General features: G+C 35.7%; 10 protein-coding genes across 14 annotated transcripts in view; 6 read left to right on the forward strand and 4 right to left on the reverse strand.

Moving 5' to 3' along the window:
• Positions 1-635: 635 nt before the first annotated feature.
• On the reverse strand, positions 636-2,601 carry LOC127813254 (uncharacterized). The gene is made up of 3 exons (XM_052354181.1): positions 2,372-2,601; positions 773-1,964; positions 636-683 (listed from the first exon to the last, which is right to left on the reverse strand). The coding sequence occupies exons 1-3, from the start codon at positions 2,599-2,601 to the stop codon at positions 636-638; spliced, it is 1,470 nt and encodes a 489-aa protein (XP_052210141.1).
• A 2,856-nt stretch (positions 2,602-5,457) lies between these two features.
• Positions 5,458-29,500, forward strand: LOC127803973 (tRNA dimethylallyltransferase 2). 4 transcript variants are annotated; one of them, XM_052340682.1, is made up of 11 exons: positions 5,458-5,724; positions 5,809-5,893; positions 6,007-6,084; positions 23,327-23,395; positions 25,006-25,078; positions 25,162-25,286; positions 25,486-25,560; positions 26,346-26,759; positions 28,650-28,722; positions 28,811-28,980; positions 29,117-29,500. In XM_052340682.1, the coding sequence occupies exons 2-11, from the start codon at positions 5,855-5,857 to the stop codon at positions 29,228-29,230; spliced, it is 1,230 nt and encodes a 409-aa protein (XP_052196642.1). In that variant the 5' UTR covers positions 5,458-5,724; positions 5,809-5,854; the 3' UTR covers positions 29,231-29,500. The 4 variants fall into 4 exon arrangements, with proteins under 4 accessions (XP_052196642.1, XP_052196634.1, XP_052196618.1 ...); XM_052340674.1 differs by having other exon boundaries at positions 5,459-5,724; positions 5,839-5,893; positions 6,007-6,032; XM_052340658.1 differs by having other exon boundaries at positions 5,460-5,724; positions 5,839-5,893; positions 6,007-6,086.
• Positions 29,501-33,625: 4,125 nt separating this feature from the next.
• LOC127788840 (dehydration-responsive element-binding protein 1B-like) lies at positions 33,626-34,500 on the forward strand. The gene has a single exon (XM_052317482.1). The coding sequence runs from the start codon at positions 33,656-33,658 to the stop codon at positions 34,292-34,294; it is 639 nt and encodes a 212-aa protein (XP_052173442.1). The 5' UTR covers positions 33,626-33,655; the 3' UTR covers positions 34,295-34,500.
• Positions 34,501-38,434: 3,934 nt separating this feature from the next.
• On the forward strand, positions 38,435-44,017 carry LOC127813333 (uncharacterized). Its single transcript, XM_052354301.1, has 3 exons — positions 38,435-38,797; positions 39,170-43,775; positions 43,920-44,017. Exons 1-3 carry the CDS (start codon positions 38,435-38,437, stop codon positions 44,015-44,017), a joined length of 5,067 nt encoding a protein of 1,688 aa, XP_052210261.1.
• A 435-nt stretch (positions 44,018-44,452) lies between these two features.
• Positions 44,453-46,295, reverse strand: LOC127813415 (uncharacterized). Its single transcript, XM_052354406.1, has 3 exons — positions 45,425-46,295; positions 44,980-45,347; positions 44,453-44,908 (listed from the first exon to the last, which is right to left on the reverse strand). The coding sequence occupies exons 1-3, from the start codon at positions 46,293-46,295 to the stop codon at positions 44,453-44,455; spliced, it is 1,695 nt and encodes a 564-aa protein (XP_052210366.1).
• Positions 46,296-55,013: 8,718 nt separating this feature from the next.
• LOC127813486 (uncharacterized) lies at positions 55,014-55,874 on the reverse strand. Its single transcript, XM_052354513.1, has one exon. It carries the CDS (start codon positions 55,872-55,874, stop codon positions 55,014-55,016), a length of 861 nt encoding a protein of 286 aa, XP_052210473.1.
• Positions 55,875-65,990: 10,116 nt separating this feature from the next.
• Positions 65,991-68,221, forward strand: LOC127787617 (arogenate dehydratase 3-like). Its single transcript, XM_052315682.1, has one exon. It carries the CDS (start codon positions 66,309-66,311, stop codon positions 67,584-67,586), a length of 1,278 nt encoding a protein of 425 aa, XP_052171642.1. The 5' UTR covers positions 65,991-66,308; the 3' UTR covers positions 67,587-68,221.
• A 10,655-nt stretch (positions 68,222-78,876) lies between these two features.
• On the forward strand, positions 78,877-79,681 carry LOC127787625 (putative phytosulfokines 6). 2 transcript variants are annotated; one of them, XM_052315691.1, is made up of 3 exons: positions 78,877-79,098; positions 79,172-79,257; positions 79,350-79,681. In XM_052315691.1, the coding sequence occupies exons 1-3, from the start codon at positions 78,999-79,001 to the stop codon at positions 79,455-79,457; spliced, it is 294 nt and encodes a 97-aa protein (XP_052171651.1). In that variant the 5' UTR covers positions 78,877-78,998; the 3' UTR covers positions 79,458-79,681. The 2 variants fall into 2 exon arrangements, with proteins under 2 accessions (XP_052171651.1, XP_052171647.1); XM_052315687.1 differs by having other exon boundaries at positions 78,888-79,098; positions 79,347-79,681.
• A 44,290-nt stretch (positions 79,682-123,971) lies between these two features.
• On the forward strand, positions 123,972-135,167 carry LOC127807679 (protein TIC 100). Its single transcript, XM_052345719.1, has 11 exons — positions 123,972-124,726; positions 126,180-126,251; positions 126,410-126,499; positions 126,598-126,771; positions 128,477-128,567; positions 128,969-129,031; positions 129,143-129,209; positions 129,902-130,005; positions 130,119-130,245; positions 130,597-131,366; positions 134,611-135,167. The coding sequence occupies exons 1-11, from the start codon at positions 124,083-124,085 to the stop codon at positions 134,956-134,958; spliced, it is 2,550 nt and encodes an 849-aa protein (XP_052201679.1). The 5' UTR covers positions 123,972-124,082; the 3' UTR covers positions 134,959-135,167.
• Positions 135,168-138,311: 3,144 nt separating this feature from the next.
• The window catches only part of LOC127813699 (uncharacterized), a 14,935-nt gene continuing 9,067 nt past the window's right edge, over positions 138,312-144,179 (reverse strand). Inside the window, exon 3 of the mRNA XM_052354851.1 lies at positions 138,312-138,440. Within this exon, the coding sequence (XP_052210811.1) occupies positions 138,312-138,440 (129 nt within the window). The remainder of the gene's footprint in view (positions 138,441-144,179) is intronic.

Here is a 144,179-nt window from a genome sequence, read left to right on the forward strand (position 1 = left end):
ATCCTTAACTTCAAAATTTTCAAATACTTTTGAATTTATGAGTTCGGTGATTGAGAATTTTCCCGAACCCTCAAGTTCGGAATTTACAAATCCTTCCGAATCTCTAGATTCGGTGATTGAGAATGACCCCGAACTTAGAGGTTCAAGAATGCTACGGGTTCCCGAATCACAGGATTCAGATATATCGACTCCCCCCGAATATTAAAGTTCGGGAGAGTTTTAATTTAATTTTCTGTTAAAATTAAAGCAATGGAAAAGAAATTAAAACAAAATGAATATAAATTTTGATGTAATTTCAAAAAAATTAAATAAACTAAATTAAAGCAACTGAAACATATCAATGGTACTTGCATACAAATCACATTTTATAAAAACATCACATATTTAATAAACAATAACAACTATAACTAATACAATTATAATTTTATAAAAATAAAACTTGATAAACAAATTACCACATAATTTTCTTATCAATCACTTAAATCAATAACATTACATTCATATTTTTGTCAACCATCACTTAAATCAATAATATCTTTAGTTGCCACATTTTTGTCAATCATAGACAAAAATGCTTCAATTCTAGCTATATATGGTGTTTCCCATTCTCGTGCACTATCAGCTCGATATCTATGTCACTTGAGTGCAACATGAGGTATTGGCGAGTTTGGTTTAAGAAACACCTGAAAAATAATAATAACATGTATTATTAATAACAATCTAATAACTATATAATAATCCAAATACACAACATAATAACAAATAAGAATACCTGAACAAAATGACAATCATTCACAAAACCAATACTAATAATTCTGTGTTGTAGTGATGGAGGAGGTACTGATCTCAGCGGAAGATAGGTAAGACATTGAAGTCTGGACAAATGGATCAAGACCACATTATACTTTGAAGCGATCAAATGTCCCATGTCAGGTAATGTCATCCAGTGCTGGGGAGGTGCAACAGACTCAAAGCAAGAGAGTGCATGCATTAACTCATCTACACGCATATTAGATCCATATAATTGTGAATACTCAGCACGAAAAACATGTAACTCTTCAATCAGGTTAAGACGAATATCTCCCCAATTTTGCTCACTCATGCCAAGTAATGCCGCAATGGCACGAAACCCACAATGTCCATCAGAATCTACATTCATAATATTGTGTATGAAATATTGTACGTTTGGTGGAAACGAATCATCATAACCTCGCAATCTATATTTCACATTCACACGAGATTTTGAATGCTTACATTCCTTCCCTATCTTACTTGAACTGTGTATTACTGGGGTTGTATTATCATGAGAAGATTGTACTATTTCAAAATAAGATGGATCACGCTTGGTAGAACTATCAAAGTGATATTTTTTCTTTGAGGATGGCTTACCTTTTGTTTTAACTTTAACACTTGGCGCCATCAATGAAGTTGTAGCAGGATCAACTAATTCTCTCAACTTTTGTTTCAATACCAATTTACCTGCCTCTGATTCTAATTGAAACTTCTTATATATGGTATCTATCTCTGGCTCAATCATCAGTAGAGATGAGATATCTTCATCACAACTAGTCTGCATCAAATGTAACTTTCTCCAATGAGAATGCACAACTGATAAGGGAATTGGTCGTCCTTGAATGATGAACTCTGCAATTTCATGTGCACAAGGCAAACCATGTGTACTTCTTATCACACATCCACATGAAATCTTATCCACCCCAATTTTCTGAGCTATCTGTGTTTCCTTTAACACCATATTCATTGCATTTCTAGAGATAATACCTCGTAATTCTCTGAAAATTTCTGGTTTGAAATTATGTTGCACCAATGTTAAGCTCTTCTCAAACGATCCTTTGATCTCAGTATGCTGTAACTCAATAAGAGAGTTGATGATTGTCCATGATGACTCAAAATCACCTTGAGATGATCCAAGATGTCTTTTCAGCTTCGCATGTGCACTCTCAGCCCTTGAACAAAATCATATTGATATATTAGATATCATAATTTTTGAGTATATTATAATATAAATAATAAGTAAAAATATATAAGATCTGAGTTTTATAAATAGTATCTGTTAGTAGTAACATTCCCAAAATGCATTATCTTATTTGTCAACGCTGCAACAAACTTTTCCTTATAATTATTCAACCATGCATTTCTCACATAATCAAGTGCATTGTCATATATATGATACTCAACTGTTAAGTCATGAAGCTGACGTTCATATTCATTCTAAGTTGAGGCAAACATAACAAGCTGCCAACCTAATATAAACTTCTCCCATGTCTCTTTTCTATCGAAGAACTTCTTACAATTAGCGAGTACATTTTTTGATATATGCCACCTACACAATAAAGTGGTAGCATTTGGAAACACTTTGTGTATTGCATTTATCAATGCTAATTCTCTGTCCGTAACAACTACTCTTGGAAATATATTAGATCCCATCAAACTCTGTAATCTTTCCATTGCCCATGTATAGTTATCCTCGTATTCATGATCCATGAATGCAAATGCAACAGGAAAAGTCAATTCAGTGGATGTTACACCAACAATCTGAAGCAGTGGATATCTGTACCTATTAGTTTTGTATGTACAATCCATTATTAAAACATGGGGGAATACCTTTAATAACTCTATAGCCATCGGATGAGCCCAAAATAAATCTGTAATACAATCTGTTGATCTCTCACATCTATGCCATTCCACATAATTACATTCTCCTAATTTCTTCATCAACTGTTGCATTTGTGATCGACCACCTTTCTCTATAAGTCTATATCTTTGACGTGCATTATATATAGTTTTGATAGTAGTTGCGTTTCTATGGTCCTGTGCCTTTATAGCCATCAAAATATTTCTAGGCTTTACAAGATTATTAGACATTGTATTCAATATTTTTTTCTCTTCTTCTGTAAGCCGCCCTGCATATGAATGACCCTCAAGTTGAGTTGATGGTGCATGATTGTGAAATCCACATGTAATCTTCAACTTCCATTTTTCGTCTAAAACTTTGAGGCCAACTAATTGAAATGGACAATCACATTTCTTTGAACCCGTACACTTACGTTTTAATTCTTCCCCTGATTCTTCTCTCTTTTTTGATGGTCTATATTTTCCACCTCTTTCACAAGCAAAACGAACTCTAAATGGCCTTCCGTGACCTCCAGATTCAGAACCCTTTATCACGATAACAATTCCATTTTCTTTTCCAACTTGTCTAACCCATCCAATAAGTTCTTCTTTACTGCTAAACAACTGATAAAAAAATAAAATTCAAATATTGTTCAAATAATAATGAAATAAAAATTTAATAAAAATGTATGATACCTCATTGGTAGTAAATGGTTCAATAGCATCAAATGACTGTTGAAATGAAAAAAAATTATGTAAATAGAAAACATAAATAATTTAAAAACATTGTTCACATAATAACTAAATGAAAGTTTAATAATGTATGATACCTGATTGTTGGTAAACGGTTCAACAGCTGACTGATGAAATATGAACAAAAAATAAAAATTATGTAAATAAAAAACATAAATAATTTAAAGTAATGAAATATCCGAATCATTAGATTCGGGGTTACTTGACTCCCCCGAACCGAAGGATTCGGGGCATCATCGAGTTCCCGAATCCTTCGGTTCGGATACTCAAGGAGTCCCCGAATCGAATGATTCGGGGCACACTGATTCCCCCGAGGATTTGGGGTATCCTTCAGAGTTTCCCAACTCTTGCTTATAAATAAATTTAGAAATAAAACAAATTTTCAAATACCTCATGTATTTCATCATCTTCTTTCTCGCCAGAACATGAATAGTTATTATCTTCTTTGTAAAACTCCGTAAACATTTGTTTATGATAATCTTCCATGCTTAACTTGCCTATCACGAGCTGAACTGTGCTTAGCAATCTTTCGTGTTGAGTGAGTAATAGTTGTTCTGTAATGCTTGTTGTATGTTGAATAACAATGGTTGCGCGGTGTGGGTGAGTAAAAGTGTTCAGATATGGTGATATAGTGAATAAAGTGGATATAGCGACGGTGGGTGAGAAATTATGTACACGCGCGCTTGAAAGAGTAAATGCTGAGTGGTTGAACATACAACATTTATTAAGGGTAAATATGAGATTTTATGTGAGGATTTTTTAGGAATATTAAAAATAGGTTACGAAAAGCAAAATTGATGGTTGTAAATAGAATTTTCTTTTTTATTATTATTATTTTTACCATCATGTCCCTGACTATTGGCGAAAAGTTACCCATGGTTGAGTGTTGACGAATGGTCATCCCATTGTGCAATTGTGCATGTGTCTCTATGCATATACACACATTTGGCTTACTAATCCCGATCATTTTTCTTAATTTTTTTTATATTAATCATAATTGACTGATTATCAATTTTTTTAATATTATTTTAATAAATAATACTATTTATCTAAATTAAAAATCTTCAGTTTAGTTAGTATATTTTTATTATATAATAAAAAAACAAAAAAAAATTACTTTATTTTGATTTTCTCTCTCTATACATAACAATTGAACCCAACTTAAATCATCAGTGGAGGAATCAGATTTGGATTCAATTTTTTTTTGAATTTATTTTTTTATTTTTGAATAAAAGGAAATAGAGTAAAGAGCAAGTATTTTGAGAATTTTAAAAAATTAATTAATGTTATTTGATGATACAAGGGCACGTGTTATTTATGAAAGTATAATAGTGATTGATCCAATTTAACTAAAATTTAATGATAATTTATAAAATTTATTCCATTTTATTTGTATGGTGCAAATTAGAGTTAGAAATTGGATGGGTCGGGTTGGGCCGGACCGCCTCTACTTGGCCTACTTATTTCGTGGGCTAGGTTGAATTTGACTTACAAGGGAAATGGGTTGAGCCGAACAATGAGAAATTAGGGCCTGAGACGACCCTATAACTCTTAATAAATGGGTTAAGGCGGGTCGAGTCAGACTATTTTGATGAATTATCTCATTTTAATTGCTACCCCTATTTTTAGTGGGTTGGGCCACGGGCCACAAAACACTAACCCTACACGGCCCTACATTCTTGGGGTAGGCCAATCTGGGCCGTTTGCTATAATATCCAGTTAAGTCAGGTTTGGCCCGCTCGACCCGTTTGTCAACTTTAGCGCAAATACAATTACAAGAATTGAATGGAGAGAGATTTTTTTAATTTAAGAATTTTATGGGCTTTGATAACTTTATCGGTATCTTTTCATTATGTTGGTTTTTAGATAAAATTAAATATTAGTTGTGATAATGTTATTGTTCTCTTTAAAATTTTGAAAATACATATTAAAAATATTTAACATAATTTATTGTCTGAGTAAAAAATATATAAAAATTTATTTATATTAACAAAACAGATGGAGATGGTTAAGTGATTACTACAATTAGGGTTTGATTTGTCTGAGTAAAAGTACAACCGAAGCTTGCAAATTTGCAACGCCACGTCAACGCTGTATATTTGAGTTCGGACTGCAGGCAGAGAGCCAGAGAGAGAGAGAGAGAGAGAGAGAGAGATGGAAGAAGAGGAAGGAAGTGAAACGCAGAGAATGGTGAAGGAGAAGGCCGCTGGTGGTAGCAACGAAAGGGGAAAGCCAAAAGTGGTGGTGATAATGGGGCCAACGGGTTCGGGCAAATCGCGGCTCGCCATTGACCTTGCCTCCCACTTCCCCCTCGAAATCATCAACGCCGATTCGATGCAGGTACTTCACGTCTCTCACTTCTTCCACTCTTTCACAAAGCAGTCGTACTCGTTTTCCTTATGGATGAAGCATCCTCCATTTCAGTTATCATGACTTTGATTCGCCGGATGTTAGGTTTACCGGGGACTGGATGTTCTCACCAATAAAGTTCCTCTTCAAGACCAGAAAGGTTCTCAATCTCTCTCTCTGTCTCTCTCTCTGTATATTGGTGTGTGTATGTGTTAGATTTTCTTTGAATTGCTTTTCGATGTCATTGATTTTTGCGTTTGTTTATGGCATCAGGAGTGCCGCATCATCTTCTGGGCACGGTTAGCCCTAACCTCGAATTCACAGCGAAGGATTTCCGGGATTCTGCTATTCGTGTCTGTCTCTCTCTGTCTCTATCCCTATCTCTTACTAACAAACACACAATCTGGAAGCTAGTTTTATTGCGCTGATTTTCTTACCCCCTCCCTTTTGCTGCTCCTTTTCTTTTTGGGTAAATAAAATGATGATGAAAAATTGGTGTTGCAAATAGGTTTTGGATACTTTGCAAAGGACTCCAGGGTTTAGGTTGTTAAAATATTGGACATTTGCGGTATTTGTGTATTGCTCTGCATAAGCTTCTATTTTTATTCCTACAAAATGCATTCTGTTGAGACCCTTGAGTAGATTTTCTATAAATTTTTATGTTTTTTTTTTTGGGTTTTTTCCCCTCTTCTTTTCGTGTCTGTGGTACTATTTTGGTGGCTTTTGAGCTATGATACTCCTCATTTACTGATATAGGCTATATGGGTAGTTACATGAATTTAGGTTGCCAATCACCTCTCTCCATTACCTTCTTGGGCCCCCCGCCGTGTGGGTTGGGTTTGGGAGGACTACAAGCACTGTGCATTTGTATCCAAATTTGGTCTTTGTTTAAGTTGTGCCAAACATTCACAGTGCTTAAGGTTATATAATGCTAATTATGGTATGATTGGATGGCAAGTGCCCTGTGACATTTTGTTTGATGCAGCCCAAATATTTTAAAAACACAAAAAGGCCCAAGTCCAAATTAGTATCAAGCAAAGAAGTCCAAATGAAGCCCAACTTGTGGAAGTTTTTTTTTTTTTACTTTTGCATTATTAAGTTAGGTGTGTCTTATGTGTGTGTTCTATTAGCTAAGTATTGAGTGGGTTTAGTGCTAATTGTGTGGTTGTACTTAATTTAGGTATTGAGTGGGTTTAGTGTTAATTGTGTGGTTGTACTTAATTTCCTAGTTTTTTATAGCTTATAAAATGTATTAGAGATCACACATTTAAAAAACTAGTAAATGTGTGAAGATTCGAGCGAAGACGAAGAAGATCCAATTTCGCTAGTAAATAACCAAAGGCCTAGAGAAAATGACTATCGTATGAAGATTGAAATTCCACAATTTGATGGTCTATTCTTGATCGAAGAATTTCTCGATTGGCTGGTCGAAGTAGAAAGTTCTTTGATTACTTGGGAACAAAAGAACACCTGAAGGTCAAATTGGTGGCCTATAGACTCAAAGGAGGCGCGTTAGCTTGGTGGGACTAGTTACAATCAGCTAGGATTTGGTAAGGCAGAAACAAAGTTCAAACTTGGTGTCAAATGAGACAATTGATGGTCGAGCACTTTCTTCCCCCCGATTACGAGCAAGTACTTTTTAGTCGCTATCAACATTCTCGGCAAGCCTATTGAACAATACATGAGTATGTTACTAAATTTCACAAACTTGTTACACGTGTTGACATCCGTGAATTTGAAAATCAGAAGATTTCGAGATTCATTGATGGACATCGTGCCAATATTCAAGACAAGATGCTTAAGCAGTCGCATAGTACTTTGTCTAGCATCATTCAACTTGCTTTGAAAATTGAAGCACAACTCAACAAAAGGGGAACCCGTAACCCAATGCTATCGCAATCTTCTACACCACCACAAAAACCAGATTTGGGCAAAGGAAAGATTGTGACAAGGCCACATGATGAAACAGCAAGGACAAACCCCTCTTAAGAGCCAACCGGTTGCACGACCGCAAAGGGAAACAATGAACAAGTCTAATTCCAATGACCCTTATGCTATTCCAAGGGGAAACAAATGTTACTGTTGCAGGCAGACAAGTCATTACTCTAACCAATGTCGTCAGAAAACCAATCAATTTGGCTACTCGTGATGATGACATTAAAGAAGTCTATCCGAAAGATGATGACTTTGAGGAAGAAGCGAAACTTGAAAAGCTCACTTACGAAGATAAAGGTGTATCATTAGTGATCAGGTGACTAATGTGACAGAATGGGATTTTGATAAGAGAGAGCTCGCTCGCAATTTAGTGAGAATTGCGTGGGAACTGGTAGATTAGAAGGAAAGAAAGAAAGAATGGAGGGAGAAAAATATAGAGAAAGAGAGAGAGAGATCGAGAAGATGAGAGGGAAATTGAATCAATTGAATTCCCAAAAGACACTTCTCTTGGTCGCAAGGGTTGGTTATATACTTACCAAGCCTTGGCGCCAATATTTGGATTACATTTGAATTTTATCCATGTGTTGTAACTGCCTCTCTACTCCATATTGCAATAGTACCCCTTACCCTTTTATTGTAGTAATCTCCTTATTTACATTATAGTCTCGTGACAAATTCCCCCCCTCTAGAAACATTACTTGTTCTCAAGTAAGTCACAAAAGTCTGGCTGCCCTCGGAAACGGCTTCAGGAGGTCGGGAAGGTACTCCAAAGTGTTGTTTTCAGGGTGGAGATTGGACTAACGGACTAACACCTCAGTTATAGGTGCCTAATGCTTGTAGATTATTCTCATGTCCACTATAGCTATGGGCTCCGACTCTTGTTGTGCAGGTTGTATTGCTGAGGGTAGGACAAAACTAACTGGATTGGTGCCCGGGGAAGGTTTGAGGAGTGACACATGGAACATTGGGTGTATGTGAGACCCCTTTGGAAGTTGAAGTCTGTAAGCTACTTGTCTCACCTTGGCTATCACTTCATAAGGCCCGTAGTATTTGGGACTCAACTTAGTAACTGATTTAGGGGAGAAAGTCTTCAGTTGGGCTTGCCCCAAAGAAAATGCGATTTTGCACGAACAAATCAAAGATGATCTTAACAAAGGCATGGTTCGAGAAAGCATGAGTTCAGTAGTCGTACCTGCACTTCTAACTCCAAAGAAAGATGGATGTTGCAGATGTGCGTAGATAGCTGGGCCAACAAGATTATGGTACGATATCAATTTCCTATTCTTCGATTGGATGACATGCTTGATAGATTGGGAGGATCAAAATTATTTTCCAAAATTTATTTACGAAGTGGGTGCCATCTAATTCGTATCCGTCCTGGTGATGAATGGAAGACAATGTTCAAAACTCATGAAGGGTTGTATGAGTGGCTAGTCATACCTTTTGGTCTGTCCAACACTTAAGTACTTTTATGAGGTTAATGAATCAAGTATTTCAACCTTTCATTGGGAAGTTTGTTGTTGTATACTTTGATGATATCCTGATCTATAGCCATGGCGAGGAAGAACACCTTCTACATTTGAAGGAAGTCTTTGAAGCATTACGGGTAAATAAGTTGTATGCCAACCTAAAGAAATGCAGCTTTATGATAGACAACCTAATTTTCTTGGGCTTTGTTGTGAGTTTTGAAGGAATCAAAGTTGATCAAGAAAAGGTGAAAGCTATTCGAGAATGGCCCACACTGAAGACAATTACTGACATTCGGAGTTTTCATGGCCTTGCAACTTTCTACAGATGGTTTGTGAAAAACTTTAATACCATAGCTGCACCACTTACTGACTGCTTGAAGCAAAAGCAATTCGTTTGGATGAAGGCAACATAACAAAGTTTTGCAATTTTGAAGGAGAGACTTACTAATGCACCTGTCCTGGCACTTCTTGACTTTGACAAACTTTTTGAGGTTGATTGTGAAACTTCTGGGGTAGGAGTTGGAGTAGTTCTGTCTCAAGAAATGAAGTCGATGGCCTTTTTTAGCGAAAAACTCAGCGACGCAAGGAAGAAGTGGTCAACATATGAGCAAGAATTGTATGTGGTTGTTCGCATTTTGCAATAGTGGGAACCATACCTTGTACAAAAGGAATTTATCCTCAACACAGATTGTTAGGCTCTCAAGTATCTCAACAATTCTTCCAAGGTCAATCGGATGCATGCTTGGTGGATTGCCTGTATCTTGAGATTTACTTTCTCACTTCAACACAAGTCAGGCCAGTTGAACAAAGTCGTAGAGTTTTGTTATTGACAACAGTTTAAAATGAAATAATTGGTTTTGATTATTCGAAGGATTTATATGCAGATGATGAAGATTTCAAAGAAAAATGGCAGCAACGCATTAACGGGGTTGCAGATAAACATCAAATACATGATGGTTTTCTATTCCTTGAAAATCGTTTATGTTTTCCTCAAGGATCTCTCAGAGAACACATTATTCAGGAGTTACACGCTAGGGGACTAGGAGGGCATATGGGGTGAGACAAGACCATTTCATTGGTTAAAGCTTGATATTTTTTGCCGCATCTCAAGCATGACGTCCAGAAGTTTGTCAAGCGTTGTTATACATGCCAGATTGCAAAGGGACAAACTCAAAATGCTGGGTTGTACATGCCACTTCCTATTCTTGATGCCTTTGGGAAGATTTTTCCATGGACTTCATTCTGGGATTACCGTGAACACAAAGAGGTTTAGACTCTATCTTTGTTGTGGCAGATCGTTTTTCTAAATGGCTCATTTTATTCCTTGAAAGAAAACTTCAGATGCCACCCACATTGTTCAACTATACTTTCGAAAGATTGTTCGTTTATATGGATTGCCAAAAATAGTAGTTTTTGATCGCGACATCAAATTTCTCTGTCATTTTTGGTGTACTTTGTGGAAAAGATTTGATACAATTTTACAGTTTTGCAACACCTGTCATCCACAAATAGATGGGCAAACTGAGGTTACCAATCGCATGCTAGGCAATATTTTGCAATGTTTGATCAAAGAAAACCCTAGACAGTGGGACAATGTCCTACCACAAGCTAAATTTGCCTACAACCACATGCCAAATCGTTCCAGTGGCAAATCTTCATTTGAAGTTGTTTATATTCGTCCTCCATTGCATACTCTAGATTTGGTTCCTTTACCAAAGCTACCTGGAATGAGTATCATTGTTAATCATTTGATTGATAAGGTGACCAATGTTTATGGAGAAGTCAAGAAATTAGAACAGTTCGTTATAAAGTACAAGACCATTGTTGACAAGCACAAAAAGTTCAAATCTTTTGGTGTAGCCGATTATGTCATGGTTCATTTGTGTAGAGAACGACTTCCTACTTGGGAATACAATAAGCTTAAGAAGAAGAAGATTGGTTCTTTTCGCATCCTCCAAAAGATTAATGATAATGCTTATATCATTGATCTACCATAAAGTTATGCAATTTCTAAGACTTTCAATGTTTAAGACTTGTACGAGTACCATGGTCCATAACCGATACCTTGACCAACTCAAGGTCGAGTTGTTTTCAAGAGGGGGAGATTGATGCAACCCAAGACCAAATATTTTAAACACAAAAAGGCCCAAGTTCAAATTAGTATCAACCAAAGAAGACTAAATGAAGCCCAACTTGTGGAAGCTTCTTTTTCTTTTTTTTTTTTTTTTTCACTTTTGCATTATTAACTTAGGTGTGTCTTATGTGTGTGTTCCATTAGCTTAGTATTGATTGGGTTTAGTGCTGATGCGGTCACCAATCAAGACTCGGCCCAAGGCCGACCCAACCAAACCGGAACAATATTACCAGAATAGTATTTTAATACTTCATATGTTTTAGAATTTTATTTGATTTAGGATTTTACTTTATGTTTTTATTTGATTTAGGATTCTACTTTATGTTTCTACTTGATTTAGGATTCTACTTCATGTTTGATTAGCGTTTTATTTTTATTAAAATTCTAGTTGACTTTTACTTAGGATTTATTTCTATTAGGATTCTAGTTGGATTTTGTTTACAAATATTAGAGAGATTTGGATTAACCAAATACTATAAATATGTCTAGGATCTAGAATTTGTAATCAAGTTTTTTTCAATCAAATTTCAGTAACCTATTTGGGTTTTTTTAGCAAAACAGTCTTGTTTTTGAATCTTCTTGAAAGCTAAGCTTTGGCCATTGAAGTTTGCTCTTTCAAGGATTTATTTTGGTGTGTTTTTTCATACATGCTGCGTCAGGTGGCATCAGAGCGGTAAATCAACCAATCAGATGACCAATTTTGAAGGTAACAGTAGCAACCAATCTCGTGACGGTGATTGGGGGCTGTCCGCGGTTTGGAGAGCAATCGAAGAACAAAGGGAAATAACTCGTACAATTGAGCAACAATTGGAGTGAATTCGCAACCAATTGGGCATTTTACAACGAGTTAAGGATAATCGGAACCGGATTAATGGGGTGAATTAAGTCGGCTACGTTAAATCGGGGAGACCAGCCATTAATCATGTCCTTATTAATCCTAGAAGAGCAATGATGGATGATAGTGACGATGAGGATGATCTTGGTCATATGATAGCCAACCCTAGTGGTAAGGGGGTTAGGAGGAATGCGCAGCAACACAACCATTGGGGAAACGATAAGTATAAACTAAAGAATGACTTTTCGATGAGTTTGGAGCTTGATTTTGATGAGGTTGTTGTCCCAACAACCACAACATTTGCAAACTCAAGTCTGATTTATGCTGCTAACATGACAGAAACTCCAATGTATTGACTCATTCATACTGGGGTATTTTCCAATCTTGAGGGCTCAAGCATTGCTTCGCAACCCAAGGATGGTGGTGTGTCACGGTGTGACAATGTCGTTTGCCTTAGACCAGTGAGGATTCAGAATAGAACGGAGTTAAAGAAGAATGTTGAGAAAGAGGAAGAGAGAAGAGGGAGATTATAGAGAGAGAGAGAAGAGAGAACGCTAGGGGAGAATAATTGGAAACTCTTCTATTGTTTTTGCATGGCTCTCCCACAAAGCTGGGAGAGTTGATATACTCGCTTGGGTGGGTGCGAATGCAGCAGAATGCTCCCCATCGAGCGGTTACAACTATAACTTTTGTCCTTTTCCTAGGGCCTATCACGTGGCCCTTTGATTCTAACAAACTTACAGCTGGAAATTGAAATACAATACTAATAGCAATGCAACAATAGTCCTAACAGCAAGCAGTAAAGAAATAAACAAAAATTTAAAATAGCATAGTCGTGACAATTTCCCCCCTTCAGACTTTTCTTGTCCTCAAGAAATGCTCAGGAGACTTGCAGCCATTGGAAAACGCTACAACAAGGTAGGTAGGTACTCCCAAGTGTCGCCATTAGTGCCTTCAGGTCCCCATTTTACTAGAACTTGGATGAGGGGAACTCCTTGATTGTAAACCACCCTTCTATCCACTGTAGCTTCTGGTTCTTTCCGCTCGTCTTCCTCTTTCGGCAGTGTGGGTAACTCTGGGTTGGTCTGCTCAACCCCAGTGGCCTTCTTCAGCAGGGACACATGAAATACCAGGTGTATTTTAGTTCCCTCAAGTAGCTGAAGCTTATATGTCACCTTTCCTTTCCTATCTTGTCCGTTATAGTGAACGGACCAAAGTACTTGGGGGTCAATTTATTCACTAGTTTTTGGCTGATGGACTTCAAATGCGGATATTGGAGCCTCAAATACACCTGCTCTCCCACTTCCAACTCTTTGTCGCTTCTCTTCCGATCAACAAATTGTTTCATTCTATTCTTGGTTGAAGCCAATTCCTGTTTTAGCTGTTGCAAGACCACTCTCCTCTACTGCAAGTATTCCTCCACCGATAATTCCGCAAATGGTCCTCCTACAGCTGGTAATAGCGGGGGCTTATACCCATAAAGTGCCTCGAAGGGAGACATTTTTAGAGAAGTGTGGTATGTGGAATTATACCACCATTGAGCCAAGGCCAGCCACCGATGCCAATGCTTGGGTTGTCTAATACACATGCACCTTAAGTAAGTTTCCAGCACTCGGTTAACCCTCTCTGTCTGCCCATCCGTTTGTGGATGGTAAGCTGTTGACATATTGAGTTTAATTCCCATAGATCCCATTAGTTCCCGCCAGAAATGGCTTGTAAACACTTTGTCCCGGTTTGAAATAATGTTGCTCGGTACTCCATACTGAGTAACCACTCTGTCCACAAACACCCTGGCTACTTCCTTGGCTGTGTAAGGGTGTGCTAACCCAATAAACTAAACAAATTTTGTAAACTGGTCCACCACTTCCATCACGCTATCTTTACCTTCTGACTTGGGCATTCCTTCGACAAAATCCATTGCCATACTAGTCCAAGCTCTTTTCGGTATTGGCAGGGGGGGCTGCAACAGACCTGGGTAGGACACATTCTCCAGCTTACACCTCTTACATATGTCACATGCCAGCACAAACTGCTTGACGTCCCTTCTAAGGTTGGGCCAATAGAATATCTGTTTAACTCTGAGGTAGGTGTTTTGGATACCCGAATACCCCCCCACTGGTGATCCATGTAGAGTTTGCAATATTTTCTGCTTGAGGTTTCCTCCACCCCCGATTACAATCTTGCCTTTAAACCTCAGCATTCCATCAGTTATGGTCTATCCGTCGACCCCGTTAGGTTCCACTACCACTTCTTCTAGTATTTTCCTTATCTTTTCATCATTGGCATAGTTGTCAATAACTTCTTGGCACCATAGTAGTGATCGTTGCCGAACTTCCTTCCTCTTGGCACCTAAACAATGCATTAGCAGCCACATTTTCTTTGCCCCGCCTGTACTGTATCAAGTAATCAAGCCCCATCAGCTTGGCCATACCCCTTTTTTGTAGTTGAGTGTGTAATTTTTGTTGTAACAAAAACTTAAGGCTTTCATGGTCAGTTTTAATAATGAATCTACCTCCTTCCAAATAGTGCCGCCACTTCTCCACAGCTAATAAAACTGCTAGGAACTCCTCATAAATACTCAATCCCAAATGCCTTGGGCCTAAGGCTTGGCTAAAAAATGCCAACGGTCTGCCTTTCTGAACTAACACAGCCCCAATGCCAACCCCACAAGCGTTCGTTTTCAGTATGAATGGTTCATTGAAATTTGGCAATCCTAAGGTTGGGACTGCACTAATTGCTTCCTTAAGTTTTTGAAAGGCTACGTCGGCTTCCTCTCCCCACTTGAAGTTCCCTTTCTTAAAAAGTTCAGTCAACGGTCTACTCATCACTCCATATCCCTTCACAAACCTCCTATAATTGCTGGTTAACCCAAGGAACCCCCTCAATGCTTTTCGGGTTGTGGGCTTAGGCCAGTTGATCATGGCGTCTATCTTCTTGGGGTCTGTTTTGACCCCCTCTCCAGATATCAAGTGATCCAAATATTCAACCTGTTCCTGGCCAAAGGAGCATTTAGACATTTTGATGAAAAGCTGGTTGGATCGGAGGACCTCTAGGGTGGTTCTCAAGTGTTTCAAATGCTGGTCCAAGGTGGGGCTATAAACAAGAATCTCATCAAAGAACACAAGTATGAATTTTTGCAAGTAAGGTTCAAATATTCGGTTCATGAGCGATTGGAAAGTGGCTGGGGCATTAGTGAGCTCGAAGGGCATCACAAGGAACTCGAAGTGTCCATGGTGGGTCCTAAAGGCGGTTTTGTGGACATCTTCCGACTTCATTTTAATCTGGTGGTAACCTGACCGAAGGTCTAGTTTGGAAAAAATGTTGGTGTTCAATTCATCCATTAGATCTTCTACTAGGGGTATGAGAAATTTATCTTTTATGGTTATGGCGTTTAGCTGGCGGTAGTCCATGCAAAACCGCTAAGAACCATCATTCTTCTTAACTAAGAGCACTGGTGAGGCGAATGGAGAATGGCTAGGCCTTATGAAGGACTGGTTCAACATTTCCCTCACCATTTTTTCAATTTTCGACTTCTGGGTGGGAGAGTACCTATAAGCTCTGATGTTCACAGGTTCAGAATTAGGCTTAAGGTTGATGGAATGGTCAAGGTTACGGGTAGGCGGTAAGGTTTTAGGCTCAACAAAGAGATCCTCAAATTCCAACAACAGTTTATCAATAAGGTGCTGAGAGTATACCTGGCCTTGCCTGTCCCTCCATGAGGACTGCTGGTTGACAGGTTGAGCTCCCCCATCACCGCCTCCTCTAGTCTTTCTTCTACAGCTACAATCGAGAACATCTGAGTCAGCTTATTCCAGTTGTTCCTGAGGGTTTTGTGCAACCTCTTCCCGGTTATCATTTTACAAGTGCTGGTTTCTCTTCCCCCTTTTAGTGTCATCCTTCTCCCACCTTTATCAAATGAGACCTCCATTCGATTGAAGTCAAAACTTATGGGGCTCACCCCTTTCATCCAATGAACCCCTAGGACCACATCACAACCACCCAATTGCAATAGCCTAAGATCCGCCTCAAACCCTTGTCCTTCCATATCCCACTTAAACTTGTAGCAAGCTGAGTTGCTTAGCACTTTGCCCTCGTTAGCCACTGTCATACTCAAGGGTAGAGTGTTAAAGAGTGGGCACTTCGAGTTTCTGGCCATATCCTCATCAAGGAAGCTGTGGGTGCTTCCGCTATCTATCAGAATTAACAAGCTCTTTTCCTTCACTCTACCTTCTACTTTGATTATCTTATTGTTGGTCACCCCTTTCAGTGCGTGGACCGATATCTCACCAATGTTTTCACCCCCGGTCCTCATCTTCTTCTATTTCATCCCCTTCTTCTGCTCCTACCTCCCCTGTACTTCCCCCTAGAAGCAGTATTTGTCTCCTACATTGGTGTTCCGGAAAATACTTATCCCCACATCTGAAGCACAATCCAGATTATCTCCTCCGGTCCATGTTCCGGCCTGATGATTGAGGCATCCCCTGTGGCCTGATCATAGCATTACCCCCTGTCCAGTCACGATTCACTCCCTTGCCACCTGAGTGGGATGCCCCCCCCCCCGGTTTTAGCTTGCTGCCTCTGTTTTCTCATCAGGGCTTCCACAATCATTTCTTGTAGCCTAGCACTTTCCACTGCCTGTTCTACCGTTCTAGGCCTGATTATTTTGACCATTGGTCTTAGATCATCACTTAGGCCACTCAGGAAGCTGGACACAAAATAGGCCTCCGATAGGTGTGGGTCTTGACTGCTCATAAGAGACCTGAGCTCCTCAAACCTCTTCAAGTAGATTTTCAACTCTCCTACCTGCCTTAGTTTGTTGAATTCTTCAACAATGTCCGACATATTTCTCTCCCCAAACCTTTGACACAGTTTTTCAGTGAACTCACCCCACGTAGGTTGACCCCTTATGCTGGTCCAACCTTGGTACCAAGCATCAACTACATCATCAAAACAAGCAGCTGCTAGTGACACCTGCCTTCCTTCTAGTATGTCATACCATTCAAATATCATTTCGCACTTCCTTACCCAGCAACGAGGGTTGCTCCCCTCAAAAACTGGTATCTCCATTCGAGGCATGGGAAATCCCATTTGTTGGCGCGGTCCCTGCTCTCGACGACCCCTATCCTGCATTATCCCCACTTCCTCATCCTGGCCACTCCCCTCATCAGGAGTTACCGGACTGATATGACCCCTGTTGTGTCGTAATAGAGGTTCGGTTCTATCACGAGGAGGGAATTCGGGGACCATACTAATTGGGTTTTTACGTGTGAACATCAACATGAATTATTGAAGTTGATTACCTAGCTCCTCCCTCATATGCGCCATCTCTTCTTGCATTTGAGCCAGTGTACCATTCTGCTTTTGATCGATCGCCATGATCGCTTCATGGTTACGACCATTTCCCAGCTCGAGCTGGTCGACTCATCTCTGAACTTCAGACATGAATGAGCTGACTTGCTGCAACTGGGTCTCCATGTTCTTCATACGCGTACCTTCCGCCATGGGCTAACCACAATCCCAGCTAAGGTCGAGCTCTGATACCAAATTGTCATGGTCTGACAATGTCGTTTGCCTTAGACCAGTGAGGATTCAGAATAGAACGGAGTTAAAGAAGAATGTTGAGGAGGAAGAGAGAAAAGGGAGATTATAGAGAGAGAGAGAAGAGAGAATGTTGGGGGAGAATAATTGGAAACTGTTATATCGTTTTTGCATGGCTCTCCCACAAAGTTGGGAGAGCTGATATACTCACTTGGGTTGGTGCGAATGCAGCAGAATGCTCCCCATCGAGCGGTTACAACTATAACTTTTGTCCTTTTCCTAGGGCCTATCACGTGGCCCTTTGATTCTAACAAACTTATAGCTGGAAATTGAAATACAATACTAATAGCAATGCAACAATAGTCCTAACAGCAAGCAGTAAAGAAATAAACAAAAATTTAAAATAGCATAGTCGTGATATGATGTTTCTTCTGATCGGCTTGGGACTGTAAAGGAGATGGAGGTCATGATAGCAAATCCTTCTACAGTTTATTCAAGCTCTGGCATGGTTGAATCGAAGGCAATAGGAACATATTTATCTTCGCAATTGCAAAAACAAGATGGTCACATGGGTCCCTTTGTGGATAGGGGTGTTGGATATCCCAGGCTAGTTAACTCGGGTAGTGCAACTGCTTTTGATATTAATCTGAAATTAGATTTCGAAACTAAGAATGTTGTAACAGCTGCTGCTATAGCTAATCAAGTGCTTAGACCAGAGGAGGATTCAAGTATCAATATTTTAAGTGATGGAGAGACTACTGGTAGTCATGGAATAAGCTTTTATTCGAAACAATTGCAAAATAATGCTTCTCCAGGCAAGAAAAATCTACAGATGAATTCGAAAGCTGTTGAGGAGTCAAAATAAAGAAAGCTAATGAAAGGAGGACCTGTGATAAGATTTACCAGATTAGAGAAGCGCTCAAGATGGAATGTTCAACGTTCTCAATCTAACAGTAATAATACAATGGAAGCAGAGGGCAACAAACATGGCGATGGTTGGACCCATGCCAATGAAGATAAGGCTAAGAAGGGGAGGAATGTCTTTGCTCATGTTCTCTTAGTAGAAAAGTTCAAGCGGTTCAGGAAGATGCAAAAACAAAAGTTGCACAAATAAGAAGTACAAGGCGACAGCTGACAAGCATAGGAAGCACAAGTTATTTGAGATTGGAGATGAAGTTATGATGTTCTTGAAGAATGAACGGATTCTAGCAGGACAACAGAACAAGCTCAAGTCAAAGAAGTATGATCCTTACAAGATTACAAAGAAGATCAATGATAATGCTTATGTTGTGGATTTGCCTAATCATATGGGTATTTCCAAACATTCAATGTGGCTAATCTCTCTTTGTACTTACTGAACGTGGATTTGTCCTACCCAGATCAAAATTCGAGATCGAATTTTTTCTCAAGTAGAGGTGAATGATGCAGTCACCAATCAAGACTCGGCCCAAGGCCGACCCAACCAAACCAGAACAGTATCACTAGAATAGTATTTTAATACTTCATATGTTTTAGGATTCTACTTGATTTAGAATTTTACTTTATGTTTTTACTTGATTTAGGATTCTACTTTATGTTTGATTAGAGTTTTATTTTTATTAAAATTCTAGTTGACTTTTACTTAGGATTTATTTTTATTAGGATTCTAGTTGGATTTTGTTTATAAATATTAGATGGATTTGGATTAGCCAAATACTATAAATATTCCTAGGACGTAGAGTTTGTAATCAAGTTTTTCTTAATTAAATTTCAGCAATCTATTTGGGTTTTCCTAGCAAAACAGTCTTGCTTTTGCGTCTTCTTGAAAGCCAAGCTTTGGCTATTGAAATTTGCTCTTTTAAGGGTTTATTTTGGTGTATTTTTTCACACACGCGCTACACGCTGCGTTAAGTGCTAATTGTGTGGTTGTACTTAATTTAAGTATTGAGTGGGTTTAGTGCTAATTGTGTGGTTGTACTTAATTTCCTAGTTTTTTAAATGTGTGATCTCTAATACATTTTGTAAGCTATAAATAACTTATTTGGTTGCACTTGTAAATCATCTAATCTTGAATCAAAATACATTTGTTTTCTTAGTACTTCTCTTTGAGAATTGTTTTTCTCTTTGTGAGAACGCAAGTTAGAGCGAAATCTAGCAAGCCGCTGTGTCAATAGTCTGAAATTTTGATGAGGATTAGCTTCGTCATGTCTTTGTTGTCGGAAGTTATTGTTTGGTCCACCAAGGAAGTGTTGGAATTGTTCGAGTCAAGGTTGTAAGCATTGCTTCCATATTCTGTAATCTTCCTTCAAATGCATCTACTAATTCCTTTGTCGCTGACCTCTGGTTGGTTTCTTCGCGTGACATTATTTTTCTCTTTTCTTTTTCTCTCCTTTTTTGGGGGGGCCTTTTTTCCTTCTTTTTTTCTCGTCTTTTTTTTTTTTTTTTTCCCTATGTAAGAAACAAACTCTCCAAACAATAAGAAAAAAGGGCCAAGAAGACTCCAAAGTATATTTAGGATTTTGTTTGGGGTTGAGATATGATATGGTAAGGTAGTTGTTGGGCTTTGATTTTGGTAGATATTGGGCTTGGATAGTAGAGGCCAGGGTTGAAGTGTTTGTAAAGGTTAGTGACAGTAAGTTTGGTCTCAAGATGGGAATAGTAGAAGAAAATGTTTTTTTTTTCTTTTCTTTTTGGAGATAGTGGTGATTTGTAAAGATGTTGAAAATGGAAGTAAGGTGACGGGGGTGGTGATGGAAATATCTTGGTGATGTTGAAGTAGTAACTAAGAAAGCTCCGGCTAATATAGAGGAAGGCTCTGATACCTATTGACGCAGCGGCTTGTTGAATTTCGCTCTAACTTGTGTTCTCACAAAGAGAAAAAAGAAGAACAATTCTCTAAGAGAAGTACTAAAAATACAAATGTATTTTGATTCAAGATTGAATGCTTTACAAGTGCAACCAAATGAGTTATTTATAGCTTACAAAATGTATTTGAGACCACTCATTCAAAAAACTAGAAAATTAAGTACAATCATACAATTAACACTAAACCCATTCAATACTTACATTAAGTATAACCACACAATTAACACTTAATCCATTCAATACTTAGCTAATAGAACACACATAAGACACATCTAACTTAATAATGCAAAAGTTAAAAGAAAAAAGAAGCTTCCACAAGTTGGGCTTCATTTGGTCTTCTTCGGTTGATACTAATTTGGACTTGGGTGTTTTTGTATTTTTAAAATATTTGGACTGCATTGAACAAAATGTCACTGGGCACTTGCCATCCAATCGTACCATAATTAGCATTATATAACCTTAAGCACTGTGAATGTCTAGCATAACTTAAACTAACACCAAATTTGGATACAAATGCACAGTGCTTGTAATCTTCTCAACCCCCCAAACCCCCGGCAGGCCCAAGAAAGTAATGGAAAGAGGTGATTGACGACCTAAATTCATGTAACTACCCACATAGCCTATATGGGTAAATGAGGAGTATCATAGCTCAGAAGCCACCAAAATAGTACCACAAACACAAAAAGAAGAGGTGAAACCCCCCCCCCCCCCCCCCCCCCCCCCCCAAAAAAAAAAAAAAAAAAAAAAAGTTGTCTTATTAAGTTAGGTGTGTCTTGCGTGTGTGTTCCATTAGTTAAGTATTGAGTGGATTTAGTATTAATTGTGTGGTTGTACTTAATTTAAGTATTGAGTGGGTTTAGTGTTAAATGTGTGGTCTCTAATACATTTTGTAAGTTATAAATAGTTCATTTGGTTGCACTTGTAAGGCATCCAATCTTGAATCAAAATACATTTGTATTCTTTGTACTTCTCTTTGAGAATTGTTCTTCTCTTTTCTCTTTGTGAGAATGCAAGTTAGAGCGAAATCTAGCAAGTCGTTGTATCATTGTTGGGGACCTGGGGTGATATGATAACACTTTTGAATAATCTGAGGATGTAGCTAAGAGTCATTTAATCATTGTTGGGGACCTGGGGTGATATGATAACACTTTTGAATAATCTGAGGATGTAGCTAAGAGTCATTTAAGACATTTATTATCTTGTGAGATTTGTTGGCAACGTAATACAATGATTAGCAATCTAAAACCTTAAGCAGTACTAGGTAGACCTGGTTGGATTATTATCATCATTGTTTCTTTGAGAAGGGATGGAGGATCGATGCCTTGCTTTAGTCTGTTGCCTGTTGAGCCTATAGTCATCAAAGTAAAAGAGCAGTGGGAGTTACTCAATTTAAATAGTCATACAAATACAATGGAAGCTATATACCTACTGAGACGCCTAATGGAAAGGTATCGGAATCATCAGAAGGACCTGCATATGGTGTTTATAGATCTAGAAAAGGCCTATGATAGGGTCCCTAGAGAAGTGTTATGAAGGGTTTTAGAGAAGAAAGGAGTCCGAATAGTCTATATACAAGCCCTTAAGGACATGTATCACGATGCAGAGACAAGGGTCAGAACATGCGGAGGAGATACTGAACCGTTTAAAATTACAATGGGACTGCATCAAGGTTCTGCATTAAGTCCATATTTATTTGCTTTAGTAATGGATGAACTCACTAAAGACATTCAGATAGAGATGCCATGGTGTATGTTATTTGCAGATGACATAGTGTTGGTGGATGAAACAAAAGAAGGAGTGAATACTAAACTGGAGTTGTGGAGAAACAATTTAGAATTTAAGGGATTTAAATTAAGTTGAAAGAAAACAGAATATATGGAATGTAAATTTAGTAAGAATGCAAGAGTGGAGAATATTATAATAAAATTGGAAGACCAAATCTTACAAAGAAAAGACCATTTTCGATATTTGGGATCAGTGATTCAAAAAGATGGAGAAATTCACGAGGATGTCACACATAGAATTAAGGCAGGTTCGCTAAAATGGAGAAATGCATCGGGGGAGTTATGTGATGGTAAAATTCCATTAAAATTGAAAGAAAAATTTTATAAAATAACTATAAGACCAATCTTGTTGTATGGCTTAGAATGTTGGGCAGTCAAAAATACCAGTATGAGCAAAAGATGAGCGTAATGGAGATGAGAATGTTAAGATGGATGCGCGGCTATACAAGAAAAGATAAAATTAGAAATGAGGTTATTAGAAGTAGTGCCAAACGAGGAGAAGATGAGAGAGACTATACTAAGATAGTTTGGTCATGTGAGAAGGAGACCAAGAGACGCTCCTGTGAAGAGAGTTGATGAAATGGAACAATTATTCAAAAAAAGAGATAAAGGCAGACCAAAAAAGATTTTGGGAGAGACATTAAAGTTTGATTTGAAGTGTATGGACCTAAATGAAGATATGACAAAAGATAGAAATACATAAAAGTTTAGAATTCATGTAGCCGACCCCACATAGTGGGATAAAGTCTGGATATGTTGTTGTATACAAATATAATCTCCTAGATGCCTTAGATGGTGCAGTAAACTTATGGTAGGAGATTCCAATATTTTACTGATACATCAACAATAAGGCGAAAAATAAACAAGTGAACTCCAAAATGAATGGAGTTAAATCAGGGATATTTCCTCTCATTCCATATTCCATGCTTTAATATCTGTGTTGAAGGAAATCTTAATGCAAGAAAAAGAATATATATATATTATTTGTGTTGATGGAATCTCTACTTTTCTTTTTGGTTTTTCAGGAAAAATAAAAATATATTTGTTTTTGCAGCTTATTGAAGATATACTGTCTCGCAATTGTGTACCCATCATTGTTGGAGGAACTAATTACTATATCCAGGTAAGATGGTTGTTTTGTTCTGTGATTCTATGAGAACAAAGGTCAAAGTCATAGGCTCACAACTGTAAAGAGTCAACTGTAAAGAGTTATATATAGAGGTGCAATTTGCAAGCACAATCAGATACATACCAGGATTCTCACGATAATGAAAACCAATGTGTTTGACTTTCTAGTGATGGTCTCATTAAAAGGATTGTATGAATAAGTTGACACTTGTTCTTTTCATGAGGAGATTATATTTAGTGCTTCTTTGGCATTACTGTGAAATTTTTATTGTCATGAGAATCAGTTTTATGAAAAGTGCCTTTGCAAGAATCACTTTCACGAAGAAGTAATTCAGTGTTTGGCCAGATCAACTGAGAAATGCTTTTAAGGTTGTTAATTGTTATATGTATTTGGCTAGTGATTTAGAAAAATTATTTCAATAATCAAATTATTAGAAAGGGCATTGACTGAAGTGCTTTTCTAGTACTATTCAGATATAAAAGTTTGTTTAACAATTTTTTTAAAATTTTTATGATTAATTATTATTTTATTATAAAAATCTATTGCTTTTTTGTGCTCTATAGTTATATTTAAATTATTAGAATAAATAAAAATATAATTACTATTTTGAATTCAACGTAGTAATGACTAATGAGCATTATTAATTAAAACAAAATTATATGAAAATTATTTGTAATGATGGTATAATATTGAAATTCAACCATATCCAAATTAGAAATGGCCATAAAATGAAAATTGTAAATGGTTTTAAATCTATACAAATATCCTAATCAAAATTATAACGAAATGTTCCAGGCAAAAATTACGAAAAACCACCATGAGCGTTGGTGAGAGGAGCATGATATATGATCGTACTATGAATGGTTTGTGAAGACATGGATTTTGTGTTGACTGATTTGTGAAGATATGAAACAAGAATCAAATTTGATTGATGAGGGTAATGTTTGGAGTTTTAAATATTGATTGGGGGTAATTTTGACTAAAAAGAATATTATTTTTTCCTCTTTTGCTTCACAGCAAGTGTTCAAAATTTTTGATTCTGCTCCATAGCAGGAAAATAGTTTTCACTGTTATGTAAAAGTGCATTAAATTTTGGCCAAATAGAAAAAAAAAAAAATACTAAAGCACTTTGTTAAAAAAAGAAACACTTTTCTGATGTCTACCACATAGCCTTCTAGAGGCTTAAACCACCTTCTATTTTAGCTTTGATGCAAAGAAAGATGCTATTTGTGCCCTGCCCTCTTGCATGCACGTTCACCATATTTTGATGAATCTGATGCTACATCACTCCATCTTCTTGGAAGCTTGGTATTATTATTTGTGATGTACTGTATTCTGTAATTTCTTGTTATTTTCACATGAAACAAATTATCTTTGTTGAGTAGTTTCTTGTTGTTCTACATAAGTTCTGCCCGTTATGTTTTCTTTTGTATTGATACAGAAATCTGTGGTTGGCTTAGAATTGCCAAAATGAAATCATGTGTCTTTGGTTGGTTATGTTACGTTATTGTTCTTTCTTTTCACTGTGCAGGCAAGACTTAAAATTTTTTAGTTTATTTATATAGATGTAAGTTTCCTTCTTAGACTGACATTGCTCTGGTTAGGCTCTGATGACTCCATTCCTTCTGGATGATTCTCTTGAAGATATGGATGAATATTGCCCAAGTGACTGCACTGGTAAAAAGCAAGTCTGATGGTTCAAAATTTTATACATATCAATTATAATACGGTGATGTTATATATCTGCTTGCTATATGTAGGAGATAAGCAACAAAATTCTGAATTGGAATCAGGTCTTCTAGCAAGTCTGAGTTATGATTATGATTGTCTTAAGGATCTTGATCCAGCTGCGGCTAATAGAATCCATCCCAATGATCAGAGAAAGGTTGGGGTCTCTCCTAGTTATTTATTGGCTCTATATCATTCTTATATACATGGGATACAGTGAGTTCTAAATATAGTATGCTTCTCTTTTGATAGAGTTGTCATTCATTGAGCTTATATTTGATAAGCTGCATTTTTTAATGGCATATCCTATATGAAATAATTTGGATTTTTGCATTATTTGGTTGGAACCTGTGCAGATCAATCAATACCTAAGCTTGTATGGCCGTTATGGTGTTCTTCCTAGCAAACTTCTTCAGGGAAAAGCTATGGAGGTTTGTGTTGCTAATTGACTTGTATATGATTATCTTTGGTCATTGCTTTACCTGGCTTCTTAGCTTCTTTGGATTACAATATTTATTACTTTGAATTATTATCCGGCATAGGAGCTAGCTTTATTCTCTGTTTTCCCCCTCCCCTCTTTGAAATTTGAGAAGAAATAGTCTTAAGTGTACCCATGCCATTTTGTAGGTTGATGTGCGCTATGCATTATGACTTCCTATATAACTGGTTGCTTGCTTCTGCTACTGTGTAACATGCTAATGAGATCTTTGCAATCTAAAACAAGGGTGGCCCACTAAATATTATTTTGTTTCTTCTTTTTGTTAATTCCAACTATGTTTTTATCATTTATTCTCATATTTTTTGGATAATAAAGAAGGATCCACATGCTGACAGAGTATTAAATGCGGAAATTATTGTATGAGTTCATTGTAGGTAAAAACTTGTAGGATTCAGTTGAGTTACCTCTAATGCATGAGGCTGCCCACTTTGTGAGGATTGGGAGAGGATAATTTTTTGTACACAGTTTTTCCTTGCTCTGTAAATAGGCTGTTTCCACAACTTAAACCCTAGACGTTTCAATCAAAAAAGAGCAACCTTACTGTAGGCTTCAATTGACTGAAAGGGGAAAGATGGTTACTTGCCACTTCATTTACTGCTTTTGATTATTGTCTTCTATTATGGAATGGGAATTCTTCTACAGAATAGTTAATAATTGAGTTCACAAGATTAGTTGAGTTCATAATATGCTCTGATTATCTTGCTTGTGCCAGGGCAGAACTGGGGTCGAGCACAAAATTTCAGATACAACTGCTGCTTTATATGTGTGGATGCTTCTCTCCCTGTGCTGGACAAATATGTTGAACAAAGGGTTGATCGCATGGTAGAAGCTGGTTTACTTGATGAGGTTTTTGATATATACAACTTGAATATGGATTATACTCGAGGTTTGCGGCAGGCTATTGGTGTTAGGGAATTTGAGGATTTTCTTAAAGCTTACCTCTTTGGAGGTCAAAATGGCAATGAAAATGGACTGAATCACCTTCAAATGTGGCCAAACAAAGATGATCAGATGTTGAAAGAAAACATGACGATAATCCTGAATTCCTTGGTTGAGAATCAACTAAATGTTTGCTTGAAAGATGCCATTGACAAAGTAAAAATAAATACCCGAAGACTTGTTCGTCGTCAAGTAAGCATATTAACCCCGTCTAAGCTTTTGTGTTTTCATTATGCCTATAATGTTCTTTTCTTTATTTCTTCTTTCTTTTCTGGATACTGAGTGGGTGTAGAAGTTGGAATTCTGGTCCCTTTGAATGACCTTGAGTTGTTGGGTGCGTCTTGTCTATACCACTCCAAGTAGCAAAGTACCAGTGTAGGTGAAACCAATATGTGTAGACATTTCAAATTATGTATGAGACCAGGAATTATCATGTCAAAGCACCCCAACAATGATTGCAATAATGGTATCTATATGGTAAATTTCTTCATTAAGAATAAATGTGGTCAAATTCTTACTTGTTAGAATTGAAAAAAATGAGCAAATATGGTAAAAATTCTTTAGCTTTCGATGGTTCCATTCAGTATGATAGGTTTTTATGTAAAAGCATTATATAAACTGTTTTGACTTCATAGTCAAGGAACTTTAATAGGGGTGGCAATGGTATCTGCCAAATGGGGAGGGTTTGGGTATAAAAAATACCCATGGGGAGGGCATAGGTGAGGTTTTTAAAATATATGTGGAGTACAGGTAGGGTGGCAAGGATAGAGTCCCTTTCCCATGACATACCCTATTATAGTGTTAATCTAATTATGTAGATTCTGAAAAAAAAAGCCTATCAGTTGTATTTTCACAAACTTGAAACCTAACCTAGTTATGGCCTCTCTTGCTTCTCACCCTCTCCACTAACAAACCAAGGTGCTATTTTTATTACTTAATGTATTGAACAATTTAAAATATGCAATAGTTGTTTTTTAACCTTTTTGCTTGCATTAATGTTTGATTCCTTTGCTATCAGATTGTTGTGAAGTTATTTACATTATAAATCTAAATTTGTTAGAATGAAATATATCAAATATATGAGTACCTATTACCCTACAAGTACGGGGACGTGTGATTAAACAAAATACACTCCCTCCCAATTATTATCCCTAAAGCTGAAAGAGATCTCTATTTTGCTTTAATCATATATGTGACACGAGCACCATTAATTGCCAATCTTCTCAAAACTACCTTGGTTCTTTTTTCCACAAATGTTTGACGCCACATACAAACCTTTTCTTATGTTGAAATGGCTGCAATCAACTTGGTTGTGCTATAAATTCCTGAAGTTTCTAAAATAGTTGAGAATCTTATTGAGTTTTTCATTTAAAATACTTTTTTTTTAATTGATATCATTTGCCAAGCACTAATGCCTGTTTGGTATCCAGATTAAATACTGATTGGATAAAGTTATGCACGGTATAAAATAGCAATGAGACTAAATAATTATATCATATGTTTGGTATCCTAATTTTAAGGAGGTACACTTAAATTAATCCTATCCCATGTTTGGTATAATTGATCTTGAATGAGGTATAGTTTGACATTAATTTTTTTTTTTTTTGGGGGGGGTGGGGGAGGGGAGGACGGAGAGAGGGGCAAAACTGTCTGTCCTGCATAGAAAATTAATCCCATCGAAGTGGGATTATATAATAACTGCAGGGAAGGTGGGATAAAATAATGTTAGACTTAAGTTATCCCTTTTCTTTTGAGATGTCAAACATAGTTATGCCTTGTCATGTGGTAATACCACCCCTTATCTGCATACCAAACAGCCCGTAAGAAACTTGATTCTTGAGTTACGTAATAAGTTTGTTCCTCTACCAATGGCCATGGCGACAATTTGACAACTGTTGGCTAAATATCTACGCACAAGTTTAGCATTATCAGCTTCTGTTCTGCACAAATGGCATTCAATCAAATCCAAGCGTGCAGTAGTTTAAGAGATTGTAGCTGTGTGTCTATGATCAAATTTATCCCTAATTCTGGCTCTTAATACTTTGAAGGATATTACTAGTTGTATTTTTTGTATATCTACAGAAGAGGAGGCTTAACCGACTGCAGATGCTGTTTGGCTGGAATATAAATTACGTTGATGCTACTGAATCCTTATGTATGTGCCTCGAGTTTTAAACTTTTCCAGTAAGCTTGTATTAAATGTCTCTTCCAGGTGTTAATAGTAGGTTAAACGTTCCATATAGTAGGTGCAACGAACGATTCATGGGCAGCAAACGTGGTTGAACCTTCTTCAGGAATAATCAGATCTTTTTTAAGCGAGGCCGAGGACTTAGTGGACAACTTGGGGGCCAGGACTAGTACTGAAGGACAGGAATTGATCCAAAGGGACTTGTGGACTCAATATGTGTGTAAGGTTAGCTATAAATTGTGATACATCTGGCATTCATTTCTTTTTCCCTTTATCTCCATTTGTTTTTATATGCTATGATGGTGACTGGGTAGGGAGCATGCCTAATCCTGTAGTTGGCTTGTTATTTTCGCCCTGATAGGCTTGTGGAAATCGGGTGCTCAGAGGCGGCCATGAGTGGGAACAACATAAACAGGGCCGGGCCCATCGAAAACGCATATCTCGGCTTAAGAAGTCCGGATGCTTTATTGAGTAGTTGCAGTATGAACTTGGCTCCAACGACTTTCAAGAATATGGTACTGATACGGCACAGGCTTGGATAGGTTAATGTTAAAAGGTTGGATATTGATTAGTGCATTACTGCGATTGTTTTTCCCATTCAATTTTAATTTCCCCCCTGTTCCTTCTTCCTTTAGGTTTTTTTCCCATGGTTTTTCATCTGTACTGTACAGCAGGGTAGAACCCAAAACTGGCCCTTATTTGGGCAGCCTTAAATTTTGTTAGATATGATATGATGTTCTAAATATCTCTCAGGTTGCTATCGCCAATAGCAATTGGTGCTCTTCTTTATTTTTAAAGCCACGTTTTTCATCCTAGTGATGTATTTTGGTCAGTTGCAATTAATATGTTTCTGACCGTTCAGTCTTGCTCTTGCGGATTCGGGCTCAAGTGAATGCATTTAAGGATCTGGTACGAACTTGGACTTAAAAAAGATCACTAGTGATCTTAAATCTGTTGTCATATAAAAATAATAATAATAATAACAGTGACACTTAAAAACAATGGGTTAGTAGGGATACGAAACGTCTTTGGTATTATGATTTTTTTTTTTTTTCAATGGATTTGGGACTATGATTCCAACCTTGCAGGTAAAATTGTTGCATTAAATTTTTATTTAAGAAAAAATAATATAGTAAATCAATAATAAATTGAGAATGGAAATACTTAGTAATTAATTTTATTATTACGATATTATTATTTGAAGGGTAATAATAACCATTATTATTATATGGGTAATGTGCATTGTTTTTAGTTTTAAAATAATTTTATTTTAGAACATGATTCATTTATTATTAATTAATAAAATTATTTTAAAATTAAAAACGATACACTTTTATCTAAAATTAAAAATGTTTATTAAAATTTAATCATTACTTTAAGACAATAAATAACATTATCTTAATCTTAATAATATCTAATTTATAAAAATATGAATCCCACGTTTTAAGTGCAGGCTAGATCAAACCTATCAGTATTATATTGGCGGAGCTGGACTTTCACGAGCCTCACGATAATGTAAAATATTTCACACTTCTATCTTTATTTTCTGGTGTTTATTTATATTATAATTTAAAAAAAAAAATTAATTACGTGTATATATGTATGAATCATGAATATATATATATATATATGAATGCATGTGTATATGTGTGTCCGTATGTATGTATATTTGTGTGTATATATTGGCAAAATATATTTTTTAATCATGTAGTAGTATTTTTTTTCATTTAAACATTCGAACATTTTGTTGTTTCAAAGACGTCAATGAACTTATAATTTTGAGACAATTGTACTTCTAATATTTTTTATTATTTTAATTATATCATTAAATTTATAATTTCAAATCAATTGTATTCTTGAATTTTTTTATTATTTTAATTATACATCTAAATTATATAATTTTGAGTTAATTGCATATCTCGACAAATTTATTGAGAACAATAAATTTAGAAGTATAATTGAAACAACAGAAAAGTTTAGAGGTATAATTGATTTAAAATTACATACTTTAAGAGTATTTTTGAAACAACAAAAAATTTGAGTGTTTAAATGAAAAAAAAAAATACAAATACAAGAGCTAAAATATGTATTTGGCCATATATATTTATATTAATGTGTATTTTGTGTGCATGCATGTGTACGTATGTGCATTTGTATTTTTGCATGTATATCTCTGCGTATGCATGTAAAAACATGTATGTAAATGTATATGTCTTTATTTATGAGTATATTGGAAAGGACACTCCCAAAGGTTTGGTAAAATTTTTGGCATTTGAGAAATAGTAGTAACTATCCCTACTATTAAATAAAAAAGATAAAATGACTAATTTACACTTCATTGTGTCACTTTTCTCTTCTAATCACAAATAAAATAACCCACATAGACATTGAACCCACCAAGTTTATCTCTAGTTAAGGATGGACTATGTGGGTTTTATGCCTGCATATGGTGAACCTACCTGGGTTTATTATAACAAATTATGATGAACTTAGGTGATGAACTCAGCCGAGGTTCATCTTGAATTCAAATTTGAGTTTAAAGAAAAAAAAAAAGAGAGACAATTAGAAAAAAACAAACCTTTGCCGCCTATCTAGATTTGAACCCAAATGATTTGAATTTGAGGAAACCTAGGTGTGTCTTGGTTCGATGGATCTTGAACGGACAAAGAAAGAAAAGTAGAAGAAGAAAAAGTTGGAATCTATATTTGTTTGGGTCGGCAAGGTCACTAAGACTTATGCCTAAGACTTCTAAAATATTTTTAAAAGTCAGTTCTGTCTGCTATAAAAAATAAAAAATATTTTTTTATTATATTTTAAAGGGTCCCTGAATTAATAATAATCTAGACCCCTAACCGCTTGAGCTGACCTTTATATGAATTCTATAAAACTAAGAGGGAGAGGGGGGATGAGGGAGAGGGGGGGAGAGAAAAAATCTAAGTTTAGTTGGTACCTATATGGTTTGAAAGAACTTATGTGCCTTTTGGTTTAATGTGACCCAAATTCATTTAAGTTTTGTCAAACTTAAAACATACTTAGAGAAAGAGAAATAAAGATAGAGAAAAGAAAGAAGATTCATTTGGATTTCATCAAATCTAGAATACAAAGAAAAAGTGAGAGATTAGGAGAAAAAACTTACTACAACATGATGTTAGGGAGATTGGTGATGAAGTTTGTAGCCATGAGATCGAGATGAGAGAGAAAAGGAAATGAAGGAAAAGAAAAAAAAAAGTTTTGCAATTATTCTAAAAGAGAAAGAGAAAGGTAAATAATGAGATTAATTAATGATAAGGGAAAACTTGTAAAATAATATTGAACTTTTAAGGGTATTTATTGTATTTTTTTAAATATTAAAGATAATTTTTGTAATTATTCCAAACTTTAGGAATGTGTAATTATCTATTCGTTTTGGTGTAAATAGAAAAATGACTTAGAAAAATTAAATTATTTTACATCCTTTCTTGGATATAATAAAATATTGTCATTATAAACATATTATCTTTATCTCCTTTTGTCAACCAAACATCAAAAAGTAAAGTAGAAAAAATATTGTTTCTGAAAAACATTTGATACCCAAACAACCAAAGTAGTGTTAATTAATGTATTAAGCGTAATTGAAAAGTAATTAACCTAAACATTTTATATTAATTAAGATGACAGCACTCCATTTCAATTTACTAAAAGTATTTTAACATTATTATTATTATTATTATTATTCATGTGCTCTTACTTTACATACATAGGATTCTTAAACTTTTAACGGATTAAATTTGGAATAGAGTAGGACATTTCAACCACCCCAACAACAGTGGGTATCTACTAAAACTTGTTTTCTTTGTTAAAATTGAAGTATCAACTACGAATTATGGAATATTTCACTTCACATGCTAAAATTAAATCTCATAGTTGACATGCTAAAATTAAATCTTATTATTGAGATGATCGTTCTTATACGGTCTCCAGTATTCGTGTTCTCGATTATGTCAGAGGAGATAAATCAAAAGTTGAACTTTTGGTTCTTATGTAGGATAAGAATCAAACTCGTAACCTAATAAATTGATACTGACATATTACTTATCTAATCGTTCGAGTTATATCTTAATTAGGGGCAATTAAATTCCATTATTGTTTTGTGGCTGCAAATGAAAAAAAGAACATGTGAGACTCGTGAGGAAGCTTCTATTTGGTTGGTGTGAACCCTCTGAAAGATGAACATCACTCAGAACTCATCTCAACAACACACACACAAACGAAGAGAGAGAGATTCCACACAAAATCAAAATGTATCTTTAAACCATTTACATTATTATTCAATACGATACTAATATCATCCTTCCCATCCTCATAATAATAATAATAATAATAAGAATCATTCGTCACATTTTATATAATTAATAATTTTTGAATTTAAAATATGATATTTTTTATTGTTATAATTACAAGCACCAAGTGAAAGATAGATTTGTTGGCCAGCAATCCAGCCAAAAACCAATCAGTTCATGTGACGAGGCTTGTAATTTCCAACGTGGGGGTGGGGGGGGGGGGTGGGGGGGGTGATCATGCAGGTGCTAAAGAGCAATTCAAATATAGATTTAGAAATTTCAATTTAATTAACTTTTAATAAATACATTAATAAAAAATATTATTTTATTATTGCTTAAAATAATAAATGTATCTTGTTGTATAATGTTTTATTAATTAATAAAATTATTTTAAAATTAAAAATAATTTATATGTTATTTATAATTAACCCTTATCTCTGTATGGTTTTAGTAATATTAATGTTTCTTTAAAAAAAATAAACAATCTTTTCCCCTCCTATTTATACACCAATACTACATCTTGGGTTGGGTGTCCCAGCCCAGCCCACGTAGTGAGGTACGGTACCTTCTTCTTCGTTTCAATGCTAGTATCTTCTTCTTCTTCTTCTTCTTCTTCGTGTGAGAATGTAACAGATTCAATGTCGGACAAGCTGAGCAACGATGAGTTCAGAGAGACGCGCCACCCAGTTTACAAAGGCGTCCGCCCGAGAAACGGCGACGGATGGGCGTGCGAGATGCGGGAACCTAACAAGAAGTCAAGGATGCCTGGCACCTTTTCCATCCAGGAAATGGACTCTGCCGGCCAAGACAAGGCGGCTCTTTCCCTCCTCGGCCAAAGGGCTAAGCCCAACTTCCCGGACTCTGCCGTCGTCCTCCCTCAATCCAAGTCGGCTTCCGCCACGACCAGGAGCCGTGGTCCTCCTTCAATTCGAGCCGCTGAAGCATTTTCAGGAGAAACAAGCTCGAGGAAGGACTCATGCCAAGAAAATGGTATTGCTAATGGGGTTGGTTCATCATTGCTGGAGTCCAGTGCTAGCTGCTCCGGCAATGCAGTATGGGTTGAGCAGCAGGGCGTGGCGGCGGAGTTTTTGGACGAGGAGGCGGTGTTCAATATGCCGGGATTGCTCAACAACATGGCGGAGGGTTTGCTCCTCCCGCCGCTGGCAATGGAAAGAGGGTTCGATTGGGGCCACATTGACCTCACTTTGTGGAGAGACTGACCCTCGTTCCATTGGAACACTTTGTTTGGTTGGATTAGCATTCTACAGAATTTTTAGGGCTCAGATATCTATGGTTTTTGTTATTTTTTTATTAATTTCTTGTGATTTAAATTTATTATTTGAGTCCTTGTAATCTGTGTTTTTTTTTCTTCTTAAAAATAGTCTTTTATATTAGGTTAAATTACTAGCAAAATAAAACAAAAGTTCCGCAGTAGTTTGGATTTAGTCTCGTAGTAGATGCCTTCCTTTAACTTGACCCTTGTGATTTAAATTTGACATGTGAAAAAAATAAATTTTGATAAGTAAATTTGTTAATGGTGTTAAACTAAACCAATAAAATGATTTGTTTAATAAAAGGAGGTGTTATTTGCTAGGGTTGCAATCGAATCGAGTCGAGTTAAGTTTTGCTAAGATCAAACTTGACTCGACGAGCTAATTTTTAGGCTCAAGCTCAGCTCGGGTTGAACTCATTAAAAGGTTGACAAGTTGAGCTTAGCCATCACCTTCTTCGATTTGTCAAGATCCAACAATGGAACAAAAACCTAAGGCTTCTACAAGTGAGAGGACAACTTCATTGGATGGATTTGACCTTTCAAGAACAACTCATTTGCCAAACTCATCGATCCATTCCGAGTTGAACTGTTGGGGGAGAACCTAGAAGAAAATTCGAACTCGAAGGATCCAAACACGTTGAACGACTTAGTTGAAAATAGATTCGTGGCCTCGGAAGACGAAGGTAAAGGTTTGGACAGTACATAGTGCATTAGATTGAGCAGTGCACTGAAGAAGTAGCCAATCGGCCACAGTCAGGGCTTGAAGGCGCATTGATATAGGGAATGGAACACATGCTATTGATGTCTTGGTTGAGGTGGTGGTTGTCGTCGTCATCGAATAAGTAGAGGTGGTTGGATTCTGTGGCCTTCAGTTCACCCATTGTTAGGGTTTGAGACGAGCATTATTGGATAGAGATGGAAGGCATAAAGAGGGTTTGGTGTTGGGATTGAAAGAGTCTAACTAACTTGCTAGAGAAGTAATAATTAGACAAAGAACTCTCTGAGTAACACGGATGCCAGAATTCATATGGCTCGGGCGATTGTATTTAAAGTTTGATAATTTTATGTTAAATAATATATTTATAAATGAGTGTATTTCACAAGTTATTCGTGAACTTTAAATACATTAAAATAAACACTATTTGAAATAGGTATACTCACAAAAATAGGACATTTATATTATTTTTATAGTATTTTGTACAAAAATAATGTGAGATTATAGTTTTTCTAAACTACAAAGGAAAAGTTGAGGTAGAAAAAAGATAAAATAACCATTAACTATTTGCTTTTTAGTATTTATTTTTAAATTGTTTACTCTAAATCCTTCCAACCAAAAGAGATGTAATTAATACAAAGAAATAACCTTATTTTTTGATAGTGACAGTAATGTTATTTATCTAAAGTTTACATCTAAAAATAGTTGATGATTGTTAAGGTCAAGAGTAAGTAAATATGATTTTGATGATAATAAAAATATTTTTATAATATCAATGTATTTTATTACCCTCTCGTGTAGTAAAAATCTTATTTTTTGTGTCGATATATCTTAGGTTGACTGAGATTCTAACCTAAGTCGATTGAAGTGAAATAGAATGTTTGAATATTCTCATATGCCATTTAGGTCGACTGAAATTTAGTTTCAGTCGATCGAAGTTGGCCAGAGAGTTTGGCTTCATGTCTTAGGTCAACATAGCCTTCAACTGAAAGGTTTTGGCTATTGGACAACTTCGGTCGGCCAAAGTTGTGCCTTAGATAGACCGAAGTAGGCTAGAATGTTAGTTTCTTGACTTAGGTCGATCGGTCATTCAATCGAAAATGGGCATTAGCCTACTGGACGACTCAAGATGAAACTTCGGTCTATCGAAGTCCAACGGTCATTTCTGATTGTACATTGGTTTCTATATCTTTCTTTATTACACACCTATGGGTATATTTTTCAAGATATTTTTTACCTTGTACCGTAATATCATATCATGATTTCCTCATGCAAAAAGTTAAATCTCTTTTTAAAGAAAATGTGTTTTTGACTTAACTTTTCGAATTCTTATTTCTTGTTTCTAATAACCATGAGCTTTTGTCTCAAAAAAGTTTTTGGCCAAGTTTATCTCAGGTTGTCCCCTAAGCTTTCTTTATTGGTATTTTTGTGCAAAATATATATATATATATATTTTTGTAGAGATTGTACTCTAAGATCCCAACAAATGCTGAAATGTTTCGGTTGCAATCTGAAAATGTTGAAGAGATTTTTAAATTTAAAAAATGCTCTTCACCCCTCTTTGTAACAGTTAGTTGATTGAAGATATTTGTATAAATATGAGATGAGTATAAAAGTCAAAAAAGAAAGAAAGAACAAACTATTGAAAAGAACATTCAAACAAGAGTGAAAAAGTTCAAGTGTTGGAAGTGTTGTTGGCTGGTAAAACTCTCAAGTGATTACTTGTTTGATTTTGTTCATTAGTTGTAAGTTTGTTATTTTTACTTACTTATTGTGTGAGGAGTTTTTGTTACTTGTTTGCTAGTGGTTGTTCTTGTATAGACAAAGGATTGTATATTTGATTGTAGCTCCAACTAAAAGCTAGTGTTATTTTTTTCCTAGTAATACCCTCAAGTTTAGTCTTGAAAGAGAAAAGTAGGCTCGTAAGAATTCGAATTTCTATAAAAAGTTCCTTGTGTTCTTGTGGTTGCTTGATCTTATTATTTATATCATTGTTACAATCACCATTTAATTAAGATCACAATTTAAGAATTTTCAACAAATGTTAAAAATATTAATTTTTAAAAAACTTAATTCATTGTCCCTTGAGTATTTATCTCGACAACAATGATAGGTGTAAGGACTCAAAATATTATATATTCATGTGACATTTTATTTTTAGTTGATGTGACATGTAACATTCTATTACAAAATTCAATCGAAAATAAATCACGAACAAACTATCAACCACATACACGGACAAAAAATTTAGCATAGAAAACTCAAGTCGATAAAAATCACATATAGAAAGAACAAGATATTACTATCGAATATTGCTACAATAATTCTAGTGACATGAACACCTATTTATAGAGATAAAATCATCTATAGATATATACAAAAAATTCTATCTTAATCAGAAAATAATTTATGAAAATATTCTTCTAGATGAGATAAGTCAACAAGATTTCTTTAGATGAAATAAATCTCAGTCAAAATCGAATTTGACAATATCAGTTAAATTTGAAATCCTAATTTCGATCAAATTAAAAATCAAAATAAATTAAAATTTCAAATCATAGTTATCGCACATTCTATTTTTGTTTTATATATATGTTCTTAATACCTTTATCATATATATACTCAAATCTCAAAAATAGTGTTGTCAATTATGACTAACTCAATATATATATATATATATATACACACCACGTGGAATTCATTTCATTTGAAATATTGTATGTATTTTATGCTAGCCAACCTTATTGGTGGACTAGTCTCTGAGGCACAACTATATAGACTGATGTGGCATCAACTGAAATTACTAGAATACCCTTACGCTCTGATAGTCTCACCTGTCACGCGGACCACCTGAGAGACCGACACGTGGCAAGTCAACACTCCGGAGCGGAGCCCGGGAAATTCGGGCCGAACCGCAAGACCCGTTCCAGCTTGACCGGGATTCTCGGGGGTCGTGCCCGCTCATCTCGGGTACCCCAAAACGGTTTCGCCTATAAAAGACAAGGACTCTCGCCAGGTATAGACAAGCTCTACAGCTCTCTCACTTACTACTACTTGCTTCACTCTACTGATTTGAGCGTCGGAGTCCACCCCGGGGGATCCAAGCCCCGGCCCTCCATTGTCTTGCAGGTCCTACACCCGAGGTACGACATCCCCAAGTCCGAGGTTCCATTCCCGAGGTCCAGTCGCAGAGGTGGCACGTGGTGGTCGGTCCCAAAAACCATCATCATTTGGCGCCCACCGTGGGGCCGACGTCCATTCTCGCTAACCTCTTCTTTCCCTACCTCGCGCTTCGGACTTCAACTCCTCACCTCGGACCTTGGTCTTTTCGCGAGTGTCAAACGACTTTCACTCCTCGCCACAACTAACCACATGGCTCCCCGAAAAGACGTGACTCGCAGCCAGGTCGGAGCCAATCTAGAAGCCCCGCAACAAGGAGAGAATCCACCACCTCCAGCCAATCCCATGCCGGAGGACCGACTCACTAGGTTGGAAAACCAGGTCCAACAGCTAACTGAGTTGTTGACTGGTTATCTACACCAGACCGAACAACATCGTTCGCATGTGCCCTCTCAGCGGGCGGAGCATCAGTCACCTCCTCCTGCTCGGGAGCCTCGTCAATCCCGCCAGACGGGTCAGGAAATCCACTCCTCGGAGGCGGCAGGATCCACTTCTGCCCCCTCGCGAGAAAGAGGGACTTCGCAGGAGAGACGATTGCGTTTCTTAGAGAAGCAAGTCCACGAACTCAAGAAGGGAAAGGAAGAGTTGCTCCACCCCGGCTCTAACCAACCCTTGAGTAAGGGCATCATGGCAGAGGTTCCACCGGAAAGGTTTCGTATCCCCTCCATCAAGCTCTATGATGGAAGCACAGATCCCTATGATCACGTCGAGCTTTTCTCCTCCCACATGCTGGTGCAATCGGGGTCGGACGCGATGTGGTGCCGGGCATTTTCGGCCACTTTGGGAGGACATGCCCGGACCTGGTACTCCTGCCTTCCCCATCGTTCCATCAACCGCTGGGAAGAGTTGAAGACCTGTTTCTTAGCCCACTACGCTCCCTTGAAGCGCCACCGGAAGTCTTCCATGGCTCTGGTGAACATCAAGCAGAACCAGGGTGAATCCCTAAGAGATTTCGTGGCTAGGTTCAACGAAGAGGCATTAAGTATCGATGAGTTTGACCAGCGAATTGCAATGGTGGCTCTTCAGAATGGCTTGAGAGCTGGGCTATTTGCTCAGTCCTTAGCCAAGACTCCACCTCGTACTTTCACAGAGGCCTTAGCCCGGGCTAATAAGTACATCAACGCCGAAGAGGTGATGAAGGTGAAGCGGGCGGAACAACCTGACAGGAAAGAAAGAGAAAAAGAGAAGAAAAAACCGGCCCCAGAGCAGAAGACGGACTATCGTCCCTCCCGAGCTCCCGATCGCCCGAGTTTTGGGGGTGCACGTGGAAGCCCGGTGAATTACACTCCCCTGAATACAAGTCGAGCAGAGATTCTCCTGGCATTGGAGGATAAGAATTATTTACGGCGTCCTCCCCCGCTGAAATCTCCACCCAACACTCGAAGTAAAAAGAAGTATTGTCGTTTTCACCGCGACCACGGCCATGATACTGAGGATTGCATCCAACTGAAAGAAGAAATACAAGAGCTTATCAACCGAGGATACCTTCGGGATTTCGTGGGTCGAGGAGGTACGAGCTCGGGCAAGGTAGAACCCAAGTCGGAGCATCGAGGGAGGTCTCCTACTCGAGATTGCTTTCGAGAGCGAAGTCGAACACCCCCCCGGAGAGAAGGAAAGCAGCCCGCCGAGGAGGGAGGACAGAAGTTTATCTTGTACACGCTGGCGGCAGGGACAGTTCCAGGGTCCCACTCAACTGCTCCCAAGAGCACGGTAAAGGAAGGGGTGGTCATCACATTCTCTGAGGAGGATCTTCCGAGTTATCCCAGCTATTCGGATCCTCTGGTAATCACTGCTCAAGTGGGAGAGTGGGAGATGAGGCGAATCCTCGTGGACCCAGGTAGCTCTTCAGAGATTCTCTACAAGAGGGCATTCCTAGGGATGGGGTTCACGCTCGATCAGCTAAGGCCAGTCCGTGTCCCATTGGTGGGTTTTGATGGAATGGTGATCCATTCTGAAGGTTTGATCCGGTTGCCCCTGACGGTCGGTAGTGGTCCTCATAAATCCCGAGTGACGTTGGATTTTTTAGTGGCAGATGTGCCCTCGGCGTACAATATGATCCTTGGTAGGTCTGGGCTTAGTGCTCTGAGGGCAGTACCGAGTACGTATCACATGGTGTTGAAATTCCCTACTTCGGGAGGGATTGGCAAGGTAAGAGGAGACCAGCGGCAGGCTAGGGAATGCTACGTGGCCTCCTTGAGTGCCACTATGGCCAAGGGGTCAGAGTTAGACTCAAGACCGAATCGGGAGGCGGTCCCTCAAGCTGGTCAGGGTCAGATGGAGACGGAACAGGTCAGAAACCCGAGTATTGGAGCAGGTCAGAGGTCAGTAAGGGAGGAGGGACAGAATTCCGCTGCCCCTCCCACTGTGGTTACTAGTTTCATCTTGGAAGGTCCGGAAGAGCCTAAGACTTCAGAGCCAGTGGATGAGCTCGAGGAAGTCCCACTGGGGGAAGAGCTCGGTCGGACGGTACGAATCAGTGCCAAGTTACAAGAGCCCTTGAGGTCCGAGATCCTTTCACTCCTATGCCGATATCAAGATGTGTTCGCATGGTCTACCCTAGATATGCCGGGGATAGATCCAGCGATCATGACACACCGCTTGGGGCTCTATTCGGATTGTGTGCCGGTAAGACAAAGGAAGAGGAAGTTTGCCTCGGAGCGGGCTAAAGCTATAGAGGCGGAGGTGGAAAAGCTTATGGAGGCTAATCATATTCGGGAAGTCAATTACCCAGAGTGGTTAGCCAACGTGGTTCTTGTCTCCAAGGGATCGGGAAAATGGAGGCTTTGTATTGATTTTAAAGATCTTAACAAGGCTTGCCCGAAAGACAGTTACCCCCTGCCCAGGATTGATGCGTTGATTGACGGAACAGCGGGGTGTCAGCTAATGAGCTTCCTGGATGCATTCCAGGGGTACCACCAAATCCCACTACACCTTGAAGATCAGGAAAAGACGGCCTTCATCACGGATAAGGCTACCTATTGTTACCGAGTTATGCCCTTTGGGCTGAAGAACGCTGGAGCTACATATCAGAGGTTAGTCAACAAATTGTTCAAAGCTCAACTCGGTCGAAACATGGAGGCTTACGTGGATGACATGTTAGTCAAGAGTCTATTGGCTGAACAACATCCGGACGAATTGGAGGAGTGCCTCAGAACCTTACGCCAGTATCAGATGAAGCTCAACCCGGCCAAGTGTGCCTTCGGGGTTACAGCTGGTAAATTCTTGGGGTTCATGGTGCATTACCGGGGAATTGAGGCTAACCCTTCGAAGATAAAAGCCATACTCGAGATGCCTCCCCCTCGAAGTATCAAAGAAGTGCAGAGGCTAACCGGGAGGATAGCAGCTTTAGGGAGGTTCTTGTCAAGATCTGCGGAAAGACAGTTGCCATTCTTTAAGGCCTTGACTCGAGTCCAGAATTTTGCATGGACAGAGGAATGCCAGGAGGCATTTGAGCAGCTAAAACGATGTCTAGTCTCCCCCCCAGTCCTGGCAAAACCACAGCCAGGAGAGTCACTATATATTTACCTAGCTGCCTCGGATGAAGCTGTCAGTTCGGTTTTGGTACGGGAGGAAGACAAAATCCAAAAGCCGGTCTATTATGTGAGCAAAAGGTTGGCTGGCGCTGAGATTCGTTACACTCCAACAGAAAAGTTGGCCTATGCCCTAGTCATCTCCGCTCGAAAGTTGAGACCCTACTTTGAGGCACACCACATTATCGTCCTATCAAGTCAGCCGCTGAGGCATGTGCTGGGAAAGCCGGACTTGTCGGGGAGGATGCTCAAATGGGCAGTAGAGCTGAGTGCTTTCGACATCGACTATCGACCTCGGCCGGCCATCAAGGCACAGGCTCTTGCCGACTTTATCGTGGAAGGCACCCTACCAGATGAAGCAAACGAGGGGATTTCCCAGACTTGGACTCTCTCTGTAGATGGCAGCTCAAGTGTCGGAGGCAGTGGCGCTGGATTACTACTGCAGGGCCCCGATGGCCAGGCTTGGCCGTATGCCCTCCACTTCGAGTTCAATGCCTCTAACAATGAGGCCGAGTATGAGGCGCTCATTGCCGGGCTCAGACTAGTGGAACAGATGGGAGTCAGGGATCTGGAGGTATATTCTGACTCAAATTTGATTGTGCAGCAGGTCACAGGAGAGTTCGAGGCTCGAGAGGACGTCATGGCCCAATACTTGGCGATAGCCAAGGATCTTATGGCACGATTTCGGATAGTGAAAATCAATCATGTCCCACGAGCGCAGAATGCAGTGGCGGATGCTCTCTCGAGGATAGCTGCTTCTTCCTTCCCTAGGAATTCCCGAGCTGTTTACATGGAGTCGTTGCCCCAGAAGAGCATAGAGACTGAGGCAGAGCAGCTTTGCGTAGAAGGGGTTGAAAGTTGGATGGATCCCATCGTAGCACATCTGACCAAGGGATGGCTACCTGAGGAGGAACTGGAAAGTCAAAAACTCAAGCGCCAGGCTGCCAAGTTTCTACTGGTGGGATCAGACCTTTATAAGAAATCCTTCACTCAGCCGCTACTGAAGTGTGTGGGGCCGGTCGAAGCCGACTACATCCTAAGGGAAATCCACGAGGGGATTTGTGGCAGTCACATCGGAGCTCGGTCTCTCTCCCAGAAGGCACTTCGGCAGGGGTATTACTGGCCGACAATGATGAGCGACGCTGGGCATTTGGTCCAGACTTGTGAGAGATGCCAAAAAACCTCCAACCTGGTTCACACCCCGGCAGCCGAACTCACCCACCTGGCTTCACCTTGTCCGTTTGCCAGGTGGGGAGTCGATATCCTCGGGCCTTTTCCACTAGCGGCTGGACAGAACAAATACTTGATAGCAGCCATCGACTACTTCACTAAGTGGGTGGAGGCCGAGCCTGTGGCGACTATTACAGGTCGGAGGGTAAAACAGTTCCTTTGGAAATCCATCGTCTGCCGGTTTGGTATTCCAAGGGTACTAATAACTGACAACGGCACCCAATTCGAAGACCGATCCGTGCAAGAATGGTGCCGAGAGTTGGGGATTAAGCAACATTTTACCTCGGTCGCCCATCCTCAAGCTAATGGGCAAGTAGAGCTTACGAACAGGACCATTCTACAAGGACTCCGAGCTCGGGTTGAAAAGGCAGACGGCCAATGGGTAGATGAGCTCCCCAGTATACTATGGTCTTATCGAACCACACCGCGAACGGCTACAGGAGAATGCCCTTTTACATTGTGTTATGGCTCGGAGGCTCTCATCCCTGTCGAGATTGGGGTGAGGAGCTATCGAGTGGAGCATTTCGATCCCGAGATTAACGAGCAAGGGCTAAGGTGCAACTTGGATTTGATGGATGAGCTCCGAGATCTGGCACGAATTCGACAAGCCGCATATAACCGGCGCATTGCTAGGTACTACAATCGACGAGTCCACGCTAGGAGCTTCATGCCAGGAGACCTTGTCCTACGACGGTTCGACGTGAGCCATCCTCGGGACATGAATAAACTAACTCCGAATTGGGAAGGGCCGTACCGGGTGGTGGAATCCCTAAGTCCGGGGGCATATCGACTAGAAGACATGGAAGGCAAGCCCCTGAAGCATACTTGGAATGTGCAGAACTTAAGGAAGTTTTATCAATGAGTAGGGGAATTCCCTGAATCTCTTTGTACTCTTTTTCTTTACGACTAATGGCAAGGCTTCTCTTCATCTAATAGCAATTGTCCAAAGGATCATACTTCGTCGAAGAAAAATCCAAGGGTCACGAGCCCTAGGCCGTTCTCAAAAGAGGACTGAGGGCCATGGAAAAACCCTAGCTAACACCCTCCTTCGCGTGGGAGTGGCTAAAAACCAAGGGTCACGAGCCCTAGGCCGTTCTCAAAAGAAGACTAAGGGCCAGGGAAAAACTCTGGCTAACACCCTCCTTCGCGTGGGAGTCTCTAGAATCCAAGGGTCACGAGCCCTAGGCTGTCCCCAACGGTGGACTAATGGCCAAGGAAAAATTACAACACAGCACCCCCATGATAGTCGACCAAGGGAGAACCAAGAGTCAAATTCACCCTCGTCAACTATGGAAGGGATCGAGGCTCAACTAGTCTCAGTCCATATGTTCGCAAGCAAAAGATGAACAGTCAAAGTGAAGTACTATATAAAAACCAGAGGATCCAATACATGATAACAGGGGAAGTACAAAAAGGCCCTAGCTAAAAAAAAAAGAAGAAGAAGAAGAGCTCAAGCATCAGGAGGCGCATCACCATCGTTAGCCATCTCCGAGTCCTCCATCCCGGCCACAATCTCCGCAACAGACCGAACAGTGGACATGTCCAAGTCTGGATGAGCTCGTAATACCTCTGTCTCATGAGCTTGGAATCCCTTTGTCCAAGCGTCCTGCAGGTTCTTCTGGAGGAACTCCTCTACCTCAGGAAGTTTGATGGGCTCGGCATACTTGCGCTCGTATTGGCGAATGACTGAGTTCGCCCGAGATAGCTTGGAGCTCATCCGAGACAGCTCTGCCTCTAGCCCCTGAATACGTAGGTCTGAAGCCTGCCGCTGGGAGGACAACTCATCCAAGTTTTTCCTGTGGCTCTCCAGTAACTCGTCTCTTTCCTGCAGCTGGGTGTCTAGTTCCAAGGTCTTCTTGGAAGCTTGAGAGAAACGTCCGGAAAAGTCCGAAACGAGTGTGACCACCTACAATAGGCAAGGCAAGTAAGGACAACATAGATGAGACTGGAGGATGTTGATAAAGTATAGATGATTACCTGGGCCAGATACTTGCACAATGTGGCTTCTACGGCCTCCGAGGACTGCTCGGCCAACACCTGACGATCGGCGGGAGTGGCAAAGTGATGAATCATACGTCTGGCCACCTGAGTGTTCCGGCTGAGATCACTTGCCTTCACTCCCCAATCAGGAACATGGTCTGGACTATGGGGAGGAGACTCCGGGGCTGGCATGAGCTCTCTCGGAGGATGGGAAGTCCTCTTCCTTTTAGCACGACTAGGCTCTCCTTCCTCAGCAGGAGGAGCATTCAAGGCAGCCTTTCCCCCCGTAAGAGCTGGGGCGCCCTCGTCCTCCACGGGTCTCCGTTTGTTCTTCCCCCAGATAAAAGCTGTGCTCACCATTTCAGCTGCAAATGTGCAAACAAGATATTAAGGGCAAGAAAAGCGAGGTAGAAAAGTATGAAGATAGTGGGAAAATGACTACCCAAAGTGACATCAGGCTCGAAGCAAGTGTGAGTGGATAAACCCCCCAGGTACAAGGTGCGATCACATATCAGGACCCGAGCGCTGATAGGGTTCAGCTCTCTCAAAATCTGAATATTGTGAAGCTCGTCCTGCGTGATCTTGCGACTACGGACCTTTGAGGGCTGGAAAGCCCACTCAACTGGCACCCCGAAGCTGACCCCCCGGTCTTTCAAGCCAGCAAAGAAAAATCTACTCTTCCATCGTTTTACCGATGTGGGGTTATCGACTACGAACTGACGCTGGTTGAGGGGGGAAAAAGCAAATCGAGGTTCAGTTTTGCTAATGGAAATTACTTTGAACATCCTAAAGAAAAGTTGAGCAGTGGGCTCAATGTCCCGAGCTCGACAACAGAGAATGAAGGTAGATAGGCACCTCCAGCCATTGGGAGTCAACTGAGAGGGGCATAACCCAACGATAGCAAACACCTCAACTACAGGAGTCGCGAGAGGAAATCTAAGGCCGGCAGCCAAGGCCTGCTCGTAGACGGTGATACAGCCATAGGGGGCCTGGTGAACTTTCAGACCTCGGGGTTCACTATACCAATACTCATCATGAATGAGACGGTATTTTCGGAGGAGGGGAAACAACTCCCTCTCGGTTATGGTAGAATGGTCCGTGGTTAGATCCTCGGGTAAGCTTTCTAAGTTGGGATCACTACTCACATGAGACTCCGAAGTGGGATGAGGTGAAACTCTCTCAGGCCTCCTAAGTTTCCCAGGCCTACGAAGGGGGCCGTGAGGGGGGCTGGATAACTCGGTGTGTGATTCCTCACTACTTGAGCTGGTACTAGAGCTCTCGGAATCGGAGGAAGAAGAAGAAGAAGAAGACATGCTAAAAAACGAGCAGAAGTAGTTAAGAGAAGGTCACTGACCAGGAGAATAAAGGCCGAGGTCAAGAAAAAACAACCACGACTGGGCTAGAGCCTCGGAGAGCTCAGTAGACGCGATTTAGCTTGGGAAAACCTCGAGTCACACCTGCAAAAAAAGAAGAGCCAAGGAAACAGGTTAGTAAAGTTGTCTTGTTTTAAAGATCGTTTTTGTTATTATTAACAAAGGAAAAGCCCGAGGACTTTGTCAAAGCCCAAGGGTCGGCCATGGCCGACCCAGGGACACCCCTAACATATATATATTATATATGTATATGTATATATATATATATTAAATTAAAAAAAAAAAAAAAAAAAGAGGGGAAAAGTCTCAAGGGTCGGCCATGGCCGACCCAAGGACACCCCTAACATATATATATTATATATGTATATGTATATATATATATTAAAAAAAAAAAAAAAGCAAAAAAAACAAATAAATAACAAATAAGAAAAAATAAAAGCAAAGGAGGATGGGAAAGACTAACCTCAAGGAGATGAATGCTTGTCTTGAAATAATAAGTGTGGGGTGGGGCCTTAGGGCTTATATAGAGGGGACCCAAAGGAAGAAAAATTCAAAATGACAATGTTTCCCTCCAAACGAATTCTTCCCTCCAACCAAAACTCATCCCTATAATTTCAGGGTAGTAAATGAGGTTTTAAAGCACTAATCTCAATTTTAAAAATACTCTCGTGCGCCTTGGTAAAAATCAACAGTCAGGCAACCTACTCCTCGACCCAGCATGGTTTTCAGCTCGGCCCAAGGAGTGGGGGGCAAGTGATGTGGCATCAACTGAAATTACTAGAATACCCTTACGCTCTGATAGTCTCACCTGCCACGCGGACCACCTGAGAGACCGACACGTGGCAAGTCAACACTCCGGAGCGGAGCCCGGGAAATCCGGGCCGAATCGCAAGACCCGTTCCAGCTTGACCGGGATTCTCGGGGGTCGTGCCCGCTCATCTCGGGTACCCCAAAACGGTTTCGCCTATAAAAGACAAGGACTCTCGCCAGGTATAGACAAGCTCTACAGCTCTCTCACTTACTACTACTTGCTTCACTCTACTGATTTGAGCGTCGGAGTCCACTCCGGGGGATCCAAGCCCCGGCCCTCCATTGTCTTGCAGGTCCTACACCCGAGGTCCGACATCCCCAAGTCCGAGGTTCCATTCCCGAGGTCCAGTCGCAGAGGTGGCACGTGGTGGTCGGTCCCAAAAACCATCATCATAGACTTAGCACCAATCAACTATATAGACTTCATCATAGGGTGAGTAAATGAACAAGTTCGCTACTATTCTTTATGGTAGTTGCAATCTATGGCATATTCACACTATTATTTATTTATAGGGATTAATTGGATTTTTAGCCGGTCTTGATTAATTTATTTTACAGTAAAATATTTTATTTAAGTATAATATTTATTTAAAAATTATTAAAATAAATCTATAGATGAGATTAATTGGACCTGCACCCCTGATTATAGAGAGCCAATGCAATTCGTGTCATAATTAAATTTACTCAATATAAAATTAAATATTATTTGTGCTTAACAAGTTTGAATCATTATTGAGTCAAGCCCATAGAAGTTTATTAGGTTATAACAAGTCAATCTAAAAAAACTTAAAACCAACCTGATAACAAGGTAATTTTATTTTCAATTTTAATATTTTGATTAACATATTTAAATTAAGTTAGGTACGTAAACAAGTTAATGGATTAATTTGATATGCACATATTAACCTTAATAGGTTTAACTTGTTTATCTATTTAGTTAACACGTATAAATTCATATTGAGAGTTCTTGATCTAATAAACTAACAAATTAGATTTAGATTGAGTCTTAACAGATCCTGACCTATTAGTGATCTGACTAAAATTTGACTTGTTTATCTGTTTTAACACCTTTAAAAATCATACCATAGTATAGAATTGAAGGTGGGAGAAGCTTACGATCTAGTCGTTGGGTCAGCCTCGAATTTATATGTATTTTTATGAAATAAAATAATTTTATTAATTAAAATTACATATAAAAAATTTTAAGAAATAAATTTATCACATAGACTTAATAGATTTAAAAGTATATTAAGTGACATTAATTATCCTACAATTAAACGAATTTTACAATAATCTTAACACAAATTTGTACAATAAAATTCATGATTAAATAATTAAATTACAAATAAAAATTATTCATATATTATCAAAATTATAGATAATATTCAAATAATAAACACCAACTCCTTTCATGTATCTCAAATTATTACTATTATATTATAAAAGAAAAATAAAATTTGAAAAAAAAAATCATAACTTGTTTGACTAGTTTGGTTAGACCAATTCATCGGTCCAACATGGTCCGCTTACAAAACCAATCGAGTTTTTGACAATCAATATTTGGTCATGAATTTTGTGATTGATTTCCAATTCAACCACCCGGGTTTGATTTTTGAGAAATCGATAATTGTAGAAATGTTATTATTACACTTTTTTGGATTTTTTTATGTGAAAATTTTGCAAAAGAGTGATGCAAGTGTCAAGAAGCCAATTTGATAGGTTGGTGCGTGAACAAGAATAGCTCCAAGTTCTTGTATAGATAATTTGGAATGTCCGTTCTTACGCGACTTAAAATATTCGTATTTTTAATTACTTAAAGAACTTCATTTAGACATTTTGGGGGGTGGGTTGAAGCCAAACAAATCAAACCATCAAAACTGGTAGGTAACACCGACCTATGTGAAGTATCACCCCACCAAACCAAATTAGCCTTGATCATTAAGATAGTCACCTCAAATACTTAAAAAAGTTATAAAAAGTTAGAAGATAAGCAATGCCTAAATCATGATTAATAAGACAAATATAATCTTAATCCACACGATATCGGCCTGAGCATTTCAGTCGCTCTCAATATATACAAATTATAAGAGCAGTCACTACTATAAGCACAACAATTTTGAGGTATAGAAAAAGATTTAAACCTTCATTTTCTTTAATTTATTTACATATATATATATAAAATATCCTAGCTAGCTCTTTTATTTTTTATTTGTTGATAAATATATCTCTATTACTTAACCATGGAAAATCCTCTATCTATTTCCAGTGAGTTTTCCAAACCATCAATTTTGTTCTTTAATACTGAGTTATCAATGATTCTTGGAAAAAGTTTGATTGTTAACTGTAGGGCCATAATTAGCTTGACTGTTAATTAAGCTAATTATGGGTGCTACCAAATTAGGGTTGGTAATTAATGATAACTAACTCTTTTACTTTTAGCATAGTGATTGCATCCATGTGAGGTTATGGTCCAACTGTCAGTGAGATTAGACTGGAACGGATTAATGTGCTTAAGGCAGTAATGTCATGGGAGGGTATGTGTAGAGAATTTATTTATTTGTTATTTGTATTTGTATTTTTAGGATATTTTATTTAATTTCATTATCATATTCGTAGGATAATTGGGTATTCAATAGACATGTGTATACTTGATATATTTATTCTAATAAATTTATATTTATAATTTGAACAACTTTCTAATAATTTGATTACGAAAGAAAAATCTCATATTAATGCAATTAAAAAGAATTAAAAGATAATACCAACAAATTTTAGAATATTGAGAGGCAAAATATCACATTGGTCGTTTAGGTTAAATTGTAACAACCCATTAACATGTTTAGATCGTTTAGTCATTATTAGCGTGTGTATTGCATTTTGTTATTAATTGGTCAATGTTTTTGAGGATTTATGTGTGATGCTTGAAAAGTTAAAAAAATAAATAAATAAATATAAATAAAATTATAATGATATGAAAAAGTCAAAGATGTGATTATGATTTATATTGAAAAATCAAAATTGAATTGGGATTTGAAGGAAAATGTGTTGTCGTGTATGTGTATGTGTATGTGTATATATATATATATATGAGATATGAGATATGAGATATGATATATTATAATAAAAAAATATTATTTCATGATATATATATATACTAATGTATAAATAAAAAAGGAGAACTAGGCTAGGAGTCTTGATGTGAAAACGAGTCATCTTCTTTTATTATTCTTCTCCTTTCTCGCCTTTGTTTTTGAAGCCTATAAGAAGGGTGAGGATATAAGCCACAAGGCATTGACATTTTCTTTGTTCTCTCTTTCTCTTTGGTTTTCGAAACTCTTGGAGGTGGTGTAAATTTCAATGTTTCTAGTTCTTTTTCCAACAGCTCGATTCTGTCATCTTCTTTCTTCATCGACTTTGTTATTGATATTTATATCTATCAAAGACAATTTCTTTTTTTTTTTCCTTTCATATGCAAGTTCTTATATTTTTTTCCTTTTGATACAAGTTCCTAAACCCCTTTTTTCATGTCAGAAATTCATTACTTTCATTCGAGAATGTTTGTATATGAGAACTCTTATTTTTGGATGGATTGACCATGTTGTACTCTTTAGGATATAATTTTTTGTAATTATATTCGATTTGAAATTCACTTTTTGTTTTGAAAGCAAGACATCATAAGATTTATTTTGGATGTATTACTTGAATTATTTGGCTACGTTTTGAGCTCATAATAGCCCTTTGAATCATTGCCTAAATCTAGAATTTTATTGTTTCTAAGTAAATTGACCTTGTTTTGATTTTTGGAGTACAACTTTTTGTGGTCATATTTGATTTGCAATCCACTTGTTGTTTTAGAAACTAGAGATCATAAGATTCAATTTATCCATATTGTTAGTAGTATTTGGCCAAGTTATGAGCCCGAAACAGGTCATTGAATTCACCGTTTGTAATATGGAATTTCTAGAATTTAGCTTATTTGATTCTTTTTTGTATTGGTTGCGTTTCCTATATTTAATATTATGGTTCTTGTTTATGCTATCGTGTTTAATCTTGTTATTCTTTCAAGATTCTTGATGAAACTTGTTAAAGGATTTAATAGGGTTATGGTTCACCCTGTATTTCCTAAGGAATGATGCTTTCTTGATTAGTTCCATGCAAAACTTTGGTTATCTTGTATGTATGTTGTACTTTGTGCATATTGTCCGTGTTGCAGGTTCATGTAAGTGTTAAAGTGATCATTCATTATTTATATGTTATGGTTAATCATTATTAGGGGTAAAAGTACATTCAAGAGCATGATGATGAGTTTATTTCATAGCCATGTATAAGCAAATGTATAAGAATATTTTTAAGAGTATGGTTGTGTATGCATACAATCATGAATATGCTTTAAGATGCTTATGTGTGCATGATAATTATTTTGCACAATTATTATTTTGCGCTGCGGACTATGTCCGAAGGGTACACTGAAGCTCAGTAGGCATTTGCTTGTTGTAAGGGAGGTTCGGCTCAAAAGTTATGACTTTTGTGCCGAAAAGTCGATAAACTCAAGTTTGATGCGAGGAAGGACTTTGATCTACAGATTGATGGTTACATTGACAGATACTTATGTGGGTATATGGTCGTACGTGGGCATATATGCATAGATATATCTTTATATGATGTGGTGAAGCATAACATAGGTGCATGTAATGTAATAAGTAATTCTATATTGCGTTGATTCTTATTACTTCACGTTTTCTTGATTCTTATTACTTTATGTTCCTCTCAAATTAAACTTGTTAAGTCTTGTGGCTCATACTTGTTTTTACATCATTTCAAATAAGGGGAAAGCTATGGATGAGCGCAACCCAATAGAGCTTGATTCTTGATGGAGTAGATTTGTGTACAGATCCTTCGTGACTAAGAGATCTTTGGGGGACACTTTCTTTTTCTTTTTACTTAGAGTGCAGAAAGAAACAATTTTGTTTTCTTATGCTAAATTTTATGACATTTTGTGAGGATGATGGGTGGTTAAATCTAAATATAAATGACTAGATGAATTGTAATTTAATGATTATTTATTTTGCTTTGGCTGAATAAGTAAAGTTTTGAGAATGTTTTATTTAAGTTTATACTTGTATCAACTTCTTTGGTTTTCCTTTTTGAATTACTGGTGGTGGGATCTCCGGGAGTGGGGTCGCCACATAAATTGGTCTTCTTAGTGTAATAAATTCAATTAAATTGTGAAAATAACTAAATACAGACCTTTAAAATGCTCTAGAAAGGACAACCACTAGAAGTATGAGCAGACAATATAGAAAGCATAACTAAATGTTGAGAGAGACAGAGGGGAGGGGGGGGGGGAAGAGAGAGAGAGAGAGAGAAGGCAACCAGAATTTATGTTGGCAAGGAGGAGGACCACTCCACTTCAGCTTTTAGTTTAGGCTAGGCTTGACTTGGATTGCCACTCCTGCTTGTGTTGTGGCCTCCCAAACATCACTTTCCACTGAGCATGAGCATGAGCATGCATGCCACCCATTGACTTGGTACTAATAGCTTTGGACCATTGGGGATTCCATTGCAAAAGCATGAGTACTAATGGGATAGGTTAAGGCAAGGACGGATCCAAGCACGTGAGATGGGTTGTGTTGGGCAAAATTGAAGGTAAAGCTGCACTAAATTAAGGTATACTATTATTAAAAAATTAATAAATTTACATTAAAAAATAAATTTTCTTATAGGTTGCCTTGGGCTACTGTATCCGCCCCTGGATTAAGGTGAGATAGTTTGATTATATAATTTGTTTTGAACTTATCACGGATAAGGTGAGATAATTTGATTATATAACATTAGTTTTCAATTTGATTATATAACATTAGTTTTCAATTGACTTCAATGCTGGACTATTTCAACCCAACCTTAGCCCTCGGCCCACGACCTAGTCTCGACCCCTATTCTACAACTCAATCTTGGTACTACGTCATTCCACAACAGAATTATTATTGTCGCACATTGAGCTCTCCCACACTCACTCTAGATCCCATCCTCGTTTAATGAAGATCTTGTTGGCGCTGAATAACTAGTCCCGTCACCATGCAACATCCGATACAAATATCTCATGCAGGAGGACATCTCCTCCCTCTATATAAACTAATTCTATCAAGAGCCAATGTATATTCTTTCTAGGCTAACAATACTCAGTTAATTTACTCTTTTACTTACTTAAGTATTGGAATGTTTACAAGCGACAGTTATTAACTAGAGTCCGTTTCTTACCGTTGCAAGCTCACGTTCGATCACTCTCTTTTGGGCTGAAAAGAACAAATATCACTTGTAACATTATTGATTCTCATCTAGATGTGTTCGCTAAAAATAATTATCAATTTTATTTAGAGCTTGCAAGTTTCAACCAATTATCCATTGAATAATTTAAATATCCTAAATGTTGTGCTTACTTTCAACATATAATTATCCACTATTGAGCTTGACTAGTTCAAATGTTCAAATCAATTTTTGGTCGATTTTCTCCTTTTAGCTATGGTGTAGAGCTTATAATCAAATTAATTTCCAGGGTTATTTAGGAAGTGGTTGTTATAACCTATATATAATGCACCGAAATACAATCTTTATAGTGCCATTTTGGAACACCGCTTAATTAAGTTGGGTGGTCCTCAACCAGTGGATGGGCCATGTGGGAGATTAAAAATGGTGGTTTTGGCCATTCTTTGCTTGGCCTTGAAGACTTAAAGAGCAGCTCATCTGTACGCAAACGTGCACTGGGAACTGATCAAAACCAACGGAGAATTTAGGCATCTAATTCTGTTTTGTCCGTAGCAATTCAACTTTGCCAACTTGTCGACACCCCTCGTGTACTGAGGCAGCGATTAGACGGCTCCAAATCCCAGCGAAAAGGCTCCACCTTCAGAGTCAAATAAAACATCATCAAGCTCAATCTACACAGATCCACACCCCTGCATCTTGCACATTACCTGTTTGTTTAACTGCTCCACTTGACCTCTCCCTGCAGCTCTAATTTGCTCTGATCCATTAACAACATTCCTTTTTTCCTATGAGTTTGACATGTCCCTTTACCGGAGCTGTACTTTCTTTCCCGGATTTGGCATTCTCCCACCAAAAAAATCAGAGCCACAAAGAGGCTGCTGCTCATTTAATGGGGAAACAACCGAGAGACTAGCTTTTCGATGAAACCCCATTTGTGAATTGTCTTTGTCACTTTAGAGGCTGAGTTACAGTGCCAGTTTCATTTTAAGCCGAGGATTAAATGGGATATATTTGATCCAAAATATAGTTCTTCTTTTGTTAATTTTCAGTGTTTGGATTGTGCATAAGATTTGAACAGTGAAGAGAAAATCAAAGTTGTGTGTGGAATAATCGTAGTGATCACTTTCAGCTTTCAGGAGATTAATTCCCAACTTGCTCTTTCCAAAGCTGACAGCAATCTTTCTTGAAATCACTCAGAATCGTCCAAATCCTTGTTGAAATCCCAAAAATAGCCACTTCTAATTTTGCATGGATAAACACACACACACAAACATTTAATTAATTCAACAAATCCTAGCTCCAAATTAACATGATGTTAAAACCAAAATTTTCACAATAAAAACACTTGCTGAATCAGTAGTTTGCTTGTTTGCAGTAGAAATTAAATCACATTCAGAGAGAGAACAAAAGAGTAATCTACATACCGGTGGTTATTTTTCCATTCCTAGTGATTAAAGAATCGAGTATCATCTATGATCATATTTCTGGAGCAATCAAATAGAAACACAAGAGGAATATTTCATACAGTGGACTAGTTAAGAAACCCGAAAACCAACACAAAGCTGTAACTTTGGGATTCTTTCTTCAGGGGCTCTTACAGGCACAGATCAACAAGGAGAATTCTTGCTTCTCCAGCTCCTTCTGCGCCACCTTCTCCTCGAGCCACAGCCGGCTGTCAGACCCGCTTCGTGTCCTGAACATAAACACGGCGTACCCCGCCACAGGGTTGAAGAACCAATCATGAACGTCCCACATAAGATCAACCAGCAACCCGTCCACGAAAATCGTCTGATTCCCCCGGAAATTCCACTGAAGCCTCTTCACACATATCACCGTCTTCTTGTCAATGCAAACCGACAGAACCGGATGCTTTAGCCCTTCATTCTCGCCGCTGCACCGTATCAGAATGTCGTGGGCCGGGCCGGAATCGGAGAACTGGGCCTTCGTCAGGCAAAGGGCGTGGCCGGAGAAGAGTTCCCGCCGGGAGAGCAAAGAGAACTTGGAGGCTCGGGCGCCTGTTTTGAGCCTCTTGGCGGCGGCCTCCTCGGCCATGTCGCCGAGAGAAATGGCGAGCTCGGAATCGGCCATGACCAGGACGTAGTAACAGGCGACCGGCTCTGGCCCGGCGGTGTACTTGGCGGCGGAGAGATCCCAGAAGACATCGAAATTGTAGTTGTCGAATTCGAATGATTTGGTTCCTCTCTTTTTTCTGAACAGCCGGGAACTGGTGCTGAGTTTGAATGCGGTTGTCGGTTTGTCGCCGAAGCTCAAGCTCAGGCCTTGGCTCCACGTGGCGGTGATCAAGATCTGCTTTTGAGTGGAGAGGAAGACTCTGTAGATGCAGGCCACTGAGTTCTGAACCGAAGGAATCAGGTTCGGAGAAACGCAGGGATGGTTGGAGACCTGGATGGCGTATTCACCGAAACAGGAAGCCAAGTCTCTCATTGCAGAGATCCAGAAGCGGAGAGCAAATCCAGCGAATTTTCTACGGAGCAAGAAACTGAGAGAAAAAGGGAAAGAAAATGGGGGAATTAAATATGATTCTCAGGGCCTTTTCCATCTTAAAGTTTGCATCTTGGTGATGGAAGAAGAACAGAAACCTCCAAGCTTGGGTCCCTTTAATGAATAGAACAGTTAGTTTCTGAAGTGAAATCAGGTCAACCAACCATTATGTAAAATGGAAAATATGGAAATTGAGTAGGGGTAAAACTGGTAATTGCACTAGTGAGAGTTGACCCCACAAATTAAAAAAAAGAAAAAAGAAGCAGCAAATTGAATAACTTTCCTTTCGCCACTCTTTTACCCTTTCATGCAAGTAATTGTTAAAATAATGTAAATTATAATATAAAATGATTTTTTAATATCTTTATTTGGGGGGATAAACTATGATATATATGTTAGCGCCATGGGTTCATATATTTATTTTATGGTAACTAACTTATGGTGTTTTAGTTATGCTTCTCCTCAGAGTCGATTAATTTTTATCATTTATTTTAAGATCTCAATTATTATATATGGTTGTTGGTTTGTTTAGAAATTACAATGAACAAAAGATATAAGCATTAGATACGAAATCCATTTGATTAAGGTAAGATGGAGAAAACAAGTGCTACCTTACGTACCTATATATATATATATATATATATATGCTAGTGAGCCTTACATTAACCTAATATTAGTATAAAATAAAACAAAAAATAATATAAAAAAAATACGCAGAAAAAGCCAAGAAATCATGATCAGAGTGCCCTAAATTACTGATCTACCCTCCACGGGACCCAGAGGATAGGGGTCCCACAAGGGCCCCAAAATCCCATCATTCCTCCAATTTCTTTTTTTTTTTTTATTGAGTAATAAAAGAAAAAGTGGACAGTGATAGAGATCTAAAGCTGCATGAAGAGATGAAAAAGAAATAATAATAAGCAAACAACTACCCATTAATTATTCATAAGCTGAAAAAGATAAAAGCAACATAACCACAAAAGATAAAGAGCAGTTAACAACATGTTGTCAGCAACACTTAAAATTTCATGCCAACTACTGTGCCTTTAAACAACAAAATTAAAATAAAAATTAAAAATTAATATAAAAAATATTACATGATGACTATAAATGTAAATGAAGTCGTCATTATTATAAGTATTGAAGTCGATAATATGAATTTTAATTATTAAGTTATCTTTATTCATGATATTATTTTTTGTAAGGCTCTCCTTATAAGAATTTTGTAAAAAGTTATTTCCCCCATCTACAATTATTTTATAAGGCAAGTGGAATTAAAAATCACTCATAATTCAAATGAATATTTTTGGATTCAAATTGGGTTAAACCCACCCATAAATGAGGGATGGTTGGATGGAGAATGGTTGGCTCATCTGTCAGAAGGCACAAAAGGGGAATTTAATGAGGAGATCATTTATTTAAGGGCAGGGCAAAGATGAAGAGAGGCACCATTTTTAGGGGCATGGACCTCAAATGGAGGGGTCCTAGGCCATGTTGTTTCCCCCACGCGCCCACAGCCATGTTATCAAGTACATTGCACTGAATTAAATATGAAAATGGCCATAGCTATTAATATTATTCCACTCTTATCATCAAAATAAAGAGCAAAAACATTGATATGTGTTAAGTTTCAAACAATATGTTTGGATAATTAGTTTTGAAAATTGATACGTGATTTATGAAGACTGTTGTACTTTAGGGGGGGGGGGGGGGAGGAGGGGAAATTATTTAAAAGAAGTAATGAATATATAAAAGCACTATTATCCCAACAAACAAAATGGAAGCATGCATGTATGTATGTATGTGTAAAGGACTGATGGGGGGAAGGAAACATTGGAAAGGCAGCCTTTCAGGTACGGAGGCAGGCAACAATCATAGAGAATGGTAACAGAATCACGCGTGAATAAGGAAAGTTCCTTTTTTTTCACATGCCAACATGTCATTCTAACACATCATCCAGATAAAATGCACACGAGGCAGGCAGGCAGGCAGAGTTTGAGACAACGTACCTAACAACCAAGACAACCAATCAATCAATCAATCAATCACTCACTCAACTCAACTCAGCTCAACTCAACACAACTCATCATCCACATCCAGCCATTTGGGTACCAAGGTGAAGGTCAAGGCACTGGCACTGGCAGCCTTGGATATATTGTCCTGTCCTGTGCTCCTGGATTGGGTTCACAAACATTTGTTACTTATAAATAAGGTTGAATTATTAATTAAAAATATTAGTATAATTTATATTCATTTAAAAAGATGATGTGTTCCTCCTCACTGCAGTCTGCTCTGCGGGTAGGGTAGGTGCTTAGATTTTTAAGCAATTTGGGGGCAATTAATTTTGGCTAAAAGAAAAAGGAAAATAAATAATTTATAGACAAAAGTGAGTGGCAGCGAGAATTAAAAAGGGGCAATTAAGAAAGTGAAAATTCGATTGATTAATTAATGGTGTTATTTATGAATCAGTAGTCGCCAGGGGAGAGTGAATTATTATGAAATTAATAATAATAATAATATATTGATTAATTAGAGAATAGAATAAAAATGTGGTGGAATATATATAATACAGTGAAAAGACATGTCATCTACCAGCCAGCTGGCATGTGCCGTGTTTGGCCTAACGAAACCCAACACTGCGCCGGGAAAGATGATGTTCAAACAATCTGCCTTCACGAAATTAATTAATCCTCCTGTTTGATTGATAGCTCAGGTGCTGCTTCCCAGTTGCCTGGCTGTCATTAATTAAAACCACCCCTTAATTGACTTCCTTACCTATAATATTTCCTACTTAATCTATTTTTCAGTTCAACCCTTCATGCCTACAATCCCACCACAAAAATATAATTCATTAGTTAAGACAAATTAATTTTACGACTTTGGATAATTGGTTATATCATATAGTTTGATCACTCTGATTATTAAACTCTGAAACATGTGACATATAAACATAATAATTTAATATATATATGTCATATATTATTAGAGTGATCCATCTACCAAGTAAACCATGATCGTCTAAAATATATCTTAATTCCCTAACTAAAATCACCATTAAATAAGGATTACTTAATAGATATTTTCTTTATCAGATGAGATAACAATCATACTCAAGTTATGAAACATTCGACATAAAGACTTAATAATTAAAATATGTCCCTTCATAAAATGAAGTATTGTCTATTTATATGCATTAAATCACATAGTGAAATTTAAGTTTCTCAAGACTATCCTAATCCCCTAACTAGAATCGTCAGTCATTTAATAAGAGTTATCTCAAAAAACATTTTCTTTATTAAACTAATCTTACTAATAAGAATATGAGAGTTACATCCCAACAATTGTGTGTGAATCTTTTTATGGAGAAAGTAAAATTTCTCTACTGCAGGACACCCTTGTGCAACTGTAGTAGAGAAATCATTGGTAAACTCTCCCTCTTGTCTCCGGAGTGGAAAGCCATGGTTGCCTCTCTCTCCCTTCATAGCTGATGGCAACAAGACAAAGAGAGGCCCCAAGAACACAGCTGATGGCAACAAGACAAAGAGAGGCCCCAAGAACACAACTGGATAGTAAAGGAGGAAACTGTAAAGTCATGTTGAAAACTGTCAGTATAAGATCGATTTTTGAAAGAGGTAAATCTATATCTTTTTGGAAGTGGTTCTTGATAAGTGTCAGTAGACTCAACTTTAAACCCTAGTCATCTAGACAAATCCCTGATTTATCTTTCTCGTGATGATCTTGAGACGGATTCATCGGGTCACAAGTGATTGCACATAATCTAAAAAATGAGAGAGAGAGAGAGAGAGAGGGGGGGGGGCAATTCAGAGGCAATTATTGGTAAACTCTAATCCTAAATCATCAATTCTGACTACACCCCATTGAGTTGGTATGTACTTGGACATTTGCAGATCGTGGGTTCTCGCCTAATTTGATGTCAGCTACTTATAGAAAACATTAATAAATTTATATATATTGCACGAGACTTGGAAAGATAATATTGTAGTAGTTAATAGGCAGGTTAAAACCGAGGTCTGATGAATGAGCCACAAATTGGTAATAATCAAGAGTAGGACAAGATGTCTCAAAAAGATTTGTAGAAAGAGGCACTTTGCTAACTCTTTTCAACTGGGTTTTTTGTCCATTCTAGAGATTTGAATTGATTTAGAAAAAGTTCTTGAAAGTAGGCTTAAAGGGAGCCCAATGTAATAACCGGTAAAGAAAAGGGGAACCATTAAATAAGGCCCCAAGTAGACTGTTAAGATACTTAAGAGTTAGAGATGGACTAGAGAATGTACGGGTGTACAAAGCCCAAGGCCCAATGTTGAGATTTTGACTTAAAAAAACCCAAACTTAACTAATTAAAGATGGCCTAAAGTGAATATGATAGCCCATGGTTCATATGGTCGGGTATCACTAATTAAGCAACATATATATAGCTAGTGAATGTGATAGAATCCATCTCTTAACTTCATCAAGAGCTTAAGATTTTAAGGGAATTTGATCTTTTTACTTTGTAACTCGAGGATACCAGTTTTTTAATAAAATTATTATTATTTGGATAGTTTATAAATTCTTTTAAATTAGTCATATAGTTATAAAAAAAAATATACATAACTTGTTAAAAGGAGTTTATAAGCCTATTTCGACTCATAAAAAATATTAAGTGAAACACCATTTTAAATGTTTAACATCTTTTAAATGATTTGAGAATGTTAAAAGCTCACGTAACAATATGCAACATGCTTACAATATGATAAGATGCTTAAATATGAAATTTTTTAAAAACATGTTTAAAAGTATCTTTCTTTCTCTTCTATACGCGTGTCGACTTATTAGGATCGAATGGTATATACATCCCTAGGTATCTCACGTCAGAAAACAAACAAAGAAACAAACAAACCAACCAACCAACCGAGATATTTGACATCCACTCAAATTAGCTAAGGATGAAGGGGACATCACATTACCGACCAACGAAAACTGGGGGAGAGTGAGCGCATATATGTGGTAGGTTGATGAATGAAAGCAAAAACATCATACGAAAATGTATGCGTAATATGTGATCTGAATATATATATGATGCTTATTGATCATGCTTGGTGCCTGTCTGTATCAGAGATCTGTTTCAGCCATGTGATGCTCCAGTACTGATAACCACGTATAAAATAACCACCCATGACAGTAACATCTGGTGTTCAACTTTAAATCTTGATTCCTTAATTAAAACAAGGAAGGAGTTGAGAGGGGCATGCAGTTGGTCGGCGGGGGGGAACCAAAGGCCAAAGCTTGGTGGATTTCTCTTTCACCCACCTCCCATGGATGCTATGTACGTAAATCGTGAGACTCAATCAACGTTGCAGGAAACTTCTACGCCAGACATGGTTAAACAATGTAAATATGTAGAAGCAGGCGGCTAGCTAGCTAGCTAGCTAGCTATAATTTCTTAAACCCAGTTGAGAAAATTGGGAAGAAAGCTCTTGATGAAGTTCAGAGATTAATTAATTGGCCCAAAATCATAAAAAAATGTAAATGTAAATGGACCAATTAAAAATAAAAAGACCCAACAGACCTCTCTCTCTCTGTATATATATAAATATATATATATATATATATATATAGATTAAAAGTAGAGAAACAGAACCATTCTAGTAGTAACTAGAATTCTGTAAACTTAGAGTTACTCACCCCATTAGATTAGATTACACGTCTGGGTGATGGGTCCGCGGTTAATTCACACGTTAACTGTATGTGACAAAAGGTTAAAAAGACTTAAAAAAAAAAACTTCCTTAATATTTGTTAATCAATATATGGGGTAAAAAAGATTAGTTATGCAAAGCATTTCAAATTTTTATTATTTTCAACACGTTTGTTAAACTTATCTGACATTTCCCAAAAAAATACTCACGTAACTCCTTATTTTACTTTTTACAAATAAATTTATCAAATCCTCCTCTAGATAAATTTATCTATTATTTTAAAGATAAGCCTAAATTATCCATATGCTCTTATAAGATAATTAATGTCATCTAATATATTTTTAAAATTTAAATTTATTTAATTTTATTTGTATAATAATATTAATTTTAAAAGAACTTATTTATTTAAGTCTTATAATTAATGTCATTTAATAAATTTTTAAGTTGTCATATATTTTGAAATTTTTTAAAATTTAAATAAAATTATTCCTTTCACAGATTTTTAAAATTTAAATTAAATTTCTCTCTCCATATATATATATTTTATTATCTACTATAAATTCTTTTTATCGATTTTTTAAATTATTTTATTTAATTTTATATTTTATAATCTATTATGAAAATATATCTTGAAAATTTTTAATTATCTATGTGGAATTATTGTAATTCTATTAATAATTATTTCTAGTTACTGAGTTTTTTTAGAATCTATTTTTGAACATAGATTTAGAAAATAAAATACTATTTTTAATTTTAATTTTTTAACAATTCACATTAATCATAAAATATTATTTTAATCATAAATTTGTTGCTGATGTTAACATATAATTTTAAATGAATTTAACATATAATTTTGAATATTTTGATAAAAAAAACTTTTATCTTGGTGTTTATTATATGTATTTAACAAACATATGGAAAAATAAATATAATTCTCAATAAATTTTTAAAAAAATTAACAAACAATCTAATATAAATTTTAGAATACTTTTCAACTTTATTTTAATTATTTTATATCTTAATTTAAAAAATATTCCAATTTTATCTTAATACTCCCTTATCTTATTCAATTTAACAAATACTATCTTGATATCCAATTTCTCAAGATATCCAATTTCTCAACATCTTCGGTCTTCCCTCCCAACAATTGGACTAAGATATTGTTTGGGCGCTTCCTTTTCCTTTTCCATTTCCAATTCTTTTTTATTTCTTTCTTTAGGACTCAGTTAATTTGACTGTAATTTTGTTTTAAATTTTTAATATTTTATTTATAAACAAAATAAAAATAATTACAGCCTCTTTGAAGTCCTCGTTACCCAGGCATTTGCAAACAATGCATTATTGAATAAAACAATAATTGATTGACTTTGACAAGCGAGTCCTTATAAAATGGAAATGACAACCACCATGTATTGAAATTACTCTACAATTTCCATGACGCGAGTCCATTGACCCAAATCAATTATAGTCAAATAGAGCTAAAAATAGCTCCTTTTCTTTTCTTTTTTGGGTTCATGCATGTGATCTGACATGGTCGAACCGAACGTTGGTTCATGCAATAATTTGACTGGTATTTAGTGAAGCAACGAGGAATTTGCGATTATTTATGCATATTATTGAGTTAAAAATGCAAGCCATGGATCAATTAAAACACTTAAAGTCACTATAAATGTATGTTTTTGTAACATAAATTGCACTCTAATCAACAATAATAATCTCAATTCAATTGCAGATGAAGGAACCACTTCTCAAAGTTTTTGTAACATAATAAATTGCTAATATCTGCAAAATGAAGTACCGCAGGCTTGTCGCCAAATTAATGTATATAAGTTGGGATTTACCTTACCTGTGACTGACAGTTGAAGGGCATGAAGAGGGAGCAAGCAAGTGTACCTGTGTCTGCCGCTCGCTCTTGAATATCCAAATGCATATTTATTATTATGCTGAAACTGCTCTGTATCTCTCTCTCTCTCTCTCTCTCTTTCTGTGCTTCCCAGTGCGCCGGAGCTGCATTTGCTGGCCGCTGGGTGCCAACTTCGTTGGCAAAAATTTGTGATAGCAACCAATTATTATTGTTTTTTTAAATTATTATTTCTCACCACAGTAAGTAATTGTTGATCTGATCTCCAAAGAGTTTTTAGTATTTTAAAGGTCTTTTTTCAAAGCAACTTAATATATTTTGTCTAAAACTATGCTCTAATTTACTTTGGAGGTCACATCTCTTGACTTGACTTTTAAATCAGTGTTTCTTTAACATTTTACTAAATTAAAAAATCAGAAATCATTTTTTTTAAATATTTATATATATATTTTAAAAAATATAACTAATTATATAACAACAATCCTTCTTATTTCTCTTATTTAATTGAATAAATTAATTATTCCTAACAACAATCCTTCTTATTTCTCTTATTATTCATATCGACTAATATAATATTTTTCAACACAAAGAAATAAAATGAAAAGAAAGAAGGCGAACCCCACCCCTCACCCTTCCATGCCCCGCCCCGGGACGCGGGCAAGAAAAGAAATCTGCCTGTACATTTGAGTCCATCGCGTCAAGCATTTAGTGACAGACGGGTCTGGTGGGCATCCTCGGCACAATCAAATGGCATAGGAAGGAACCAAAAAGTTACCTAATCTTCAAAACTATGTTTTCGCTTTGGGAAAGTATACTCGCAGCAGGTGAAATTACTCTTCACGACCCATATTATAGAAATTCTTTATTAATTTTAAAATTCTTAATTTAATCTCACAGTCTTCTTTTCTTCTCTCGCATCATATACACACATACACATATAAACACATACATATATATATACACACACAAGCCATAGCCATGGCTGTCGATCCACCCCCATTAACCCCCCCCCCCCACACTCTCGCTCTTACTCTTTGTATAATGGCCGCAAGCCGTAACAGAGAAGAGATAGAGAGAGAGAGTCGGTCGGCTGCCATGACCGACCCACACACACACATATATATACACATCTATATATATACATATACACACATAGCATGGCCGCGGCCATGTGTAGGGAGGTTTTAGAAACCCCTGCATCCCGAGGTGGGTTTCTGAAACCTCCGCCCCGACCCCTTCCCATCTTGGCAACAATGACAGTATCACTGCCTTCGTCAGCCACGATGTCGCCACCATCGCCCCGAGTCAAGGAACGCTGGGTTCCTCGACTACTGCAATGGCTAGGTTCTATGGTCGTGACCATGCATGTGTGTATATATATATGTGTGTGTGTGCGAGTGTGTGTGTATATATATATATATGTGTGTGTGAGTTGGCCATCAGCCATGGCCGACCCACTATCTTCGATGGCCAACCCACACTCTTTCTTTTTTTTTCTCTCTCTACCATGACTTTCATGTATGTGTGACTGTCTATGTATATATATATGTGTGTGTGGGTCGGTCATGACAGTCGACCCATTCTCTCTCTTCTCTTTGTTATGGATTGTGGGGCTAAAATGAGAATTTTAAAATTAATGCAGTATTTTTCATGATGTAGGCTGTGAAGAGCAATTTCGCGAGCTGTGGATAGAAATTTTCTTTTGTTTTTTGTTTTTATTTTTCTTATGTTAGCTTAGGCAAATTATATACATAATAATTATGGGTATGGGTGTAATCATTTGATTCCTGTAGATAAATAAATAAATAAGTATAAAATGAGAGCGGGAGAGGCTGCTTAAGTCGAGGGGGTTCAGTTCAGCATTTGCCTGCCAAGTGCCAAGTGCCAAGTGCCAAGTGTGTTTGATCCCTTGGAGGAGGGGTTACATACATTACATGAACTCCGTCCGCAGAAGAATTGCTCCACTTTCCCTTTTTAAGTGCACGTTCATGGGCCTCTTCTTCTCGTGCAACTAAATAATAATCTTTAAAATTATTAAAGTTGCTAGCACAAAATGAAATTAAATACCCAACAACAAATTTCAGGCCTCTTTTAAAGACAAGTCCCACGGGGTAAAGTGATTTATTAACTATCTATTAATCTAATCCATGCACATCTAAAATAAATAATAATTATTTTAAGTTAATAAAATTATTATATAATAATTTGCGTGAGTTTGTTCGATAGGAGCAAAATGAAAGGAGACGTTTGGGCTTTCACCCACTCCCTCCCTCCCTCCACAGACATCCTGTCCACCTCTTATATGCTTTCATAGGGAGTTATTCAAAGTGAGCAAGAAAGCATTTTTCTTGAATTAAATGATTTAATTTAAAAGCATTAAATAATAAATATAAATAAATAAAAACTCAATAGTGGTGGTAGGTGAGAGATTATTGACCGAACCAACCCCGCACACGTACTAGTCCATCTCTCTTTCTCTCTCAGTCTTGTCTACTACTCTCCGCTCTTCCTTCCTTCCTTGCAATTCCGCCCCCCTTATCCTTCCCTCAGTGCTCTCTTGTATAAAGCCCCCCTCTCTCCAACCTTTTTTCTTCAGCTTGGACGTTCCCTTCTCAGAGAGAACTTACAAGCTTAAAGCTCTTAGCTTAAAACAATCCAGAACCACAAACCCCTTCAACATTAATAAGAAACCCCCCACCCCCCAATTCCAATTCACGCCTTACAATATTATCTTCCCTTCCATCCATTTTTCATTTCTGTATCAATAATCTTTTGTGCTTTTTTTCTTCTTATCAATATATAAATCCTCCCAACCAAACATGCATTCCTTGTCATCGTCGCCGCCGGGAATTTGTTTGAAGTCCATGACTGGGACGAAATCGCCGAGTACCACCAACCGGGTTGGGCCGGCTCGACTCCTCATCCGGTGCGTTTACCGATTCGACTCGGCCAACGCCCCCCCCAGCTCTGCCAGCTTCAACATCGGCACCGGCGCCGTCTCCACTCGAGCCGACTGGCAAAGCGCCTGCGCCATTCTGGCCAGTAAGGTGGTGTCGCAGCAGCAGGACACCAAGAAGAGCGACAGCTCCGACAATATCACCGCCGTGAACGGCCACAAAACCCTAGATCTTGTCCCCATAGACAAGAACCTCCCGAAGCCTCTCACCGTTTCCGATCTCAGCCCGGCGCCGATGCACGGCTCCAAGCTCAGAGTGGCCTATCAGGGAGTCCCCGGCGCCTACAGCGAAGCAGCGGCGGGTAAGGCCTACCCGAACTGCGAAGCAATCCCCTGCGACCAGTTCGAGGTCGCATTCCAAGCCGTCGAGCTCTGGATCGCTGACCGCGCCGTGTTGCCGGTCGAGAATTCGCTCGGCGGCAGCATCCACCGGAACTACGACCTCCTCCTTCGCCACCGCCTCCACATCGTCGGGGAGGTCCAGTATCCCGTACACCACTGCCTCCTCGCACTTCCAGGCGTCCGGAAGGAGTACCTCACTCGCGTAATCAGCCACCCCCAAGCCCTGTCCCAGTGCGAGCACAGCCTCACCAAGCTCGGCCTGAACGTCACGCGCGAGGCCGTCGACGACACAGCCGGTGCGGCGGAGTTCGTGGCGGCCAAAAACCTCCGTGACACCGCCGCCATCGCCTCGGCACGCGCCGCCGAGCTCTACGGACTCCATATCCTGGTCGACGGCATCCAAGACGACTCCGGCAACGTGACTCGGTTCTTGATGCTGGCGCGCGAGCCGATCGTCCCGCGAACCGACCGGCCGTTCAAGACGAGCATAGTGTTCGCGCACGACAAAGGGACGTCGGTGCTGTTCAAGGTGCTGTCGGCGTTCGCGTTCCGGAACATCAGCCTAACGAAGATCGAGAGCCGGCCGCACCGGAACCGGCCGATCCGGCTGGTGGACGACGCGAATGTAGGTACCGCCAAGCACTTCGAGTACATGTTCTACATCGACTTCGAAGCTTCCATGGCGGAAGTGAGAGCCCAGAACGCTCTGGCGGAGGTTCAGGAGTACACGTCGTTCCTCAGGGTGCTGGGAAGCTATCCCATGGACATGACCCCTTGGTCACCGTCCGGGGAAGATTAACACCAACTCTTTACAATTCTCCCTCCTATTTTCCTTTTTTCTTTTTATTTTGATCCTTATTATTATTAAAAGTTAAAAACAATGGATTTAATTCCCTCCTCTTTTTTTTAAAAAAAAATATTTTCAATTCAAAATTGAATCCAACAAAAACAGTGGTTGTTGGGTAAATATGTAATTGGCGTCAAAAGTTTGGGCCTTTGTTTGTTGAGTAAATATGTTATGTGTAACGTCACGTCCAAGTGTAATGTTCATGTGTTTGAGACGAGTATGAACTCTGAACGTCAACACATACACATTTACAAAATTGTCCACTGTATTTGACAAAATACTTAAAAATCACTCATAACCATAACTCTAGAAAATTATAATTTGGCTAATATTGGATTATTATTCTGTTTCTTAGTTATTATTTACACAAATAAGGGCCTTATTGTTAGATCCGCGTAATCCAATTGATTTGGCGTCCCGTACCATCATCTTTCTTCTACCGCGTACTCCACAAAGGGTTTCTTTTTCTTTTCTTTTGTTGTCTTTTTAAGGTAGCCTTACATTATCTCAAGACATATATCAAGTTGTTAAACAAGTGATATGTATGTTGGATTTGTACCGATAAATTGTGAATTCGATTTTCATCTTGTGCAGCGAGATAAAGCTTTACGTCTATAATTTATCTTTCTTTACGTAACCTAAGACACGAGTACAAAGAACTGTACAAAGACGATCAATCCAAGAGACAGCCTACATTATCCAAATAATGTCAGGTACAATATTCTTATAACTTGAAAGATTAAAATTGCTTACCATTTTCATTACCCAATTTTTTAAAACAAAGGCACCTTTAAGGTTGGGGGGACCATTTAAGAACCTCCCATTTCCCTTAATATTTCAATTATGGAACCCATGATGTGACTAGTGAGACGAGCAACCATCACCTCTAGTCTTTATTGCTACCTTCTCATTGTCTGACATTGTCATTCGTCGTTCACATCTTCATCGTCGATGTCTGCACTCATTGTTGTGTGTATATATAATATATATATATATTATATTAATATAAAATTTTGTCCAAACATATATATGTACGCACATTTAAGATTTTAAGTATGTAATGAATCTCAATTTAAAACTTAAAAGGTATAATAGATCCCCTTGATGTTCAAGAACACAAATCATTAAACTCCCAAGTTCAACAGTATGGATATGTCTTTAGCCTAATAACAATAGTAAACAAAATAATTGGGTGAAAAATATGCAATTTTATATTTGTCACAGTCTATCAGCTGTCACTGATTTTTGTGTCAAATAGAAATAGTTGGTCATACAATTGAGTTTTAATTTGTAAGCTTGTAAAGTTGTCTTTATGTTTATTTATTAGATTTTGAAAATGGTCTCACCACAGTGTCCCCCCTACAAATACAAATACAAAAAAAAAAAAAAAAAGAATTATTATGGGCCACTCAATTATAAAAATTAATTTTTACATCAAATAATTGAATTTCTAATTATTATTATTATAAAAAAGAGATAAGTGGAAAGAATGAGAGTGGATGATGACATGATTAGCGTAAAGCATAATAGAAAAACATAAACTTTTAACTCTCGGGGTCGAGTTGCGTGGCTCAAGAGTGGAATTTAAGTATTTGGTGGTCGCCTTCCAACTAGTTGTGCACGAGTTTGATTTCTTGGGGGTACGACTTTTCGTGATTTATTTCCTCTATTAGAATTAAAGGGGATGCATATTAAAAATAAAAACTTGTATTAATTAGAGGGAGAGGGGTTTGGTGAGAAAAGGAGAAGCCGTATGCTATTGCCATGGCTAGTTCTGGTGGTAGGTAAGGATGTGCCCTTTTGCTCCTCTCAAACCTACTTCTCTCTCTCTCTCTTGTTATATTCATTATTATTATTATATTATTATTATTATTATTATTAATTAATAACTAAACAACCAATTGTCAATCATCAAAAATATTATTTTTATTTTCTAATTAAATTAATAAAATTTTAACTCCACTATTCTCTCCACTCTAAAACCAAGATTTGCTACATAAAAATAATTTTTTAAAAGAATAATCTCTCTCTCTCTCTCTCATAATTGGGGAACTTAAAGATCATATTATCATTAATTTATTAAATTTTAAGCTAAACTTTGTTGGGTGTGAATGTGATCTCAAATAATTAAAAAAAAAAATTGAAATGACGTTATTGACCCACTGGGCTGACGTCTGGACCAGTCAACTTGTCTGGTGTGGGGCCCAAGATGTATCTCGTCTGATATTATGTTTATCCCACGCGCAATCACGCGTCCCAGGACACTTCAACCCACCCGCGTTTCAGATTTTCTGCAGTGTAAACGCATTTAGCAAAGTTAATAATAATAAAAAAAATATATTTAAAAAAAACAAACAGAACAAAACAATTCAAAAGAATAATATTAGGAGTTATGATTGATAATAGTATCATCAATTATATAACGTTTTTTTCATTGTACAAGTTTAAGGAAATCTCATGTTATTATCTCATCTAGCTAACACTACTTTCATGAAAATACAATATATGATCGATAATACTATTATAGATTATGACTCTTAATATTATTTAATTTAAAATATTATATTATAAATTACTTATGAATACATACACTAAGCTCTATTTATGCTTTTATAGTTTTACAACTCATTATCACTCTTGAATTTTAAAAATTTTCAGCTTTCAAATCAAATAAAATGTGGATGATGAATAAACACTTTAAATTGAAATAAAATTATAAAAAAAAAAAACAGGAAGTAGCTAACTGGAGTAAAATGATAATAAGGGGGGCACATCTTTCTAATCAAAGTTGGGTGGTCCTAATGGGAGATAGCAGCCCTTTGTTTTATTAATAATTAATTGAAGACACTAATGTAATGTGGGTGTGGTGCCATTGCCAAATTTGGTTTTGCCATAGCTTTTCCACTGTCAATTGAATATATTTGGTAGCCCCCACGGCCATGGCGGCAGGAAAGCATTAAGGGATTTAAGTGAGTGTCAGATATTTGAATCTTTGTGAAAACAGAGTCTTACTGCATCTTATTAACACTAGTTTAGAGATTTCGTTCGCATGATGTAAAGTCACAAAGAGCGGTCACTTCTCAAATGTCCACTTCAAATATGTATAGGTTGTGATCGTATCTGAATTTACCTAAAAGATAAATCAAGAGAGAAGATTGTTCCTTTTCAAAATTAATCGGGCAAAGTTTAAAACTTGAGTTAACAAAATAATATATAAATCTCATCGACGATTCAAGCTAATCTATTGAATATTTTGATCTCAAATTTCAACTTTTTATGCTTTCTTGGGTTAAAATATGGCTGAGTCTACAAGATGGTTACTAATTGTCAGGATGGGTAGCATGATTGTTAAATTTGCTAAGTTTTTAGGATGTGTTACAACTTTAGTGATTTATCCATGTGTCAGCAGCTAACAACGGAAAAACTAACCCATGAACTGTTTTTTTTATAAGATTTTGGCTAATTATCAATAAAGGATTTATTTTTTATTATATTTTTAATTTTTCAATATTAGTTCTAGACTTTTAATTTATATGAAATATGTACTGTCTATAAGGTCCAACATAAATTTATCTAAAATGAGAGAGAGATAAATTTATCAAGAAAATCTCAAATAAAAAGTCGAGTAACTTTTTTTTCAATGATTGTTAAATAAATTTAACAAATATAATGAAAAACACTTTATCTAAAATACTTTATATATCTTATTTTTTTAATTCATATCTTGATTAACAAACCCTACTTAAAGTAGTGTTTGTTAAAATAAGCAAGATAATATTATATCAATATAAGATTGAAATATTTTTTGAATCAAAATATAGAATGATCAAGATAAGAATAAGAAGCATTCCAATATTTTTATTAGACTGTTATTAAATTTTTGGAAATGCATTGAAAGGTATATTTGTCATTTTTCCTTATTTGTAAGTTTCAAAATAAATTTATTTGAAGGAAAATAGGTAAATTTATTTGAACAATCTCATATAAGAAGTCATGTGACTTCTTTTTTTAAGGATTATCAGATAAATTTAACAACTATATATAATAAAAAAAATACTTTTATTCATAATAATTTTCATATCTCACTATTTTTAACACATATTTTGATTAACAAACACTACCTAAATATAATGGAATATTTAGATATTCCATTATATTTTTAACACATATTTTTACATATTTTAATCACTATTTTGATTAAAATTCATTGTTGTGCTGTCACAACCGTCATGACTTATAAGTCATCGTTGGAATGACCACATGCAACTGCAGTGCTCATGAGAGGAGAAAGGGGAAGATTGAAAGAGAGGATCTAGCTAGCTAGACGTTCTTCTTTTGTTCACTTTTGCACACAACACCGACCTTCCTTCCCGGACCATCCCACCATTAATTTCGCCTTAGCTAGTTTCAATCGAAAACCCTTGAGATTGTTGATGAGAACTTTGTCAATACGAATTTTAAGAAATTTCGTTTCGGTTAACCAACCACTCTAATACAAACCCGATCTAAATTTTTATGTAAAAAAGTAATTTTTGCTATCACACAAATGGACCAACCATAACATCGATCCATGAGGTTGAGGCGTCTGCAATGGTCCAATGGAGGACAAATCCAACCCATGGCCAAAAATAGCAAGACATAATAATAGTCCTCATTACCTGATCATTTCCTCAAACTTAACCTCTTTGAAACTTAACAGCATTTTCCAAAAGGATTGTGATTGTGTGAGTCCAGTTTTCCAACAGTACTTCTCTAACAACGACTAAAGTCTTCCAAATCTTTGCCAATGGAGCAAAAGGGAAAACAATCATCAAGTTTCAACATATCTTCCATCGTGAGAGCAAAAAGAAAATAAGGTAGCTTAGATATAAGTTAGTGACTCACCCCTTACTCTTTATATATGTAAAAGTATACATATATATATATATAGTATTATAAGAATATGAATCTGAATATATAGTTTTAGATATTTTGATGGTCTGGTCTGGTCTGGTCAGGTCTGGCTTAATTTGTTGTTAGACTTATTTCCAATTTCAAGGCTGGCCCAACAAACCACATTAAACCGTTCGACGTCATTTTCATTTCATGGTCAGTAATTGCATCTGCATGAGGCGGTCTGTCAAGGCCGGCCGGGCCGTGTTTGGAGTGACCCACCAAAAGTTTCTTTCGTTTTCTTGGCTAAATATCGTGTGTGTGTGTGTGTGTGTGTGTGTGTAAGTTTCTGCATTTTCTTGCTTTCACCACGTAGCTATAAAAAGCAAGAAAAAAGAGAGTCAAAAGTCTTGAAAGAAAGCATATGAGAGGGAAATGTGCTTCCAAGTTATTGCAGACTAATAACTGATGAAGTTTCTATATACTTTCTCTTACTCAGCAACTTTCTATGCACACCAGAGTTGGTTTCCCACTTACTTTAACTATAAATTAATAGGCACGCATATAATTAATTACAATTGAAATAATAAACTCTTGATCAGGAGAATGAACCAAGTTCATGGCAATTCATGTTAATTTGAAGCATATATATAACATTAATGTATAAGTGGCTGCCTTTAACCTTTACCTAAAACAATACACGAAGCTCCATGCTCCATGATCCATACGTATATATGTTAGTGACCCAAATCTAAAATATCTTTGAAAAGAATTCTAGGTAGAATAGTGTATATATATCATATATGGATGAGCCATTTGTTGGTAGAACAGTAGACGCATGCAGGAGCCAATGGTTTTGTGGTCATCTTCATAGTGATGATGTTTCTAAAATGATCAATATATAATTAATGGGTTAATTGACTAGGAAGTAGGAACCATACTTTTGAAGTGAAGTAAATCAAATCACAACCCTAATGAGCTCTAAGTAATGCACCTCTCATACATTGATCAGCACTTTCTTAAGCCTGCCACGTGCATGTATCGCAAATAGCTAGCTCTCGAGTAGAACCTACCCCACCTAAGTTTTATCAGAATATTATACAAGCATTCTACTCATTCATCCCATATATATATAGTGAAACTAATTAGTGTGTCCAAATATAGAGTTTAATTCTTTGGATATATCACATAAATCTTGTGTTATTCCATTTTAGTTGTACCTTAGTTAGGTTTCCCATAATTAATTAAGACCCTCCTGCTAAGAGGCAACTCTTTGACATATTTACCCTCCAAAATAAACCTCTTCACATCTTAATTTGAACAAGTTCCTTGTTTATTGTGTAGCCTACCAAATAAAGAACGAGGAAAGAGACTTCACCAAATTAATTCGTATGCTACACAACACTTCAAATTTCAGCGGTGCTTTCGCCAATTTTCTACACCAACCACAAGTTGATTTAGTGTCAAAGAAGCATAAAGGCCCAAATTGTGTGCAGGGTTGGTGAACCCAAATCAGCCCAAATTTTAGATGCTTTGCATCTTCCATCAAAGGCTTAACTTTCAGTTTAGTAAATGTCGACCCTTACCTACCAAGGATTGATTGCTTAATGGGACACATTGCAATTTAGTGGATTATTCATGATATTGATCACTTCATGGGGACAAAGACTTTGAGCAACCACATTAATTAATTATGATGTTCAAATTAATAAATAAAATCGTTGCACCAAATACACACGCACAACTAGCTAGCTAGAATGGTATCGCTTATTTACATGATCTGTTCATTAGAAAACAGAAACCCCATCATAATAATTCATAAATACAAAATAATCACTAATTAATTTTGCATGCAGAAAACAATTTTTAGGGAGTCTTGGTGGGTGGGGTATATGTGGTCAAAATATATATAAGAGATCGAATAGCTAGCTATGAAAAGAGTTGGAATGCGATCGAGTGAGTGAGAGTCTCATCAAAATTAATGACCTGTTCACACCCTCAACCACCAGTAAGGTTGTTGGGGTCTTTGGTCTGGATAGAAGTAATCGTATATACACAAGAGACTTGGTAATCATCTAGCTAGTTAGGCGGAAAGGAAACCAACCTTGGCTTTTAAATAAAAATTATTGAAAGTAAACGCAAGGCCGAGCCAGAATTTTAGTTCAGTGGAAATAAATTTAAATATAAAAAATATAATTTAAAAAATAAGATAATAATGATAATATTAAAATGTTTATTTTTTTAATTGTTCCTTATAACTTTTTATATTAAAAATTGTAATTGTTCAAAAAAATTATATTGATTATTCAAATCTTTAGACTCGTAATGACCACGAAAGATTAGTTCTTACTGTAAAAGAAGTCGAACACAATTAATTGATACATTTAAACGAATTCGATAATTACACAGTATTTGTTCTAACTGTTTGAAGAAAACTATTTTAATATTTTGCTCTTAATGCATTACGATTTCACAATTATTTCGAGTTTAATTATGTGCACTATTAGCATCTCTAACATGAATTTAAAGTTTTATTTTTATTTTTTTAAATTACTGAATCCTTCTTTTATGAAAAAATCACCATCTCCTTATTCTCTATTATTTATTTTAAAAATATAACAGTATAAGCAAAATACGACATTTTTGCTTTTAAAATATTCCAACCAATAATCAAATTCATTGAAGTAAGTTGGAATGAATTGTTTTGTTTTTGATACTAACACAAACCTCCTTACAAGTAGATTCTTCTAATTTGATCCTAAAAATTAATATTATAATTCATTATTATAATTCTTAGCCTATGATCTATAGGAATTTGTGCAACATCAATTTGCTCAATACTTCTTTGTTAATTTGTTTATTTTTTTAATATAAAGTTTTTTAATACTTACTTTCTTTGCTTCACAATTTTCTCTAATACTTAGTTTTATTTACATTATCATTGCAAAAAAATAAAATTTTGATCCAATTGTAAAAAAATATTGTAATGGTTACTAATGGGCCATTTCTAGTAATAAAATATAATATAAATTTTTTATTTTTAATAATAAATTATTATAAAAAAAAAATCTGGCCGGTGTCTTCGCGTAAACCCAAAGCTTTTTCAAGGCGAAAACTGTCTTTTCAACCTTGGACGGCACATGAATTTTGAGGTGAATATCACAAGCTACCCCATCAAGTTACTTGGTAGCTCACAGGTCAAGAGACAAGCTCATCGTCTCTTTCAAATCTTAGACCTATTCAAACAGTAAATTCTCTCTCTCTCTCTCTCTTTCTCTCTTCTTTTAACCTTATTAGCCACACAAAAAAAAAAGAGCCTGTTTTTATGTATGTACGAGTTACGAGTATATGCATGCATATATACACAATATTAGGCAGTTAAAATTAAAAAAAAAGAAAAGAAAAAGAGATTAGGACTTTCTCTCAAACTGTTGAACCACATTTAATAATAATGGAAAATTATATTATCATTTCATAGGTTTTCTTTTCCCTTTTATTGGGACATTGCAAAGCATCATCTCTATACATATGCACAGGGAAAACTTCACCTTTGCTTACATACTTAGTGTTTGCATGATAAATAACGATTATAAGAATTAAAAAAAAAACAAAAAAATTGAAAAAAAAAAAAAGAAAAAGAAAACCAATCAGTGGCTTAACTATCGAACTTGTTACTCCTACTAATATATCCAATCTTTTTTCTATTTCGACGTGAAGTTCAGTATCACGCTCCAAAATCTAGAGTAGATTTTCCACACACAAAACCTGCATCATTATCATGTTTACATATTCTGGGCTGGAAGAACATATGCTTGTGTGGAAGGTTAGGCTTCTCAGTTGGGATAGCCCAATTCTTGGCCCCTATCGTTCTATATATATGGAGCAAATGAAGCTAAGCTAAGGTTTGCTTGGGCCTGGGCACAGTCACGATCAGCCCACTCAAAGCCTGAATTCAGTTTACATGTATGATTGGAAAATGTCCACATAGTTGTCAAGCCGAAACAACCTTTTGGACGAGCTAAGAACGGCAACATTTTGGAGGGCTATCTGATCTGTATCTCCCTCCCTTTGCCTCCATATAATAGTAGGCTTATTGTCCCAAGATAGCTGTTGAATTGGGGTTGCCAAAATTTGTTGGGTTAGAATTGCTGGCCCAGGCCCATTTAAGCCACAAAATAGGCAAGTCTTGCTTTTATGCAACAATCCGAGCTCATAGACACAGTCAGCTTTTTCATCCAAACTTGGTACTCGGCCGGGCTTCAAACCGATTCATCAAACGTGGCCTCACTTTCAACGTGGGTTTTCTTCCATAAAATATAAAAATATTGCTAAAAATACAAAATATCATTACCAAACCCTTGTGTTTTGCCAGACCTTGTTTCTGGATGGACGCATTCAAGCATTTACATTCGTCATTCATTACCCAAGACACACAGGACAGGCCTTGGAAGAGGGGGAGCCGGAGCAGAGTCCAACACAAGCACTGGGATTTGGTTCTGTGGCGATTTTGTCTTTCATTTTTACATGCCATATGGGTGGGGTGGTGGTGGTGGTGGTGGCCGCGTTGGAGGTTGGATTTCAGCCTTCATAGATTCCCCCAATCTAGTCGGTGGCAAAAGCAAAAGCCACCCTCTCTAAAGCAAAAGTATGGTCGGATGGAAAAAGCCTCGCAGTCTTCCTTCCAAACCTCATTCACACTTCGCGTAACGCTAAATTTATTCACATGTAGTGGTCCTAGGAATTGTGTTCTAAGCTTAGGTTTCCGGAAGAAAAGGAAAGGGGTTTATACTATGATAAGATAGAAACAATTCATGGTTTAAAGGGAAACATCTTGATGCAGTCCATAATCATGGTCTCGTGATCTTTTTGCTGGCATCTAGTTGGTTGGTCCACACTAGTCTGCTGGTGGGAGAGGACAGGACAGGACAGCAAGTGCCAAAAATTTAAAAAAACTCAATAAATTAACAAACTCAGCTTTTAACTATTAATATTTTAAATAATATTATTAATATCTAATAATAATAAACAATAATGATGTGATAGTTGATATAAGTTATATAAATGATATTATATATATTTAAAATATAAAAAATAAAATATGTTAGAAGTTATTTTATCTGTTTTAGACAAGCATTTCTTTTCACATGAACTGTCATAGTATCGATGTTTATCTGTATTAAAAATGAATAACATTACTCTAATATTTTATTGATCAAAACTAACATTTAATATTTAATCTAATCAGAATTTAACATTTTACTTCAATTTTATAAATCTACTAAGTTCTCCATCATTATCCAACAATAAGAAAACAATAATAATAAGTTAAGAATTTAAAACTTCTTTGAGAGATGCATAATAATGGAGAGCAATACGAAAAAATCATCAACTTCCAAATCGATTTTCTAAATCTCTCTCATGGGTTCAATAAATGCATGTTTTCTACTCGCGTTTGTCTGGTACCAGCAGACATAGCCTTTCTATATTCCAGCTCAGTTCTCTAGAGAATTTACTTCACATGAAAGAAAGAAAAGAAAACTATTTTCCCTTAGAACCCAAACCACACAATAGAATTTTTTGATCCTTTCAGCTGCAAGCGTATAAGGAATCAAATCCCCCCAAAGAGAAGCATAATCCCTGCTTCATTTAGGCATAATCCATACTATATTCCGGACCGGAGGCATCATCATGCACTGATGCACTATGACAAAAAAGAAAGGGAGAAGATTGCCACTCCACCTCCATTCTCAAATATAGAACACTCCACTAAATCATGGTTGTAAAAATAAAATTCTTTAGTTGGACTTGAAGTTCAACCTTAACCAAGTTCGCAACAGCAAAAACATAAACATAAACATAATCAAACAGGTGGCTCGTGCGCGCGGGGGGAGAGAGAGAAAGAGAGTTCGGTATGATGCCACACTAGCACAGGAGACCACTAACACTAGGTGGAGTCGCCACTCAATACATGTGGGAAGCAATTTCCCCGATGGGTCCAAATCCAATCGTGTTTTCTAATGTTTTGCTTTAAGTGTATAGGGTCCCTTCAATAGATTAACTAGAAAGTTTAATTTTTGACACGTGTCAGATTGTGGTAAAATGTAAAGCCGGGGAAGATGGGAAACAGCTATCAGCATGTCCAAAAGGTTGACTTGTTGACAATGTCAGCCACTATTGCACATTGATTTTAGTAGTCTTTTGGACTTTACATGGACACCACCTTGACAATGACTAAAGCTCTCTATCTCTCCCTCCCCCTTCCAATAAGTGGTGTTGTCACATGAGCATGGATAGCATAAAATGATGATGGTGGGTTGGGCCCATCTTATACGGTACTGTAAGCTCAGCTCCGAACTGCCTTATTAGGGGCATCATGTGATTCAGGAGTGATTGCCTCACTCTGTGTATGTATTTATTTATACCAAGCATCTGCCCCCTTCATCACCCCAACTCCCAACCAAGTTCTCTCTCTCTCTCTCTCTCTGTTAAACGATGAAGCAGCAAAGCGCCCATTCTGTTTCTCTTCTGTTGTTCCTTTTTTTCCTTGTTACCACCCCACAAACAATAGCCCGGCTCTTGGCACCGAAACAAGGTTTATAACTAATACTCCTCCTCCTATTTTGACACCGATTCTAGGAAACTAAAAAAGTCTTCATGTGTTGCAGGAGAAGAGGCGGCAAAGCTGAATGAAATCACTACTAGGGCTCCTTTCGTAGAGTTGGAAGAAATTCAAGAAAATGATTCTTTGAATGTAATCCTTTTGTATCACTTTTCTTTTCTTATTGTTTATCTGAAAGTGTCTTTGTCTAACTGTTCTTTTGGTCTGGAAACACTCTGCAGCAGCTGATGGGCCTAGAGGTTTGTCACAGTGGAGATGAAGACTGTGTCAAGAGACGGATGATTGCAGAGGCTCACTTGGACTACATCTACACCCAGCACCATAAGCCTTAAAATCCCTCCTTCCAAATGCTTATATAAGCTCTATGGCTTACTTCCCAACTGAAACCTGTGCTAAAGATCCATTAGGGTTTACTTTCAAGGCATCAAGCCAATTCTTTTAACTACCCTTCTGAGAACTTCCGCTATATATTACTAAGTTTGGCCCTTAAAGTTCTTGCTGTATTATATGAACGTATTGTAACTGTTGCAATATATAAATGTGAACGTTTCGTCCAGCACTTTGCTCGATGATGAATTATGCCGACGGATGAGTGGCTCAGAAGCAATATATTTTGAATATGTATCATATCTAGTATACAAACACATAAATATGTGTGTATATACATATACAGACATATATATACATATATATATATATATATATAGAGAGAGAGAGAGGGAGAATAAGACATAAATTTTCAGCCAGGGAAACTATGAACTTCATATGATATGTTTTCCCTTACCAGAAGAAGTTCCAAAATTTTATGAGGGAAGTCACACTGAGAATTCTGTCCTGGTAGGTGAAACTGAGATAGAGAGGCATTAAAACAATTTATTGCACGGTTGGGAGGTCAACTGAGTTCCAACTCTTCCACAGAAATTTATCCTCCCCATTGTCTAAAAGAATGCAATTCCATTATATTCAGCTTCCATCCATGGCAGAAGTACACTTCTCCCCCAAACCCATTGTTTTAAGTCTCATTTAATTTTGTTACTGTTTGTACTCTTTAGTGATCTATTTTAGTTTTCAAAATAAAACCAAAAAAAGAAAGTTGTGTGATTGTGTGTTCACGGTTTCAAAAGAATGAACAATTGTTAAGTTTTTATGTGCATAAATTACTATAATTTTTCTACAAATATTTGAGAATTGGGAGTGAATTAAAAATTAAAAATGATAAAAAAAATCAATTACAATTCTATATTTTGAGTATATTGTAATATATTCTATTGCACTAATATTTATGGCAATGTTTTAATTATATTTGTTGAGCCAACTTGATCATATTAATTAAGTTTTGATGATTAAGAAAAATATTTTTATAATATAAATATTTTTTCTTTGTCATGCAAAAAGTAAATTTATTTTGAATTAAAAAAAATTACTTTTAAACATGTTTTCTTGTTTTAATTATTTATGTCTCAAAAGTTTATATTTGAATTTTTAAATTTTAAATTAAAAAAAAATTATTTTTAGACATGTTTTCTCTGACTCATACAAAAAATAATTTAGTTTGAATTAAATGAGATTGTTTTTAGATATGTTTTCTTATTTTAATCATTTATGTCCAAAAAATTTATATTTGAATTTTCAAATCTTGATTTCTCATGCAAAAAGTAAATTTATTTTGAATTAAAGGTGAGACATGTTTTCTTATTATTTGAGAAAGTCTAAACATTTTTTAAATTTCAAACTACATGTTAACCATTTCTTTAGTGGCTAAAATGCTTATAAATACCCTCCCAAAATCATTTTTTGAGAATCCAAATACTTCCATTGCATATGTAAAGCACTCGAAAGCTCTCAAACGCTGTGAGGCAAAGCATCCAAGCAATCCGAGACTCCCAAAATATTATTGTACATCTATCGAAGAGTCACAAGGCAAGAGGAAAAAAAAAATTCAACTCTTCTACGACAAATCCGAATTTCTCCAATTGAGGTTATAAATTTATTTATTTAAATATTATTGTCTTGTATAATTTGTTCTTAATTGTTTATTTGTGTCCAAGTGTGGACAAATTATTTGTAACATTTAAATTACCATTGTAAATTATATAAGTATCTTAAAACCATTAAAATTTAGATGAATATAGTTTTCAAGATAAGTTAAGAAGGAAACCTTGGTGTAGTAGTTTTCTAGAACCCATTGTAATCTAGGTGTATATCTAGTTTTCAATATGAATTAGTGTGAAAATATTAGTGAAATTATTTTAGTGGAACACCAAGAGTGATTAGATCTTGAGAGAGTGAACTAGGTATATGTAAAGATACCGAACTACTATAAATTGTCTTGTGTCTCATTGTATTTATTTTTGTTATATCTCGTAGGTTATATTTATTATTAATCTTAAATATAATTTATTATATTTATTATTAATTTTAAATATAATTTATTATATTTATCAAATATATATTTTTTAATAAAATCATTAATCGATAATATTTATTAAAATTAAAAAAAAGTAATCACTCAATTCACCCCCTCTTGAGTGACCATGCTCTAAGGGACTAATAATATTTAATTTTTAAAATTAAAACTAAGAATATATTCTATATATTTTCAAATTTATTCTGTTATGTTTTATATTTTTATAATTTTATTAAGAGAATTATTATACATTTAATCATCATAAAAAATAAACACAAAATAATTTTAACAAGCGACGTGTTAGTTTTGGGGTTTTAAATAAAAAACAAAAATTGAACATAAAAATATGAAAACAAACATATAAAATTAATAGCAAAATAAAATAAACCATAATAAGCTTTTTAAAAGTGAGCCAACTTCTATAGAGTTATTTTTAAGTCAGATTGAGTTTATTCTTTATTTAAAGCTAAATTTAACAGTCTTAGTAAGTAAGAAGAGTAAAGATGCTCTTTTATGACTTTATCTCAACTCTTGCAAAATGAGGAGCATTGCAAGTTGAAAACACTCTTTTAGTTGGTAGAGAAAAAGGAGTGAGTAAACATATTTACAAGAGCCAACGAATAAAAGGGAAAAAAAAAAGAAGAGAAGAAAAACTATTTGAATTTTGTGTATACCATTTAAATATGTTAATTTGTGAATTTCTTCTTATATACACCAAAAAGAGCCATTAGAATCCAGTTCGAAACTAAAAATCTAAATTCTAGAACAACTAACATTGTATTTTCTTTGTTATTTTCAGATCAATTTTAGTTTTCAATTTTCTAAAATAATGAAGACACATTTACTTTGTCATTTTTAAAAATATATTTTCAAAAATAAGAAAAAAAAATTGTAAAAAAACCCAAATGTTATTTTTAGTCAAAACAATTTATAAGTCCCAAACATGAAAAACACAATTCATTTTCCATGTTTTGACTCTAAAAAGGAAAAAAAATTATAATTAAATTTGAAAAATAAATTATATATTTATTTAAAATTTAAAAATTATAGTATATCTATATTATAATTAAAAATATAGGATAAGTATATTATTAAGTATATTACATATATTATGTATAATAATATTTAATATAAATTATCATTTAGATATCAGTAATTTATTAATCAAATTTATTATTTTATTTTAATAGTAAAATTTTATTAAAAATATTAATATTATCATTTAATAATCAAATTTATTTTCTACTTTAAGAAATAATTTTTTAAAATGACAAAAAAAGCACGTTTTTAATTTTTTGAAAGTAGCCTATCAAATAGAAAATTAAAAATAAATTTAAAACTCAAAATTAAAAATTAAAAACGCAAAGAGAACTCAGTTTAAAGTTCTCAAAGTTTTAAAAAATTTAATTAAAAATTACTAAATTTTGAAAATACTAACTGAATAATACTAAAATTTTAGTAAGAAAATATAATTGTCCTTGGTCCAATCAATTCAAGATTAAAGTTTAACAATTTGTTGCTGTTATACTTGATGCCCTCACTCAATTATCATCAAGGGTAAAATGGAATACAAAAAAATTAGCATATAAAGAAATTCCAAAAATTGCATAAAACCACTCAAAAGGAGAGAGTAACTTCAATTTGATTTCTCCTAATAATGAACAAGATAATGATATTGCTTTCTCCTCAATAAGCTTCGCTATGAAATGAACTCCATGCATGGCCAATCTGGATTTGCAAATGCTTGATGAACCATGCATGCCACCCTATTATAATTATTTTCACTTTCATACTATCTCCACAAACCCAATTCCCTAGAGATGCATCGTAATTGCTAACTTGATCTAGACTTTTGAATCATATTCAGCAACCTCGTTAACTTACTACTGATTGCATTATTCAGGCCGATCATTGGGTTAAAACTTAAAAGTTGAACCAAACACGGACTTTTACTTTGATCATGTCATCCGGAGAGAAAACAATGGAGCATTTGGAGTTTCTGAAAAAGTATCCCTGTTCCAGAAAAGTTTAGATGTTACAACTTTTGTCCCCTTTTAACCTCCTTGCCAATCATACAAGCACAAGTAATTCAACCCGCAATTATTGATGCTGTTTATGTTATTTGTACAAGGACATGAGGAGACTATGGAGGGGTCCAGGCTCCAAAAAAAGACTTGCTCTTAATTTGATGAATTTCTTTCCTCCTCCTTTTTCTAAATGATTAGATTTAAAATAACATGCTTTATACTTGGAGGCTCAAATGCCCACAATCTTATCCCAACTGAGAGAACCACAAGTGGGAAAAGAAGACCTTGAGGAAAGGAAAGAATTACTTACTTATCAAAGACCATTTGGATCACACTGACACCATTCATTCAATTGTATCAGCTTCCAATCTGAAATCATATGATAATCCAATTTAAGATCATAATTTTAGTGCTCAGAAGCAGTGGAAAGAAACAAGATTACATGCTGTAAGCTCATGTACAGACCTCAAGAATTACACTTTCTTCTAGTTGAATCACAGCTTTGCATGACCTCTTCGAATATATTCTCTTAGGTAGGACCTGCAATTGTCTCCATTACTTCAATAATGGATTGGAAGACCCCGAAGAATATAATCTTTAATTATTCCCAGCTCCTAAACAGAAAACTTAAAAGGGAAGAAAATAAAATCATGATGAACGCAACAGATTTAAACTGAGAGTAACATTGTAAAATGCATGGAGCTGCAGGCAGTGATTCCTTTGCTATTACCATCTAATCCATGGTAAGATAATATCCTCCTGAAACTGCGCCAGTTGTGGAGGAGACTTTTCTAGATTTTGGTATCTTGAAATATAACACATAAGATGATGAAGGCCAAAAGAAAAAAAAGGAAAAGAAATAGCACAGAAGCCGATGCAAGAAGAAAATTGAGGCACATAAATCCGGGATTAACCTTTGTTTTATATTTTAGATCGATGACGACGTCAAATAACATCTTGTCCATTTTAAAAGCATAAAGAAGTCAAGATGTCAAAACACCACTACAGGTCAAAATTTCCAGTCCTGCAGATATAGTTTGGATTAGGAAGATGCAGAGCATTTGCTTAACCAATAGGAAATGTGGAGCAGATCAGTAGAAGAATTACTGAACATGCTTAGGGGGTTAGGGACTACACATCCAATGAGTGAAAGGCTACTGGCTGGCAAAGATCAGGTTTTAACTGATTAATTTTCTGCCATTGATCTGAAATGAAGTTTGATCCCTTCCTTCATAACATGCACAAAAAGCAAACATAGACGCTGAGAGTTTCCTGAATGTTCACCTGATCCATAGAGATGGAATTAGTCAGAGTCATGCTACGAATTTAGGCTTTTTTAAAGAATATGACAAAGACGAACCTGATCTACAATTTTGACTGGAGACCATAAATTTGATTAGATGCAAAAAAAAAAAAAAAAAAAAAAGGTTAGAAATGCCAAATGAGAGCCACCTTTATAACTGAGACATACAAGTGAGTGAAAATTTAATACTTTTCATTCCATTAAAAAGGTTAGAAATGCCAAATGGCTGGCTGATTTGGCCTCTCAGGACTTCTTTCGTTCGTTTTCTTTCATGCCATGGAATCAATTCAAGCACTATAGTTTGAATTCTCTCTTGCATAATTTTGATTAGATGTTTCTTTGCACATATAAATTTAGATAAGACATCACAAAAACCAGTTTCAACCACTTGCTAATATGATGAATAGATTGATTCTGAAGCAAAGAAAATTAATGAGATTATACATCTTATCAAGTAAATGGTAACCAAACTTGCTTGACTCAGACTACACTTATGCATCCAAAATTGCAGTCCTCGCCCCTGCCCCTCCTCCTGGCCAACCATCCCCCAAAGTAAAAGAACAAGAAATAGGATAAGGCACCAATCCTAAAGACTGAATTAGCCAGTGGCCCTATTAAGATTTAAATTGCTTCCATATAGTTAATTTTCAGACATCAAGGGCAGGGAAGAGACAAAATAGGATTGTGGAAGTTAAAAAGGCAAAGGTTGATAGCCCTTGTAGAAAGACATCTGAACATCTTTCTCTTATTGGCCAATGAAAGCCCCTCTTGAGTGGCCTGCACAAACTAGGTCCTTAGATCAAGAATAGACTAGTTATAGACGAGCTCTTCCTTGTGTCAAACAGTGGGTTGGCTACACAAGCATGCCTGTATGGGACATTTGAAAGGAAAAGAGTGCCTGAGACAGGTATAAAATTTTTAGCATGAAATATCTCTGGTGTAAACCTCTCTGGGAAGTGCAAATTCACCAAATTAAAGTCAACCTATCAATATCAAGAATATTTCAAGCTTATAAGAATGGAAGACTTGAAAAGTAACAAATCAAGTTGACATAACCATCTAGACCTTAAGATCAAAGATTAAATGAACCTAGTATGAGAAAACTGCTCAAACCAATGCGTGATTACCAAAGGTCAAGTAAAATACATAGGGTAATATAAGTTCAGAAGGTAAAATTAGGTAGAATTTGCTCTGATGGAGAAATGCCACATCCTGGATAGCAATATCTTTCTGTTTTTCTTTCTTTTGTTGTCTTTTTCACTAAACCCTGCCTGTGGATTCCTATTGACAGCCAGTCCCATGCCTGGATCAAGGAGGGGGTTTGCATAAGGTAGTCAACAACTAGTGTAAAACTCATTGCATCAAACATCATGAATTCTAGGCAAATGATCATAGATAGAAATGATTGGCAAGTTAAATTCATAACCTAGTAGGATTAAGGTTTGATTTGTTGTTGTTTTTCACTAACAGGTACTTGATCAAACATAAAGAATTACCACTGTACAGTAAAACAAAAAACTTGGTGATACAATATAGGAATCACAAGTGGATGGACAGATGGAGTCCAAGGACAAAGCCATTACTGCAATGGCAAAGTGTCATTAATATCTAAATCTAAACAACAAAGAAAATACAGAATCTCCTTGCCCCATTCTTATACACAAACCAAGATAATTATCTGATGTGCTAGTCAGGACTAAGAAAAGGTCTCTACCAACACAATTTATTCATCATGTGCAAATTACAACTTACAGTTGTGCTCTACCATCTAGGATCATTAGATCCCACTACTAAGGAAGAGGAAAGCCAGATAGAAGAAAACAGGGAGACTAGCATACCAATAAAGCATCCATAAGCAGGGTAAGAGTTTACTTTAAAACTGTGGAGTTGTAGAATGTAATATTAAGAACAATTCAGGTCTCAGGTACAAAATTTCACTACCGTATTCAATACATTCGTTGCCTGCCCCTTTACAGGTTTCATTCATGGGGCATATGTGAACTTTAAAACCTCAAGTTGAGGTTGAATACGCCAATAAATTTGTATCTTCAACCCTGTATCTTTGTTAATATGGGCCAGCATTAGATATGTTTCTTCTTTCTTTTAGACCACTTAGTTTGACCTAGTGCAGTAACAAATCAAGTTCCAAATCAATAATGTAAATGGTGATGCTTGGAATCTATAAAGCATTGATACTCCCTCGGGGTTGTCATATTGGTGTCATCGGTGTGTTTGACACACCACTAATACATGTTGGACATGTCCACGTGACGTATCCGACACTTTCTTAAAATTTTTAAAAGGATATGAGAGGGTCACACATGTCCCCACAAAAGCACTTCGAAGACTTTTCGGTTTTTTGATCTGACAATTGTATGATTCTTTTATTTTTATGTTTTGACTTAAGATTGTATAGTTTTCATATTTTTCATGTTTCTATTTTCTATTTCATTAAACATTAACTAGATTGTGAGCACGAAAAAGACTAGACTATGAGTTGATTGCTAATTAAATTAAAGTTATTCATTTGGAATTTTGGTTCAAAAATTTTAAAACCTGCCCCTTTACAGGTTTCATTCATGGGGCATATGTGAACCTTTAAAACCTCAAGTTGAGGTTGAATACGCCAATAAATTTGTATCTTCCACCCTGTATCTTTGTTAATATGGGCCAGCATTAGATATGTTTCTTCTTTCTTTTAGACCACTTAGTTTGACCTAGTGCAGTAACAAATCAAGTTCCAAATCAATAATGTAAATGGTGATGCTTGGAATCTATAAAGCACTGATACTCCCTCGGGGTTGTCATACTGGTGTCATCGGTATGTTTGACATACCACTAATACATGTTGGACATGCCCACGTGACGTATCCAACACTTTCTTAAAATTTTTAAAAGGATATGAGGGGGTCACACATGTCCCCACACAAGCACTTCGAAGACTTTTCGATTTTTTGATCTGACAATTGTATGATTCTTTTATTTTTATGTTTTGACTTAAGATTGTATAGTTTTCATATTTTTCATGTTTCTATTTTCTATTTCTTTAAACATTAACTAGATTGTGAGCACGAAAAAGACTAGACTATGAGTTGATTGCTAATTAAATTAAAGTTATTCACTTGGAATTTTGGTTCAAAAATTTTAAATGTGTATGTTTGGAATATAGTGTTGGAGAGATTTTCAAAAGAATGGTTACAACCTTTCACTTGTTTGGGAAGAGATCCAAGTCAAGGAATTAGAGGTGTAACTTTTCAAATTCTATTTACACACATGAATGGTTGTAACCTTTAGTAAAGGATTGTGTCTCATTTGTTTTAAATTTAATTTAAGTGGTTATAACCTTTGGTGAAGGGGTGTACCTTTGGTAAAGGGTTGTAATACACAAGAATTAGGTATATCCTTTTGTGAATGATTGTAATACATGTGAATGGTTGTACATTTGGTGAAGGGTTATAACATTATCTATAAATAGATTGGTGTGTTGTTGGATAAAAACACTTTGAAAATTCATATGGTTTCTCTCTCCTTATTCTTCTCTTACATTCTTACATAAAACTTCATAATATTTGTGCGTACAAAAACCTATTCTTTGTATTCTTTTACTGCAAAATTAGAATACAAAACTTCTTGTGTTTGTTATTAATTCCGTGTGTTTGAGTTTGTTTTCAAAAATTGCACATTCGTCAACAAACACTATTCTTGATTCCATTATATCTTGGAGGCTTGTTTGGATCCCTTGTGCATTATATTTTGGGACAAACAAAGTCTTATGGAAAGCGAGTTTTCGTGCCTTGGAATCTTTGAGTTATTGCAACAATTATCATTATACCACCACAATTTTTCTATAATCTTAAGACTTTGTTTCTTGAAGTTGTGATGGCTCCACTGACTTCTTCTCTATGAGACTTTGCTGTTGATTTTGTGAAATTAGAGAGGTTTGAAGGGTCAAATTTCCATCGTTGGCAAAATAAACTACATTTTCTCCTTACCACACTTAATGTAGTATATGTGCTTACAACACCAAGATCGGAGGAAACCGAAGAAGAAAGTTTGGCAAATGCAAGGGCAAGGCAAAAATGGGATCAAGATGACTATATTTGCAAAGGGCACATTTGCAATGCTATGTCAGATGCTCTGTTTGACCAATACCATAGCAAAAAGAGTGCAAAGGAGATTTGGGATGCTTTAATTTGGAGGCTAAGTACATGTTCGAGGATGCCACGAGTAAGACATTTCTATCCTCTAAATTTCATCAATATCGTATGGTGGACAATAGAAACGTAATTGAACAATTTCATGAAATAGTTCACATTTATAACCAATTTCAACAACATGACATGAAAATGGATGAATCCTTTGTTGTATCATTCATCATTGATAAACTTCCTCCTAGTTGGAAAGATTATAAAAAGAATCCCAAGCATAGAAAGGATGATGTTTCCCTTGAGGAGTTGGGCCGACATCTTCGAATAGAATAGGACTTTAGAGTGAATAACTCTAATGAAAACAATGGCCAATCTTCTAATGTTCATGTGGTGGAGGATAGAAAAGGTACCAACAAAAGGAAGGAGGGAAAACAAAACTCTTCAAAGAATAGCAAGAAGAGAAAATTTGACTCCAAAGACAAGGACTTAAAGAAGAAAAATGGGTCATGTTACAATTGTGGTAAGATGGGTCACATAAAAAAGGAATACCGCCTTTTGAAGAAGCAAAAGCAAGATGGAAACTCCAACTTCATGGCTATAATAAGTGAGGTGTTCGTGGTAGAGAATGAAAATGAGTGGTGGGTCAATTTGGGTGCCACTAGGCATGTATGTAAGAATCGAAACTTATTCGCCACTTATGAATCTATTAAAGATGGAAAAACCCTCTACATGGGAAATTCCACCATCGCAGCCGTGCTTGGCAAAGGCAACATCAAATTAGAATTTACTTCTGGGAAGATTCTCACTATCACCGATATTTACCATGTGCCGGAAGTTAGAAAGAATCTTGTGTTCGGTGGTCTTCTTAATAAGTTTGTGTTGTCTAAGAGAGGTGTTTTTGTTGGAAAATGATTCTATTGTGATGGAATGTTCAAACTCAATACTATGAATAAAACTACAAATTCCATTTACGTTGTTGTTGATTCTTTATCTTTATGGTATTCACGTTTAGAACATGTTAACAATAGAAGGTTACATGATATGAGTGTACTCAAATTAATTCCTAATTGTAAACATGACATGGAAGGGAAATGCAAAGTATATGCACAAGCAAAAATCACAAAAACACCATTTCCTAAAATTGAAAGAAAAACCTCTTTACTTGAACTTGTGTATAGTGATGTATGTGATTTACATAGTACACCTAGTAGGGGAGGGAAAATTTATTTTGTGACTTTTATTGATGATTTTTCTAAGTTTTGTTATGTGTATCTTATGCGTATTAAAGATGAAGTATTAGAAAAATTCAAGATATATTCGGCTGAAGTATAAAACTTGTGCAATACTAAAATTAAATGCCTTAGAAATGATAGGGGTGGTGAGTATCATTTCCCTAAATTTTGTGAAGATGAAGGAATTGTACATGAAACTTCGATTGCTTATACCCCTCAACAAAATGGTGTAGCAGAAAGGAAAAATAGGACTTTAATGGAAATGGTTAATGTTATTCTTAGTAACTCGGGCTTAAGTAAAGGATACTAGGGAGAAGCATTGCTAACGGCTTGTCATATTCTTAACCGAGTACCTAGTAAAGGAAATAAAATTACACCACATGAACTTTGGAAGAATAGAAAACCTAACTTGTCTTATCTACGTGTTTGGGGTTGTAGAGCTATTGTTAGGTTACCTGATCTAAAGATTAAGAAGTTGGGTGTAAAAGAAATAGAATGCATATTCTTAGGATATGCAGAACATAGTAAAGGGTATAGGTTTCTAGTTATAGAACCTAATAGTTCTGTTGAAGTTAACACCGTGATAGAATCTAGAGATGTTATATTTATGAGAATAACTTTACTACTATTTCTAAACCTACAAATTCAAATGTAGTTGTACCAGTAGTAAGAGATTATAATAAAAGAAATGCTAATGAATAACCTCCAGAGTTGAGGAGTAAAAAGGCTAGAAAAGAGAAAACTTTTGGACCCGATTTCATTATGCATCTAGTGGAAGGTACTAGGGACTCACACATAAATCAAACTGCAATTACACAGTCAATTGAGTCTGATCCTCTCACGTATGAAGAGGCAATGAAATCTAATGATTCTGTCTTTTGGAAAGAAGCAATAGATGAAGAAATGTCATCTATTATGAATAACAAGACTTGGAAGTTGGTAGATCTTCCTCCGGGTTCTAGACCTATTGGTTGTAAGTGGATCTTCAAGAAGAAAATGAAAGTAGATGGAACCTTAGATAAGTTCAAAGCAACGTTAGTAGCTAAAGGCTTTACTCAAAAGGAATGCATTGATTACTTTGATACCTACGCATCAGTTGTTAGGACAGCTACTATAAGAATATTAATTGCTTTGGCATCCATATATAAGTTTGAAATGCATCAAATGGATGTTAAAACAGCTTTCATAAATGGAAAATTGGATGAGGAAATATATATAGAGCAGCCGAAAGGGTTTATCTTACCGGGACAAGAAAGAAAGGTGTATAAGTTGATTAAGTCATTATATGGACTTAAACAGGCACCTAAGCAATGGCATAAGCAGTTTGACAAAATTGTTGTTGCCAATGGATTTAAAATCCATGAAGCAGACAAATGTGTGTATAGCAAGTTTAATGGACACAATGGTGTTATTATTTGTCTGTATGTGGATGATATGTTAATATTCGGAACGGACTTAGAAGTTGTAAAAACTACTAAGTCATTGTTATTATCCAACTTTGATATGAAAGATATGGGACTTGCGGATGTGATTTTGGGCATTAAAATCATAAGAGAAGATACCGGGATCATACTTACTCAATCACACTATATCGAAAAAGTGTTGAAAAAGTTTGATCATTTTGATTGCAAGTCTGTATCTACTCCATTTGATCCAAATGTTAGAATGTATTCTAACACCGGTAGAGCGGTATTTCAATTAGAGTATGCTCGTGTTATTGGATGTTTTATGTATGCTATGACATCTACAAAACGAGATATTGCTTTCGCCATTGGAAAAATGAGTCGGTATACGAGCAATCCAAGCCTATTACATTGGCAAGGAGTCTATAGAATTCTGAAATATCTAAAAGGAACTATGAATTATGGCATACATTACTCCGGTTATCCTTTTGTTTCAGAAGGATTCACAAATGCTAGTTGGATCACTGATCGAGAAGATCATGCATCAACAAGTGGATGGATTTTCACACTTGGTGGAGGTGCTATATCATGGGGTTCAAAGAAACAAACTTGTATAGCGGATTCCACCATCGCCGTGGAGTTTATAGCATTAGCTTCGTGTAGTAAAGAAGCAAAATGGCTAAGGAATTTGTTGATTGAAATTCCTATTTGGCCTAAACCTATGCCTTTGGTTTCTATCCATTGTGATAGTGAGGCTATGTTGTCTAGAGCATATTGCCAAATATATAATGGCAAGTTTAGACACGTTGGGTTAAGACATAGTATGGTTAGACAATTGATCTCAGATGGAGTCATTACCGTGGACTATGTGAAGTCAAGTCAAAAGTTGGTGGATCCTTTAACGAAAGGCCTTGCAAGGGATTTAGTTTCTAAAACGTCAAAATGAATGGGATTATGGCCAATTCATAATCATCAATGATGGAAACTCGACTTAACACTTGAAACATCAAGATCTTAGGTTCAATGAGTAAAGTACGTCATATGAGTGATTGCAAACATTTAAGTTAATCCTAAGGTAGAGATGTTTGGGAACGTATCAATAATGGGAGGTTGAGCTAATTTTCTCTTAATAAGCTTATATAGATATCTATAAAATGCTTTAGATACGTTGGCATTTTCGATAAGCCTACCTATATGAATATCGGGGATAGTGTCGTCTCTAAAGTGGTTTGGCAAACTACTCAAGGTATTCATGAAAGGAAAACCAAGATATGGGACACGTGGCCTATTCACCTGTCGGTACTTATGAACACAATAAGGACATTCAAACGAGTGCGTGAGGTATTTCTGATTAATCAGATAGGGGTCACTGGTTCAAAGCTTGTCTACCATGCCACCTTGGTTGACATTTGAAATACTTTCACTGAGTGAAGGCTTAAGTCCAAAAGACACCTTCATTTATCCATAAGTTTGGCTAACTTACACAAGAGTTTTTCAAAACTTCATTTATTTTGAAAATGGTGGAGGATTGTTGGAGAGATTTTCAAAAGAATGGTTGCAACCTTTCACATGTTTGGGAAGAGATCCAAGTCAAGGAACTAGAGGTTGTAACTTTTCAAATTCTATTCACACATGAATAGTTGTAACCTTTAGTAAATGATTGTGCCTCATTTGTTTTAAATTTAATTTAAGTGGTTATAACCTTTGGTGAAGGGGTGTACCTTTGGTAAAGGGTTATAACACACAAGAATTAGTTATATACTTTTGTAAAGGATTGTAATACATATGAATGGTTATACATTTGGTGAAGGGTTGTAACGTTATCTATAAATATATTGGTGTGTTGTTGGATAAAAACACTTTGAGAATTCATATGGTTTCTCTCTCTTTATTCTTCTCCTACATTCTTACATAAAACTTTATAATATTTGTGCATACAAAAACCTATTCTTTGTATTCTTTTACTGCAAAATTAGAATACAAAGCTTCTTGTGTTTGTTATTAATTCCTTATGTTCGGGTTTGTTTTCGAAAATTGCACATTCATCAACAAATATTATTATTGATTCCATTGTATCTTAGAGGCTTGTTTGGATCCCTTGTATATTGTATTTTGGGACAAACAAAGTCTTATGGAAAGCGAGTTTTTGTGCCTTGAAATCTTTGAGTTATTGCAATATATTTATCATTATACCACCACAATTTTTCTACATACAATTTTGATACTTAATTATATCATTAAAAATATAAAAAATTATTCTATTAATTAACATATCTTGACCGTGCCACAACCTACTTTTTGTAGTCCCTGTCTAATGTCTGATATCCCGTGTCCGTGTCTATGCTTCATAGCTTGTAGCTTCTGTTACCTCCATAAAAAATCCTAAAGATACTTCTGTTACCTCCTTGGAACATCCTGAAGCTAAAGAAAAAGCATATGCTTCTCATGATGAAGACATGAAAAAAATGGCGCTTACATAGATTAAAGATTTTCTGGATCAAATAAGCTATGGTATTGAAACTTCTGCTGAAAAGTGGAGAGTTACTCTGTCAGGTTGTCTTATAAGAAGATTGTCTCAGTTGATTTATCAAGCTACTAGTAAGCCTTTGGAGCAATGATAGGGATGGGAGAAGTCAAACTACAATATCAGCAAACAGGGCCGAACCTTTCATGAGGCCCAGAAGGCAGCTGCCTCAGGGCCCATGATAATTTGGCTATTTGGAGGCCCATAAATTGGAAACCCTCCTTTTGGTAAGGGCCCAGCCGCCCATGGACCACGGTCTACCCCCTCCCCCTGCAAAACTTCATGTTCGCCGTGCCCTTCTCCCCTTCTCGCTTTCGCTGCCCTCTCTCGCTCTGTCACTCCTTCTCCGTTGCTTTCGTCCTCGCGCCTCGCCTTTGCCAGCTCACCTTCGCCATCGGTGGCTCGCCCTCGCTCTCACCTCTCTCTCCTCTCCTTGCTCCTTCGGATCGTCGCCCTTGCCCTCGTCGAGCTCGCCCTTTCACTCTCGCCCTTGCCCTCGCTTTCTCACCTATTGCTACTCGGTTGACAGTTGCTCGCCCTCATGGCCTGTTACTGGTGGCTCGCTGCCTCGCTCAGACGCTCTTCGTCGCTCCAGCCTCCAAATTCAGTCTCCTGTCTCCGCTTGCGCTGCCTCAGATAATCAGATTCAATCTTTGAAGCAGATCTGCTTCTCCAGAATCCAGATATGCTTACTGCTTAGCTTCAACGAATCAACTTTCAGCGGTTACGGTTAGTTTCTCCTTCATGAATCATTTCGTTTTTTGTTTATGATGCATTGGGAGATTTGGATTATTGGATAACCATGTCTATTTTATTGATGTTGGCATAACAACTTAATTATGTAAACTTGATTGAAATTTTTGCCTCCAAAGCAAGGAGAGTAGTTTTTAATTGATAATTTAGAAATTTTTCAATTTTATTCGTTGATATGGTATAAATATTTATTTATTTTTTTTTATATTTTATTATGAAAAATAAAATTTAAATGTACTCTATGATTTGGGGGCCCATTTTTACATTTCGCCTCAGGGCCCCCAAATTTCAAGTACGGCACTATCAGCAAACTCTTGACAACTCTTGACAGAGCTTTCATCTCTGCAGTTTTGGAATTCTACAATACAAGCAAGAAGAATTATTGGTGTTCACGATACGATTTCGTCAGTTAAAATTCTTTTTAATACGTTAAATTATATATGTAATTTTTTTATTATTTCAAATCGAGTGATTTAATTTGATTTCCATAAATCGCACCAAACTATACAGCTAAATATGATGCGGTTTCTACGGCCGAGTGGGCTTTCTATTGGAGTTAGTAGATTAACAAATTGGGTCTAAAGTTTTTTTGACTAATAATTTTAACATATTTTGAGTTTTTCACTTTAAAATTAACTTTTTTATAAAACAAAAAAAAAAGAAAAATTATACTAGTAAATAGTTTAAACAAACTACAACTTATCAAAAATCAAAATACAAATTTAAACATATTTTCAAAATATGCCATGACTATTAAAGTCCAAACATCAAGCATAATTTGTTTAAGCTTTAGAGTTTTATTTTTTTAATTTTTATATTATTAGACTAGTTAGACAGTTGGGTTAAAAACAGAAAGTATTTTTATCAAATCGCAAATCATTCCCCTAAAAAAGTCATATGGTACAGTACGATACAATGTTATGATTTTCATCATTTAGCGATTTTTTTGAACACCACTACCACCTATGGAAAAGGTCATATAATTATGCGATGTTCTGAATTGGCTTAGAGCAACCATCAGCTATGTTTTCCTTATATAGCTGCATGCCACTACGTTCTTATCTCCCAACATTTGTCAGAGGTGTTTCGACCAGGATGCCCTGAAAGTGTTCTCCAAGGTTTCCAGCTGATTTTAAAAGAAATTCTCCACCCATTTGGTAATGATCCCCAAATTGGATAATCTGAAATATGCGTTGTTTAAATTGGCACCATAAATTGTTTTTAAAAAAAAATCTTTAAAACACTCAAAAATTTATCACAGACATGTTTGCTGGTTCAGAAAAACATTATCACATATAATAAAATTACACGAAGCCATTATGTTTTCAAAATATTCCTTTTGTTTGAGTGCAGAAACAAAGAAAAAGAAAGCACAAAAACCATAAAGGATCAAGTTTCAACGTTCATAACTGTTTTCAGGAAAGTTTACTCTGCAGGAATAACCACTTTTAGCTATTCCACAACCAGCTATACAAAAACAAGAAGGGCGCACCTGCAGTCTGCAGATGGAGTTCCAAGAATCCTTTAAGTTGATATTTTTATTTTGCTATCCTGAACTTCGTTCAATGGCAAGTAGAACCAGTTGCCAATAAGGTGTATTTGTGAACCATGTACATAGGCTCAAAAATATTTCCAAGCAAAACTGGCTGCTAGTTGGGTTATATACATGAACTTGGAAGCTGAATGAGAAGCCTTGTGTCTTATCTTTGGTATCAGGTTCTGCTGAAGAAATATAAGGAGTTTGGTTGTGGAAGGAATTATGGCTCAAGCGGGTTTCTGTTGGAGCTTGCTAGATGGGCAACGGATTTCCTTTTCTTGTTTCCAGTCCCAGCATTGATGAATAAACTGGAATGGTTATTGAATATTCTTAAGGATGTTTAACGGTGTTTGTTGTGAAGATGGGAAAAGATATTAGATATTGGTGCTAGAAAATGTACTTGTTCCTCAAGAAGTCTCCAAATCATACTTCAAGGAAGAATATTAGTGTGTTTGATAGTATGAAAATTTTATAGAAAATGTCACGTCTGATAAATTAAATTATCTTTATTATTTGGTACATTACATTTTTCATAAAATTAAATTTTAAGTACAATCCTTTAAAATATATTTTGACCTATTTTCCATGAAAAAATGATTTTAAAGGGATTCTAAGGGAAAAATTGATGAAAATGTTCATCTTCTTGTGTCTTAATTCTTTAGAAGTGGATTCTCTACAAATCGAAGGATTTCAAAGCTTTGAACTTGTGGGAAAAAGAAAATTGAACGGTAACTAACAGCCTTAAGGGCTGGCATACCATCAGATAAAGCCCACTGGTTCATAATTTCAGTTCTGAATGAATTCAGAGTTAAACTTATCATACTAGTTGCATTTGGATTTTCACTCTCTCTCATTAAATATCACATTACCTTGACTCTCCACATTAATGAGAATGTTTCCCTATGGACCCGGAAGAAACTAAACAGAGCTGAAAGCCAATCCCCTTGATCTCAATCCACTCAAAACTGGAGGGATATATTTTACCTTACAGGAAAGAAGAGTCGGCATAGAGCTCAAGAATCCATTTGACATTTTGACAATTGAATCACAATATCCTGTACCACATCATTTTCATTAGATGGAAATAGAGCTTATCATTTCAGTTGTTGAATGTGCAACTTCGTTCATTCGGAAGACTTATTTTTTAGACAACATAGTACTATTTGGTCTGAAGATGTGACTGATAAGAGGTATTACTCCTAGCTATCCAACTGAAAACCAAATGTATCTTGAGCTACTTACATTTTTAGTGCCATCCTCCCATATGATGCTTTTTAATACTCGTGTCAGCTTCCTAGAACATCAGAAAAAAATCTTCACTAATTGGAGACGCACATTACCAACAAGTCTGATCAAACTGTAAGACCTCTGCCCTAGCTATAATATTTTTGCTTATTTGACAATTTAGCTCTTCATCTTTGGAGGCATAAATCAGAGGATGCTCATTAACCTTCTAAATTCTTGAAGCATCAAGCATCATGTCAAGCCCATGAATTAGTTCAGAATATGTATTAATGGCATTCAATGTAAGTTGTAGGTTGAATGAGATGTATTTGGGCATCACGATAAAGCTATTCAATGAACTAAAAACAAACAGTCGAAACAAAAACACAACAATAGCATATCAAGCCTTAATCCCACTATAGGGTCAAAACAGTAGAAAAAATGAGAAGAGGGAAGAAGAGGTTCCGACTATATAATCTTGAAATCCAGAAAAGCAACAATATGTTCATATATATGTGATCCCCTGGGTATCAGATATCCACACCATAGTGTGCATAAGGCTCAGCTCTCCGAAATAGTCAGTCTTTCTTCATGTTTCCAATAGGGTTAAGCTGACCAAAGAAACATTTGAGGGCTAGATATTCTGAAAGAATTTTCAGAATGTGAGATATGCTTACAGATCTTTCCATGAAGAAGCTGCTTCCATCTTCCCCCTCCTCAGTCATATGTCCATCAAACTTTACAGCTCCTCCAATACATTGAGAAAGGTTAATATTGCTTCACAGTTGACATGCTCAGCAACTTGCGCAAGCTCAGGAGTTTGGATCGATCTTAAAGGTTCATAACAGAGCATTCCCTAGTTTTTCGACAGTGCCACATAGATTTACCCTAGATCATCTAGTCCTTTGTCAACCAAGTCGACAAATGATGGAGCCTGGATTTTCCTATTTCTCCAGGTTAGTCATAAGAGATGATGAACATTGAGAAAAGCACAGGATTATGATTTATGAAGGTAACTGAATTTCCCATAATTGATTTGCATCCTCAATTTATAAGGAACAAATATAAGAGCTTTGCCAGAATTAATGATCCATTTTGGAAGATTGAAGCAGCATGATAAAGCAGATGAAAACAAAGGTCAACAAAGACAGTATTACAAGTTAGAGGAATTGTCCATCTGCTACTGTAGATGTAGGTTTTATACAACCTGATTTCTCGGCCAAACACAGATTAAGCGCGATACACAGTAAACCAAAGTTTAAACAGAAAAGTATAAATGCAAGACACAGCGATATACGTGTTCGGATCAATAGATCCTACTCACGGCAGAGGCTCCGCCTCTAGTCAATCCACTAGATCTCAAGTTTACAAACGATTACAAGATCATGAACAGTAAAATAGGAACAGTATTGCAATACAACTGAAAAACAGAAACGAAAATAACAAGATCAAGGTAGATCTGTTCTATACCGATCTCACGATCAAGGCAAAGATCTGTTCTATCAGTTTACAACCTCTCACGCCTCAGGCGTTCCAAAAACAAATAGAGATTTAAGCAATAGCCGTTCTTACCGTCAGATCTTACCATGGAAGCAACCAAAGAATCGAATGAAATATAGATCAGAACGAAGGATTCACGAATGGTGTCTCGCTTCAAGAATCGCTGACTTAGGGTTTTCAGAGAGAGAGCACAAAGAAAAAATATCAGAGAGTTCTGGAAATTAGGGCATCGAGCTGCTCTTTTATAGCAACGCCAATCATGGGCTAAACAGTAATGGACTCGGCCAGCAGCACACAAGGCAACACGGATGGGCTCGGCCCATATAACACAACAGCCCAAATAACATGCAGCTGATATATATTGATAACATATATATATATATCAGCATATAATGAGACATTAATATTTAAATGAAACAAGTATAATAAAATACATCTCAACAACATGTAACAGCATGCCAGAAATCTAATAAAAAAACATTTTGAATCACATAATATCAACAAATTCCACCTTGATTCAAGAATGGATTAAAAATTAGTGGATGTTGACTAGAGACCCCTGCATATCTTCCACAGCTACGTTGGAAGAATATTGAGCAAGTCCAAAGCCTGCTCAAACTTTACTACAGGAACAGATTTGGTTAGGATATCTGCATGATTTATTAAGGTAGAAATTTTTTCTATTTTTACCTGACCTTTAGCTATAATATCTCTAACAAAATGAAGGCGCACATCTATGTGCTTAGTTCTCTCATGGAAGGCACTGTTCTTTGAGAGATGTATTGCACTTTGGGAATCACAATAAATTTTAGGAATTTGGTTATCTAAACCTAATTCTCTAACTATTCCCTGCAACCAGATGGCTTCTTTCATAGCTTCTGTTAATGCTACATATTCTGCCTCAGTGGTTGATAATGCCACTATGTGTTGGAGATTTGCTTTCCAACTTATCACGTTTCCACCCAAAGTGAAAACATATCCTGATAAGGATCTTCTCTTATCCAAATCAGCTGCAAAATCAGAATCACAGAAACCCTTAATGCTGCTGGAATTTTCAGCATTTGATCTAAACACTAAACCCTTATTCACTAACCCCTTTAAATACCTAAGGACCCACTTAACAGCTGACCAATGTTCCTTAGATGGATTGCACATGAATCTACTTACTAGGCTAACCCCATAGGCTATATCAGGCCTGGTACTTATCATGGCATACATGAGGCTTCCCACTGCATTAGAGTAGGGAACCTTCTTCATGTAGTTAGCTTCTTCTTCAGGTAAGTTTCCTTTTACAGCTTGGAGCTTAAAATGAGGAGGTATGGGGGTTGAAACAGGTTTGCAGCCTTCCATATCAAAAAGGCTTATTACTTTCTTTAAATAGCCAGATTGGGACAGAGACAATGTACCCTTTTTTCTATCTCTAGTGATATCTATCCCTAAAATACGCCTGGCTGCTCCTAGAGTTTTCATTTCAAATTCTGATTTTAATGCTTGAGTTAACCTATTTATTTCTCCCTTCTCTTTACATGCAATAAGCATATCATCAACATATATAAGGAGATATATAAACAGTTTTTCTTTAAGCTGTTTATAATAGACACAGTGGTCAAAGTTACACCTAGTGTAATTTTCTTTGAGCATAAACTCATCAAATCTCCTATACCACTGTCTAGGAGATTGCTTTAAACCATATAAGGATTTTTGTAACAAGCAGACCTTATTCTCCCTTCCCTTTTCTATGAAACCTATAGGCTGGTCCATATATATTTTCTCTTCTAGGTTTCCATGAAGGAAAGCAGTCTTAACATCTAATTGTTCAAGCTCTAGATTATTTAAGGCTACTAAGGCTAAAACTAATCTTATAGAAGTATGCTTCACTACAGGTGAGAATACTTCATGGTAGTCTATGCCTTCTCTTTGAGAGAAACCCTTGGCAACTACCCTAGCCTTGAATCTGGGTGGTTCTACACCTGGGATACCTGGTTTTCTTTTAAATATCCATTTACAACCTATAACTTTCTGGTCTTTGGGTTTATTTACAAGAATCCAGGTTTTATTCTTTTGAAGAGATTCCATCTCTTCCTTCATTGCCTTTAACCAGTTAGTTTTATACTTACTGGAACAAGCTTCTTGATAACTAAGAGGCTCTTCATGCTCTATTGAATCTCCAATGTTAAGAGCATAGGCAATCACATCAGCATGAGCATACCTAGAAGGAGGTTTAATTTCCCTTCTTACCCTAACCCTAGATAAGACATAATCATCCAATTCTGGAATGAGTTCAGTTGAGTTTTCATTATCCTCACTTTCTATTTCAGTTTCAGTAAAATCTTGTGAGCTAGACTCTAGATGGCTATCATGGTTAGTCTCTACTATATTCTCATTATTTTTATCTCTTTCCACCTCAAGTTGAAATTTATCAGCTTGATCTTCCTTAGCATTTTCCACCTTATTTGGGGTATAGTATTCTGATTCTTTGAATACTACATCCCGGCTGATAACAGTTTTCTTTTCATCAATCAGCCATAATTTGTATCCTTTTACCCCTTGAGGGTATCCCAAGAAAACAGCCTTCTTGGCTCTAGGGTCTAACTTCCCTTCTTTCTTATGGACATAAGCTATACATCCAAAAGGTCTAAGATGGTTAAGAGATGGGATTTTCCCACTCCATAGCTGCTCAGGAGTTCTAAATTCTATGGCGGAGGAAGGAGATCTGTTTATGAGATAACAAGCAGTTGAAACTGCTTCAGCCCAAAATTTCTTGGGCAAGTTTGAATCCTTTAAAAAACATCTAACTTTGTTTAGGATGGTTCTATTCATGCGTTCAGCAACTCCATTTTGCTGAGGTGTTTCACTGCAAGTTCTATGTCTTGCAATGCCTACTTGTGTGCAGTAATTGGAGAATTCTTGATTACAGAATTCCAGGCCATTATCTGTTCTAGGGTCTTTATTTTCTTGCCTGATTGTAGTTCTACATAAGTTTTCCATTCCTTAAATTTAGCAAAAGCTTCACTCTTATACTTAAGGAAATAGACCCAAACCTTCCTGGAATAGTCATCTATAAAGGAAAGAAAATATTGGGCACTAGAAAGGGAGCTAGGGACTTGGGGAGATCCCCAAAGATCGGAATGAACATACTCTAGAACATCTTTGGACTTATGTGTTGCAGAAGCAAACTGCAACCTGTGAGACTTGCCCAAGGCACATGTCTCACAAAAGTCTAGGTTTCCAATCTTCCTGGAATCTAGGATTCCTTGCTTACTTAATTCTAGAAGACCTTTCATTCCTATATGACCTAGCCTCCTATGCCACAACACAATGTCATCTATTTCAGAAGATGAAACTGCAGCACACCCAGAGATTGACTCTCCTTGAAGGACATACAGTCCTTGCTTGCGGATTCCCTTAAGAACTACCATGGATCCTTTAAACACCTTGAGGACCCCATTTTCAGACTTATAAGACCCCCCATTAGAATCTAACATACCTAGAGCAATAAGATTTCTTCTAAGGTTTGGCACATACCTCACGTTGTCTAAAGTCTTATATGTTCCATCCCACATTTTAAACCTAACTGACCCTAAACCGGTTACATTGCAGGATTGATTATTGCCCATTAGGACTTTGCCACCTTCTATATGCTGGAAGTTGAGCAACCAGTCTTTCCTAGGTGTCATGTGAAAAGTGCAACCTGAATCTAAAATCCACTCATTATCTATGGTATGTTCTGTTATTATTAAGCCTTCTGCACTATCATATCCATCAGAAATATTTGCTGCATCCTGATTACTTGGGTTTTCATTTTCTAGATCTTTCTTTCTCTTATAGCAGTTCTTTCTTATATGACCCTCTTTCTTACAATACCAACAGGTTCTTGTTTTTGAGGATCCTCTACTTGTTCCTCTTGACTTAGAGTTTGACCTTGTTTTACTCCTACCCCTTGAATTCCCTTTGCCTTTGCTCTTAGATTTCTGATCCCAATTACCCTTTACATTTAAGCCTTCTGCACTATTCATTTTTTTGTCTTTCTTCTCATCTTCAAGATCCCTAGATCTTAAGGCAGACACTACATCCTCTAAGGATAAAGAAGTTCTACCATACTGCATTGCAGTCCTTAAATCTCTATATGATTCAGGCAAGGCATTTAGAAGAATTACAGCTTGATTTTCTTCTGAGATACACTCATCTATGTTTTCTAGACCTATTACAATGACATTAAAGTCATCTAGGTTTTCTTCTAGAGTTTTAGAGGTATTCATTTTAAAACCAAACAGTCTTCCTTTTAAGAAAATCTTACTTGTTAAAGACTTAGTCATATATAGAGATTCTAACTTATTCCACACCTTTAAAGCAGTCCTTTCCTTATTTACTTGTCTAAGGACTTTATCTGAAAGATTTAAGATTATTAGACTGTAAGCTAACCTATCCATTTTTTGCATTTCAGGAGTAGGTGGAGATTCTATTTTATCCTTCTCACCTGCAGAAGGTTCATCCAGTGCTTCAGAGCACTGGTTTTGAACCAATACTGCAGTCATTTTCTTTTGCCATAATGAGAAATCACCACTACCATCAAACTTATCTAATTCATACTTAGATGGAGCCATTATATGGACAGAAAAAAAAAATTGTAATATCAAGGGATATTTGAGATTAATTGATACTTAATCAGGTAGGAATAAAAAATTGGAGCAGGCAGGTAAGAAAGACAGATAAGATATAAATCTTATTCAAGATCAAGAAAGTACAGCTTGAATTAGAGCATGCAGTACAAATCTAACAGACTAAGATTCGACCAGTTTTGATACATGCAAAGTTAGGGTAAAAAAAATTATGAGATCTGAAAACCCTAAGATTTGAAGTTCTTACCAGATCTGAGGTTTTACCTTTCGAATCTGTGACAGTCTGACCGGGATCTTAGAACCTCGTGGCTCTGATACCACTTGTAGGTTTTATACAACCTGATTTCTCGGCCAAACACAGATTAAGCGCGATACACAGTAAACCAAAGTTTAAACAGAAAAGTATAAATGCAAGACACAGCGATATACGTGTTCGGATCAATAGATTCTACTCACGGCAGAGGCTCCGCCTCTAGTCAATCCACTAGATCTCAAGTTTACAAACGATTACAAGATCATGAACAGTAAAATAGGAACAGTATTGCAATACAACTGAAAAATAGAAACGAAAATAACAAGATCAAGGTAGATCTGTTCTATACCGATCTCACGATCAAGGCAAAGATCTGTTCTATCAGTTTACAACCTCTCACGCCTCAGGCGTTCCAAAAACAAATAGAGATTTAAGCAATAGCCATTCTTACCGTCAGATCTTACCATGGAAGCAACCAAAGAATCGAATGAAACATAGATCAGAACGAAGGATTCACGAATGGTGTCTCGCTTCAAGAATCGCCGACTTAGGGTTTTCAGAGAGAGAGCACAAAGAAAAAATATCAGAGAGTTCTAGAAATTAGGGCATCGAGCTGCTCTTTTATAGCAACGCCAATCATGGGCTAAACAGTAATGGACTCGGCCAGCAGCACACAAGGCAACACGGATGGGCTCGGCCCATATAACACAACAGCCCAAATAACATGCAACTGATATATATTGATAACATATATATATATATCAGCATATAATGAGACATTAATATTTAAATGAAACAAGTATAATAAAATACATCTCAGCAACATGTAACAGCATGCCAGAAATCTGATAAAAAAACATTTTGAATCACATAATATCAACAGTAGAGGTAGAGCACCTGCATTTTTTTAATGTGTAGAATGCCTGAACGTAATTTTTTAAAGCAGAAAATGCAGCTAATCCTATGAGAGGAGAGGAGAAAGCTACTCTTAACAATAGTTTTGCTCAATTTTTTTCCCCACGACGAGATTGATTCAAGTATTATAATTTCAAATTAAAGATCATCAGATTGAACACCAACTTCAGAAATATTGAACTCTTGTCTGTGTTCAGCTTCATGCGACCCTTTCTACTGCTGTATAGCGTAAACACATTCAAACCCACCTGTCCACTGTGCTGAGCCGGTAATTTCCTATCTGTCCTAAATCAGTTCTTTTTCCTGAATCTGCAAGTACAGTATACTTGTTTCCAAGAAGTTACCATGCAGGCCTAGTAATGTTTCATAAAGTGGCAATTAGAGAGCATATGCAAATTTCCTCACAACTATTACCATTTTGCCAATGGTTTTACAATTGAACTTAATGCTGGCAGTGGCATGCCTACTTTTTCGACAAAACCTGCCAGCCTACCCATTTAGCTCTATAAGTTAAACTCCCTCCTAAGGACTTCATCTTTATGCAGGTAACCTGTACTTGCTCTCATGTCGTAACAACCAAAACTCATCTCGATTTCATAACTTAAAGCAAACAGTAAGAAATGTGGACGATCATAAGATGCAAGTTTTTTTCAGAACTTTCTTAAAGCACGTTATTATTATGAGTGAGATTCTTGCGGTAAGGGGCTAGATATTAATAATAACACTGTCATTTTTATCTTTTTTTCATGCTTGATGAACCCTAAAACTCCAAAATTCAGTAGCCCAACAGTGACCCTGAATTGTTCGTGTTAACACAGTCGCCAATTGGAAAAGATCTTTACTTGTAGCAGACTAGCTGGGGAATTAGTTAACCTTTCTGGGCTTGCCATTGCAATGGATTTCAACTAAAAAAAAAAATTGAAAATCAATGACCCAATCGCAGATCAAAAGAGAAAAGCCATTAACAAAGTCTACAAAGAACCAGACATCGAATTCTTGAAACAAAAAGGCCAGCTTACAAGAACAAACAGTCACATCGAAGTTCAAAGCAAGTAAGTTCAATGAAATGACGTTTCAACAAGAGGTTTAATTACGCCAGGCTCACCTTGAAAGAAAGAGACGCACTGTGACGGATGCTTTGAGCGAAGGATCTTCTGAATCTGAAAGGTGGGCAATCCCGCCCTCCCGCTCTGTTGTCAGTTAGTACTACACAGCCAGCGAGGGGCATGCACCTGAGTGTAATTATGATAAAAATAATTTAAAAAAAATTAACCCAACACAGCAGTTTGTATTGTTGTATTTACAAAACTAATACAACATAGATCACCGTATTTGTGTTACTCTCGGTATTCGTATTTTTAATTATGTTAAAATTAATTATTAAAAATTATTAATAATTAAAATTTAAGTTAATTAATCGTCAGAGTAATTGTCACTTTTCTAGTAGTAAATTATGGTTAGCCCCACATAATTAGACTCTATTGCACTTTAACGTTCACTATTTTGTAATACTACACTTAACGAAACTCATGCTGAAGCGCCAAATAATGAATAATGTCTAATCCATTTCGATATTTATTCAATAAATCTAAGGGGGTAAATTGATTATATATTATTTGAAGTGCAGTTTGTGCTGAAATTAGTTTTATTTTAAATAAAATATAATTAATTTCATTAAAATAGCTGTCTAAAATAAAAATTAAATTCTTTAATTTAAATAATCTTGCAACACTTGGGTTATGAATAAAATGAAATTGGGTAATCTGCCACCCCTGGAAGGAAAAAAGACGTGGGACGAAAAAGGAAAGAAGAAGTTAGAGAAAACATACAAATCTTCTTCTAGCAAAGTAATGCTATGGTTTATTGTCAATTTTCAACTCATATTGTATGATAAATAATGTTATTGATTAAATGTGCATCAAAGCACGAAAAACATAAATTCATGTTTATTGAAACTTGCATATGAAAACAAAAAAGTTCTTTCTTGCGTGCATATTGTTTGTGACTATATGTAGTGTTGACATGGTGCGATGGGTAATGGTAAATTTCTTATCATGGGTGAACCCTAAAATTGCACTTTGATATCAATTTTGTAAATTGAACGATTTGGTAAAGATTTAAAGGTTATCCTTTATGGATTATTAAGGTGCCAAAGAAAAGAAAATGTTGGTACAAATCTTTAGTCAAAAGTATATTTTTGTTCATAAATTTTTATGGTTTTTTTTTTTTTTTGGTGGAACTTTAAACTTTTTATAATTTCAAATGTGTCCCTAAATCTTGCAAAATCACGTATTTAAATATTTGACCAGCAAGTGATACGTATGGGCTAACGTGACAGTTTTTCAGCATCTCTTTAGTTCCCTCTTTATCTTTTCAGCTTCTCTTGTCTCTCTAGCAACATTTCCTCAACTTCTTTTTCTTTCTCCAGCAACACTTCCTCAACCCCTTATCTTTCTCTTCCATGACAACGACTCCTCAATTCCATCTATGTCTTTTTAGCATTTCCTTAACTCTCGTTCTCTCTCTTTTTAGTTGTGTCTCTTTCAATTGCATCATCTCCTCCAATATCTTCTCTCTCTTTTTGGCATCTCATCAACTTTCTCTTTTTCTGAGACAGTGTCTCCTTAACTATCTTTCTTTTTCCAATGGCATCTCTTCATCTCATTCTCTCTATCCGGCAAAGTTATAGAGCTCTAACTTAGGCAACTGAAACAGCCAAAAGAAAAAATTGAGGATCTAAAAATGAAGAAGAAACAAAAGAAGGCCAATGCCAAAGCTTTTCAAACTCTACACATGATTAATTGTGAAGAATCATCATCTTCTTCGTCTTCAAAATCAAGTGGTAGCGAAGAGAGAGAATGAGCTGAGGAAAAATCAGAGAGAGAAAGAAGAAAATGATGAGACGCAGTTAGATAAAGAGATGGGAGACCAAAGATATTGCTAAATCTGAGATGATGCAATCGGAGAAAGAGAGGAAGTTGAGGAAATGCTAGAGAGAGAGAAAGAGAGAGATAGATAAAGAGTTGATGAGACGTTTGAGAAAGAAATAGAACTAAAAAGATGCCTAAAAGCTACTACGTCAATGTGCATGCATATCATTTGTTAGTCAGATATTTAAATAAATGATTTTTCATAGTTCAAAATCACATATAGAAGCATAAGAAGTTTTGGATTCTACAAAAAAAAAAAAAACGTAAAAAAGTTCAAACTTAAATTTAAAAATATGATTGATCATGTTTCTTTATGGTGTTTTGATAAATTTGTACATGATAGACTATATAAACCATGAATATACTATGTCTTTTTATGACTTGTCTTATAATCTGACCTGTAAAATGACCTTATATGTATTTTTATTTGGTTGTCTATGTAGGTTTCTGTAAATGTAGTTAAAATTTTTGAAAATCACTAACAGATTGGGAAGCTTTAAATATTAAAGTATACTATTATGTAAAATAAACTATTTAAGGTAGGTTGTAGACTCTGGGATATTAAAAAAGTGTGGTAAACTTATACTTCTCATAACTCGGTTTCTCTATCTTACTTCTTATTTTGAAATAAATAAATAAGACCTTGATCTATATTTATACCAAAATTTTTATTTTTTCAAAAATTAAAAATATCTTAACAAACTATGAGCACAGTAATTTAAAAATAATTTTCTAAAATTAATTATGCATTTTCTTGTAAAGTTTATCCAGAAGACACAGAATGACACACTTTTGTACAACAGTATACTTCAATGATTTACTACTACCTATAGAAAGGTATAAAAATATTAGAAAATTATCCATGATATTTCTAGAAATTCAAGACAGCTTCTTTTTAGATTTGAATTCATTTTTAATTTTTTTATTTTAATAATATATTTTTAAAAACTAAAAACACGTTTAATTTCTCATTCTAAAAAACTGTTTTTCAAAATAGAAAACTAAAACACGTATTTTGTTTGGAATTTTAAGAATAATTTTTATGACATTTTATTCAATAAATTTGATTATTCAGTAAATTAAAATTATTTAATATTAATATATTATTAAGAAATATATATATTTTAAAGTTGATAAATCTTAAAAAAAATTATTATAAAATTAAAATACAAAATATACTATATATGTGACTTATTTTCACTAATGTGTACAAAGGGAGTGTGACAATGATAATCTTTAGAGGCCCAAAATGAGCTTAGCCCATGTGACACAAAGAGAATGGGTCTCTAATTTTTAAGAAAATTTATTTCACAATATCTTAATTGTGTGCAAAAAGATATGATCCATTTAGTAAACTATGCAACAGAGTCAATCCATGAAAATAACTGAGTTTAAGTCAAATTCAAGGAGATCAAATCTTAATTAAATCAGATGAATTTTGGATATATTATAGCACATCAAGTAAGATTTCCAACAATAGTTCACACAAAAATATAAATATGAAGATTTAATTAGTCAAATATCCCAAAGACTAACACAAGTCACAGTGAAGCAAAACTAGGAACAGTGAACTTTATACAATTTTTAGAAGGGTCAAATGATTCCCTTTTGAGATCATATCTTTATTCAAGGTCAAATTATAGGTCTTCTAGTCTTTAAAAAAATTTCACGAACTGTCACTCTAGGTTGTATTTCTTGAAAATTTAATTTTAATGGAAAGTCGAGTGCTAAACACACCAAAAGAAAATTGATAGATTTTTTTTTTTTTTTTATGACGTTTCATCATGAATGCCCCGTTGCTTGGCCCTATAATTCCAATAGAGAATATAAATCGAGAAATCGCATCAATCAAGATTCAAACACTAACACACCACAAATGCGAGGGCAAAAAACTTTTTTTCATGGTTACCCTAATCACTTACTATGTCCCTTAGAGCAATTAATAGATCTTTTTAAACTAAGGATGGATCAAAAGTGACCGAAAAATAGTACAAAATAAAAAAAATTACTAAAGTTTAATCTAAACACATTTAGATGTATTAAAATTTTAATTTTTCATCTTTAATTTTGATTTTAAAATAAATTATGATGTTTCAAAATAGATTAGGGGTGAGTCCTTTTAGTAACATTTCATACTATAAACTTACTTAACTCAAACGAAAAAGGGCCAAAATAATTACAAAGGAGAGGAATCTAACAATGGAAGTTAATATTTAACAATGAAAGTTAAATTAGTTATTTTTTAATAAAAAAAATAAAAATTCTGTAATGTTCAATTCAATAATATATTAAAAGAGTAAGGTGTTACACTAAGTCTCTTTATAAATGACATAAGATTTCACCTATCTAGTTCCACCTCAACTTGTCTAAGATCCAACTCATTGACTAAGTGTATTTTGATTTGAAAAAAAAAATTGAAATGTCAAATTATATTGACTAAAAATGATCAAATAAATAAATATACATACAAACAAAAAACAGTGTTAATCATTATAATAAACGTCATTAGATGATGATATAAAATTAGTTATTGTATATTAAAAAACTAAATAAATTAATTATTCTTTCAGACCTAGGGTTATATTATTCATCATATTGTAGATGTTGTCTTGATACCATTGACAATATTTTAATTTTATTAACAATATTAACTATGCTTTCGATCAAATCTTAATTCAAAAATTACACCTAAAATTATATTCTAAGCAAACATGATTGTAATATAGAATTATTGCATTGTGAGACAATCACGACTATATAATATTTTTGAAATCTTGATTTGGGTTTTGATTTAGTCGCTCTATCCTTGCTGCCCTTGAATAATTAAAATAGTTACTCTTATCTCATTTATTTGGCTCAGAGTGTAATTGCTTCCGGTCTAATAATTTTATATCACAATATCATGTTCAATTTAAATATAGTTTTGGGTGTAATTTGAATTAAAATTTAATTGTTGATATAATTGACGTTACTAATAGATCTAAAATATTATTTGTGACATTAAGACGACATCTACTATAATAGCTAACATGACCTAAGATTTGAAAATACAGTTGTTTATATAATTTTTTTTTTTTTAAGTATAGAGATCACTTTAACCGCAGACCAATTGTTATCTAATGACATATATTATAATGGTTAATGTGGTTCAATGTTTGAGAGTACAATAATTTATTTGATATTTTCAAAGTATAATACCCAATTTGATACTTTACAAGAAAATTATTTTTATTACATATTTTTTATTATCCAAATACAAGAAAATCGATAAATATTTTACCGGGAAAATATTATACGAAAAATGAAAAAAAAAGTCTAAAGAATTAAAATAAGGCCAACCACAAAAAAAATGCATAGCATTTAATCAATTTTGAGATTCATTATCTTTTTGTAAATTCTTACTTTTAAATTGAATATTAGTAAATTGTGACTTGTGAGTTGTCATTTAAGTGCTGGGAACATCAAAATTTCTTTTGTATTTTCTATTAAGATAATATTGAATAAATGGAAACTGTATATATAATAATATTGAATACTTATATACCAAAAAAAAAAAAAAAATCATACAAATAAGTGCTAGCTATAAAAATATTTTTGTTGTATATTATATATAAAAATTGGGTAAATATCATATGGTGAGCTGATATACATATCATGTTTGCAATGCAAAAGCAAAAGCAAAAGCAAAACCATGTGCTAGAGACCCACCCACAGCCACAGGCCATAGCATGCATGAAAACCAGAAGCCTTTGCCTTAGAATTTAAAATGGAAAAGTTTGGGGATCATTGGTTGCAACCTTATCTACATCTTAGTAAATTTTAATATTTAATATTTTCAAATTTCTTAAATAATAAATTTAAAAACCTACTAATTTTGGGAATCAATCATAATCCGTTTAGAATTTAGCTCGACATTGGGCGTTTGCTTTCAGCCAAAGGCCAAAGTTAGGATTTTCAAACATTCATTATGACAGCGTGAGGGAGGCCTTCGTATTGGGACAAAACGCAGAATCTCGAGAAGAGAAACCATTGCATCTAACAAGTCGTAGTCATTCCCAGCCCAGCAAGGACACTTACTACGTACCCAGATGCAGATCGAGTTGTAAAACTCATTTGGATCCAAAATTTGATTTGTCTCATCTGTCTCTACTCTTTCTCTCGATCGCCTCCGTCGGACCGCGTCTGCCTGCTCTCCTCATCATCGTCGACTGCCGTACGTGTGGCCGATGCCGTCGGTCGACCTGTGCCACTAGCTAGCAGCGCTAGCTGCAGCAACAACCAGCAGGCCATCGCCCACCTCGCTGTGCCTACGTACGTCACCGCCAACCATCATCGTCACCTCCCCCTTGCCTTGCCTTGCCTGGCCTAAGTGTGCATGACAGCCTCAACTCATCAGTCGCCGCCAAGCCTGCCTCCCCTTCGTCGTTGCTCGTCGCTGCTGAATTTACTGGCCGACCGGGGCCTCTAATTTTTGGTCTTCATGTTAGAAACTTCTAGGTGTTGGTCTTAGTCCAGTCTGCATCAATTGCACATCCATCGCTAACACATGGATCATGCTTAATGGATGCAATGCAACTACCGTGTTGTGAAGGAAACCATCTTAACACAACTATAGCATAATAATGTCTTCGTGTTAACATCATAATAATTAATCTTACAGTACTACTCATTCTAAGTCATGTGTAGCCTCTATTATGTATTTATCTAAATTTAAATCAGATTTTTTTTTTTTTTTGGGGTAGTTTTGCCATTGAAACTTGGTAGATGGCCTTTGCATGCATGGTTGGTTTGCTTAGTGGAGAGTCTTACAATACAAGGTCGTGTACATTTAAAAAAAAAAAAAAAATTTGATAGTAAATCACTCTCCCGACTAGTCTGATTTTAATCATTATCTTATGTCCCACCTTAATGTCATACTAATTAAGCCCTTGAACTAAAAATGATGTACCACATTCATTTGGACTATTATATATTTTATTTATCTATCTATTAAAAATAATTTTCAATCTGACTTTGAGCTGACAATTCATCCTCAACTCTCTCTCTGTCTCTCTCATTTTTTATTCAGTATCTCCATCTCTATCTAATAACATTAAATAAGAATAAGCTATGTTGCTCATTCTAATTATATTATTAAAAATGTAAATACATTTTTAAAATTAATAAAATTAAATGATAGCAGACAGAAAATGAAAAATCGGCGGCGAAAGGGACGATATTTGTCCCACGACGGACGCCAACTAGAGAGTACCGCGTGTAGTTCAGCTGCAACTATGCTGCCACGTCAAGAAAGCCATGTCCCAGTGTTCAACGACTTCTACTAAAAAGGATAATATATGTATGTATGTATGTATGTATGTATGACATTACAATAAAATAAAAAAAAATAAAAGATGTGATATGTCTTATGATGTAACAAACAAATGCACATTATTTCAAATAGGGAAAGTCGCTATTTGCTGAAAGCAATGATAATGTGTATATTTTGTTAATTAATAAAATTATTTTAAAATTAAAAATATAAATAATGAATGCATATAGTCTAAAATTAAATAAGATATATTTATGATACTTAATAAATATTATTAAGAGATCTCTATTTATTATAACTTTAATTAAAAATAAAATATTTTATTATACAATATAGCTTGTGCATATTGAGCCACATGATAAAAAGAATCTTCTAACTTAAATAGTTAAATTATTCGTCCAAATACTCTTAACATTTTATTATTTAATAAAATCATTTGAGTGCTAAAAATAACTTTATTTAAATGAGTCAAGTGGTATGATTATATTTATAAATTGGGTAAGAGTTAAATTAACCATTTTGCTTATAAAATTTTGTTACTTTTTAATTAAGGGTCACATCAACTTTATTTGTTTGGCATAGACAATGTTTATATACCTTTAAACACTATTTTTATACTTTAACATAGCTAAAATTAACTTATGAGCTAATTACAAAGATCACCTTATACTTTTACTTTGAAAGCCAATTTGACTTTTTTATTTTTATTCTTAAGGCGACACGTTAAAAAAGAAATAATATTATAAATTATGACTAATAACATGTATAGAGTTCACATTAAATTAAAAAGAATATTAAGTAGAGAAAATAATAATATATAATTTTTTTAATCTTCTTTAATAAGGAAGTATTACATAACTGATAATATCGTTATTAATAATAAATTTTAATATTATTTAAAAATATTTAATTTATGTTAAATAAAAATAATTTTTATTTTAAAATATAAATTAACTTGAGTTGGGTGGCCTTTTTAAAAACAAAAAAAAAGTGGGTTTGCTCCATGTTAATGTTAACACTTTGGTCCTAATTTAAAAAAATATATATTTTAATTCTTGAAGGAAGTAAAAAATTTATATTCTTTTAAGAGTGATTCTTAATAAAAAAAATTATATTCTTTTAAGAGTGAAATTTATATTCTTTTAAGAGTGATTCTTAATACGTGTCGTACACATAACTTAAAAAAAAAAATATTTGATCATGCAGACACATCCTTAATTTACCTCTTTTGTAATAATTTTGGACGGGTTCGGCGAAGGCTAGAGGCTAGAGTTACGGTGAGTAATCTAAGAATAAATTAAAATAGATATTAAAAGAGCACGATATATTGCGTATTCTTTGCTTTGGTTTTCTCCCACTGATTTTTACACGCGCACCACTATCGAATGAATTTCCTCACTTTCTCTATTTCTCTCTCTCGACGAACTCTTTTCTCCGTCTTTGAGGCATTTGATTCTTCGCAATCAGAGGAAATCATTCGGTGCAGACAACAGAAAACATGTAGACAAGCTCTGAAGTGAAGCGATTTTTATCCATCTATGGCGTCTTTGCAGTTCTCTAACAGCCAGGTACGCAATTCTCGTGCTTGTTCCACGACGCAAATGTGGCTTCGCAGGATTCTACACATAATCTCTACTTTTCCCCCGCCTGGAGCCCCCACACCTCCGAATACGAAATGTTTGAGAGGCGAAGATAATAGGGGCTTCCTTGATGTCGACTTGAACCTCCGGTTAGGTTCGCCGCCGCCGTTGGATGCGGAGCAATCGGAGTTTCCGAAGGATAACGGGGGTTCTAGTACGTGTAATGGCAGAGGCGTCCCGGAAGTCCTGGAGATTGAGGACAGTTCGGTCGGTGGATGTGGTCTGAAAGCGGCGGTAGATTTGTTTGGAATGGATACTCCAGAAATTGAAGACGGCGTTGCAGAAGAAGAAGAAGGAATAGAAGCCCAGCGGTTGGAGATCGGCGGCAATGGAGATTCCGAAGAAACCACGGCCGAGGAAGATAGCAAAATTGAAGCAGAAGAAGAGAAGCATCAAGCGAAAGAACGCCACAGAGAGGGACGCCTGGATTTGCTTATCGAGGCCGCGAAATTCGTCTCCGGCGAGTTCGAAGACGGAGAACCGGAGACGAATAGGGCGAGTCGGAACGGCGAGTTGTCTCGGAAGGTAACAGAAACGAGTTCGAAGCGGCGAAAGCGAAGCGAGAGTTGGATTGCGGATCTGTACAGAGATTTCGAGGACGTATCGCCGATGGTGCGATCGAAACGTGGGAGGAGCCAGGTGCTACCGTACAAATACAGAGACTCAGTTCTCGAGCCACTTAAACCGTTGTCGCGACGCAGATCAGCCACAGTTCCAAACAAGCGAAGGTCGAGGTGATACATACATCTCGCTCTCTCTCTCTCTCTTTCTAGAGTTCTATATGTGTGTAATAATCGACGACCACACCACACGGAGCTTTCTCATTGGAGGAGAAAAACTTAGTTCTGAACTAGCAAATGCAGTTAATTTCCGCCATTTTATGGATCAAGAAGAAGAGCTTGACATCTTAGATAGAGCGTTGTTTCTTCTGCTTTCAGTAGTGTACCCTTTTTTCTATCCTTTGTATATTCCTTCCATCAATCTCATTGAAAAAGGACTGGATTTCAGGTCTCAACTTCTATGCAGTTTTAATTAATTAAATTTTAGTGCCTAGGAGGACTTCTTCTTCTTTTTTTCTGTTTCCTTGTTTGCTCCCACTCCTCCCAGAGATTCTTGGGGTGAAATTCGTGATGTGCATTAGTCAATGTCTCCTCATTTCTTAGGCGTGTCTGCTCTGCTCAACAGTACACTACTGCTGCCAAAATGACAATCCTGGCCTCGCATTGAAGTTTTATTATTAACATACAACGATTACCTGCTCTGGGATTGATCGAGGAAACGTATTTTACTCCATCCAACTCAATAATAGTATTTTGAAAAATCCACACAAAAAAAAAAATAAAAAAAAAATCATTTAGGTTGTGGTTTTATATGCATACCACCAATTGTTTGCTTTGCTTGTGCATTGATGTCTTAACTACTTTGGAGACTTGTTGCTATGGATCTTTCTTTAAAATTGTGGAGCTGCAATACTGACTGAAATTGGTTGTTCAGCATCAGCAGCACGAACTACTACTAATGGTTGCAAGAAAAAGACAGTTTTGGGCCTTATCATGGTAGTAGTAGGCTTGGCTTGAGGAAGACGTTAGGCGTGGGGGTCGAGTATTTCTGTATTGGATTCCCTTATGATCTCAAGTGTAGGATAGAAAATTTGGGGATCTTTGCAGGATAAGCATTTATGCACAAATATGAGGCGGCTATAAGCATTAATATTCTAATTGCGATATTCTTTTCATATCATACCCATATATTTTGTGTTTTCATTTTTAAGTTGGGGCCCAAGTACAAATTATTTATATCAAATGGTCAAAGCTGTCGCTAAGTTCCTTGACAACCGAAATCCCGTGATCTCAAATAGATTATGGAATGTGAGAGAATTAACCCCCGAAAGAAAAAAAAATTGGGACCAAGCATAATAAATTAAATTAAAATAAAATATATTCGTTCCCGCATAGGAGATGGATGCTGCATTACATTACATGATGGGCCACGTTGTATTAGTGTCGTTTGGGGTGGTCACTGGTCAGTTAAATTTTTTCTGTTGGAATATATTTGTGCAAAAATCATTTTTACTATAAAATCTATACTTACCCCAAAAGGTTAAAGACAGTATCATATATATAAAGTTTTTTTTTAAAGAAAAAAAGTAAGGTAAAGACTAAAGAGACTAACGGAATAACCTTTTGAGTGTAACCAAAAATTTAGTTTAAGCCCTAATTATGATCAAAAAGACAAATCTATTCTCACTACTTGTATGCAACTTCTTCTTATTTTTATTTTTTATAATCTTGTGAGCAAATTTTGTAAGGATATAAATAAAAATGTTCTATTTAATGATATTTTATTAAATTATTTATTTTCATAATAATAATTCTTCTAAACGAAAAGAAAGACTATCAAGATAATAATACAAGTTCTTAATGGCCGTTCTCAAGATTGAGAATTTAATTCTCATGGATGTCACTTTTGCTATATATGTAGTTGATGGAAGAAGATTTATCAAAAAAATAATATACAATAATATGTATAAAATTGAATTTGTTCTTGGCTTTCTTCTCTCCACTCCAAGTCTAGTCTGGATGCAGTAGTCATTTCTGAGGCTTTTCCTTCACTTTTTGAGGGCAGCAGACAGATAATTTCTACTGTCACTGTCTGCAGGGAGCCGCAGTGACAGTGATTTGCCATTGATTCTACTTGATAATCAATCAATGGCGTCTTATCAATATGCTCCAACCATTCCTTATCGACTCCTCCGTCAAACTGCCACTCAATCGGTGCAGCTATCCACCACCGCTCCAATATATAAATTAAGATTCGCCGTACCTGCCTGCCTTTTCACCGCTGTTCGAGGAGATTGAGAGACCCACCGACGCTTCTTCTCAACGCAGTGGCCACGACGTCGGTTGCAACCAGCTTTTCCGGGGGCTTTCCTAGCTTCTCAACCGGAAGCCGACAGGTCTCTTCCACACCGGGTTGACACGGCAATGCACAGTGGATTCAGCTACTAGCGATGGTTGTGGGTGATGGCCACATGAAAGCAAAGACTTCCTGTGCATGGTTTCAGGCTTAATTGCAACGTCGACGGCGACCAAATTAACTCACAGGCGGTGGCTGGGTGCGGGTTGTCTATTCTTCAACTATATCCATAGCAAGCAGTGGCTAGCTGCGCCCACAACAATGGGCGGCGGAGCTACGTACTATCCAGCGAGCAAATGCCGTCTTCACCGTAATGTCGCAAGGATTTGAATCTTCCATAATTAGTACTGGGTATTCGCATAAACATATACACGGGTGTATCCCACCCTAGCTATTTGCATCGCCTATAGAACATGAATTTACACAATATATATATATATGGATAGATTATAGATATAACAACAACAATTAATTAATAGCTAGCGTCTTTCTCTATTTATTTCTCTTCAATTTCTTATTCTTGAGAGAGCATTGCCCTTTTGTTGTTTATCTTTGATTCCGACGACCGCCAAACAATTGTTTGCTTCCAGTCTTTTGATTTCCAGAAATCTTCCAGCGGTTACGCAAGATCGATGGAGCTTTAGGCCCATGCATGAGAGAGGAAGAGGAAGGGTATATGGCAGTTATTGGTCTTGCTAAGATGTCAAGTGAAAGAGAGAGAAAATAAAAGGGTTATAATATAAACTGAGTGTCATTATTTTTAGGCAAAATCATATTGAATTTAGCAAAATAACCAAATTGCCCCTGCTTATTAAAAATTACATAAATGTCTTTCACACATGTTGACTTAAAATAAAACTTCTCTTCTTCTTTAGGTTATTTTTTAGATTACGTGCTATCATTCACGTTTTCGTCGAACTTATCTTAAGATCATCACGAGAGAGGTAAATTAGGGATGTGTCTGGGTGATCATGTTGGAGAAGATTATTTGATAATATTAAATATATCAAATTAGATGTTAAATCATTTAATGAGAATTTAAAATAATTTTTATGCATATCCTGATTATAGAAAGGTAATAAATTAATTCAAAAAGTCAAATCATCATTTTTTTCCAACCTTCCACATTCAAGTTGGGATGAACAACATCGAATTCATTCATCTAAGTGAGATACAACTAATCTTAATTATATGTCATCCACAAACAAATGCATGTCAAGGTTACATAAAATTTATGGATATATAAGTATCCCATCAAAAAGTCTTATCTGCAATTTTTGATATTAGGAGGATTAGTAGTTGATTTGAATGTCCAAATAGCCCATGTTTAAAAAAGAACAAAAAAAAGAAGATAGGTAGTTCATGAGGTGAACTGCTCACCTATTTCCATGCTTTGTGCAAACAATCCACTTTGGCACCGAATTCTCACTTTGGCACAGGTCATGTCAGTGCAAACAATCCACTGTCAAAGTTCACCGAATTCTCACTTTGGCACCCTAGAATTTTCTAGAATCTACCCGTCTTTGGAGAATTAGGTTCAAACCCTTCTTTTTTTTAAGCTTATTCACTTGAGCCCCCTGTTAATTACACTTTAGTCCCTGTTAGAGATTTTAATTTTTCTCAACCTTCTAAATTTGCATATTCCCTCTATTTAAGGTTACAAATAAATCGAGATATTAATGAGCGATTTGGTGTTTGTTTCGATAAAAGGTCGTTCAAGTTTGTTCATTAAAATAAACGAATCGATTTTTATTTGTAAATGAAATGAATTTGAACTTAGTAAAGTTCGACTCGTTATCTCGTGAGTTAGCTCAATTAAAGGCTATGGGTTAGGCCCGATTAAAATTCGTGATTAGCTCATGGAAACATACTTGATTATAAACATATTATTAAATTTATTCATAATTTTATAAATATATTATTTAACATAATTACATATACATATTATCATTATTTATATCATATGTATTTAAGCTTAACAGTAGAGATAGTCTCTCCAAGAAACCCTATTCCTTTGCTACCCGTTCATTTCCCTTTTCATTCATTGTCTGTTCCTATTATCTTTTTTTTTTTTTTTTTTCCGGCATATTGGACTGAGATTGATTAACAGCCTTCTTCTCATCTTCATTGATTATAATACACTTTATACTGTTTATTGCTTATCATATTCCCTTCTTCAATCAATTGACATGCATGCTACTTTTGTGCTTGCGACTGTCTGTTTTCTCTAGTGAAGATAACCACTAGCCATTTTGCTATATCTCCAACCGATTTGCCTTCTTTGACAAGATGCCTACAACCAACCCAACCTATTTCTCGCTTGCAACTCTGAACCCTTGCTGAGCTTCCTAACAAGTGGAGCTTGAGCCGAGCTCGACCTTATTCATTTACTCACTGAGTCGAGCCTAAACTCAACGAAGCTTGACTCTACTCAATTGCAACCCTACAACTCTACCTTTAGTATTTTTGTATTAATTAACTCACAATTTAAATTCTTTGTTTTAAAAATTTACCATTTTTTCATTTTTAATTTCATATCGATTTTCATATTATCTATTATAAATATATATATGTGCACATATTTTTTTTTATTAAAATATGTATATCTATTTATCATAGCCAAAAATTATGGGTATTACATTACTTGTTTTTATGGGTATTAATACATCTTAATACATAAGAATCATTAAAGTACACCTCCTCAAAACTAATAACAAGTTGGATATATAAATAAAATTCTAAGAAAATCCTGCATCTAGCAAGAATTGAACTTGGAGTGTGTTTAACAAAACTTTAATTTGCCAGAATAACAACACCCCCTTAGATATTGAAGACATTTTTTTTTATGATAATTACATAAATATATCTAAGGTTTGCAATAATATTTATTTTTCATGCTTTCTTTTTGAAAATGAAAAAACAAAAGAATGCGAAGGGTAAGAAAAAAACATTAATATTCACACAATATAACTTGCTATTATAAAACATTAATACATATTGTTAATATATATAATTATTATACAAACAAAATATATACATTGTATGTTTATATGCAATTTCTCAAGAAATTACACTTATTATATATTCCTAACGTCTTGATGTTCTACCCTTGTGTTTAGTTTTGATGATGAAAAATAATATCGTGTTTTATTCCCAGGTCATGAGTCAAGTTTATGGTTTTCAACAAAAATCAATTTCAAATACTTTGTTAAAATGAAAACCAAATGATTTATATTCTTATACATGGAGATGTGAATAAACATGTATTATGATAAAATCTCCTAAAATGTTTTTCGAATTAGTTTTGAAGTCGTTGGTCAACATAGAGCTAAAATTGTTCTAAGGCAAAAGACCAACTAGAAATTCAAATGAAAGGTTTTCAATATAAGTTTTTCATATTTTGAAACATGCATGAAAGGTTTTGGCTTGAAACTTAATCGTATGAAAAATTCTTTAGTTCATGCATCATGTCTTGAAACTCATTTTGATATCGTTTCAATATTTTTCTAAATCTGGAAAACTAGCACCTTATAAGGAGACATATATGAAAATGTTTTCTTTTTAGAAAACTAACTCCCGGTAATTCAATAATTAACATTCATTAGTGATAAAATGATTTTTAACGAATTTTTCAAGAAATGAAAAGTGTATATCTTGGAGGTGGTAAAATCGCAAAATCCTAAATTCCTACTAAAATCCAAATTCTACTTTTTTATTCTTATGAATTTTGATTTTTTTGATATTTTTATTGAATCCAAATGGGGGTACTTTCTTATTTACATTTATGTATTAAAGTAAATGGAAGGTAAAATATAAATTAAAGAAATGTAAATATGTGGTGATGTTTTGTATTAATCAAGTGTGCTTCTCATGTTATCTGTCAAATTTCTAGATTTTCCAAGAAAATAGTCGACTATGTTGTTTAGTGCTGTCGACTATGCATAAGGATAGTCGACTATACTTGTTCAGTCTGTCGACTATATCTTGCATCTGTCGACTATTTTTGCATCTGTCGACTATTGTGAAAGGATAGTCAACTATGCTATTTCATCTGTCGACTATGTTTGTTCATGAATTTTAAAATTTTCTTTGTAATTTTTGATCTGTCGACTATGTAAAAGGATCTGTCGACTATGAGATTTTTGTGTTATAAGATAGTCGACTATGCTTTTCTGTCTGTCGACTATGGCTAGTTTTATTTGATAAAATAGTCGACTAACCTATTTGATTTGTCGACTATGTGTTTCACAGAAAATTACAACGGCTAGTTTTTTCAATCTCCAACGGCTAGTTTCTCATTCTCCAACGGTCACAAACGGTTTCATTTCTCTTCAATCTTGTGGGAAGCTTATATATACATATCAAGGAGATCAAGAGAAAGCTAATGGATGGAAATGAATTGATTTGAGCTTACGGTTTATCTTTGTTTGTATTTACAGTGCTCTGTGCCTTCATAGTTATACTTTTCTCTCCAAGGCTTCATTCTATTATTGTTAATACATTCATTTAAGCCTTGTTTAATCTTGAGAGACATTGTAACTAAGAGATTCATCTCTTAGATTCTCTCATATTCTATATTTCTTATTCTTCCTAGCTTGTGTAGCTAAAGGGCCTATTTGAGTGGGAGGTTTTGCATTTTCCTAGTCTTGGACTAGAGGACCTACTTGGTTTAAGTAGGGGGTTTTATGGATAGTTTGAAAAATCCTTAGTGAGGAGCTAAGGTAGTGGATTAGACTTGGTTAAGCCGAACCACTATAAATCCTTGTGTTTTCTTATACTTGTGTACTTTGATATATTTATCATTGCTAGCATTTCATTATCCTCACTTGCATTGAATTTTTACTTTCAATCAAAATGATTTCAAAGTTTTAAATCAAGTTTTTAAAATAACCAATTCACCCTCTCTCTTGGTGTGTGCTATAGAACCTACTGTTCTAACATGAACTAAGGGAAAATCTATTGGCAGCTAGAAAAATTGCTCTTCACAGTCCGTGTCCCATCAAATTTTCTAAAAATTATAAAGTACCTATTTTACCCCACACTAATCTTCTCCTCCGATCACCTCTCTCATCGCTAGCCATCGTCTCGCATCTCTTTTTTTCTCTCGCATTATATATACAAACACATACATATAAATATATATACACGCGGCCATTCAACCAGCACACACACACACACATATATATATATATATAGAGAGAGAGAGAGAGCATGGTCGCGGCCATGAAACTAGCAACCGCACACACACATAAACCAACAATCGCGCACACACACTCACACACACAAAAGCATGGTTGCGGCCATGAAAACCTCTGCACCTCGCAGTGCGGGGGTTGTTGAAACCTCCGCATCGCGAGGTGCAGAGATTTTCATGGCCGCGACCATGCTTTTGTGTGTGTGAGTGTGTGTATATATATAGGTGTGTGTATATATATATGTGTGTGTGCTGGGTTTCATGACTGCAGCCATACTGTGTGTGTATATATATATATGTGTGTGTGTGTGTGAGTGTGTGTACGCGCGCTTGTTGGTTTATGTGTGTGTGCGGTTGCTGGTTGCATGGCCGTAGCTGCCATGCTGTCTCTATATGTATATGTGTGTGTGTGTGCTGGTTGAATGTGCGCGTGTATATATATTTATATGTATGTATTTGTGTGTGTATATGTGTATATAATGCGGGAGAGAAAAAGAGATGCGAGACGATGGCCGACGATGAGAGGTGATTGGAGGAGAGGTTGGCTGTGGGGTAAAATAGGTATTTTAAAATTTGTAGAAAATTTGATGAGACGCAGGGCAGGCTGTGAAAAGTAATTTTTCGAGTTACCAATAGAATTTCCCCTAAACTAATTGCTAGCAGTATTCTTGAGGTTTTGAAAATAATATTAATTTCTGTTGATTTTACGAATCTTGTTGCTTGCACTAAATCCCCTACAATTAGCTAAGCTTAATTAAACTTTTTAAAATGACTAAAATACTCCTTTAACTGAAATATGATACTGATTAAGAAAATATTTAGGCTTTTATAATGGACAATAATAATAAATTAGCCAACTAGGTGGACCGTCCACTTCCAACTTGCTGGAAAATATTATTTCACTAATGGGCTTTGGCCCAGCTTATAAGGCCCAACAGGAGGCAATTCTTGTCGGGCTGAAGCATTTAGCGAAATCAAAACCCTTGTGTGAGTGTAACCCAAACACAGCTTACCTCTTTGCTTTGTTCTTTAGTTTTGGCTTCATCTCGCACCTTATCTCCCCGCTACTTCTTCTTCTTCTTCGTACTCTTCACTCTTTCTCTCTCTCTCTCTCACCAACAATGGCGAACGAAGACTCAAGACCCGATTCTGAAACCCCAGAAGAAGAGCGGGAAAATGAACCCAACTCAGAGGAGCAATTTCCGGATAATTCTTCTTCATCGTCTTCTGATGAGTCGGACACAGACTCGGACTACGAATCGGACGAGCCGGAGGAGCCCGAGACCGAACCCGCCGTCCAAGAGACTCCGGTCGACTACGAGGACATACCGGAGGAGGACGACTCGCCGGAGGCGAACGAGAAGCGGTTCATGCAAGTTCTGAACAGCAGACGCATGCGGAGAGAGCAACAAAAGGCAGAGAAGGAGATTGAGTACCACGAAGACTTGTTCAACTTTCCCAGAGACCCAGAGAACTGGCGAGAGGAGGATTTGAAGGAGCTGTGGGCGGATGCTCCACTTGAGATGACCAAACCCGGTTGGGACCCAGCTTTTGTCGACGAGGAGGAGGTCGACGTGGTCAGGAAGGAGGTTCGGGCCGGCAGAGACCCGCCCATTGCTCCATTTTACCTGCCGTACCGGAAGTTTTACCCGGCGATTCCGGACAATCACTACGATATCTCGAACCCGAAGTCGGTGGTTGAAGAGCTTGATAGGGTTGAGGAGTTCTTGAACTGGGTCAGCTACATTTTCCCTGATGGGAGCTCGTAAGTGTTGCTTCTCGAATTTGATGTTTAGTTCATTGTCTTGATATCTATTTACCATTTGATTTCACTTTTCATTTGATGGGTTAAGGATGTTAATTCAAACTCTCTGTATTTATTTTGAATGTAGGCTTTGTATGGCAACAAAACAACCTAAAAAAAGGGATCCAACATGGAGATACTGTTGAATTCGTAATAGTGGTAATATAGACATTATTCACCACACAAGAACAAGGAAAAAGTAGTTGGTTGTCATTAGTTTCAATTGTGTTTTTAATATTTAGGTAAGAACTTATTGTCCTTGTAGATTTTTATTTCAGAAGAAGTTTCGAAAGCACCATTTCAAGTTATGGACACACGATAACAAAATTAGGTATTAATTTGGTGTTTCTAGCTGCGTTTAGCAAGTATCCATGTCCTATACGTGTTGGAGACATGGGTATGGCACATAAAATGAAGTGTTGTTTCAAGCTTAGAGCTCATTGACCACTTCTCTGTATGAGATTGTAGGTTATTTTTGTTCTTCTTTCCCTATCTCTATTGTGGATTTTGCTTGGTTTCTTTCTATTTTTCATGCATTGATGCATCCTCTAAAACTGTCACTGGAGCATTTTGTGTAAATTCTCGGCTAAGTGCATTCCTTCTACAATTTTGTGATTTAATCTTGAAAGTTGTCCATTTTCCCTTTTAAGTACATTATGAGCTAAGAATTTTGGTTTGTAATCCTAATCATTGTTGACATTCTAGCTTGTGATGCCAAAGCCCTGGTATGCTATTAAAGCTTTTTCTTGCATTGTCATTAAGTGGTTATTGTTGGGTGGAAAGCAAGATTTGTTCAGGTTTCCATTTCATTTTGAGCTATTGCATATTTGAATTGAATTGGCCAGCTTGAGGTGGATAGGCACAAGCTATGTGATTTTGTTTCAATTTGTTCTCACCTGTCTTTTTGGCTGTTACTGATGTAATCTGTTTCATCGAACTATTATTAATGTCTAATTCAATCAAAGACAGGCATATTACATTTATCAAATTGTTGAATTCTCTTTTTCAGTAATATGTTTAACAACTTCATGGTTGGTTTATTGCTGTTTCATTGATTCTGACTATATATTTTTGTTATGATGTTACGGTTGCTTGATTGGCGTTCTCGGCTGCCTCCTCCACAGGCTGTCTGGTAGGACTGTTGTTGACCTTTGTGTAAATTGTGTCATAATTCTTCTTTATGATGCTTGTTAGATTTCATGCTTGTGTTTTATGCTGTGGATAACATTTATTAGATATATGGGAGTATGTTGAATTGGGAAAGCCACCCCTCACCTCGAAAAGAATGTTGAATTTGTTTAACAGAACAGAATTCAGGACTACTGTTTTGCAGAATGCATTAGATAATATTTGGAGAACAGTAGGCAGTCAAATTTTCTACTTCAATTTCTTGTGATCTTTTACTTTGTTTTAGGTATGAAGGTACAGCCTGGGACGACTTGGCCCATGGAAAAGGTGTTTATGTTGCTGAGCAAGGACTAGTCAGGTTTGTCTCTTTTTCATCTTTAGCAATTGCAACATGATTTTCATGATGTCACTAGAAGAGTAAACAAAGTACTCATCCCTATGCTCAATTGGTTAAGATGTAATTAGGTTTGGGTAAAATATCATGTGCTTTTTCTTTGGATTATTTTATACTTGTAGGTATGAAGGTGAATGGCTTCAAAACAACATGGAGGGCCATGGGGTTGTTGAAGTTGAGATACCTGATATTGAACCTGTGCCAGGTTCCAAGTATGTTCTTTGTTTAATCCCTATTTAGCACAAAATATAATCCTAGATTTCCCAAAGTTAAGTTTAGAGTTAAGTTTGATTTGTCTTCATCTTCCCAGGCTTGAAGCAAAAATGCGTGCTGAAGGGAAAATAATAAAAAGAGATTTCATGACCCCAGAAGACAGAGAGTGGTTGGAGATGGATATTGAAGATGGTATCCGCTTAGCTGGGGGGACCCATGAAATCCCTTTCTATGAGACTGACGAGTGGATCAGACAATTCAGAAAGAAACCGTATGTTTACTTTTAAGAACTTAACTAATTTTCTTGCTACCTGATAATTATTGCTATTCCCTCTGCCCTCTTTTCATTTTTTTTTCTGTTGAATCCAAGTTAGTGTTGTCGTCATTGTTGTGTTGTTGTATATTTAATTTTCTTAGTTTCCAAAAGAATAATATTAGTATCATATGATTGATTACAGCCTGGTCGTGTGTTAACCAATGGGTTCTCATTTCCCAACTAAATCTGCAATTAGTGCGGGTAGGGAACTTGGGAAACTACAGGAGTTTATGTATTTTATCACTCTATCATAGCTGTGGCAACATCTTCATGTTTTCTTCATTAACTTTTGCTATTTTTGTCTTTTCACATTCTCTATTTTAATAGATAAATTGCTGCTAGCACTATGTAGGTTATTAATTTAAGATAATCCAAGGTCCCATAAACCCACAGAACACGGCAAGCAAAAAGTGGCTAGAATATAATTTTAGTTTTTCAAGCTTGAAGGATGTCATGATCCCTGACAAAGAGGCGAAATAAGATTGTTGTTCCAACTAGTTTAGGTTACACTCTCTGTCTCACGTGCAGGCGCGCACACATACACACATAATATTGGTTGTGTTGCTTGTTAGCTTGAATTTTTGGTTTAGATTGATCTCTATGATGCATTTCATGAATGATTGTGAAGCTCAGAAAAATGGTTAGGATGTCATGACCTGGAGAGAGTCTTGGAATGAGCTGTTCACCATTCGTTAGTTCTTTCTTGTTGTGTAGCACTTGGGAGTTATCTTTCTCTCAGAAAAGTATTTGGGAAAAATTCTCTTTCCTAAGTTTGTGTGTTCTTTTTTCCTGGATTGCAACACATTAGGCCAAATTCCAGTGATGTATAAAGGTGGTGGAATGTGATTAGGGAATTCTTCCACTTGTGCAGGCAAGCTGGAAATTAGAAGATTTTAGCTACTTGCTTATTGACTGTGTAGTATAGCAGCTGTGAATTATGGAGTTTGATGTCCGATGTTTTTGGTGTTGTATTGATGATGGCTTGCTCCGTGACTGATATTGTAGCTTTTTTGGAGCTTTCCTGATTAGGGACATGGAATTATGGAATCCAAGTTCAGTCTGTACAGTGTGAATGGAAGAGTCTTTCCTTTCCTATTTCTTATTTTGTTGGCTGTTTCTCCGAGTGCTCCCTTTTAAGTGTATTTATTCAATATGCTTTACGTTCCTGAAAAAAAAAAGTATGCAGCAATAAATATTTATTCAGATAAATTTGATTTACTAACTTGGTCTTTCCTCCATCCCCACACCTAAAAGAATTGGTTGATATTTTTTTTTATTAGAAATTAAGTTGAGTTGATAACTAAAAATGATAGACGGTAGATGCTTTTCTCCAAAAGCTAATGTCATATGCATGTAATATGCTAAGTCATTCCAATGAAAAATAAATTGCTCCTCTTTATATTCATGACACGTGATATGGTTGTCATAAAGATTCTGAAGACATTTTAAGTCCTGAAGTTTGCCTATTGTAAGACACACAGTTTGATTGTTTGATACACTTCAAATGGTTTATAAGTGCATACCCAGCTGAGAGAACTCTATGAGAATCCCCAACTTTGAAGATTATGGCCTTTACTCTAAAGGAGGAACTGCTGTGTGTGTGTGTGATGATCAAGAAAGAGTCTTTTATGGCTCATTTGCAACAGCTTTTTGATTCCAGGGAGAAAGGTCGATATCGCTATGCTGGTGAATGGAAACATGGGAGAATGCATGGTTGTGGTGTATATGAAGTCAATGAACGTACAACATATGTAAGTGCGTGAAATATATGTTATTAGAGATAAGATTGCTGCTCTATCTATCTGGGAAAATTTTGTAGGCATTGTGCTACTGCTTCTTTTAAATAGGAATTTGGAACTGCCATCAGTGTCCTTGGATTCCCATAATTCAGGATGAGTAGCACATTGTACAATTGGGAGAAGGGAAATAACTTATTATCATTACAATAGTTGATCACTTTGTATATCATCTAGAAGATCCATTATCTATAACAATAGTAAAAATTTTGGACTTCTTTGGTAGCAGAATTCTAGTTCTCCCAGTAATGCTAGGTCTTTGCTTATTAATTGATTTCCTTGATCAATATTGTCTTATAATTTATGAACATAGTAAATTCAAAGTAAGAAGGCTGACTTGCCTGGTCTGTCCTCAGGGTCGGTTCTATTTTGGGGAGCTATTGAAAGATCCTGCTGGTTGTGATGAGAATATTTCAGCGGTATCTTTAAGAGTTTCATCCTTTAATATCCTTTTGCCCCTCCTTTTCCTGTTCTATGTGGCTGTTATGCCAGTTGTGATGACAATTTTCTCTTGTGATTTCACAATCCAGCTACATGCAGGTATTGCAGAGGTGGCTGCTGCTAAGGCACGGATGTTTGTCAACAAGCCTGATGGAAGTATGTGTTCTACTTCTCTTCGTTTTCCTTTCTTTTAAGATTGTGTGGTGTGTGTGTTTTGTTTGGGGGGGGGGGGGGGGGGGTTGTTTTATGCAGCACAGGGGAGAATTCTTGCTTGCCAAAGTAACTTGATACTCAAATTGGGATAGTTGTAATTCCACAAATGGCATACAAATATGATCCTTTCCCAACCCTTGCAGGGAGCTTTGTGCACTGGAGACACCCTTTAACTGAACCTCTTGAATGTTTTAACTGTAGTATTATTACTTTGCCTTGACAGTAACGAAAATTACAAGGGTTTTCAAGGAAGATTTTTTGTCAGGAGGCTATTTGTGAAAACCATTGTTGAATGATCTTGGAAATTTAAGACACCTGTCCTTATAGTGTGTTCTCTCATTTCTTCTACTCGTTTTTATCTTTTACTGGTTTGATGTTATACAATAATTGTTGTTCTTTTATTTTCTCATTGGTTTTATGGTCTCTTGGTATCCATTGCCTGAAGTCTATGTTTCCCTTTTACACGAGAACTTGGCATTGGAAATTTAAGACACTTGTCCTTGCAGCACATTTTTTGATCTCATCTACTCTTTTTATTTTATAATGGTTTGATTTTAACAAGTCATTCATTTATTTTTATTGGTTCTGTATCCTCTCCTTTCTTCACAACTTTTTGTTTTGCTTCATCTTTGCAGTGGTCAGAGAAGAGAGGGGTCCTTATAGTGATCCTCAACATCCATATTTCTATGAGGAAGAAGACGTATGGATGGCACCAGGCTTTATCAACCAGTTCTATGAGGTAAGAAGTCAAGTTTTGTTCAGGTTTTTTTTTTCTCCTGTTTTTTATGACATAATAGTCTCTTCAACTTCATAACAATTAATAAAAATGAGAAGTGACATTTCATACATCAGGTTCCAGATTATTGGAAAACATATGTTCATGACGTAGATCAAGAAAGGGAGATGTGGTTGAACTCCTTTTACAAAGCTCCTTTGAGACTACCCATGCCTGCTGAACTTGAATACTGGTGGTCAAAAGGTATCATCGTGAATTTTTTTTTTTTCTTTAATCTGAAGAGTCTCCTGTTGTCATTATTTAGTTGAGGTTGGCAAATAGCCTAGATGTTCAACCTTGAGTTGCCAATAACCTTTTACTTTCACAAAACTTTTGAGTTTCATAACAATTGCTTGATGAAAAAGATTACGATTCTTGTTCATGTGACAGTTTAAGTGTTATCTTGCACATTCACTTCTTGCATACACTTTTATTTTAATGCCTCCACAGTTTAGACTTCATCCTCCAATTCTGATGAATTCCTGTTAACTTTTGTCCATGTTTCTTCGATGGACAGCTTATTTTATTCTTCATGTGGCATATTTTTTTGATCAGATGAGAAGCCAGAATTTGTCCTCATCAACAAGGAACCTGAGCCTGACCCTGAAGATCCGTCAAAGTTAGTACATACTGAAGATCCGCTAATCCTACACACACCAACTGGACGGATAATTAACTATGTGGATGACAAGGAACATGGTATCCGCTTGTTTTGGCAACCACCTTTGAAAGAAGGGGAAGAAGTGGACCCACAGAAGGTCCAGTTCCTGCCTCTTGGATTTGATGAGTTCTATGGACGCGGTGAGGCTGTCAAGAGGGAAAACATATGGGTGCGTTTTATGACTGCAGTGGTGAATGTAATCAAGCCAATGTTTGACAATGTACAGAAATGGACAGAAGAACAAAAGAATGCTGGTGAGATGAACATGAAGCTGATAGAGAAAGAGCTTGAATTAGTGCAGGCTGAATTGTGTCTGGAGGAGGCAATTGAAGACATGGATGAAGAGCTGAAGGGAATACAGAAAGAGGAGGAGAACAAAGCGAAAAAGGGTTTGCAAGAGGAAGAAGATATTGTGCCTCCAGAAGCTACCAGTCAAGAGCCAAAAACTTCACCGGCAGCAGAGGAAGATGAAGGGCAAGAGGAGGAAGAGGAAGAGGAAGATGAAGATGACATTACACCAGCAAGTTTTGGGTCTGTAATCGAGGACCAGGATTCAACAAAAGATGATCGCGAGGAAAAAAAGCCTGGAAAATCTCCATTTTCTTCATCTACATTATCACTAGCTTCTTGCAGCCTTGTTTCTCCTTCAAGCATAGTTTCCACTGTGAGTTTTGACCTCTCCTCATTTTTTCTTGATGTTTAGCATTTTATGTGATAGTAAAATCTCACTAAAGCTCAAAGAGAAAATTTATCTAACAGCTGTCACAATCCAAATTGTGGAGCTGCAACTGGCATAGATCCCTAGGGAGGCAAAGGGCCCTCTAGGGACTCGCAAACTTCTTTGTGATCCAATACACCCGTAACTGTCAAGATTAGGATTACCATGAATATAACTCATGCATGAAATAATAAAGTGTCACAGTACTGTACTATATCTCTGATGGACAACCCTGTCGATACAACTAAATTCTAACATAAGAGAGCCAAATTCTTAGAGCCTGTTTGGTATTGTTGTGCTTTAAAAGCACAATTGTTTTTTTTTTTTTTTCAGAAGTCCTAGAAAGTAGCATTTAGTAAAGCACAACCGCTTATTCTAAAAACACGAGTTTGCTTTTAAGCAAAACTAAAGGACCCCCTGTATTTTATAAAAGCACAACAGCTTTTAGTGGGACCCATATTAAAGAATGTCATTTACTTTTAAGATCATTTTCTCTCTCGTCACAACTCTGTTTAAAATGTTTATTTGATATACCAATGTCTTTTTTAGTCATTTGCATTTCTACAACATATTAATAAGCATAGCACCACATTCAATCATGAATCACCAAGTGCTGCTTTTATTAAACATTGCTAGCAGAGCAACCACAACGCTACATTGCACAACAATGCCAAACAGGCTCTTAGTATATGAATCTGAGTATAAATACCACTACCCATGTATATGAAGATATTTGTCTATATTCACTGCCTTGCTAACTAGTGTGGACGTGGTGCACCACTGGCTAACATACATGTTAGCTACAATGTCTGACTAGTCTTATCCTATGCAATATGTATGTAAATATGAATCATATCAATAGTAGGAATAAGATGTTCAGGAATACAAATAAAACATGCCTCGCGTTTGAATCTCATAACTTTAAGGCATGGCTCAAAAGAATCATGGATATAACAACATTATGCATCATGTTGCAGTTGTATATCTGTCATATTTCAAGTGATCAACTACATTATATCAAGAATTTTTTATCAACATGTGCCAAGTAAGTAATCAAATCTCATTTGTCTTGTCTCCCTATCACCTAAGAAAGTACAATAGTATGAAAAAGAGTTCATGTGAGGAGATTTTAAGTACCACATGATAAACACATTTCAGTTTATTAAATGATCTATGACAAAAGATTTTACGAGTGAACCTTATCAAAATATAAATAATCTATTCATAGTTCTATCATAGAGTTCGCTCTCAGCTGGGCTCCATTGTGGACATGTCTGGTGCACCTAAAAACCCAAATAATTTGTATCATTATCCTATCAATCTGTTTAGTATAAATAGACCCAAAATAACCCACTCATGTCCTAATTCTAATATTTTTCTGATCTTGAAATGGTTTGTTTAATCCTAATCATGGTTCCTAACTAATAATTTGGGTTTAATAAGTTTAAATTAATTTGAGTCGTGTTTTTATTAGTGATAAGTTTAATTGGGCCAACATTAGGTTCGATGAATCTGGATCCATAAACATTTTGGGTTATTTTCCCCAAAATTGGACTGATTTGATGTTTTTGTGGGGTTTAGGGTTGGGTTCCCACTAATTTTGGTCAGGTTATGGGCTAACAAATGGATTTCAGATCACTTATTTTGCTTCTGGGTCAGCTTTTGATTTTTTAATCACATTTCTGACAGTTAATATCAAGTCTGGGTCGTTGGGGGTAGCTTCCTGTGGCATTGTAGATTTGCATTTAGAAAGCCTAGCTTGGCTATTGGAGCTCATAAGGGTTGGGTCCTTTTAAGCCGACCGGGTTGGGAGAGAAATCTCCCAATCTGGTTGATCTTGCTACCATTGGGTAGAAGGGTTTGCTGCAACCCTGCTTTGCGTGGTTGACCAAAAAGGTTGCAGCAGCCATGGTTTAAAATTTCAAGGTCTCCAGCCAAGCAAGCCTGTTGTTGCTGTCAAAGGTGGTGTGGAAGCAAATATCACGTGGTGGTGATGAAGGTTTGCACCCTTCCGATTGAGCTTTTTGCTGCAATCGGGTGCAGATTTTTAGGATTCAAGGCTTCACATGGTGGCTATGAGTTGGGGGTTCCGTTTTAATTTCTTTTTGTGCTTCTTTTTGGTTTATTCTAATTGCATTCAAGTAGTCTCTTTCATTTTGATTGCAATTGTGTTGGCTCCTTTTTGGGTTTGGTTTCCACCACATGGGAGATACTTTAGTCATACACCAACAGGAGGTTGGGATATTAATCCCTCTCCATGGTCGACTGGGAAGTATACATACATTCATGTGAAGAACTGAAGAGGGATGGAAGAAGAAATATTATAGCATCTAACTACTGAAGGTTTCTGGCCTGACCAACAAGCTTCTTCCTCCTTTCTCTTATCAGTTTGGCAGGTATCCTTCCACACAACTCATCTCTCCACTGTACATGTTGAGTTGGGCACCGCCTGTCTCCAGAACCGGCTGTGCCTCCCCCTAAGGAGGGTGGCCCAGCAGTATCCACTGGCTGATTTGGTCTGGTCCATGTGGGCCCTCGTGGGCTGGCCTAGTTGGAGTTGAATTTTTAATTATTAATTTATTCAATCTTTATCACACACACACACACACGCATATTATGTTGATTTCACCCATCCAATTATGCTATACTAATCTACAACATCTGGGTATTTTTAAATAAAATAATTTATATTAAGATTTAAAAACATTTTTCCCAAGAGTTGAATCACAATTTAAAAATTGAATAAAATTTAACCATATTTAATATTAAATATTAATCAAAATGTAGCAAGGCTGCTACAAATTGAATTTCAATGCAGCAAGTTTTTAGGTGCAAATGAGCTGAACCGACAAAAGGTTAGGATTTGTTTAGAATTTTATTGGGCTCAGGCCCCAAGCTTGAGTCGAGCTCAAGCTTGTTTATTAGGAAACTGTTAGGCAGGATTAGATGAAAATATGAATATGAAAATTCTAGGATTCTTGAAAAATAAATGCCTGGTTTGATGAAGTATGAATATGAAAAGTCTTGGATCCTTTAAAATGATCTTGGAGTTTAAGCAAACAGTCACAAACTATTTTAATTTATTTCATAGTTTAGATAATTATTTGCCAAAGATTTAATTTTAAGCCAACACATTACTCTTCTAGTTAATTTGTTCAAATGCTAACTGCATTCTCTGTTGGCTTTGCAGGTTCCCCCACAACTACAGCACTTATTTACAATGTGGAAGGATGGGAAATCACCACTGGAACCTTCTCCGGCTTGTCCTCCTTCTCCAAAGCCCCCTTCTGGTTCAGTAAGTTTTCCAAACACAACTGGCCAATGTGGGAAACTGAGAGCAGCAAGGCAAACGTATTGCCAAGTGAAGCAAATTTCCAGCAAGCGATTAAGAAACTTCTCGATCCAAAATACTCGTCTAAAATCACGAAGAAACCTAGGACACTCCAACCCACCTAGCTGCAAATGGCCATATGCTGCAACAGAGGAGGATTTACACATATTATCACTGCACACCAGTTTGGATATTGGTTTACAGTGAGATGTTTTGTGTGTGTGTGTGTGTGTTTATGTATGTTGTATTAGAAATCATTTCGTGGTGCCGGCTAATTTGTTAAAGCATATACTAGCTTGGCAAAACCGCATCACATCATTTTTTGGAGGGTAACTTAAAATTAGTAGTTTGAGGTACTGGAAAATGTTATAGATTTATCTCTCTCATGTGATAATAAAATAGCAGTGACTTTCACATGTTTGTTTTTCGGTTTAGGTTTTTTGAAGGGAGGCCCTAGTTTTTTTTTTTTATGGTAACTGAGTTGCTCTGTCCAAATAGGTGATGATTCTCTTGCTGGATGGACTGAAATGGCTATGGCGTATGGATTGCTTTTTAGGGTCTTTTTCAGTGTTTGGTACATAATGGTTTAGGGTTGCATGATTGTCTTCAAAACTTCTAAGAGTGCCTGCTCGTGTTTTTTCTTTTCATTTTTTTTTTCTTCTAAATTTAGGGTAATAATATATAACAGAGATTTTAGATAGTCAAAATATCAAACCTTTTAATCTTATTATGCAAGGTTGGTAATTGAATTTTTGTTCGTCATTTCTATAAACAAAAGTTTCAGATGAAATAATGCAATTTATTAATAATTATCTATTAATAAACAAAGTATTCTTAAAATATATTTAATTACAAAATTTTTACCCTTGATATCAGTACAGTACCTGTTCTCTTGCGTTTGTGCCAAGTCTCTTTCACAGCATCGGGCCCTGTTATTGTATTGCATCTCCTCTTCTATCATAACACATTTTATTTAGGCAGTGTTTGGTAAGTGCTGATTTAGGTAGTGTTTGGAGAAGTCACATTTTATTTAGAAAACGAGTCACATAATTTTTTTTAATATTTTTTAAATATATTTATCTCTTTTTCTTTTAAAACATATTTTTGACCTTACAGATAAAAAAAAAAATGCATGTCCTTTAATATATTTTAAAAAAATTAACAAATAATTTAATAAAAATTTTAAAATAAGATTAGAATTATTTTATATCTTGATTTAAAAGATATTTTAATCTTATATTAAAATAACTACCTTAAATTATACCCTACACATGGTCACGTCCTTTTATGTGCAAATTGCAGGAACATGAAAGGCTAGAGGGTGATCTGATGGGACCTCTTTATGAATACAATGTACCTACCTGCACTGAAAAAGCAAGATAAGGCATAGCTTGCCCTGGGAAATGGCTGGTTGCAATCATGCAATATTGATGGAGATTGGACACAAATGTTGCTCCCTTGATGAATTTTCTTCTTACCCACAACAAGAACAAGAACCTCACCCCAAATGTTCAAATAATGTTTTGGGAGTCACCTCCAAGAAGTACTATCCATTCTTCAATTGTTTTATATATATATATATATATATTGATACAATTATTGGTCACATAGTTTTACATGACACATCAATCTTCAATATGGGCAATTAATAGTTACATGCTCATTAGTGCCACCTTTAAGTAATTTTTACAAAGATAAGGAATTTTTTTTTAAAGATATTCTCGGAGATATTTTTAAAAATAAAGAATTTTGCAAAATTGGGCCCATCAAATATAAGACCAAGTTAGATCAACTCGATTCACCCATTAAAACTATAAAAAATTTCTTCGATAAAATTAAGAATTTCTTGAGAAATTAAGGTTAATGTCTCATAAAATTACTTAAAAATAGAAAACTTAACAAGATTGGACCGCTCGACGGCTCGAATATAAATATTTTTTATATTAATTATAGTGTACATAATTTTTAACCCTTACTTATCTTGTTACCTATAACTATTTTGGAGGCTTTAATTTATTTACAAGGCAACGAGAGGACATTAACAAATCATCTTACAACTAAGCACCAACCTATCTCCCTCCCCTAGCGGTCTCATCAATTTTTGAAAATGCACTTTTATTCACTATCATATACACTGTAGATTAATCTTTAATTCTTAAAAACACATCAAAGGGTGAAGGCTTAACATGGACGAAGATAAAAATAAGAAGAAGAAGAAGGGGGAAACAGTATATAAATAAAAGTTCTAACCATATAGAATTTTAGATCATAAATTACCTTTAGACCTCCTATAATTTAAAGAAGACTACATGTTACATAAATTCAAATTTTTGCTCAATTCGTTAATAATCATAATTTAAAAATATTTATGAAAATAATTTAGAATTACGAAAAAGTTACTCTGATACGATTGTATTATTTTAGTAATATTTTTGTATATTTTTTACCTATATACATCAAGTCTATAATATTCTCTGTCGCAAATGATATGTAAATTCTTACTTTTAAGAGTAATTTATAAAGACATTTTTTGTATTTTAGAAATAGCGATAGGTATTTCTTTATTTAGTTAAGCATTAGGAGAAAACTGAAATAACAAATATGCCTTAGTTTTGAAATCATTATAAAAATAAAAGGAACATCAATAGTGTCTATGGTCAACGACAACTGACCACCACTTGTGGTTGTCGACGAAACTGTAGCAACCACTAGGGTTTCGTTGCAAAATCCCATAAAATCCCTAGGGTTCAATTCAATTGAACCCCATTGATCTTGGACTCCAACATTATCCCCAACAATTATTGTTGGGGTTTATGCAAAAGAATAGGAGAAGAAGAGAGAGAATGGAAAAAAGGGAAAAAGGTAAAGAGAGATAAGAAAATTCAAATTAAGAAAGGGATGAGAGATTGTAAAACTTAGTGTGTGTTTGTACTAACTTACAATAATAAGTTAAACTCAGTACATCTTCTGGGTTCGACAAACCTAAAATAGAAAGAGAGATGGGGGAAATTATAAAACTTAAATGCATCTAGATTTCATTAAACTCAAAATAGAGTGAGAGAGAGAAACTTATGGAAATAGTGGTGACTAGTAAAGGGAGGTCAATAGTGGCCAAAAGAATTGCATTGACACCAGTGGAACCCATTAGAATAGGTTGCATCTAGAAATAAGGAAGAATAAGAGGAAGGGAAAAAGAGTCGTTGATCAGAAATAAGAGAGTTTGTTATCAGCATTCTATTAGAAATGAGAGGGGAAGAGACAGTGTAGCCTATGTTGGTTGAAAATGACAAAGAAAGAGGAGGGAGAGAGAGAGGGGGGGGAGGGAGATGGATTTTTAATGTATTAGAATAATTTGATAATTTTGAAATATTTAACTATGGTTAATTAATAATATAGGAGGAAAAGGGATACTAAAATACAATAGTATTCATTATAATTTTTTAAACATCAAGAATACCACATCCAATTATTATAAACACCAGTATACTGAACATATTTTTTTATATATATATTTTTTAATTAAAAACAAAAAATAGAACAAATTAAAAGCTGGGCGTCAGTTAAACCAACCCAGAACTGGCATTATCCCTGGGAACAGTCAAAAGAGTTTGAAGTTTCCAAACTCCAAAACCAGTTTGTTTTTCTTGAGACCCAGAGCCGGAGAAACCTTTCAAAAGCTGCTGCGGCGGCTGTAGATATTTAGGTATGTATCCTTAAAAGGTCCAAGGACGACTCGTGCAAGCAAAAGTGACATGTGACAGGAAATTAAATTAAGCTTCGTAATACTAATGTTGAACATTAACAGTTAATTAATGTAGCCTGGGGTGGGTGGATCGGATAAATTGCATACCACACGCAATCCCTTAATTAGCACCTAGTGATATATATATATTATAATAATAGGTGTTAACGTCATTCCCTCCTTAAGTATTGAAATAAGTCACTATTATTATTACACACATCAATAATCAATAACATAATTAAAATCTCAAACCAACTATCCAGGGCAATGAGATCAGAAAGAATTAAATCCAAACAGTTGTCCAGGTTATAATTCTGATTCAGAATTTAAATTTAATTGAGATTGAAATTCTTAATTTGACTGTGGTTAGAATGTTAGTCAAATTCGATTTTAAGTGAAATTTATCTCATTTACAAAAATATTCCCATGAATAATCTTTTAATCAAGATATAATTTTTGTATATATTTATAGATAATTTATCTCTATAAATAGGTGTTTAATGTTCTGAAATTAGTTACAGTTATATCACTTTTTGTTACAATAATATTATTATCTTAGTGATATTTTGTTAGTAATAGTGCCCTATATGCTAGAGTTACCCTTCATAAAATGTAAGTGTGTGGTACTATTGATGTATTCTTGATATTTATAAAATATCATATCTTCATTTATACTTATCTGAAAAAAAGTAATAGACACATAAAAGGTGGTGAATTGGATTGTTTTAAAAAAAATTGATTTAAAATTTTTGTGCAAAAAAAAAAAACTGTTTGGCCTTTTGAAATCTTTGAAAGATAAATATAAGAGATTTTATTAAAAACTTAAAGGGACCATTCTCTTTACTGTTTTAAGTTATTTTTAGTTTTTTAAAATAATAAAAACGCGTTTATTTTGTTATTTTCAAAAACGCATTTTTGAAAATATAAAAAAAAATTATAAATAAAACTCAAAACAACAAAAAATTAATTTGTATGTTTTAAGCCAAAATAACCAATACACGAAAAAGAGAAGGCAATTTATTTAGGTTGCGTTATTTTTGTTGTTTTCAGGACATTTTTAGTTTTCAATTTTCTAAAATAATGAAAATGTGTTTATTTTGTCATTTTCAACAATACATTTTCAAAAACAAGAAAAAAATTTATAAAAAAAACCTAAAACAATGTTGTTTTGATTGTTTTCGGCCAAAACAATCTCTAAGTCTAAAACATGGAAAACACAATTCATTTTTCGTTTTAAAAATGAAAAGAGAAAAAAATAAAATAAGGAAAAAAATTATTCTTAAATTTTAAACATTAAGTTATATATTTATTTAAAAATTAAAAAATATAGTATATCTATATTATAATTAAAAATATATGATAACATATAATATATTATTTAGTATATTACAGATATTATGTATAATAATATTTAATATAAATTATTACTCAGATGTCAATAATTTATTAATAAAATTTATTATTTTATTTTAATAATAATATTTTATTAAAAAGAGTTAATTTTATCATTTAATAACCAAGTTCATTGAATAAAATATCATAAAATAAATTTTCTCAAAATTCTAAAATAAACGCATTTTCTAATTTTCTGTTTTAAGAAATAGTTTTTTAAAATGACAAAAAGAATATATTTTCAGTTTTTTAAAAATAGACTATCAAAATAGAAAAATAAAAATAAATTTAAAATTCCAAATTGAAAATTAAAAACACAAAGAGAACACAACCTTATTTATTCTTATTTTATTCTTGTAACGGAAAAAATGTTACAAGATTCACCAACTTTAAAATGTATATATTTTTTAATAATATATTAGTATTAAATAGCTCTAATTTATTGAATAAAATATTATTAAAAAATTATTCCCAAAATTCCAAACAGAACATATTTTTTATTTTCTGAAAATAAACTATCAAAACAAAAAATTAAAAATAAATTCAAAAGTCAAAATTAAAAATTGAAACTTAAAAGAACATAGCGTAAATTCTTAGTTTTTTAAGAAATAATGATGCAAATATAACTTAAATAACAATGAGCTTTGCAAGATCAAATTTTATTGTTGTAACTGCAAATTTTGAATGTTGGAAATAAAAAAAATTAACTTATTGAAATAAAAAGAATAAATAAGCAATACAGTACATAGATTTTATAGTGGTTTGGCTTAACTAGTCTATTCCACTCCCTTGACTCCTTACCAAGAATTTAACAATTTACTATAACTTCTTAAAAGATCAAGCATAACCTCAACTTTTAACATATGTAGTTGTAACTTCTGTTTTTCAATGTCTCATAATAACTGAAAACAAACAGATTTTACAAGGAACAATTGAAACCTCTTGCATTGAGCCTTTTAAGGGATCAAGCACCAATCACAAAAAAGATATGAAAAGTTTACAATTTAAATGCTTTGAAAAACTCTTAGAAGATTCGAAAACAAACAATAAGATCAGCTTCTTACACATAAAAGAGAGGGAAAAAAAAGAATGTAAAGAAAATAAGCATTCTTTCTTTCTTTCTTTTTTTTATTAAAGATGAAAACTTGAAATATCTTTTATGCTCAAGGTATATCTTCTTCTCCTTTTATATTTGTTTTCAATAGAATGAAATCTACAAGTACAATTTTTTTTTCATAAAATAATTATTAAAATATTTAAAATCAAGATAAAAAATCAAGGTAAAATTCAACTCCTAGTTTAACAACTATAAATTTTAGCTTTTGCCCGCTCTTGAGTAAATTTGATCTTTACTAGACTATTAATGATTTGTAATCGAGTAAGATTTGACTACACTCGATTGTATTAATAGATACTCGATTATTGCTGTCTGCACATAGTTTTATAGAGACATGCATAAGATATTCAATTATTTCTCAAATATAGTCGGTTATACATCAACTTTTACTGGATTGCTCATGAAAAATACTTCATTAAAAGAGAATAAAATTTCATAATTTCTATTCAAGAAAAATCACTCGACTATGGAATTAAAATACTCGACTAATACAAGATTTTACTCAATTAACAAGGTATAACACTTGACTATAATTTTGATCACTTGATTATTTTTTATATAGCCAAAACTTGTAATAAATACTCGATTATTTAAAGCATTTACTCGAGTAAATAGCTGAAACCATATATTCAAAAGCCTAGATCGATATTTTACTTGAGTAACGTAGAACTTTTACTCAATTAATATTCAAACATACTTGATTTATTTTATGCCTAACTTGATTATCTTTCAATCTGTTGAGTTACATAGATCTTATCATATGCGCAGCGGAAATTAAAATTTAATTTGGAGGTATCCCGTTTTTCAGAAATTATGGTTTAATAAAACGAAGGCATAAACGAAAAATACCTCTTTGATGAAATCTTATTTCACCGTTAGATTTTCCGCCGTATAATCCTCCAAGTGTAGGATGCCGAGTCGGTCCACCCGAAATCACTTCTATTCAAGAATATCAAAGAGAGAAGATAAGTAGAAGAAATTTTTCACAAAAATTTCTAACTTACCTCTTGGATTCAAGAACACTTCTCCAAAATTCTCTCTACATTCAAGTGAATCAAGAAGACACTTATAAGAGAAAATAAGAGTTTGGAGCTATTTATAGTTCCAATTAAAAACTATTCTTCATTAAATGGGTTGGGCTTCTCAAGCCCATTCCATTTAATGCAATTGGACCAAGCCCAATCCAATGGAATTTATTTGAATCCAATAGTGCCATTGGGCCAAGCCTAATGTACTAGCAAAAGGCCCAACCCAATCTATGATTAAATAATTACATTCATAATATAATTATTTAATTATTCTTATTTATCCAATAAATAAATGCACTATAATTAATAATTATAAAATTACTAATTTATTTATTTTCTCTTTGAAAGTAATTTCTTTTTGGGTGGGACTTTCTGGGTCCACAAATAAATTGGCAACAAGAATAATCAACAATTAATTCTCGTAAATCATGAGTGACATCTAGCAATATATCATGATTACCCAATTTATTGTGAAGCGGGTATTGTGAACCTTTTACTACGTTACCATACAATACGGTCCTTCTATCATCCTATATCCCGACAAGATATGAGATCATGGTCAGTAGGTCGAATCTCTTAATCTTGTCATATGACCAAATCCAAAATCAATCTTGACAAATTATGACACAACCCGTATGGAACAAATTCCATCGTCATATTACCTCGGCCAAGGATTTATCGTCAAGTGATTACTGGATCGCATAGGATATCTTCCTCATAAATCTCGAGGTGATAGATTCCATGTCTAATGCACACATACCTCATGTATCACTGAATCAGGCACATAGATACGTATGATTATCCTTGATTAGAACAACCACATGATATCGTTGATATCCTAATCCACCAATACACAGATATCCATGTCATCTCAGGTCTAAGGACTAGTTGTAAAATCGCAGCTAACATTAAATCATTGACCCGTGAGAAATAACCCATGTGATTTAATGTTAACAGTCCCGTTCAGTGAACTCGTTCTTGTAACGAGCACCCACTTATCTTCCTTCTATAGCTCATACAGAATGGCACGAGACTCACCAACCTTATCTTTCAGTATCTCATACTGAAACAAGGAGGAAGACAATGTGCTGGCCTTTACGAGTTGCTATCATCCATGATAGGAATTCTATGGCCAGGAACATGTTTATAGTATAACAAATTGTGGATTATCCGTAACTCGTATTCTTAACACTTAAGAATGGTATCCACTTCTTATTATACTAATGGATATATGTTTTATAATTTAAACCATATTGCAATTTAAATAAAAACATAAACTTGCCATTTAAATAATATTTAAAGAATTACAAGATCGAGTCCCTTTGTGTCACTAGAACTGGTCTTTAGGGCTCATATCTAACAATCTCCCACTAGCACTAAGACCATTCAGTGTGGTATCTCATACCCCACCTATCTAGATGAAAATCTAGTTGCTTCTGGTTCATGGCCTTAGTCAGTGGATCTGCTGCATTCTCTGATGTATCTATTCTCTGCACATTGACATCTCCTCTACCAATGATCTCTCTAATGAGATGGAAGCGTCTTTCAATATGTTTGGACTTCTGGTGAGACCTCGGTTCCTTAGCTTGCGCTATGGCTCCATTGTTGTCGCAAAACAAGGGGACGACAGACTTTATAAAAGGAACCACTCCAAGTTCTGTCACAAACTTTTTGACCCAGACTGCTTCCTTTGCAGCATCCCATGCTGCAATATACTCAGCTTCTGTTGTAGAATCGGCAGTCGTATCCTGTTTGGAACTCTTCCAACTGAATACTCCTCCGTTGCAGGTAAACACATATCCAGAGATAGACTTTCTATCATCAACATCTGATTGAAAATCAGAATCTGTGTAACCCTCCACTTTCAGTTCTCCTTCACCATAAGTAAGGATCAAATCCTTAGTTCTTTTCAAATATTTAAGGATATTCTTAATGGCAATCCAGTGTTGCTCACCTGGATTAGACTGATATCTGCTTGTAACACTTACAACATGAGCAATATCAGGCCTAGTACATAGCATTGCATACATTAGGCTTCCTATTGCTGAAGCATAAGGAATCCTAGACATGCGTTCTCTCTCTTCTTGTGTCTTGGGGCACATATCACGAGAGAGGTGGATTCCATGTCTAAAGGGCAACAGTCCTCTTT

The sequence above is a fragment of the Diospyros lotus genome, chromosome 1 (genome assembly GCF_014633365.1).
Source record: "Diospyros lotus cultivar Yz01 chromosome 1, ASM1463336v1, whole genome shotgun sequence".
NCBI lineage: Eukaryota > Viridiplantae > Streptophyta > Magnoliopsida > Ericales > Ebenaceae > Diospyros > Diospyros lotus.

What these genes read in the sequence shown, in the direction of transcription:
- LOC127813254 (XM_052354181.1), bottom strand. Translation starts at nt 2,601, where the DNA reads ATGGATTGTACATACAAAACTAATAGGTACAGATATCCACTGCTTCAG. An exon ending in ATAAATGCAATACACAAAGT is followed by an intron (nt 1,965 to 2,371) that starts GTTTCCAAATGC and finishes ATTTTGTTCAAG; the next exon opens with GGCTGAGAGTGCACATGCGA. An exon ending in ATGATTGTCATTTTGTTCAG is followed by an intron (nt 684 to 772) that starts GTATTCTTATTT and finishes ATTATTTTTCAG; the next exon opens with GTGTTTCTTAAACCAAACTC.
- LOC127803973 (XM_052340658.1), top strand. Translation starts at nt 5,539, where the DNA reads ATGGAAGAAGAGGAAGGAAGTGAAACGCAGAGAATGGTGAAGGAGAAG. An exon ending in ATCCCAATGATCAGAGAAAG is followed by an intron (nt 25,287 to 25,485) that starts GTTGGGGTCTCT and finishes GAACCTGTGCAG; the next exon opens with ATCAATCAATACCTAAGCTT. An exon ending in TGATGCTACTGAATCCTTAT is followed by an intron (nt 28,723 to 28,810) that starts GTATGTGCCTCG and finishes CGTTCCATATAG; the next exon opens with TAGGTGCAACGAACGATTCA.
- LOC127788840 (XM_052317482.1), top strand. Translation starts at nt 33,656, where the DNA reads ATGCTAGTATCTTCTTCTTCTTCTTCTTCTTCTTCGTGTGAGAATGTA.
- LOC127813333 (XM_052354301.1), top strand. Translation starts at nt 38,435, where the DNA reads ATGGCTCCCCGAAAAGACGTGACTCGCAGCCAGGTCGGAGCCAATCTA. An exon ending in TGCGTTTCTTAGAGAAGCAA is followed by an intron (nt 38,798 to 39,169) that starts GTCCACGAACTC and finishes AACATCAAGCAG; the next exon opens with AACCAGGGTGAATCCCTAAG. An exon ending in CCGGGTGGTGGAATCCCTAA is followed by an intron (nt 43,776 to 43,919) that starts GTCCGGGGGCAT and finishes ACTAATGGCAAG; the next exon opens with GCTTCTCTTCATCTAATAGC.
- LOC127813415 (XM_052354406.1), bottom strand. Translation starts at nt 46,295, where the DNA reads ATGTCTTCTTCTTCTTCTTCTTCCTCCGATTCCGAGAGCTCTAGTACC. An exon ending in CGAGCCTGATGTCACTTTGG is followed by an intron (nt 45,348 to 45,424) that starts GTAGTCATTTTC and finishes GCACATTTGCAG; the next exon opens with CTGAAATGGTGAGCACAGCT. An exon ending in TGTGCAAGTATCTGGCCCAG is followed by an intron (nt 44,909 to 44,979) that starts GTAATCATCTAT and finishes TGCCTATTGTAG; the next exon opens with GTGGTCACACTCGTTTCGGA.
- LOC127813486 (XM_052354513.1), bottom strand. Translation starts at nt 55,874, where the DNA reads ATGAGAGACTTGGCTTCCTGTTTCGGTGAATACGCCATCCAGGTCTCC.
- LOC127787617 (XM_052315682.1), top strand. Translation starts at nt 66,309, where the DNA reads ATGCATTCCTTGTCATCGTCGCCGCCGGGAATTTGTTTGAAGTCCATG.
- LOC127787625 (XM_052315687.1), top strand. Translation starts at nt 78,999, where the DNA reads ATGAAGCAGCAAAGCGCCCATTCTGTTTCTCTTCTGTTGTTCCTTTTT. An exon ending in GCTCTTGGCACCGAAACAAG is followed by an intron (nt 79,099 to 79,171) that starts GTTTATAACTAA and finishes CATGTGTTGCAG; the next exon opens with GAGAAGAGGCGGCAAAGCTG. An exon ending in AAGAAAATGATTCTTTGAAT is followed by an intron (nt 79,258 to 79,346) that starts GTAATCCTTTTG and finishes AACACTCTGCAG; the next exon opens with CAGCTGATGGGCCTAGAGGT.
- LOC127807679 (XM_052345719.1), top strand. Translation starts at nt 124,083, where the DNA reads ATGGCGAACGAAGACTCAAGACCCGATTCTGAAACCCCAGAAGAAGAG. An exon ending in AGACAATTCAGAAAGAAACC is followed by an intron (nt 126,772 to 128,476) that starts GTATGTTTACTT and finishes TTTTGATTCCAG; the next exon opens with GGAGAAAGGTCGATATCGCT. An exon ending in CTTCAAGCATAGTTTCCACT is followed by an intron (nt 131,367 to 134,610) that starts GTGAGTTTTGAC and finishes TTGGCTTTGCAG; the next exon opens with GTTCCCCCACAACTACAGCA.